The sequence below is a fragment of the Centruroides vittatus genome, unplaced genomic scaffold, assembly GCF_030686945.1.
Source record: "Centruroides vittatus isolate TY-2023 unplaced genomic scaffold, ASM3068694v2 scaffold_1424, whole genome shotgun sequence".
NCBI classification, from domain to species: Eukaryota; Metazoa; Arthropoda; class Arachnida; order Scorpiones; family Buthidae; genus Centruroides; species Centruroides vittatus.
In genome coordinates this window covers 25,758-169,936 of record NW_027122677.1, presented here as the reverse complement: position 1 = coordinate 169,936, position 144,179 = coordinate 25,758, and the positions used below count along the sequence as shown (strand labels likewise).

At 31.5% G+C, this 144,179-nt stretch overlaps 5 protein-coding genes and 1 long non-coding RNA gene across 8 annotated transcripts; 3 read left to right on the top strand and 3 right to left on the bottom strand.

Moving 5' to 3' along the window:
* Positions 1-7,903: 7,903 nt before the first annotated feature.
* LOC136986947 (cytochrome P450 3A18-like) lies at positions 7,904-51,527 on the bottom strand. The gene is made up of 14 exons (XM_067284586.1): positions 51,457-51,527; positions 46,132-46,254; positions 35,383-35,479; positions 35,257-35,306; positions 32,927-33,023; positions 32,728-32,856; positions 32,365-32,596; positions 32,165-32,304; positions 31,975-32,093; positions 31,770-31,878; positions 30,910-30,995; positions 30,690-30,830; positions 30,437-30,596; positions 7,904-8,004 (listed from the first exon to the last, which is right to left on the bottom strand). The coding sequence occupies exons 2-14, from the start codon at positions 46,191-46,193 to the stop codon at positions 7,924-7,926; spliced, it is 1,503 nt and encodes a 500-aa protein (XP_067140687.1). The 5' UTR covers positions 46,194-46,254; positions 51,457-51,527; the 3' UTR covers positions 7,904-7,923.
* Positions 40,882-42,232, top strand: LOC136986934 (uncharacterized). Of its 2 annotated transcripts, XM_067284575.1 has the most exons (3): positions 40,882-41,532; positions 41,768-41,854; positions 41,945-42,232. In XM_067284575.1, the coding sequence occupies exons 1-3, from the start codon at positions 41,348-41,350 to the stop codon at positions 42,216-42,218; spliced, it is 546 nt and encodes a 181-aa protein (XP_067140676.1). In that variant the 5' UTR covers positions 40,882-41,347; the 3' UTR covers positions 42,219-42,232. The 2 variants fall into 2 exon arrangements, 1 of the variants encoding a protein (XP_067140676.1); XR_010882558.1 differs by lacking the exon at positions 40,882-41,532 and having other exon boundaries at positions 41,701-41,854; positions 41,947-42,232.
* Positions 51,528-59,651: 8,124 nt separating the features above from the next.
* On the bottom strand, positions 59,652-62,868 carry LOC136986940 (cytochrome P450 3A4-like). Its single transcript, XM_067284580.1, has 5 exons — positions 62,857-62,868; positions 60,316-60,404; positions 60,097-60,237; positions 59,834-59,993; positions 59,652-59,740 (listed from the first exon to the last, which is right to left on the bottom strand). The coding sequence occupies exons 1-5, from the start codon at positions 62,866-62,868 to the stop codon at positions 59,660-59,662; spliced, it is 483 nt and encodes a 160-aa protein (XP_067140681.1). The 3' UTR covers positions 59,652-59,659.
* An 11,541-nt stretch (positions 62,869-74,409) lies between these two features.
* On the top strand, positions 74,410-114,219 carry LOC136986949 (cytochrome P450 3A8-like). 2 transcript variants are annotated; one of them, XM_067284592.1, is made up of 14 exons: positions 74,410-74,468; positions 77,948-78,073; positions 82,225-82,321; positions 82,397-82,446; positions 83,610-83,706; positions 83,783-83,911; positions 110,526-110,757; positions 110,819-110,958; positions 111,031-111,149; positions 111,243-111,351; positions 113,431-113,516; positions 113,597-113,737; positions 113,844-114,003; positions 114,116-114,219. In XM_067284592.1, exons 2-14 carry the CDS (start codon positions 78,015-78,017, stop codon positions 114,194-114,196), a joined length of 1,500 nt encoding a protein of 499 aa, XP_067140693.1. In that variant the 5' UTR covers positions 74,410-74,468; positions 77,948-78,014; the 3' UTR covers positions 114,197-114,219. The 2 variants fall into 2 exon arrangements, with proteins under 2 accessions (XP_067140693.1, XP_067140692.1); XM_067284591.1 differs by lacking the exons at positions 110,526-110,757; positions 110,819-110,958; positions 111,031-111,149; ... (3 more) ...; positions 113,844-114,003; positions 114,116-114,219 and adding exons at positions 84,103-84,334; positions 84,396-84,535; positions 84,608-84,726; ... (3 more) ...; positions 86,518-86,677; positions 86,790-87,004.
* Positions 114,220-119,226: 5,007 nt separating this feature from the next.
* LOC136986943 (uncharacterized) lies at positions 119,227-120,928 on the bottom strand. The gene is made up of 3 exons (XR_010882561.1): positions 120,767-120,928; positions 120,079-120,167; positions 119,227-119,830 (listed from the first exon to the last, which is right to left on the bottom strand). It is a non-coding gene; the product is annotated as an uncharacterized lncRNA (long non-coding RNA).
* A 14,112-nt stretch (positions 120,929-135,040) lies between these two features.
* On the top strand, positions 135,041-135,730 carry LOC136986939 (uncharacterized). The gene has a single exon (XM_067284579.1). The coding sequence runs from the start codon at positions 135,041-135,043 to the stop codon at positions 135,728-135,730; it is 690 nt and encodes a 229-aa protein (XP_067140680.1).
* The last annotated feature ends 8,449 nt before the right edge of the window (positions 135,731-144,179 follow it).

Genomic DNA, 144,179 nt, shown 5'->3' with positions numbered 1-144,179 from the left:
CTTGAACCTAGCCAGCAAAGAAAACACTGCACCGATCGAAGGAATAGGCTCAGTGCAACTAGCACTTGACGACGAATCAGCAGGACGAGTATTTAACTTATCCGACACTCTTCTGGTTCCAGACCTTCGAACAAATCTCATGTCTGTAAGTAAGATTTGTGATAAAGGCTATGAAGTTTCATTCAGCAAACAAGTTGCATTTATCATGGACCAAAACGACAACGTTGTTGCTACTGCTGACCGAGTGAACGAACTCTACCATATTCGTAAATGGAATCCAGTTGCTGCCATCGCTCAACCTAAGTCCATCCTAATGGATTGGCATGAACGCCTAGGTCATCTTAATCAAAAGAGCCTAAGGATGATATTGTGTCGTCTTGGAATTCGAATCCCATCTGGTGATCGTTTATCCCCGTGTGAGACATGCCTCAGAGCAAAAATGGTGCAAAATCCATTTCCCTCAGCAGACAACCAACGAACTACCAATATACTTGAAATAGTACACACTGATATCTGCGGTCCGACTCGAATTCAATCTATGTCAGGCGCCAGATATTTTGCTGTCTTCATAGATGACCGATCTAGATGGTGTGAAGCACGTTTCCTTCGCAACAAAAGCGATATACCGAACGTCTTTAAACAAGTAAAGAACCTTCTAGAGACACAGTTCAGCAAGAAAATCAAATGTCTTCAATCCGACAACGGAACCGAATATTGTAACAAAGAATTTGACGAATATTTGATAGAATGTGGGATAAAGCGACGCTTAACCGTCCCCCATACTCCACAACAAAACGGAGTGGCTGAAAGAAAGAATCGAACATTAGTCGAGATGGCACGATGCATGCTAATTCAGTCAGGACTCAAGGCCTCTTTTTGGGCCGAAGCCGTCCACACTGCAAACTTTATCCTGAACCGCTGTCCTTCTAGAGCCTTAGACAATGATACACCCTATAGAATTGTGAATGGAGAGGGATTGCAAAATTTCCCACTTTCGAATCTTTGGTAGTCCCGCTTTTGTACTCAATAAGGACCCAACTATCGGTAAATTTGATCCTCGCTCTGAAGAAGGCATATTCATTGGATATTCTGAACAATCCAAAGCCTATCGAATTTGGATGCTAACTCGGAAGAAGGTAGTTGCGACTCGAGATGTTAGGTTCCTTGAGCTGAAAACCTCGAATAACGACTTTGAGGAATTCATCTCAAGAGAATATTCATCACAAGAAAACAAAACTCATCGCCACGAAGTAATCACTGAGTTAACTAAACCTCCATCCCTAGCCATTGAACAAGGGGAAGAGAACATCCGTCACACTATCCAACAAGACTGACGATGGAAATATAATCTCCAGGGATAGCGAATTAAGGAGGGGTCCAGGTCGCCCGCGCCTACTCAAAACTGGCTTAAAAGGTAGACCTCGCAAAAGTTTTAACATGACGATGACAAATTCGATTTCGCAACACCAAACTGAAGGACCACATTTACAGAATGAGGAACTGAACCGAGAAAATGTCCAACAAAGGAGCGATACAAGTGAATTTGCTTCTGTCATCCAGGAAATGGCATTCAACACCGAAATCTCCGTCAAGGATGCCCTCTCAAGCTCGTTTGCTCAAGAATGGAGAGACGCAATTAGAAGTGAGTTTATCTCCATCATCGAAAACAACACATGGTGCATCGCCAACCGTCCTCCTAACAGAGACATTGTAGATTGCCGTATCGTCTTTCGCAACAAATACAATGCAGATGGCACTCTTGAAAGACGAAAGGCGAGATTAGTAGCAAAAGGTTACACTCAACGCCCTGGGATTGACTTCCAAGAAACTTTTGCACCAGTTGCAAGGATCAACTCCATTCGAACTGTACTGGCCATTGCTGCCAAACAACATTTATTCATCGACCAATTGGACGTGAAAACAGCGTTCCATAATGGAAACATAGACCAAGAGATTTTCATGCAGCTTCTAGACCAAATCGAAATAATTCTAGAAGATATAATTAAAAACTCAACAGGACAGACTAGAACCAAAGCAGAACAAATGCTGCAATCTATAATAAATAGGCAACAAAGTCTGTCAACTTAACAAGGCCCTCTATGGTCTACGACAAGCAAGTCGCCTATGGCAGGGGTGGCCAACTTTCGTTCACATAAGATCTACTTTTTATCGTAAAAATGTGTCGCGATCGACTTGTTGTCATAGGCATAGTCTAAGTGGGGAAGGGGAAGTGTGAAATACATACTATGTTTATACACTGTTTCAGTACGAAGTGCACTCACTGCTTATGAGTCGAGTCATAACTGCAAGCATACAGTTGCGTTCGGTTACAAATATAATACCTGACCCGGCCACGCGTTGTTGTGGCTCAAAATGTATCTATTATAAATGTATAACACTTCCTCCGTGGGGGGAATTTCAAAAAAATCCCTTTTTAGTGTATATTCTGTTGACGTAACCTATTAAAACGCAATTAAAAAGGCAAAAAACCGCATGCAAAGTAGAATAAATAGAAGTCGAGTTCTTCACAGTAAGCCTTAATCCCGTCCCTTTCCCCGCTGGGGAATATCGAAAAATCTGTTTTTAGTGTATATTCTGTTGACGTAATCTATTAAAACGCAATTAAAAACGCAAAAAACCGCATCTAAAATAGTATAATAGAAGCCAAGTTCTTCACCGTAATCCATAATCCTGTCCATCTCCCCCCCAGTGGGGGGAATTTCGACATGTATATTATATTAAAACACGTGCGTATTCGAATGCAACGTTGTGTCAAAAATGCAAAGGAATCGGTAGGAACAAACGAACGTTATATTTTATTTATATAGATAAATAGAAAATGATCTGCTTTAGTTTATTCTCACAGAAAAGCAAACTTTGGTCGTCGGAAGTAAGCGCCATCTGTTGGACATAAAAGCCTTAATCTATATATAAATATACAGTCAAACCTGTTTTTATGCGGGGGATAGGGACCGCATTAAAAAAAACGCATTAAAAAAAATCTCACGAAACTTCACGAATGGCTGTAAATAATAGTTTTCGCAACACAATTAAAAAAATAATTTTTTTATGCGGTCAACAGGGACCGCATAAAAAAAGTCTCACATAGAAAATAACTCAAAACCGTACGAAATAGAATTTATTGACAACAGATGTCAGCACTTGACTGCATCGTCTGGTCTATCGTCTGTTTTACATATTTTTGTCCAGGTGGTGTTTTGTTGACTTAAAAAGTAAATTATTTCATTTTCCGCATATTCATGCAATAATATTACTATAATAAGTGCATTTATGCTATAATAAGTTATTTAGCTATAATAAGTCAACGTGAGACATGATGAATCGCACGAGACTAGTCGCCAACTATACCGCACAAATTAAAAATTCGCATTAAAAAAATCGCACAAATAAAAAATCGCACATAAAAAGAGCGCATAAAAACAGGTTTGACTGTATTTTTGAAAGGGGAAATGGTTGTCTTCACATATGCCAGAAACCTTCGCGGGAATGTATTAAACAACTTCCCAAAGTTTCATGGCAATCGGATAAATGGTATAGTAATGCATGAAGGACAGACATCAGACATACATTCGTTTTTATATATATAGATTAAGTCAAGACATCGCTAGCGATCGACTAAAATTGGCTTGGTGATCGACTGGTCGATCGCCAAGCCAATTTTGGTCGATCGCTAGCGATGTCTTGACTTAATGTATTATGTTTGTAACCGAACGCAACTGTATGCATGCAGTTATGACTCGACTCATAAGCAGTGAGTGCACTTCGTACTGAAACAGTGTATAAACATAGTATGTATTTCACACTTCCCCCTCCCCACTTAGACTATGCCTATGACAACAAGTCGATCGCGACACATTTTTACGATAAAAAGTAGATCTTATGTGCACAAACGTTAGCCACTCCTGGTATAAGCGACTGGATGATGAACAACTGGGTTTAAGATTATTGAACTTTGACCCCTGCGTTTATGTTCGAAATGAACAGGACAACTTGACTTTTGTCATCATCTACGTCGACGACCTCATAATTGTCTCACGTGACGAAATCGAAAAGGCCAACCTAAAGAAGACTCTCATGTTCAAATTTGATATGAAAGATCTGGGACAACTTCACTATTGCCTGGGCATCGAATTCTTCCAACAAAAAAAGGAGGGGAAGACGATAATTCAGATGTTCCAAAAGAGATATACCGAGAAAATCTTGGAACGTTTCTCGATGGAAAATCGAAACCAGTCACAACTCCTCTTGACCCAAGCTTCAAACTTCACAGACCTGAAAACCATCAGTTCAGGAAATGAAGCAATTTCCATATCAAAACCTAATTGATTGTCTTCTTTATCTTTCTATCTGCACCAGGCCAGACGTTGCACATGCAGTAAGCAAACTCAGCCAGTATAACACCCAACATGACCAGACACACTGGACTGCAGCGAAACGTATCCTTCGATATCTGAGAGGAACGACCAATTATGGTCTGACGTTTGAGACAACCAGAGAGACACTCACAGGATTCTCAGACTCTGACTGGGGAGCATCGACAGACGATCGCCGTTCCTCCTCGGGATACATTTTTAAGCTCGCTGGTGGACCAATATCATGGGAATCAAGAAAACAACGCACAGTTGCCTTATCGAGCATCGAGGCCGAAAATATGGCATTATCAGACGCTACTAAAGAAGCTCTACTCCCACTAGAACTTTTCGATGAACTCTCAAGAAGCAATAAATCCAAATTAACAATTTATTGCGATAACCAAGGAGCACTATTACTTGCTCGAAATCCAATGTTTCACTCGCGAATTAAGCACATAGACATAAGACATCATTTCGTGCGCGAATGCGTTGAACGAGGAAGAGTAGACATCGCATTTATTCCTACGGATAGGATGCCTGCCGATCTTTTAACAAAAGGCTTACACTACCCGAAACATGCTAATGGACTAAGACTTTTAAATATGAAGTCAATCTTATAAGTCATGTATCAAGACCGCATTTATTATTACACCTTGGTCTATAATTATTTTAATAAGCACCCACTGGAATGAGGGGAAGTGTTGGTGAGAGTATCATGGCACTCTCCTAGGGACATTCCAGGGGATGTCTAGACTTTTGTTTATACAACTGCGTTCTTGTACTTCATACCTTATCTCCCCTCGTTTTTGGTATGTGTAGTATATACAGCTTACTTGTTAGATTAAACTCTGTGTTCTAACCGAGCAGTTGCTTTTTCACTTTACTCCACTGTCACACCCTGCATTTATCACAACAATAAAGAATTAAACTTTTTGAAATTACTAAAAATTAAAATTATTAACATCACAAATAATTAATATTTTAACATGAGGTAGGATATATTTTACTATTAGATACACTCATAACTTTGTGTAAATTTCTCTATTTCTTCATTGAGTTTTCAAATAAGTTTGGATGACAAATTTTTCTAGTGAGAAACGAAAAGTTGGTTAAAAATGGCTTCAGTTGTCTGTAATTGTTTGTTAGTATTCAATGTTGGCTGTGTATTACAACCTTAACTAAAATATTTATGAGTAGTAAATTTCTAAATAAATGAACTGTCTGTCATAAAGCGCCGCAATTTGATATTAATAAAATATGAAAGAAGAAATTTCTTCCTTTATCACTTTAGTTTCAGGTTTCTGAGTTTTTCACGTGAGAGGATAACCAACTCTTTGTATAACCTCTATCTCACTTTCAGCATTTACCTCATTATCGTAGAATTTAGAAAAATTAATATTGAACTTTCACCTTCAGACATATTAAATTGGTTCTCCGTTATATCCTGTTCATGCATAAAATAATGACTTTTTGATCTTACGTCGTCGATTACAATTCCTCTACAAATATAATTTTAAAAGTATAAATGAAGTATTCTTTTGTTTGTCATTTGTATAGTACTTAATATAGTAAAAGTTCGTTAATCCGGCACTTACAAACCAAAGCGGTGCCTGATTATCGAATGGTTTTGTATTTTCTCAATATTTCATAAGTTATATGCAGTTTGAGCGTTGAGGACTTCGTTATATATTTACATATATTTAAGATATTAAATAATAATAAGGAATTTAGGTGCTAACGCAGATTATTAATCCTCTGTCAATCGTTTGACTTTAAAATTTGAACAGTTAATCACTGGTGCGAAAGAATTTAACCTTCTTTTATTTTATTATCTTTTGAATTACGATAAAAAATGTAAGACTACTGTAAATATTAACTCTTTCATATATCCTGAGTTTATCTTAAATCGATAACCTTTTACCAGATGACTATTACTGAAAGATCCTGCGATCATTGATTTTAGACGTTTGACTATATTCAAAAGCATCGTTTGAAATTGAATTATCTTTTATAAGAAGTAAATATTTTTAAATGTTAGAAATACCATGCAAAGAATAATGCATATTTACAACATAAATTTATATTTAATTTTGAAGCACCGACAAATGAAACTAAATTATTCTTCCTACTCTGCCTGTGTGTGATGGGGTCAGAGTATCATAACAAAAGTATTCAATCAAAAAAATCGATGAGCGTTATAAAAATTTATCGAAACCATTTAATTATAATTGAAAATATACACAAATGTAATACACTATTTGTCACATGAATTTGATTTTCTTTTTTCCTGTTATTTTTGACTTATGCCGTATAATCAGGAACAGCACTACGCATATCAGCGTCTCGGACAAAAGGGCAACATGGTATCCCCCAATTCGTGTCTCTACATGTTTGTTTTATTTGGATACTATTTAAAGAAATTGCAGCCCTGTAAATTCCCACCGTCGTCCGTCCGTCTTTTTTTAATCTCCAGAACGGAGTTATATAGATAAAGTCCAAAAACAGATAAGGATCTTTGGGGCAGGAGACCCCAATTAACTATATGCGAACTTCCGATGCAAACCGGAAGTCACGTTATTTCAATTCAAAACTTCCTCTAAAACAGATAATAGATGACTGGCACGAATCTATTGTTGAAGGAAAAGTATGATGTACAGGGACAATTTGAGGTGGAGAGCATATTTTTTAAATTAAATAAATTAAAAACACGATTAAAAATAGCAATCTGGCCGGCATTATGACAATGTTACAATATATAATTAATGATTTATATTAATTTCTACATAATATCAATAAATAATAATTGTCAAATTAATAGAAATAATATAAAAGTTTTGCATTTAGAAAAGGACACTTACAAAAGAAAATTCAAAGAACATATAGAAAAAAAACACCCAAAAGATAATTTAGTTAATATTTCAGAAGGCATGTAGACTATTTAAGCTGATCAGGTAGTAGTTCTTATCTCAACCATATTGAGAACTCCTGACATATTGTGGATACGAAAATAGCGGAAGACAGATATGAGAATAAACAGCAAATGAATTAGAATAGTTTGGTGTAGAATTTTGGAAGAAATTAACTCTAAGCCGAGGCATTGCAAAGCTGTTACTAAGACTTCAGGAAGCAATAAAACGTATTGAAATCTTATCTGACGAGAAATAACTATTTATGTTACTTTTTTGAGGCTTATGCTAAAAATCTCTATTTTTTTCCATTAGTGTGAACGGCAAGTTCTCAGGACAGTTCTCATAAACGTTCTGTATCATGAAATAACACTTAAATTCAATATCGTATGTTATGCTTTATTATTATTACAATTATAATTGGTTTATTTTCTGTACTACATGTGTTATCATTACAAATCCCGATCACCGCTTAAACATACTATATATATATATATATATATATATCATATATAGGGCAACTGTAGGCCAATATATCCAAGTTTTTGTCTCATAAAAATTTTTGAACATATATACGAGTATTTTCATTATAAACACACAAAAGAAATATAAAAAAATTGATTAAAATTCATTTATCAAAAGTTTCACGAAGTTATTGCAGTTGCCTTTACCATAATTCCATTTTTTGGACGAGGTATAAAGAGCGACAGTTCTTCTTCACCTTCCTATAACAAATTAATAATTTGTATAATTAATAAATAATATTAACGCTTTTATACATTAAATTAAATAAATTATTTAAAATAAGGTTCTATTTACCAAGCTTCCACAAGGTTCTAATTTGTAGTGCTGTATGAGATTAGCCAAAGTTAATTTCATAACTGTTTGAGCCATTCTTATTCCTATACAACTTCTTGGACCATATCCGAAAGGCTGATATATCGATGGATCTATTAGTCTTGCATTCTTAGATGAAAATCTGAAAATAAATCATCAAAATACAGTATTAAAAAATTAATTTTAGAAAATACATATTAAAAAGTAAATTAATCGACATCACAGGTTGAAATGACACTAGATTAAACCTGTCAGGGTTGAAATTTTCCGGTTCATTTCAATATCTGTTATCTTTATGGTAGTTCGGTACCGGAATCATAACTGTAACTCCTTTAGGAATAGTTATATTTTCATAATGGAAATCTTCCGAACATATTCTATTAAATGAACTGAATATAATTTTTTTGATTAGTTAAAATAATTTCGAGTAAAAAATTTCAATTAAATGTAAAATTTATTTACAGAGTTAAAAGAGGTTGTAAACGGAACGTTTCCGATATTATTTGGCCAGGTATTTCAATTTCGGTAAATCCGCATATTCAATTACCTGTTATGAAAAGTATTTCTTATTAATAATATAGACTGTTGGAGCTTAAGAAATTTTTTGAGCACAAATTTATATATTTAATAGACAAAACGTTTTTAAATATAAATTAGCATCAAACTTACAAAGTAACAAAAATAAATAGACAGCTTTCAAGATAACAATATTATGAAAACGCAATTTATATCACTTGTAAGTATTTTAATACAGACGAACCTGTCTATCTCGAATCTCACGAGAACAAGAAAAAATCAAAATAGATAAATTTCGAGATATAGAGGTTCGTATGCAATCGACTAGATTTGAAGTACGGTATATTATTAATACAGTAGCCCCACGTGATATTTAGGGGTCGAAAAAGCGCGATATAACGAGGTACAATAGCATTTACAGTACATACTTCTATTAGATAAAAACAAATGTTTCTGAATTTCTTCGTTAGCAGAAATCCTTGGTTAATAATTTCTCATGCCTACCCTTTTTTGACTGCACAATATTTTGAATGTAAGCAATAGCAGCGAATGCATTCTGACTAATATCTTCCTGATATTCAAGGAAATTTCTCAACATTTCAATGGTCTTCCCCACTTATTTTCTAGTAATAACTTTAAGCAAATCTATCTAATCCTATTGTTGATCATCGTTGTCAGAAACTCCACTCATATTCCTCATGATCTTACCTGGGAATCGTCCACGTACAAAAACTAGTTAATTAATGTCAAGATTATATCTATTCTTGACGATTATCTATTCTTACGAATTTACTTCATTGGTGTCTGTGTCTTTCATCATGTCAATAATGTTTTGCTGTTGTCTTTCTTACTTATTGTTTCTCTGCTTAATTCCTGCATTTAGAAAACTGATCTTAATTGTCTTTTCTGTAACCTTCTTTCAAGCATAGTATATCATCCTCATAGCGTCCAAAACATTGATAGTGATTGAAGGTTGAAGATTACTTTGTATAGCCTACTACAGGAAACGATTACTTTATTGAGAAACACCTGGGATTTGCAGAACAATCAATCCTGAGTACTAGAAGTTTTTCACTTCCAGTTTAACTGCTAAGAGTACAGTCACGCGTACTTTACGTCATTTTCCACCTTGGCACTCTAGTTCCTTAAATATCGCTGTTTTGTTGGGTAAACATTGGAAAAAAGGCTTGTTTCATCTGCGTTGAAGCATCCATTGGCTTGTAGTCTTGAAGAAGAGAAGAGAGATCCTTGATGTACTCTTCGCAAACACTTTAAAGCACAGACGCATTTTCACCACAAAGTTTCCTGAAGACAGTGTTGTGTCTACTTTTAAAGATCTTGAGCCACCTGTTGCTGGCTTTAAATTCTATATGGCCAAGCCATCCGGAAAAATTCTCAGCTTTACTTTGTAAAATCGACTGAGAGGAACGTCTCGGTCACAATATTGCATAAAGCATTTTCTAACACTTTCATCTTTTTCTGGAAAAGAATACTTTCGTGTTTTTTCACTTTTTTATTGTTTTCGAAGTTTCTCTTTACTGAATCTATGTTCTTTACTTTCGTTGCAAGAATACTCGATGGAATACTAGACTTGGTCACATTCATTCTTCAACTTCATTCTTTCTCAAATGATTTGAATGAAAGAATAAAGTCTTACTAAGTTCGGTATTCCATGAAGTAAAATTCATCCAAAGTTTTAAGATTTTCATATTTTCTTCAACTCAAAGGACATTCAACTTTCTATTCACACCAGCCATTTGCTTCCCTTAATGTCGCAATCAAGAAGTTAAATGATGTCAAAAACAACCGTTGGTCAAGGAAAGTTCGTTAAAATCCGTTACAACACATGGAATAATAACCAATAAGGCGCAAGTAAAACTCGTAGCCAATCAGAGAGAAGCAGTTTTAATTGCAACTATGTACTGTATTGCGAGAGATGTTTCTTCACTACAACTTTTGCTATCAAAATGTAGTCGCCGAGCTTTGAACTTGTCATTGACACTTCAATCCGCAATTCGAGATATAGAGGTTTTGGAAGAAAATTATTCCAGATAAACATGGAAATTGCATTGAATTTAGACTGAAAATACAGCGGAAAAAATAAATTTCGAGATAAACATGTTTGAGATAGATAAGTTCGACTGTATTAATTATTATAGTGATATTTAAAATAAATTATTCTTGTAAAAAGATCGATATAATAGCTTGCCAGTTAGCTTACTTTAATTATAATAATAAAACTTGTTAAAAGCCACTATTTTATGTTACTTTCAGGGTTTGATAATATATTTTTATTAATAATAAACTACTAATATTTACTACATACGTTTATTAATACTATATATTAGTAAGTTAATTATACTGATATGTCATTCATTCTTTATAACGCCTGCAATTTGAGCTGAGTGATATTTATCCTTAAGTCTAGAGATTACTTAGTGTATTTCAAAACGGAAGGAATGATATCTGATTCAGCGGTTAGTTTTGAAAATCCAATTCCTTCCAAACTTTGTTTCAGAACAAATTAATTCAGTTTGTAGTAGCTTTTGAGCTTGTTCACGAATCTATATTACAGTTCTTAAATTTGAGTTTAGACTCGATTACAACGCTAAATCGTTTACAATTCAAAAACGACGAAACTTTGTTTACGCCTGTAAACAGAACAAAATTGTTCTGTTCATTTCAACTTACGTCTAAGACAGACTTTTCTAATGACATTCCTCACAGAGAAGACCTGACAAAGATTCGAAATACCATAAAAAGCTCACCGACATGGACTTGATATCTGTACCAAGTATGGTCAAAATTGGTGGGAAGGTTTCACAGAAGTTTATTTAAATCCAACGACATATGTACGAGAGTAAAGCAATTTTCTTCGCTCACTCAACTCAATCAATAAAATATGTGATAATACATTATTATTATTATTATTACAGTGGTGCCTCGTATAACGTACGCCTCGAATAACGGACGCTGCGAACAACGGACTTTCTGTTTGGCCGTTACGTGACTCGAGCAACGGACTGGTTGCGAACAACGGACTTTCGGCATAGGTGACTGCTCCATGGGTGCGTTCTTTAATAGCGGTCGCTCTGCGTCTCCGCTACTACGGAGTGCGCTGCTGTTTGTAGGCATTTAGGAACGGCTGTGAAAGAAAGAAAGATGGCGGCGCCCGCACTATCGATAGTATCGTAATGGAGGAATCTATAATTCTAAAATATGAGCTTTTAAAGGCAAAAGAAGGGTCCCAATTGTAAAATTTAACCATAAAATGGATTATTTGTTGAAAGAGCATTCAAAATAGCCACGAAAAAAATTAGAATGCCGGCCACCATTCGAAAAAAATTCGCAAAAACACTTACATCACCGTGTGCGCTAACTCGCGCTTTCACAATTTCTAAATTTTTATTCATAAAACCACATAATGGACCCGGAAACGAAACTATCTGACCCATGGAGGACGCCATGTTGCTTTCCACCGTAAACTACTACTACAAGCGGCCGTTTTTGCCGTTCGACGGCGCGTACTCCCACCGGAATTTAGGAACGCGTTCCGCAGGAATTTTTAAACAGATGTCGCTCGCGCGGAGTTACGCGGAGGAATAAAAGAACGCACCCCATGTTCATTTTCTTAATGATACAGTACGGTTATTTTATGCTGCGGAACGAATTAGATGTTTTAACATGTATTTCTATGGGAAAATGCGTTTCGTATAACGGACGTTTCACTTAACGGACGTGCAGCTGGAACGGATTAAGTACGTTATATGAGGCACCACTGTATATGTGATAATACATTTAAATTGACTTAAATAATTTTTAATTACATTATTTTCGATGTTTTCGTTTATCTCCAGACGAACTCTTTCTTGTTCTTCAGGATGTTTAACCAAATAATGGGTGCACCAAGCTAACATGGTACTCGTAGTGTCATATCTAGACAACAACAAAAATAAAACTTAATCTACAATTTAGCAATAAATAATTCATATAATTTGCGTTAATGTTTACAACTTCATAACATGCATCAATATTTATAACAAAACTATAACCCAGTTATCATAAACATAACAGCATTCGCAACAATATTTTCTGTTGAAAGCTTCTTTACGACACCACCTGTTTCACCTTCTGCATCAATCATGATTTGCAAGAGATCTGGTGGATGATACTGAACAGAAAACAGATTTTTACAATCAGCAATACTATTGTTATTTAGCAATTTATAAATTGAAAATCTTACATCAGAGGTTTTTCGGGAATTAACCAATTGACTGCATGTAACAAATATCATTTTAGCAGATGAAAAATTTATTGCATATTTTATTGCATCCAAGATATTTCTAACGTATGTAAGAATCGGTTCAATTTCGGGAAAACAAACTAAACATATCATGTTAATTGTGTTAAATATGAAGACATTATTAAATTATTTTAAAAATTCTTACGTGATAACTCGGTTGAATCAACTTGCAAGATATTATAGACGGATCTCACAAATTTACTTGTTTCGTCATTTTGTACGTTGGTCTGAATTCCAAAAGCTGCTCTACAAATTATATCGAAAGTTAACTTTTTATAAAATTCAGCAATATCAAACGGCGATTCTTTCTGTTTTTCGAGTTTCTCCAAAAATATATCTATCGTCTTAGACATAAGAGTGCTCATCTAAAAGCATGAAATTTTGATACGTTTCAATAACAAAAAAACATACTTTTGTATTTCAAATGCTAAATATTTATAAAGAAACGTAATTTTAATATTTTACATATCTACAGTCTTACTAAAGTAGCATAAATACCATCTTCAGTTTAGTTGCACTGAAACTTTTGGTCAATATACTTCTAGCACTATTCCAATCTTCATCACATTGAAATGCAAATCCTTTAAATGCCAGATTATTAGGAATTCCTCCAGCTGGAAGTACTGTCTGAAATGATAGATAATGATATATCAAAGTAATACTGTTAGTAGTATAAAAAAATTACTTAAAAACGTACATCTTTATTTATAAAATGTTTGAATTTCTTTATCTGTATAAGTTTTATCAATTCCAAATCATGACAGACAACCCAAGGGTTTCCTCCAAGAAAAAAACTAGAAATTTTAAAATAATGTAAATATTTTATTCTCTATTTTAATTAATAAATGTCACAAAAAGAAAATTTATAAAACGATTAAAATTTATTTCAATTACTTATTCTAATACCATTATAGCCCTTCATATTCAGGGCCGGTTCTAGGGTTTTGAGCGCCCCGGGCAAACAAAATTTGGCGCCCTTTCATACAAGAATATACAAATTTACTGCAAATTTAAAAAAATAGTAAAAAAGGCAAAAAATCAAAATTACACAATAAAGAACTGTGTAAAAAATTTATTTATTTAAAAAATAATACAATAGTTATTTACTTACAAGTGATGCGACATATGGAATAGCATAACGAGCGCATTTGAAGTTCGAGCGACGAAGGAGCAAGAACTTTGAAAAGTAAGTTATGCTATTCCTGTTGCAAACTTGTGACATACAAGATTTTTTGTAATGCTATTTGTCAAAAATTCAATAACATAGTTAATTAAATTAACTTTTTTGAAAATCACACTAGGGAAATTTTATCATACTAATTAAGTTGGTACAATTGGATACGCCACGAATCGAAACAACATCCACAATAAAATAAACTTTACTAAATATCGTAATAATTTCGTTATATTAACAATAATTATTACGACATATTCTACAATATTACAATACAGGTATACATGCGTAAATGCCATTTGGAACTGTTATTATTTAATTAAAGCACGGCAAGTGTTGTTAATGCAAAGTTTACAGAAAGACAAAATTATTTAACCATTAAGGCGTATGACAGGCTCCAGTATCACTTTGACTATTCATAATTTTGTTGATATTTGTAATTTATAAATTTGATCTCGTCTATTTTTTGAGTAGATTGTTGTGATACGTGATACTGATTACAAATTATCTTTTCAAAATAAATAAAAACAAACTTTTTAGAGATTAAAAAGCATTTGTCTGCATCAATGTTGTGTGATAAAAGCCATAAAAATTCTTAGGTTTCATTATTTTAATTAGTAAATTTTTGTTTTTGTCTATTAATTTTTTTTTGAGTTATTATGAATTCTGACTATACAAATAGTTTTCTTTGAATAATTGTAATATTATTTATATCTGTTGACAATAATAAAATAATTAGCGTTGTGACCTTTATTTGGTATTATTAAAGAAAAAACAATTTATTGCTTGCTAAAAAAATTGATGTCTTATGAAAAATGATCAATTTTAATTTATAAAATCTAAAAAAATAATGAATGTAAAAAAATATTTTATTTTTATATCGGCGCCCCTTAAAATTTGACGCCCCGGGCAGTCGCCCGGCTTGCCCGCTCCTTTATCCGGCGCTGTTCATATTTAAGATAAGAAAATATGAACACAGGCAAAAAACTTATATAATGTCTATTAAAAAAGTTTCCTAATAAGAATTTGTAGTTGTAAATTCAAATATTAAACACATTAATAACCTTTTTGAATTTATAATAATGTATGAAAAACGAAAAATACTGTAGAGGAGACAAAGTAATTGTTATTAGTGTACAGTAACAATTCGCTCATTTGTAACAACTCGTTTACAAGAAAAGTACGTGGCGTGCATTTTAGAATTGAACCGGATGTCGGACTTCGATAATAAAAATTCATACATATTAATACTAATAATAATAGTTTCAGTCAATACAGATTATCTCTGAAGTACGAGTCTCATTGTGCTATTCCACTACAATTTCTGCTTTTCAAAACGTTCAATCGGATGACGTTCTAGAGTAATATACCTCTAGATGGCGGTCAAAGTAACTGATAAAGAACAGAAATTTCTATTTTTTTTTTCTTTTTGTATAATAGATCATTTTCATAATGAGCAAAACACAATAAATCCCTCTCGCTCTTTCATCCAGTTTCAAAAGTAAAGCTCCAAAAATTCTAGATAGACGTGAACACGATACGGTTTTGCATCAAAATACCGAAAGAGAATTCTGACTAAAGCAGCTAAAATAGACTGAATTGTTTCTAAAATTGGAAAGAAAAAGTTTGCACTTAAAAAATGTAAAAACTTAATAAGATGATTTTGTTCGTGCAGAGAGTTTGGTTAACTCCACAAGATCTTTTATTTGTGTTTCTTCCAATGTTACTATTATATATGTACATTCATTTCATATCTATTAATACATATGCCAATGTTTGTAACGTTATCAAATTGTTATTTTGATAATTATCTTGGATTTAATTGAGTACACGTAATTATTTTCGATATTTGCACGTTGCTGTCGTTTATATTAAAAAAAATTCATTTAATTGCATATATTTGCACTTGAAATATAAAGGACTGTTAATGAAATGTTATTTTTTTATTACGCAAGCAGAATTTTAAATGTTATAAATAATCATAAATAAATTTAATATCTTATGTAATTACACAGAAATGATATACATTTTTTATTTTATTGATATTATATAAAATGATAAGAATAAAGTAATATTTGCATTAATAATCTTTACCCAAAAATGTTTCTATATTTTTCTATCCATTCATCGATGCATTTGTTTCTCTGTATATAGGACAAATTGCATTAATATTTCATCTTAAACCTCAGAATTTAGCAGTAGATAATTTTTTTTTTACCTTTTTATTATATTCCATTGCATTTCCGAAAATAAAATTGGGTTTAGGCCCGGAGATTCCATATCTCTCAAACAGGCTCATCCTTCTCTTTCTCCATCTAAAAATATTGTTAAGCATTCAGTTATCATTTGTATTGAGAAAATCTGATAATATTTAGTCATATTTTATTGTTTCATCTATTAGGCTATATGAATATAATATAAAACAAAATTTTCCTTATTCATGGAAATATAAAGAAATGATTGTTAAGCACACATTATTTATTGTTGAAAATTTGTTTAAAAAATAACTAATAATATGAAAAATGAAGTATAAAATCTGTCGTATAAGCAACAGGCAATATCGACTTCGTTTGGCAAGAATTAAGTGACAATTGCATGAACGAAGTGTGGACGAAGTTATGGCTGAAGGTATCCAAGAAATCTCAACGAGAAGAGCCTATCGCTGTATCGTTAGGTTGACTAAATTGTCAACCTAATCGATACAGCAGGACTAGATGTAGACCAACAGGATATTGAGGAGTTACTGCAGGTTTCTAGTGAGAATCTTACCAACGACGACCTTCAAGAACTGGAAGAACAAGGAATTTACGTAGAACTGGAAAATAGTGATTCTGAAAACGAAGAACCCAAAGAATTTATCTACAGATTTTTTTAGTAGAAGATTTGGTAACGATAAGTTGATGAAATTGTAGCGAATGATCCAGATTTTGAAAGGAGTGCAAAAGCAAAACGAGGCGTTTTGGATGCGATCTCTTGCTACCGACATTTGCTTAAGAAAAGAAAAAAAGCAACAAATGAAACTACACGAATTTATCGCAAAAAGCAAGAATTTCAGAAGAGCCAGAACCTTCGTCACAAAAAAATGAACTTTACATTTCTGTGTGCCTGTTTATGTATTATTTAACGTATATTATTACGCAATTTAATATAAAAATAACTTAAAAGTAAAGTAAAATCTGTTTATGTTTGGTCGCGTGTTCCCCTTTTCCTATTAAATCTATGTTGAAATGGCCTCGTTTAACGATGTTTCGTTTAGCGCTTTGTCGTCTAGGAACGTATCCTCCGCGTAAAGCGGGAACTTACTGTACTTTAATTTTTTTTCGTTATTTCATATGAAAAAATTAACAAATATTTAAATTTCAAACATAAATATATTAAATCCTCAAGCATTTTTTTTTTAAATTTGCTTTTAAGTTTGAAGAAACAACTGAGAATGTTATTAAGAGTTTCAGATTTTATTTCGTTGTTAGCTAAATTATTTTGTATAATATCTAGTTTACAATGTAATAAAAAATTTAATTATGTCCATGCTTACTCTAAATTATTTAATCTACTCGAAATTTTTATCATCACCATTTGATAGAAATTATGATGGTGACAATTAATCTGCTAAGTTTTATTTGTGAAGAAAAGAAAAAATAAAAGAATAAAGATTGCTTACCTTATCCAATATGATAGAAGACACGCAAAAACAGTCAATAATATTATTGTAGACGACAGCATGGATACTTTATGTGCTACAATATCGCTGCTCAATTTACATTGATCGAGATGAAAGTGATAAACCTAATTTCATGATGATAGTATTTTAATATTTTATTATTATAAAGCTGTTTACTTACTTACAATTATGTAACTACAAATAAAACAAATCTCAAACATTTATAATAATAAAGAAGTAGAGTTTAATACAATAAAAAATAATCACTCGCAAACATACAGTACGCGTATATTTATATTCGTATTGTTAAACACAAGATCGTGTTGTTAACTCAATCACTTGGCTTTTGACTCCACCTTTATTTAGTTTAGCCAAGTGATTGAGTTAACAACACGATCTTCTGTTTAACAATACGAATAAGCAATCTAGCACAGCACGGTTTCTCTACGACTGACCGTATATTTATAGGTAATAATCATATTGTATTGCATGCAATATAAAGATTATTTATGTTTTGATTTCAATTTATTAAAGTTTAAGCATAAAAATTCTTCGTATGATATGTATGACAATGTTCAATTAATATCTATGACAGTATTTATTAATAACGTTAATCTTTTGCGACAATTAATTTGCTTGACATATGTTCTTGAAACAGCTTTCTGTTTTAGTCAATGAACAAATCATCTACAATCACGTGATCAGTAGGAATTTGTAGGAAACATGTTCGAAGATTACATAGAAATCTGAATTTCGTGAATTCATTGAAATAATTCACGAAAAGTCATACTTATGAATCCAAATACAATACACAATATTCACAGTATTCACAAGTCAACATGAAAAAAGACTGCGAAACTGGAGTTCTGTAATTTTAAAATTCGATGTTCTCTTGTTTTAGATCTTAACAAAACCTGAAATTTTGTGCATGGGCGAAGCAATCGAGAATAGAAAATTCCGCACATTTATAAATATTAACTGAAACATATTTTTTCTAGTTAATGTATTTATACTAATATACAATGTAACAGTAATTTGAAACAAATTGATTACGATGAAATGACAAAAATTAAAATTATTAATACTACAAAAAACTGATATTTTAATATCGAGAAATTAAAACAAATTAAAATCGTGTGTAATAGTAAAATAGGATATATAGTTTACCATTACGTAGGCACCAGTTGCAGAAGATATTTGTAGATACAATGTGCAGGCTTGTTATCTAATGACTGTGGAAATACCGCAAAATACATGAAATCCTTCTGTTTGCAGTAAAACAGACTTATGTTTTCTATGGGTTTGAGATTCACAATGATCTTTTATTGTCTGTTTTCTAATGTAGTCAATACTTTTGCACCAGTACCTGCATAAAGAAGGTTTCCATCTTCGCATATTGCTCCTTTCCGAACTCTTTTGCATATTCTTTAATTGTTAACAGTCAAATGGCATTCTCGACATATTCATTTTGCACATAGCGTAGTAATTTACTACGTTTTGTGGCAGGAGCAAGTGGTGATGAGAACGACACAAGTCAACATGAAAAGAGACTGCGAAACTGGAGTTCTGTAATTTTAAAATTCGATGTTCTCTTGTTTTAGATCTTAACAAAACCTGAAATTTTGTGCATGGGCGAAGCAATCGAGAATAGAAAATTCCGCACATTTATAAATATTAACTGAAACATATTTTTTCTAGTTAATGTATTTATACTAATATACAATGTAAACACCATCCACGAAACGAAAAACCGGCAAGGAATCATACTCGACCTTCCCGAGCAGGAGGTTAAGCAGACCAGGAAGGAATTGAGATAACTTTCAATTACACTTTGATAGAAAAGTTAAGTATCCTAATCAAAATGAATAATTAAAATGAATAATTTAAAACTTTACAAAACACTATCACAGTAGCTAAACGTTAAAATTATGTGTGGCGACATGTGTTATGAGATGTTAATTAAAAATAACATAATTTGCAAAAATAGCGTTAATTTAAATGGTATCAGTAATAGCATTATTTTAATAATTTCGATTCTGTAACAAAATGTTAATTACTAGTTACTTTTTTTCGATTTCTTAATTTTTGAATAAGTTAAGGAGATTTCTTAAGGCAAAAGTTTAATAAATTTATAGTTTTGTAACAGATTATTTATTATTGATTAATAAATGTTGTAAATATAAACTGCATTTTCCGATTTTCGAAGTGAACTAGCTTTACAGTTGTAGATTACAAACAGGATAAAATACAGCAGAGCATCGATTATCCGACTCAATTGGGGACTGGGGTTGGTCGGATAACTGAAAAGTCGGATAACCGAAAAGTATGAAAAAATACATTATTAGTATAGCGCATTAGGCCTGGTTTAAATACTAGCCTCCCTTTCATGGTCGAACCAGTGCTGCCAGCTAAAACATGCAAAAATTTAACAAAAATAATATTAAAGTAGCCAAGACATAACCAAATATTGTAGCGCCACATCACTAGCGGACATTTGAATTTGCCGACTAGAACGCGGTCGGTTAACCGATAAGTCGATTAATCGGGGATCGGTTAATCGATGCTCTACTGTACTTTTATGTAATGAAACGTCGTATTTTAAACTTTAAATCATTTGGCGATTGTAAAAAAGCAAAATGTCGTTCCCCTAAAGATCCAGTTATTTCATATATTAACTGAAAAACGACTAAACTAAACTAAACTAAACTGATTAGAGACAAATAGGCGGGTAGATAAAGGGGATTGGGTGTATATCCAGTATGGCCAGACTTAATGACAATTTTACTTGTTATTTATTAGCATTTACAACTTTTTATAAAACCCATCTCTACCCTCAAAATTAAGCCTTTTGACATTTCATGATAGTTAAAAATATACAAATTTTTAAAAATAAAATATGATAAGAGATGGCGCCACCAAATGTAGCCGGGAAAGTCCAGGAACTTCTCGGCAACGTTTCACTACCTCTCTAAGCGCACAATTTCATTTTTATTAAGTTTTTCCTCGAAAAACTCTTTACCTTCTTAGAAAATAAATTCGTTATTTCGTTCATGTCGAAAACTATAAGGCCTGCTTTGCTAATTTATTTCGAAACGCCGAATCGCAAAGAATACTTGTTTTTTTAAGGACTACGCTCGTATCACCAATCTTCTAACCAAGTCTCAGGATATTAGTCATACATCGTCTACCAGATATATTCGCGGGCAGTATTTTCTACGGGAACGGTATTTTATATACAGGATATATATTGGTTAGCTTACATAACTTTCCATATCTATCACTGTTTTGTCAGGATAAGAATACTTTTGAGCACTTTTGAGTAGTTATATAAGGAAGGCTATCTAAAATGGGTTTATATAAATTAATTTCGTTTTATCTAAATAAATATCAACGTTTCTCTATCATTATGTGAGGCCCGCGTGTCACGGCCCGATATGGCAAGTCCACTAAAAAGTAGAAATTCCGCTAGAAAGAATTTTCATACCTCAGAACGGCGCGACAGAACAAGATCATGCAAGTGGGTGTGTGTGTTTGACACGAAACTAAGCTCGTTGTTCGACAGAACCGTTCATTTCGAGAGAGGGACTATTAACAATCCTCATTTTATTGATAAGTTGGACGAAAGCCTGAGAAGCTCGATCTTTTAAGTTTGATCAACTAGGCGTCCATGCTATGAGTTTGTCGGAAAACGTGGAAAATTCCGGATCTGCTCAGTCTAGAAAGATGATCGTTATTGTCGAAGATAAACTCAAGCACACACCGTTCGAAGAACGGAAAAGAAGACCGCGGTGACGAGGAGTACGACAACAGCTCAATATTGGACGGATTGAACAGAAACGGATCAACAAGCCTCGGTGTCTTGGTACACAGGCGATTGGTTTCGTTCTCTCGTTTTCATTTACGGATATCTTGTTCCTCATTCCGGGAGGGGGTTCGTCGAGACCGATTCGACCTCGGGAAAGATCAACGCCGATAGTCGATCCCAGGCAGAAGCGTTTATTACCAAGGTTACAAACACTTCCGTCTGGGATCGACTATGGGAAAAAATTATGCAACTCGTCATTTAAACAACTTGGACCTTCGTTGTTTAAATCACGAGTTGCATAGTTTTCTTTGGCAGTTTCAAGGTACAATTCGTTCGAAATTCCGATGACAAATAAATTATTATTAATAGGAATTCATTTCCTCCACTTTGCATTCCTTGTTTTGGAGAGAGAGAGAGAGTTTCGGCGAAGGTTCGGACCATGTCGAGAATCTCACAATTACCAGGGTTGACAAAAGTAAAACGGATCACTCTTCTCTTTACCGGATCTCTTTTGCCATTTATTTACTTATTTGAACAAATGAAATACGTAGAATGTTTCTTTATTAATAAAAGGCAGTCTTAAATGTCTGACTATCTTATTAATAAAAATAGTATTAATTTACAGGGTTTGAAATCTCTACATCACCTAAGTTTTCTTCGGGCCCGGAAAAAGTCCCCAGCACCCTTTCCCTCTCGACATCCCTGGCAATTACTTACTGTTAAAAGCTTTTTAGGTTTTAAGTTGAGACACTTTAAAATTCGATTCCTTTGAACGTATCCTTAGCTTTCAGCAACCTTTTCAAAGGTTAAGTTATTAATTCACAATTAATCGATATCATACAATACTCAACACATTTATAAAAAATATACATACGTGTAAGTAGTAGTTTATAAAAATAAATTGTAAGTGATAACTGCACGGAAAAATCAGTAGTGATGTAGAAGAGCCGTGGTTTATGAACCAGGGATATATGAAATGAAGTTAATATAACCTAATTATTATTATTTGCCTCCTTTACCACCTATATAATTAATAAAAAAATAAATAAAACATAGAAAAATATATCAAGCACGTTACCTTTATTCTGTAAAACGAAAAGCAATTTTATAACATGTCGCAAAGCGATTCGAATGATGACGACTTTTCTTACAGACATACGACGTAATTTCAATAATCACTTACTTCATACGCAAGGTCGTTAAAAAATTTCTGTCACATTAGAAAGATCTCATGATTTTAAAAATTGTCTATTTTATAATAATTTGCTTAATTTAAGATCTGTCGACTGAGACATCATTAAGCTTCCCTTCACTTTCAGAATTAAGTGTTGGGTGGAATTTGGTGTTCTTTCGTTTCGTTCACGAATACGATCATTTGAAGGTGACCATCAGCTATCTACAGTGAAAACAGGTAGTAGCAACCATTGTTCCATTAACATTTTCTATAAAAGTCTGACATTATACATAAAGTTATGCTTTTTAAATTTCAAAAAACAGTTTTATATGATATATTTTCATATATAAATATTTTTATTGAGGATGAAAATGTCCGAGTACGTAACTTCAAGGTATGCATATAAATTTTATCAATAGTTTAATATCAAAATTAACATATCAAGTTTGCTCTATTTTTTCCAATAACTTTTGCTTTATTATGTAAATTTTCGTATGCATAAGAGGACACTGGTTAAAAGAAAAATGCGGTTCAATTTTCTGAAGTTTTACACAAACAAAATCATAAGTATCAATTTTTTATTTGTCATCACTAATAATTTCTTAGTCTTTTCGCTTTTTCTGTCAGATTTACTTTATTTTTTGATTTGCTCAAATTTTCCCCACGAGAGATCAGCTGTAAGAGGACAATGGAGAGCAGTGAAACAGAGTGGAAACTTCCTCCTCATGAGAGGGCAGTTGCTCTTCTTTCCCCAAATACCATACGCCCAAATAAACATCGCAGTTTCATTTATCATCATTAATTAATGTAAAAGTTATGTTTTTAATAAAATCTCATAACAGCCGGGATAGTTACGCAACTCGTTTCTGGAATTTTTTAAAACTATTTATCTAAACTTTAAATGAAATAAAAAACATTGTAGAGCGCATGTTGTCTAATACGCATGATCAATTATTTGAAATTATCAAAAAATGCTATTGAAATTTGTGCAAATTTTATAATATACCATTGTCTTTATTCGCCCAGGGTCTTATTAAGTTTCAAAATGGAGTGAATCTTCTATTGAACTTATTTTGAAGTATAAATGTAAAATTACCCAAAGAAAAAGATCATTGAAAATTTTTTTAATATATCTATAAGCAAAACAATAGAAACAGGTCCAGTCTATCCGGCCATGGTCTGAACGGACTACTTTTAGCTGCCAAGGTTACGAATATAATTATAATTTCGAATCGTCTGTTAAAGCACTGTCAGACAAAACTAGAAGAATTTTCCATTGGGGAAAGTTATTCATAAGTTATTGCTATTTTCCTCAGCTGACAATGCATACATCTCTAGGAAAAGGATTTATAAATTAGAAAAATTGAAATAACTATATTATTACATAGTTATTATGTAAGTAATGAAAGTGAAATATAACGAAATTAGAAAACCATAATAGTAATCATGAAAAACAGTTTTTTCACCAGATCACTTCCACTTTCTACGTCCCTAAAAGAATAGAAACAATATTATATGTGTAATACGAGTATGTTCGACTAATACGAGTATATATTTAATATTATACTGTAAATATATTTAATATTATACTTGAATTAGTCGTGAAAAGTTCCACTTAAATATGCACTGATCGTGAATAAGAATTTAGCACCTTGTAGTAAAAAACAGTAAGAAAAACGAATCCGGAAAAATTACAATCGTTAGGAACAACTTTACTTTTTTATTTAAAGAAAGATTTCAAGAAAGATTTTTTCCAATAATTGTGTAGTTTATTTATCTTTTTAAATTTTGAATTGTACAAAATTAATTGTTTTCATCATTGCATAAATTCGGAAAATAATAAGCGATTAAACAATGTTTCACAGAAAATTTATTATTTAACTTGCATTGGGTGATTTTGTTGATTTTTTTTCTTTTGTTTGTCTGTAGATACTTGAAAAAGGCCTAATGGCCACAGTATCTTTTCGTTATAAATAAATATAAATAAAATAAATAGGAATGGAAATAAAACAAAATCAAATTGGTGTTTACTCGAAACGTCAATCATAAAAAATAAGATAAAAAGAAGTGAACAAACTAACAGCCCAGCTACGAGCCACAGTCCGTTTTATATGAAACGATCTGTATCATTGGTTTTTTATTTGCATCCTGTCGCCGAAAAACACATTTCACGAATTTAACAAATGCGTTCGAGTAACATTTGACAACAGGGATGTATTTCGTTGGTAAATGGAAAGTATTCTTTAAATTCAGTCTCGAAAAAACAAGTAGGCAACTTAAAGCTAATGATTTTTTGTGTGCTTGTCTTTTAAAAACTTTATCATAAATTCTCATTTCCCAGATGGGCAAGTATTTATTTAATTTATTTATTTCTTTTCGGTAACGCAACGCCATGCAATGCTTGACTCGCTCTGTAGAACAGCATCAAATTGCGATTGACATATTCCTTCTCCCGCGAAAATTACAACAAAACAAATCTCAGGAATAAATATGAATTACAGGTAAATTTGGGATATACACTATTTTATAATAGTTTTCGATGGTAACGAGCTACTAACTTATGAGCGCAAGAGCTGACACGTCATTCGCTTGATTTTCTATCGTTACGTTGAAAAAATTTGTTAATAATATAATTTCAACAATTGTCATATCGAATTCTTTGTTGAAAGCGATTCTTGTCGGATGAGAATTTTTCGAAAGCAAATTTTATGCAATAAAATGAGTGCTCCAAGTAAGTTAAATTAACTCCAAGTAAGTTAAATTATTTGATTACGTGTATAATTATATCAATTAGACAACTCCTGCCACCTCCAAAGGATTTGTCGGATGTTTAACATTTCCTTTATTTACCAAATAAATGCCTTTACTCAATCTATTTCTTTGTTCACCTACTAAGTTGACAAAATAAGTTTTAAAATTATTTTTATATTTTTCATAAAATTTTCTAATATATGGAATTTTAATATATAAATTAATAACTTTTTCTTTTTTACATTATATCTATTAATGGTATAACAATTATACCACCTACGTAGTAATTATTGTGGATAATCATTAAATAAATATTTTTTAAAAAGGTTTGCAATTTCCATTTGTATATGTTTCTGTAATGTTGTTCTACTAAAGAGCTTTCAAAATTCCATTAAAAATACGTTCCTCTTTATGCCTATAGAACAGTACGATTTATAATTAATCACCTTATTATTATTACAATTTTTCTCGTACTTACGAAATAATAACGTTTCTTCCTGTGTTGTGATTGTAACGTCTAGGTAGTTAATTTCGCTATTTCTTTCTTCTTCATAGGTAAGTCTAATATTTTTATTTAGACTATTCGCATAAATCTCAATGTTTTTAGCTGTAGTGATATTTGAATCGTACAAAATCAATATATTATCTACGTACCTAGCATAAAGAGAAATACCCTGAGACTGGAAAATCTTTTGATCTAATGATGTCATACAAATATCCACAATCTTCGAGCCTATTACGGGCCCCCATTGCTATCCCATCTTTTTGTCGGTAAAACTCTGTACAGACTGAAAAATAATTATTTTTAAGAGCAAATTGTATAAATTCTATGATATAGGTAGGTAAATTATAATTACTTAAACATTCCGAAATAAAGTTCAACTTTATTGATGGGTACATTGATTTTACATCCAGACTCATAAGTATAAAGGATTTCTTACTTTGGCCATATAACAGGTGCGAGATCAACTGATCTGTATTTTTTATGCTATACCAAGAATCTGGTATACACTGTAAATAATTTTTTATATAATGTTCCCAATTATACAATATAGGATATTTAAAATCCACTAAAGGTCTATAAATATTTCCCACTTTATGAGTTTTAAGTCTAATATTAAGTTGCGGAATACGCACATTATTAAAGTTCGTTATCTTCTCATAGTCTTGGCTCGCAAATTCTTTTTTATCTGTTTTCATTAACTTCATTAATTCTTTTTTAATGTCATCTATTGGATTATTATGTAGAAGCGTATATTCATCAGTAGATACTATTTCTGTTTTCTTTAATTGTAAATCGGAATTCGTAATAATTATAAGTGCGTGAGATTTATCTGCTTTAATAATAGTTATTTGTTTATATTTAAAAAATTTTTTGCCTTATGTTCTTTTAGCCGCTTTTCAAGTTGTCTTCCTGTTTCACCGATATAATATTACAGATGTATTATAGATAGAAGAAACATTAAAATGTTGTACAAAATAGAGAATCTTGTAACGAGACGCATTGTCGAGCACTATTGTATCAAGAGTTATGTAAATGTTATTAATTTAAATACCGGCGCTTCTGTCGATGCATGCTGGGATAGCTTGATAGAGTATAAATGTATTGGTGGTGCATAGCATGATATCCACTGCGGAGGCAAAACTTGTGAAATGCATTTGGATAATATGGTTAATAAAGTAAGATATTTGGTAATTTTCTAAATAGGTGTCCATCTTTGGTTTTAATTCATTCGAAATCGGATAAAGAAGAGTGATTTTGACTCGTTTATTTTAAAAACCTTTATAATTTTTTAGAATTATTGTTTTTAACATTTATAATAATAACTGATCCCATTGTTTTTAATAATTATTTATTATTAAATATTAGAAATTAATTAATTTGACTAGAGGTAGGCAGTTATGCTTCCATCTCGTATTAAATTTAATAATTATAAATAGTTAATTTTTAATTCAGACATTTCTAAAGTTTAATTTGGAATCGGTCATTAAATTTAATGACCCAAGAATTTGGCGTATCGTTTGACGTGTTTATTATATAACGGGCTATAGTTGTTGATGTTTATAAGTAATATGTGTGAACACAAGTTTGGAAAAATATGTGATCGCAAGCGACACTAAGATGCTAGCGGAACGAATGCTAAACACGGACTGATGGAGCGTGCCGCATGTGCACAATTCGGGACTTCCTCTCTCCTCATCACTCGTTATGCGAAATATCGCTCGTTAAGCGAGGCAAATTTTTACAATTTGTTTAGCTCGTTATGCGAAATACTCGCTGTGCGAGGTACTCGTTAAGCGAGGTTCCACTGCATTTTGATTTCGTTTACAAAGAATTTATATTTCAGGCTTATTATAGCTTAGGAAATTCGTTTTTTTACATTAATACATAACCCGAAACGTCTATACGAGAAGTAGCAAAAAGCAATGAAACAATAGAACATGAAGTTCTACTTCAAATCGAGGAAAATGGCGACGGAAACCGCCTGAAACGTTAAACAAAACAATCTTACCGCCTGCGGGCATGTTTTTGTTTCGAGATTGTTTGCCTTCAAGAGATCATTTAAGAGGCTCTTCAAGAGATCACGTTTTGTTGATGACTCTGCAACTCAGGTGCATCAGACAGTTCTTAAGGTGGTCCCAACCAAGACTTTTCTGTTTCCAGAAGCTTTATGAAAATGTCATAAGTGTATAGTCTCTCTTGGACAGCAATTTTAAGGCAACTAAAAGTAATTTCTATGTATTTTGTTTCGTTCCTTTTATTCTGCCTTTGACCGAACTTTATAAATACACCACACACATTCCACACCGTAAAATAGTATCATTTTAATTATCGATTAATTATAAAAATAATGTAAACGTACAAAAGTTATTTTCAAGTCCAAGTATTTTTACTTTTAAATCTTTGTCATATTTAATAGTACTTTATAATTACAAATGTATAAGCTTTTACATATACCGTTAGTAATGTTCAAAATAACCACTCAGTCGGTTTGACGAAAACACAAATTTTATATTTACAGTAAATGTACAAAATGATCCAAATTAGAGTTACAATTAATTATGCACCAACACTAATTCCAACAACAACCGACTATTCCCGTACAAATTCGTCGAAAGAACTCCTTACGAACAAACAGACTTGTAATTAACAAAACCTCCGAGTCAGGAACAAGTTCGTACACAAACACGTAACTTCCAACAAGAGAGTTAGTTAGCACCTCGATAACGACGATCTCCCTTGATCCGATCCGATCACCTCCGATACGATCACACCGATCCGAACTCCCGATACGAGCTCGATCCGAGCTTAAATAGTCGACGGCGTTCGAACCCTGCTCCAATCAAATTTGAATGTTCCCGCAACGGCCGCCAACGGTCACTTCCCGCCGGCCAATCGTCCGATGGTCGACGATTTGAAACTTAACGGTTCTTCCCACGGAAGTTCCTAACGGTCGTTTCTACCGGCCGATCCTAACGACTTTTCCGTTATAAACAAACAGGTGGGAATCGCGCGTCTTGGCGATTCCATACCTTACACCGTTATTACAATTTCTATTTGTATGTTAAATTCAATCAAATCAATCAATCATTCAATCAATTACAGGTAACCTGTAATTTGATTGAAGCCTCGTATAACACGGCACTTCTACAGCACGGATTCACTCTGACACTGTTCGAGAATTGGGTAAAAGCGTCGTACAACATGAAATGTAATAAAGTACGCTTTTAATAGTTTTTATCTAATTTGAAAATAGGGAAATCCCCGTTCAATAAACGTGATAAAGCTTTTAAGTGCGAAAATACCTCATTTGACATTTTTCGTACTATCAGATTTTCATGCATAATTTTCGTGAACTATTAATACTTAAGTACCGTATGTAAATTTTCTTTTCCCGTCTGCTGTCGATACACGTGGTCCTTCTCGAAACTTCTCTCATGTTGCCATATCTCGACGCTTCTGCTTTTAGTGTTGCCAGATGTTTTTCCTTTATTACATACATTATTCAGTCACCGGATTTTAGGCATTGAATCGCATCTCCGACCGTTGGGACAATCCACACCTTTACAAGTATAATTTAAGACTTTGTGTCTTATTTTTGGCTACGTAGATAAAAAATTTTCAGTTAATAGTGCTTAGTGATGACAAAGAAAACATTGTTTAAGTTATATTAATACGTATCACTTCTTAAGAAAATTTTAATAAAGATATGTTATTTTCATAATTATGAAAATAACATATTTTTTAATTTTCGGAACCTAATTCCCCTTTTCGTACTAGTTCTTTGTTTCGTATAACACGGATTCGCATAACACGACAATTTTTTGGAACGTAACTCCCGTGTTATACGGGGTTACCTGTATTTACGTTATGCTTTTCAGACGTAGCTACCCTATGAATCATTTTTGTTCCTTCCGTAATTGTAAATGACAAGTTCCTGAAGTATTGGTGAGAGTATAGTGTAAAATTACAGATAAGTTCAACATAACATTACATATAAGAAGTTGCATTTTGCTACATTCTTTTTAATTTCTTTTCTGTACTAAATATGTTATCATTACAAATTGCGACAAAAACCTAATTTGAACGCTTGTTAAACGATTTTTGTAGATGATGCAATTTCCAAAAACGCTACTAATATATATAGTATATTAAAGTTGGTTTCATAAGAAAATATTTAACACATATATGAGTATTTTCATTACAAACACACGAAAAAAAATAAAAAAATATTGATTAAAATTCATTTATCAAAAGTTTCACGAAGTTATTGCAGTTGCCTTTACAAGAATTCCATTTTTCGGATGGGGCATAAAAAGCGAAAGGTCTTCTTCAACTTCCTATAACAAATTATTAATTTGTATAATTAAAAAATAATATTAATACTTTTATACATTGAATTAAATAAATTATTTAAAGTAAGGTTCTATTTACCAAACTTCCACAAGGTTCTAATTTGTAGTGCTTTATGAGATTAGACAAAGTTAATTTCATAACTGTTTGAGCCATTCTCATTCCAATACAGCCTCTTGGACCATATCCGAAAGGTTGATATATCGATGGATCTATTAGTCCTGCATTCTTAGACGAAAATCTGATGAAAATATTAAATATTACTTTTAGAAAAATCCATATTATTAAAAATGAATTAATCAATATCACAGGTTGAAATGACACTAGATTAAACCTGTCAGGGTTGAAATTTTCTGGCTCTTTCCAGTATCTGCAGTCTTTAAGCAAGTTCGGTACTGGGATCATAACTGTAACTCCTTTTGGAATAATTATATTCTTATAATGGAAATCTTTCGAACAATTTCTACTTATCGCCCTGGGTAAATGTAAACTCTTACATTAGTCAAAAAGTTTAGTTAAAAAGTAGAATATACTTCTAAGTGCATAATATTTACAATGATGAAAGAGGACGAAGACGTAACGTTTCCGATATTACTTGACTCAGGTACTTCAATTTCGGTAAATCGGCATATTCAATTTTCTGTTTAAAAAATACTTTTTAATTTTAATAACATAGACTCTCTTAACTTAAACATTTATGTTTTCTAACAAATTTATATATTTAATATTATAACTTATCACAAAAATTTTAGCATTAAACTTAGAAAAGAAAAAAAATGAATAGAAAATTTTTCAATATAAAATTATGGTAACGCTATTTATAATTTATATTATGTGTAATAATTCTAATATACGATATAGTGAAAAATAATTCTCGTTTAAAAATAATAAAAAACCTAAAATTAAATTATAAATGTAAAAAAATAATTATTTCACACGAAATTCTAATCCGTAAAATAATGTTCTTCACGCAAAGCGATAATTGATCACACCACGCCATTAACACGTAGATAGGTCTGCTACGTAGGTATTAATCATTTTAGAAAAAGTTTAATCGTAGTTTTCTCGAGAATGCCTGATCGGTGGGTCCTGCAGCTTTGGCAGAGTTTAAGTATATGCATGTACTACACATCCACAAAATTTGGTCGAAATCGGTATTGACAACCACCCGGTTCCCTTCGTGATATTGTTCTAATAAACAACCTCTAACATCTCCCGAGTAGACACCTAACCGGTTTTACCCTATATTAAATCGCTGCTAATCAACGTACTGTACTTATAATTTTTATTAATAATAAATTAATAATGCTTACTACATACACCCATAAATAATATATAAGTTAATTTTATTAGTAAGATACAAAATATATTATTAGACGTGAGAAGACAATTTGCTTAAATCATAAACAATTACATTGTTTTCGATGTTTTCGTTTATTTCCAGACGAACTCTTTCTTGTTCTTCAGGATGTTTGACCAAATAATGGGTGCACCAAGCTAATATAGTACTCGTAGTGTCATATCTAGACAGAGGGAAAAAAACAACTTAGTGTACAGTTTAGCATTATGTACTTGATATAATTTATATTAAAAATTATTTTATAAAAAATAATAATAACCCAGCTGTCATAAATGCAACAGCATTCGCAACAATAACGTCTGATGAAAGCTTGGTTATGATACCATCCGCTTCACCTTCAGCATCAATCATGATTTGCAAGAGATCCGGAGGATGATACTGAAAAGAAAACAGTTTTAACTATCACCGATAATATTGTTATTTAACAATTTATAAATTGTAAATCTTACGTCAGAGTTTTTTCGGGAAGTAACCAATTGACTACAGGTATCAAACACCATTTTAGCAGATGGAAAATTTATTGCATATTTTATTGCATCCAAAATCTTTCTAACGTACGTAGGAACCGGTTCAATTTCGGGAAAACAAACTAAGCACATTATGTTAATTATTTATAAAAATATCATAAAACTATTTTAAAAATTCTTACTCGATAATATAGACAACATATCAGAAGAATCAACCTCCGAGAGATTATAGACGGATTGCACAAATTTACTTGTTTCGTCATTTTGTACGTTTGTCTGAATTCCAAAAGCTGTTCTACAAATTATATCGAAAGTTAACTTTTTATAAAATTCGGCAATATCAAACGGCGATTCTTTCTGTTTTTCGATTTTCTCCATAAATATATTTATTGGCTTAGACATAAGAGTGCTCATCTAAAAACATAGAATTTTGATATGTTTCAATAATAACAATACATACTTTTGTATTTGTAACGCTAAATATTTATAAAATATAATTTTAATATCCTACATATTTACAGTTTTATTAAACGTAGCATAAATACCATCTTCAGTTTAGCTGTACTGAAACTTGTGCTCAATATATTTCTGGTATTTTTCCAATCCTCATCACATTGAAGTGGAAGTGTTTTAAGCATCAGATTATGAGGAACTCCTCCATCCGGAAGTGTTAACTAAAAACAATAGATAACGAAATGTCAGAATAATACGATTATAATTACGAAAAAGTACTTAAAAACTTACATCTCTATTCATAAAATTTTTGAATTCCTTTATCTGTATAAGTTTTATCAATTCCAAATCACAACACACAACCCAAGGTTTTCCTCCAAGAAAGAAACTGGAAATTATAAAATAATATATTTTATAATTTAGGTAATAATCAATAAAATAATAAATTTCTCAAAACATAATTAAAATTAAGAGTTAAAATTTATTTTTAATCGCTTATTCCAAAATCGTTATAGTCGTTCACACTCAAAGTAAGAAGAAATGCAAGTAGGAAATGTCTTGTAGTAGTGTGACAATGAGCAAACCGTCCCGTATGCAGGACCGGACTTACATAAGGGCAATTGGGGCCGGAGCTCAGGGCCCCCCACAAAACTATGTTTAAACATATATTTCTCCCCCATAACCGCGACAGCCTAGTGTGACCTAATCATGAGGACCACAGGCAGAGAAAACCAAACCCGGGAAATAAACCTATGAAACATATCGGAAAATTTCGGAAAAAAATCTTACATGGGTATTTTTCCATTAAATTAAAATAATAAGTTTTACACGATAAGGATATTGTAAACATACATATATTTTATTTTAAAATGAAATTTACAACTTCCTAGTTGAAATCTTGTTGAAAGTACAGTATTTTGTGTAAATTTTCTAAATCATCAAATTTGCCTACTCTTAAAGGAGGCACCACCGTATTTGTATAACCTTTTTGAATTTATAATAATGTATGAAAAACGAAAAATACTGTAGAGGAGACAATTAAAGTAATTGTTATTAGTGTACAGCAGCGGTTCTTAACCTTTTTAATGGTCAGCACCCCCTTGAATCTGAAAATAAGCTCTTGCACCCCCCTTAGAAAATGTGTGTATATTTTTTATTTAAGAAAAAACATTTATTGCATAAACAAATGCCGTGTTTATTTACAATATATATTACTATATAACATAAAAAGCAATATTTAAATTATAATGGCTAGGTTGTTGTTGTTTATTCATAATAATTCTACTAAAACGAGGCTCTGTTTTGAAAGAGCCACGCGTAAGCCATCAGATGCATTTACGCGATTTCTGGCTTTTGTTTCGATGTGTAAAAGTGCTGAAAATCCCATTCCACAATTGTTGGTGGTGGCAAATAGTAAAAGTGTCTGTAGTGATGCTTTTGCCAGTTGGGGATAAGCTTCTAACTGTTTACACCAGAAGTGTTCTAAGTCTAGTTTTTCAAATTCCATTTCCTTATGCGCATTAGCTAATTTTTTTTTTTTTTTTAATTTTTGAAATTTCTCTCGCACCCCTGAGTGTACACGCATCCCAAGTTAAGAACCACTGGTGTACAGTAACAATTCGCTCATTTGTAACAACTCGTTTACAGGAAAAGAACGTTTCGTGCATTTTAGAATTGAACCGGATTTAGGAATTCGATAATAACAATTCATATTCAATATATTAATACTAATAATAATAGTTTCAATCAATTCAGATTATCTCTGAAGTACGAGTCTCATTGTGCAATTCCATTACAATTTCTGCTTTTCAAAATATTCAATCGGATGACGTTCTAGAGTAAAATACCTGTAGATGACAGTCATAGTAACTGATAAAGAACAGAAATTTTTTTTATCTGTATAATAGACCATTTTCATAATGAGCAAAACACAATAAATCCCTCTCGCTCTTTCTTCCAGTTTCAAAAGTAAAGCTCCAAAAATTCTAGATACACGTGAACACGATACGGTTTTGCATCAAAATGCCGAAAGAGAATTCTGACTAAAGCAGCTAAAATAGACTGAATTGTTTCTAAAATTGGAAGGAAAAAGTTTGCACTTTAAAACAGTTCACGAAAAACTTCAACAAAAAACTTAAAAATCGTAATAACTTAATAAGATGACTTTATTTTGTCTTCTGCAAAGGTTGGCTATCTTCACAAGATCTTTTATTTGTGTTTCTTCCAATGTTACTATTATATTTGCACGTTTATTTCACATCTATTAATACATATGCCAACATTTGTAACATTATCGAATTGTTATTTTGATAATTATCTTGGATTTAATTAATTATACGTAATTATTTTCGATATTTGCACGTTGCTGTCGTTTATATTAAAAAAAATTCATTTAATTTTGCATGTATAAAGGACTGTTAATGAAATGTTTTTTATTTTTTTATTACGCAGACAGAATGTAAAATTAAATAAAATCTTTATCAATTTTACTGAATGATATAAATAATCATAAATAAATTTAATATCTTATGTAATTACACAGAAATGATATACATTTTTTATTTTATTGATATTATATAAAATGATAAGAATAAAGTAATATTTGCATTAATAATCTTTACCCAAAAATGTTTCCATATTTTTCTATCCATTCATCGATGCATTTGTTTCTCTGTATATAGGACAAATTGCATTAATATTTCATCTTAAACCTCAGAATTTAGCAGTAGATAAAGTTTTTTTTTTACCTTTTTATTATATTCCATTGCATTTCCGAAAATAAAATTGGATTTAGGTCCGGGGATTCCGTATCTCTCAAACAAGCTCATCTTTCTTTTTCTCCATCTAAAAATATTGTTAAGCATTCAGTTATCATTTGTATTGAGAAAATCTGATAACATTTATTCATATTTTATTGCTTCATCTATTAGGCTATATGAATATAATATAAAACAAAATTTTCCTTATTCATGGAAATATAAAGAAATGATTGTTAAGCACACATTATTTATTGTTGAAAATTTGTTTAAAAAATAACTAATAATATCAAAAATGAAGTATAAAATTTATCGTATAAGCAAAATATAAATACCTTAAATTTCAAAATTTATTTAAATCTCATAAATAGATAATTAATGCATATGTAAAAAAAATAAATAAACAGTTAATTTTTTATAATTATTCTTTAAAATTTATAAATATTTAAAATGTAAACTAGATACGAAGTTAATCGACAGTAATTTCTCTGTGTTAATCTCTAACATTAGTGAAAATAATTTTGTAACTATTTAATCCGTCAACGAGACACGCATACAGTAAATATATTTACAGAGCTCATTGGATAAATATCTAATGAATGAAAATTTTACAGACATTTGTCGACTCCATTTTGACTGCTAACCGTTCTAAGAGTTTGCTGTCTAATAAATTATAAATTTTGTAAAAAATTTTGTATCTAGGCTTTTCATACATAAAACGTAGGTCTATGTACGAACAAATTGATATAGAGATGAAGAAAAATAGCACAAAACTTGCTCCAAAGTATGAAAATCTATTTTCCAGACTAAGCGCTGAACAAAAACAAATTAACAAAAAATAATGAAGGATGACATGAAAAATGTTGTATATAAAATACCATGTACTGTACTTGTAAAAATAGAAGTTTTTATATAGGAGAAACAAAAAGAAAATTAAGCACAAGAATAAAAGAGCACATACGTGCAATAAGGGGTAATTATGCAAATTCTGCAGTCGCAGAACACTGCAATAGTTGTGGGTGCCAAATCAACATAAATACTATAAAAATTAAGAAAAAAGAATCGAATAATTACAAACGTCAATTATACGAACATTCAAACATAAAGAAAGAAAGAAATAGAATAAACAATAATTTAGGTAGTATAATCCACCAATCCTGGAGCACCATACGTGATGACGTTTATAAAAAAGCATAGTGTGAAAATAGTTCATAGTCTCTTCTTATCATAATGCAGTTGAATGGTGACAAACCAAACCTTGGTGTGAGTTTTTAATGGAATTTTACATGATATTGTTAGATTTTAATAATTACCATCTTTATTTATTTTACTTATTTAATTTTAATTATACAGTGAAATGTTAAATAATTGTAAAGCGAGAAAAATTATCCAGTTGTACTCTGTATTGGAATATGTAATTACAGTAAGATTTAAAATTGTATTTTATTTGAATGCCGTGAAATTTTAATATGTACAGTAACATATTTGTTTTGTTATTGTTACTTTTAGTGTTTGGTAGTAATACTGATGATGAGGGGCATGCTAACCCGAAACACGTATAATATGTGTACAGAAATTATTACTACAGGTGATATAATAAAGAAATTCTGTTTTTTCCTGAACTAACTTTCATTGCTGTGCCAATCTTTAAACACCAGTATAAAGTCCTATTAATAAGTGAAGTCCAAGTAGACAATTAACAATAATAATCTTTTAAATCCGTTTCGTTAGTACAGTATATATGCAAATTAACTAACCAGTTTATGGAGTTGTGATGGTCATACGCGAGACCAATATGCAGCAGTAGCAAGAGTCGTTGTAAAAATTTAAGTGATGTGCTAAATTTGATTTATTTTTAAATGTGTCAGTCTGAAAAAAGCTGTGCAGTCTGTATTTATGTAATTGCGGCATTAAATTTTAAGGTATGTTTTCTGAATGTGTTACAACTACATTGTCTCTTGTTCATTGTCGGACTATAATTCGCGTATCCACATGTATCTTCTTCTCATGTTTGATTGATTTTATTGTTTAGTTGGCTGAGGAGGGGCAGAAGCCCGAAACATGCCTTGTAATAAGCGTCTCAACTGAATGAAGGATGAATAATCTGCCTAGTGTTTGAAAACTGTTACTACATTGTGTCTGTGAAAAACAAAGTAGTATAAAACACGGTTTCATTGGAATAATAAAAATTTATTATAATTTTTAATTATTACCTGTCGTGGCGTATGTTGCAAAATGATTCAGTTACTATTTTACAGAATAAAGCTAAGAGCACAAAAGGCATTTTTCTGACGAATCAGTCGATATTAGATAACTAACACACCAGAAATATATGACTTGATCGCTATAGAATTTGATGTATTACGATTGGAGGCAATTAATTATAAAATAAACTAATCTTAATTTGTCATTTTAGTTACAAATTATCAGTTTATGATTTCTCATAAATCGATAATCACGGATTCCTTTTTAATCTGATGTTTTATATAGAAGTAAGACCTGACTTAACTCTGATTCGATATAACTCGGTCTGCTCGAAGCCTTAAAAAAGCTGAATATTTATGCTGATTTACACTATCGTGGAATTTCGTTGCTTTGTATATAATACTATTATTCCTAAACACGAACCAATCAGTAAAAGGTGGAAATTCGTCGTAGCGCTGTACTTCTCTTAAATCTGTTTGTTTGGTGCAATTTTGGAAAAAATATGACATCATGAATACCATAGGCAATATCGACTTGGCGGGGAAAGAATTAACTGATCAATGCATGAACGAAGTGTGGAAGAAGCTATGGTTGAAGGAATTCAAGAATTCTCAACGAGAACAGCCTATCGCTGTATCGTTAGGTTGACCAAATTGTCAACCTAATCGATACAGCAGGACTAGGAGATGTGGACGAACAGGATATTGAGGAGTTACTACAGGTTTGTGCAGGTACCAACGAAAGTGTCGTGCCGTCATTGGAAGCGCCGCTTCCCTTGTATTTTCTAAAATATAAATACATATTGTGCGATTATTTTCATATTTTAACGTACAATACTTTGAATTAATTAAAATTAATATTTTATTATAACAGCATTTTGTATCTTATTACAAATTTCTATACTAAATATGAAAAAAACGATAAGATTGCTATTGTATATTCGAATATCAGTGGCTGAATGGAAGCGCTGATTGTCGAAACCAGGTCAGCTTCCAAGCAGCCAGAATATACGCATTTGCGCATGCGCTTTACAGAGCACCAACCTCGCGGTTTAGCTGGTGGAAGCTACACACCAAAACGCTTCCAATAATTCTATCCGGGACCAGTTGTTAGCCGCCTGCCTGATAGATATTTGGCTGCCCTTGCCCCGTTTTGTGAATTGCAAGTAGATTTATAACTTAACCCAACCGATAGGAATTTACTGGCATGTTTTTATGATAGTTCTGTATAGTTGACAGGCGTTTTAAAAAAATCCATTAAAATATTTGATATACTTATTCTGCTTTTATTCTGCTCTCCCATCTCATATTACTTACGGATTTCAATGTTAAACTAGTGATATTACGATTTGTATGTTCCATCTATAACGGGATGCAGAAAAAAACGTGTACAATTCTTGTACAGTGTTAAAAAATTAACTGTTACTTTGGCAACATCATTTACAACTAAATTTAATGAAGATGCACAAGGTACAAAAAAAAGCTCTAGAATTTATTTTCCTTAAATTTACGATTTATGTATCCGTTGTTATAAAAATTTGTCTTTCCGCTTCTTACCCAAGACTACAAATATTCCAGTACAAAGTAATCGGTTTCAAGTTATTTCTACTTAAAAAGTAGTTAAATAATTAAGAGATTAGGGAATTGGGGCATAAATAAAACCCTACTGAAAGAGCCGGAATTTTACTTAAAAGCTTAACTGAACCAATGTCTAGCCGAGTACAGCGCAGACTGATTTCTTTGTAATATTAGATGTAATAAAAACAGAAATTTTTCCAGTTCAATGAGAGTGACCGAAAAGTTGTAAATTTTGGAAATTTCCGTGGACACCTGGCCTTAAAACGAATTAGTTAGAAAACAAATGACTGGCAATCTATTAAGTTTAACATATGTAGATTTTTACAGCTGTGGTGAGAAACGTTTAAAATTTACAACAACCCTGTCGCGTCCTTTGAGGTATACTAGTGATGCTACAAAGAAGGCATTTGACATTGACCGGCACCCTCGGGATTTGGCAGCCCGCGTGCATGCACGCACTGCACACCTGTCAGGACCGTCTCTGATTCCATTCATTAGCCACTCGTAGAGAGCTATTTCTCTAAGTGGAATGTTTTAAGATTTAAAAGATAAAAAATATTTTGTTATTTTTATGTACCGTTTCTTTAAAAAGCTATATTGAATTATAATTTTCTTTAAAAGTATATTCACAAAATTGAATATTTTGTACCAGATATGTACAGCCACCACACATTTTATTTTACCAAGTGAGTTTTTATAATTTTATTATTAATTTTAGTCCTTATATCGTGGCTAGTGATTCAAAATGTAATTGTGATATTGAAAATTTATTTTAAAAAAGTTTTGGCTAAAGACCATATAATAAAAAAGAAAACATTATTAAATGAGAAGGACCAATGCCTAAATTAAATATAAATACTTCAATAAAAAAATTTGTTCGACATTTTCACGATAAAATTTATGAAGACAAAAAGTGGCTTTGTGGATGCATACAAATGCAAAAATTGTTTTGTTGGCCTTGCCTACTATTTTCAAATGAAATTATTGTGTGGAATAAGAATGGCTCTGACGATTTAAATAATTTGAGTAAAGCTGGCAAAAGACACGAAAATCGTAACGTCACATCGATTCTTTCGTAAAATTGATGCAATTTGGAAATAAAAGCAGAATAGAGTTTAACATTAGTAGACAATATACAATAAATATTGAAAATTATAACAAGATAATTACGGCTAATAGGTATATTATATCTAAATTAATAGATGTTATATGTTTTTTCTCAAAGCAAGAATTGGCATTTAGAGGCCATGAGGAATCTATTGCATCTAATAAAAGAGGTAATTATATTGAACTTGTTTATTAAGTACGTCAGATAATCTATTAAAAAATACATTTAAAGAAGTGTACGGTTTTTACTGGCTTATCGAACAAACGAATATGAATGAATCCTGACGCGCAATTAATTGATTGCATGTAAGTCGGCTTCTTACAGAAAAACAGCTTCCCTATCATCAAATATCACGGCACGCCACTGCCAACTATGACCTTCAAGAACTGGCAGAACAAGGAATTTAAGTAGAAATGGAAAATAGTGATTCTGAAAACGAAGAACCCGAAGACTTTTCTACAGATTTCCTTAGTAAAAGTTTGGTAACGATAACCGAAATTGTTGATCAAATTGTAGCGAATGATCCAGATTTTGAAAAGAGGCAAAAGCGAGACGAGGCGTTTTGAATGCGATTTTCCGCTACCGTCATTTGCTTAAAGCCTGGTACCCACATGCGGCAACGGACGACGGAAACGGTCGACGGAACGGCAAAATGACGTCACTTTTGCCGTCGACGTCGACGGAATACGAAGTTGAAAATTTTCAACTTTTGCCGCGACGGAAAGCGGCACGGTAAAAATTAGACCAATAGGAAAACCGTTTAGCAATGTCGTCATAGAGATCACGTGGTCATTCAAACTATGGCGGTCAGTACGAAGAGACAGCGTGTCATGTTTAATAACGAATATTTTATTGAAACAGTTCGAAAATATCCGTGTCTGTATGACAAAAAATGTACAGATTTCAAAGATACAACATTAAAAAAAACAATATGGACTGCAATTGGCGAGCAGTTCGGAATTAGCGGTGAGTACTGATTTAACATTAGTTCGAAACTATAACACGTTTTATAATTTTTATATTTTAAATTTACTAATGTAATTACTAATTTTATTAAATTTACCGAATGTTGTTAGGGGATGATGCCGAAAAAAGGTGGAAAAACCTTAGAGATAGATATACAAAGGAGAGGAGAAAAATGCGCGAGAGCCACGTGAGTGGCGCAAGTACTTCGGAAGTATACTTCACGAATTGGAGTTTATTTAAGTACATTGATGGATTTCTCGGATCTGTTGTACTACAGGCAGACAGGTATGATGATTATAAGTTACAATTAATTTATAATTTATTTAAGATATTAATAAAACTGATAATAGTAGTAGTTTGCAATGGTTAGTATTTTAATTTCTTAGTTCAAACATAGATTTGAATAATCAGTGATTTTTTTAAAATATTAAAATAGTGCATTACTTAAAAAAACCATTAAATAAAATTTTAGTGTAGTAATCATTTATCAAGAAATAATGATGTCAAATTATTTTAACAGCACTATAGGAAATGACGAACCAATCAGCCAACAGATTGAGAGTGCAGGTATCAACATTTCTGATACAACAGAATCTTTTTGTGAAATGTAAGTGAAATTGTACAATATTTTAAATTTATAACAAATAATTGTAATAGATAATAACAACTGCTGAGATTATATTATATTATATTATAGAGATGAGACATCTGAGATGCCTGAAAGCCCCTGTAAAAAAAAGCAGAAAACATCGAAAAAAAGTGAAGACATGTTGGATGTTGCATTGAAAACCTTCAATGAAACATCCAAACTTCTAACCGAAACTAAAGAAGAAGACAGAATAGACTTTTTTTGTAAAAGTCTAAATGTCAGACTTCGGAATTTAAACAAAAAAGACAGGCATCATGTAATAAAAAATATTGAATTTATGATGCTGGAAATAGAAGAAAAAGAAGAATATTTGAAAGAATAAAAAATTTTATATATACAAAATGTTATCATTTATTTTTCATTTTTACACTATAAATTTTCTTAACAGGAATATAACCCTTGATATAAACAGCCAGTCCACAGCATCTTCAGAATATATTCAGGAAATTTGTTACATGCTTTTTCAATATTTTTGTACATATTTGTATTATGTCTACTTATTTTGTACAAATGTAATAGACAAGGAGGAATAATTCAAATGTGAGAAAAATATGGAAAAATTACCTCAGATAAAAGAACCTTTTTGTAAAATTATCAATATCACTAATTGACCTGTATGTTTCACACTTACTTTTGGTACAAATGAAACTTACTTTTTGACTCACCTTCATACAATTTAAAAAAGTATTAATTAAAATTCTTGAAACAAATTAAATAACCAAAAGTATAATTATAACTAAAAGAATTGCAGAATGATCATGAAAAAACATTCTTCAAAGGATAACTATCCTGAAAAAAAGCATACCTAAAGTTGCCATAAACTACTCAATTACATCCATAAGATCTGGATTAATTGAGAGCTCATATTTTCATCAAACTCACTAGAATTAAACTTACTTCAAACTTACATCAAACTTACTAGAATTAGTTTGCATTTTTTAATATAACATTTTAAACAAATCTGATGGTAACAAATCAGTCTCTATCTTTAAAAAAGTTAAAAATTCTTATAAAATGCACATGATCTACATCTATTTAGATTTAGATAACCATTGAGTAGCTCCTTGCTGGAACACCAAACCAAACAATAAATATGTTTTTTTGTCTGCTCGATATTTAGTAAGCTTGTAAATTAGAATAACTGAATTATAGGCTTTATTAAACTTCTAATTTGATATGATTTCATTATTATTATTGGATACTTAGACCATATTAATTAATTTAAACTATACAGAAATATTTAGCAATATATCAAAGGAACTGATGAAAGTTCCTATAAAAAAGAACAGATTTTGTGATAACCTTCATATAATATTACAGGAATTGTCAAATAAAGATAGACATGAGGTATTGAAAACACTGAATTATTTATGTTTGAAAAAAGAAATACATGAACAACACAATAAGTAAATCATTTAGCATACTTTTAAAATAAATCATGTTTATAAACCATTACTTTTATATATACAAAATTTTTACAAATATTTTTACATTATAAAAATTTAACAAAGGCCTCGATATATGCAGCTATCTTGCCATGCTACGGCACCTTCAGTACATAAATATTGGGCAAGTTTGTCACGTAACACTTTTGCGTCACAGCTATATGTGTTAGATCCTTGCCTACCACATTTATGTAAATGTTTTTGCTCATCACGCCATTGTCCCAGGTTGACCGAATGACCCGAATCCTCTGTGTCGACAAAACCCGTCGGACAGTATGTTGTGCTGCTTTCGGTTAATAAAAAATTATGTAACACAAGGGAAGCAGCAACAATCTTTGGCAATGTTACATTTTCATCAAAATTCAATGATCGTAAAAATATTCTAAAGCGTGATGCCAAAATTCCAAATGCATTTTCAACAACACGCCGAGCTCGACTTAAACGATAATTAAAAATACGCTCTGCGTGATGAAAATGAGATTTACGAGGGTAAAGTCTCATTATATTTCTCCGTAAGGGGAATGCTTCATCAGCCACAAAGTAATAAGGAAAAGATACATCAGAATTTGGCAAATTAGCATCTTTGGGAAGATTAATCGTCTGATTTATTATTTTTTTGCCAAATGTACATTTCTGAAAAACTCCTCCATCACTCTCACTTCCATAATGTCCAAAATCTATATAAATGAATTTGTAGTGGGCATCTGCAACAGCCATTAATATTTTACTAAATCTCCCTTTATAATTGTAATTTAGAGATCCAGTATTTGCAGGACACTGCAAAACAATATGTTTACCATCAATACTGCCACAGCAATTGGGCAGTTGCCAACGTTCGAAGAATCCCTCAGCAATGTTTTGCCATTCCTCTTCTGTCTGAGGAACTTTCATGTATGTTCCTTTCAATCTTTTCCAAATAGCAAAACAGGTCTCTCTCACTATTTTAGTTACTGTAGTTCTTCCAACTCGAAAAGTATAACTCAAACTTCGAAAAGTTTCTCCAGTAGCAAGAAACCTAGAATTTTAAGTAAAGTTTAAATATGATGAAAGGTATACAAAATTCATCATATTATCATCTCCATTTTGTCACATTCAATTAACTTGTTGTATTTAGAAATAAATAACCATTTATATTGCTGTACATGATAAAATTTAAATGAGAATCACACAAATTAATAACAAACTAGCAATAATTATTTTGTTTTAGTACTGGCCAACTGTTTTTATTGTTATAGAAATTATATACGCAGATTATAAATGTTTGGTTCTGTAGTATAGCTAATAAGTTAATGTTATTATTTTATCCATTTCCTTTTTTATTATAAATTATAATTCGTATTTTGTTTTTTTAATACAAAATATTAGAATATATAAAACTAATAGGCTGTAAATGTCAATAATAATGCATTTTCTCCATAAAAATGTTTTTAAATATTCTTCCAAAACTAAAAGTCCAGCTTTAAAATATAAAGGTGACAACATCGAGATGATTATAATAGGATTGATTACTACTTGCAGTCTGAAATAATTCATTTTACCTTAATGTTAAACAAAGTCGATCGTAAGCTGATATAGCATCACGCCATCGGGTATTTTGTTTGGTTATATCAGGTTCAATTAATCCCAATAACTTCGCGAATGTCTCGATGGGCATTCGGAGAAACCTACATTTAAATAAAATATATTTCATTTATTCGCTATATAGTATTACTATCCGAATTAAATATCATGTCAAATAGATGTACTGTACTTACTGCATGAAGTATTCGGGATCGTTTAATCTTAACTCGGGTACCAAAGTATTCGAAATTCCTAATTTCGAACGATATCGAAATATTTTTCGTACCCAAAATCTTCGCTTCTGTGGCTTTTTTATCTGGGATAAGACTGTCAGTAAACTTAAAAAGTTTAACTGGTATAACAACAAAGTTTTCGTCGGCGCCATTTTCGTCTACTCTCGGTAGCTATTTATATTTACAGCGGGCAGAGGGCGCGCGTTTCAATTGTAGAGTATTTGCCGCATGTGAGTACACGCGATACGGAAAGACGACGGAACGGCAACCGTTTCCGTTGACGGTTTCCGTCGTCCGTTGCCGCATGTGGGTACCAGGCTTAAGGAAAGAAAAAATGCGACAAATGAAACTACGCAACTTCATCGCCAAAAAAACAAGAATTTCAAAAGAGCCAGAACGTTCGTCACAAAAAATGAACTTGACATTTCTGTGTGCATATGTTTATGTGTTATTTAACATATATTATTATGCAAATTAATATAAAAATAACGTAAAATTAAAGTAAAATCTGTTTATTTTTGGTCGCGTGTTCCCCTTTCCCTATTTACTCTAGGTTAAAATGACCTCGTTTAACGCTGTTTCGTTCAGCGCTTCGTCGCTAGGAACGTATCCCCCGGGGTTAAGCAATACCTTACTGTACTTTAATTTTTTTTTTCGTCATTTCATATGATAAATTTAACAAATATTTAAATTTCGAACTTAAATATTTAAACAATAAATATCAAATTCTGAAGCATTTTTTTAAAAATTTGCTTTTAATTTTGAAAAAAACACCCGAGAATGTTATTAATGGCTTCGGATTTTAGTTTGTTTTCAACTAAATTATTTTGTATAATATCTAGTTTACGTGCATTAAAAAATAGAATTATGTCCTTGATTACTCTAAATTGTTTTAATGACCATTTGATGAAAATTATGATGGTGACAATTAATCTGCTAAGTTGTTTAATGTTTATTTGTTAACGAAAGAAAAAATAAAAGAATACAGAATGCTTACCTTATCCAAAATAATAGAAGACACGTAAAAAAAGTGAATAATATTATTGTAGATGACAGCATGGATACTTTGTGCTTCAATACCGCTGCCCAATTTACATTGATCGAGGTAAAAGTGATAAACCTAATTTGATAATGATAGTATTTTAATATTTTATTATCATAAATCAATTTACTTATTTACAGCTGTAAATAAAACAAATCTCAAACTTGTTATAATAATAAAGAAGTAAAGGTTAATACATTAAAAAATAATCACTCTCAAACATTCAGTAGGCCTACACGTATATTTATAGGTAATAATCATATTGTATAGCATGCAATATAAAGATGATTTATGTTTTGATTTCAATTTATTAAAGTTTAAGCATAAAAATTCTTTATATAATATGTATGACATTGTTCAATTAATACCTATGACAGTATTTATTAATAACGTTAATCTTTTGCGACAATTAATTCGTTTGACATATGTTCTAAAAAATTGAAACAGCTTTCTGTTTTAGTCAATGAACAAATCATCTACAATCACGTGATCAGTAGGAATTTGTACGAAACATGTTCGAAGATTACATAGAAATCTGAATTTCGTGAATTCATTGAATTCATTCACGAAAAGTCATACTTATGAATCCAAATACAATGGACAAAAACAGTAATTTGAAACAAATTGATTACGATAAAATAACTAAAAATTAAAATTATTAATACTACAAAAGACTGATGTTTTAATATCGAGAAATTAAAACAAATTAAAATCATATGTAATAGTAAAATAGGATATACAGTATAGTTTACCATCAGGTAGGCACCAGTGGCAGGAGAAATGTGTAGATACAATGTGCAGGCTTGTTATCTAATAACTGCGGAAACACCGCAGAAAGTATTAAATCTTTCTGTTTGCAGTAAAACAGACTTATGTTTCGCATGAGTTTGAGATAGACAATGGTATTTTATTGTCTGTTTTCTAATATAATCAATACTTTTGCACCAGTACTTGCATAAAGAAGGTTTCCACTTTCGTATATTGCTTCCTTTCCGAACTCTTTTGCATACTCTTTAATTGTTCTGTTAACAGCCAAATGGCTTTCTCGATACATTCATTTTGCACATCGTGTAATCATTTAGTACAGCAGCAAGTGGTCATGAGTACGTCACACGTCTGCAAAGAGAGAGCGAAACTGGAGTTCTGTAATTTTAAAACTCGATGTTCTAGTGTTATGGATCTTAACAAAACCCGAAATTTTGTGCATGTGCGAAGCAATCAAGAATAGAAAATTCTGCGCATTTATTAATATTAACTGAAACACATTTTTTTTCTAGTTAATGTATTTATATTAATGTACAACGTAAACACTATCCGCGAAACGAAAAGCCGGCAATGAATCATACTCGACCTTCCCGGTAATCGAACAGGAGGTTAAGCAGACCAGGAAGGAATTGCAATAACTTTCAATTACACTATGACGGAAAATTTAAGTATCCTAATCAAAAAACTTAAAATAAATAATTTAAAATTTTAGAAAACACTATGACAGTAGCTGAACGTTAAAATTATGTATGGCGACATGTGTTATGAGATGTTAATTAAAAATAACATTTGTTTTTATCTTCACGACTCGGTGCATTGATAGACACAAAGCATTTATACATCATCTTTATTCTGAATCTCCTATAGGCCGATATGCGTTTCGGGCAAAGGCCCCTCTTCTGTCGGCTACCCAATAAGACACATTATAATTTCTTACATTACAAATGTTTATATTATAATAATAAGGTGACCAACTTTTTTATAATGAAAAGGAGGACACATAAATTGAAGAAAAAAATATTGTAAATAAAAGAAACATTTTATTGATTGCAATAATAATACACTATAATAATCTCTACTGCATGCGCAGTGGCGTAGCTAGCATGGGTGACACCCGGGGCGGATATACCGTGGGAGTCACCCTTCTTAAATGTTTTATAAAACAGTATCGGATTATTGAATTGTAATATGCCCGCACTCGAGCAAACTTAAACGCTATATCGAATAAGCGATATCATCACATAGGTTTATATTGATTAGCGTGAATCCGTTGACCTATTTTTTTTTAGTCATGGGTTGTTGAGTCGGTCGAACTTTCCATGACTTAATGTTAAAGCGCGTTATCAACGTTTATTTCGCTACTTATTTTTTCACAGTCGGGTGTCACCCCTACACGCACCGGGTGTCACCCCTGAACGGGTGACACCCGGGGCGGACAGCCCCCAACGTCCCCCCTCGGTACGCCTCTGTGCATGCGTATGTGTCGTGTTGTGTTTCGGTAAAAAGTAAACAAAGCTACTTGCATGCAGCGCACTCTCTCAAGGTTTCCTGTGCAGAGCACATGCGTTTCATATTCGCGTTTTGCTGCAATGTACCGAGCCTTGATGAACCGTCATGTCAATACAAACACATCACGTCACATTACATGCAACGGATCGGCTCGGCATCAATCAAATATGGAGATTTACAAATTAATCTTCAAATATCAAAAAAGAGGGCATTTAGGAGGACACTTCTCGAGGAAAAACAGAACTTACAAAAGGAAAACAGTTGGTCACCTTAATAATACGACATACCATGACTTCCAGGATTTCTTCTAGGTGGTGTTGACACATATAGATTCCGTTTAAAATTATTTATTTACAGTTAAAATTGTTAAGGTACTATTACAGTTTAAAATATAGACCTATTTACAAATTAAATTACTATTATAGTTAAGGTTTCATGACTTAACATCGAACATCTTCCAGCATATACCCTTGTTAACAAGGTTCTGTTTAATCTCGTTGGCATATTAACTTTTCTTTGAAAAACCGATTATATTATAAATTAATCTTTTTAATTATTATTACTATTGTTATCATAATTATTGTTGTTGATAATATTTTAGACATTATTATATTAATTTTAACCAATTATCACGGATTTTAACACTTAAGCTTTTATAGATGTTATTGGTTTGGCTTTTCATTATTTCGTAACTTTCTTTGAATTTCCGTTTATACCAATTTGTTTTTTTGTGTAAAATTCTTACTTCATCTTTGTTTATATTACAATTATTTATTGTACAATGCTCGTAAAAGACCGAATTTATCCTTCTATGTTTCAGATCGGCGATGTGTTCTTTCATTAATAAATGTCGTAAATAAAAACTGCTTTTTCCGCTTTTCGAAGTGAACTAACTTTACAGTCGTAGATTAAAAACAGGATATAATGAAACGCCGTATTTTAAACTTTTAATAATTTGGCGATTGTAAAAAAGGAAATAGCTGATTAGAGATGAATAGGCGGGGAGATAAACAGGATTGTGTGGATATCCAGTATGGCCAGACTTAATGATAATTTTACTTGTTATTAGTGCGGTAGACTCCCGTATAACGCGGGGAATACGTTCCGCGTTGTAGGAAATCGCGTTATACGGGACAGATCAATTTTTGCAATTTCAGGAGTCTGTAAATTGTAACGGTTGTCAATAAATCTGTACTGTACAACCAATATTAACAAAACGGCATCGTTGGAACTTATTTGTTGATACTTTCGATAGTGAATAAATGTTAAACAGTGAAGTGCATAATTTTATTTTAAGTTGATTAAGTTGATTAATTAAAAGTTGTATACTTACGTCGCGTTATACGGTAGTATAACGCGACGGGAGAATACAACTTTTTATAAAACCCATCTCTACCCTCAAAATTAAGCCTTTTGACATTTTATGATAGATAAAAATATACAAATTTTTAAGAAAGGCTATTTAAAATGGGTTTATATAAATTAATTTCGTTTTATCCAAATAAATATCAACGTTTCTCTATCATTATGTGAAGCCCGCGTGTCACGGCCCGATATGGAAAGTCCAATAAAAAGTAGAAATTCCGCTAGAAAGAATTTTTATACCTCAGAACGGCGCGACAGAACGAGGTCATGCAAGTGGGTGTGTGTGTTTGACACGAAACTAAGCTCGTTGTTCGACAGAACCGTTCATTTCGAGAGAGAGACTATTAACAATCCTCATTTTATTGATAAGTTGGACGAAAGCCTGAGAAGCTCGATCTTTTAAGTTTGATCAACTAGGCGTCCATGCTATGAGTTTGTCGGAAAATGTGGAAAATTCCGGATCTGCTCAGTCCAGAAAGAATTTCGTTATTGTCGAAGATAAACTCAAGCACACACCGTTCGACGAACGGAACAGAAGTCCGCGGTGACGAGGAGTACGACAACAGCTCAATATTGGACGAATTGAACAGAAACGGATCAACAAGCCTCGGTGTCTTGGTACACAGACGATTGGTCTCGTTCTCTCGTTTTCACTTACGGATATCTCGTTCCTCATTCCGGGAGGGGGTTCGTCGAGACCGATTCGACCTCGGGAAAGATCAACGCCGATAGTCGATCGCAGGCAGAAGCGTTTTTTACCAAGGTTACAAACACTTCCGTCTGGGATCGACTATGGAGAAAAAATTATGCAACTCGTCATTTAAACAACTTGGACCTTCGTTGTTTAAATCACGAGTTGCATAGTTTTCTTTGGCAGTTTCAAGGTACAATTCGTTCGAAATTCCGATGACAAATAAATTATTATTAATAGGAATTCATTTCCTCCACTTTGCATTCCTTATTTTGGAGAGAGAGAGAGAGACTTTCGGCGAGGGTTCGGACCATGTCGGGGATCTGACAATTACCAGGGTTGACGGAAGTAAAGCGGATCCCTCTTCTCTTTAGCGGATCTCTTTTGCCATTTATTTACTTATTTGAACAAATGAAATACGTAGAATGTTTCTTTATTAATAAAAGGCAGTCTTAAATGTCTGACTATCTTATTAATAAAAATAGTATTAATTAACAGGGTTTGAAATCTCTACCGCCACCTAAGTTTTCTTCGGGTCCGGAAAAAGTCCCCAGCATCTTTTCCCTCTCGACATCCCTGACAATTACTTACTGTTAAAAGCTTTGTAGATTTTAATTTGAGACACTTTAAAATTCGATTCCTTTCAACGTATCCTTAGCTTTCAGCAATATTTTCAAGGTTAAGTTATATCCACAATTAATCGATATCAAACAATACTCAGCACATTTATAAAAAATATTACATACGTGTAAGTAGTAGTTTATAAAAAATAAATTGTAAGTTATAACTGCACGAAAAAATCAGTAGTGATGTAGAAGAGCCGTGGTTTATCAACCAGGGATATATGATATGAAGTTAATATAACCTGCTTATTATTATTTACCTCTTTTATCATCTATATAATTAATAAAAAATAAATAAAACATAGAAAAATATATCAAGCACCTTACCTTTATTCTGTAAAACGAAAAGCAATTTTATAAAATACTGCAAAGCGATTCGAATGATGACTTTTCTTACAAACATACGACGTAATTTCATAATCACTTAATTCATACGCAAGGTCGTTAAAAAATTTCTGTCACATTAGAAAAATCTCATGATTTTAAAAATTGTCTATTTTATAATAATTTGCTTAATTTAAGATCTGTCGGCTGAAACGTTATTAAGCTTCCGTTCACTTTCAGAAATAAAATGATGGAATTTGGTGTTCTTTCGTTTCGTTCACGAATACGATCATTTGATGGTGACCATCAGCTATCTACAGTGAAAACAGATACAGTGAAACAGCAACCACTACTATCTGTTTTCACTGTTGATTTAACGTTTTTTGTATATAAGTCTGACATTATACATAAAGTAATGGTTTTTAAGTTTCAAAAGACAGTTTTATAGGATGATGTATTTTCATATATAAATATTCTTATTTAGCATGAAAATGTCCGAGTACGTAACTTCTACGTATGCATATAAATTTTATCAATAGTTTGATATCTAAATTAACATAGTTTGCTCTTTTTTTCTCATAATAACTTTTGCTTTATTATGTAAACTTTCGTGTGCATAAGAGGACACTGATTAAGAGGAAAATGCGGTTGAATTTTCTGAAGTTTTACACAAATAAAATCATAAGTATCAATTTTTTGTCATCTCTAATAATTTCTTAGTCTTTTTGCGTTTTCTGTCAGATTTACTTTATTTTTGATTTGCTCAAATTTTCCCTATGAGAGATCAGTTATAAGAGGACAAGGGAGAGCAGTGAAAGAGTGGAAACTTCCTCCTCATGAGAGGGCAGTTGCTCTTCTTTCCCCAAACACCATATACCCAAATAAACATCACAGTTTCATTTATCATCATTAATTAATGTAAAAGTTATGTTTTTAATAAAATCTCATAACAGCCGGGATAGTTACGCAACTCGTTTCTGGATTTTTTTAAAACAGGATGTTATTTATCTAAACTTTAAGTGAAATAAAAAGCATTGTAGAGCGTATGTTGTCTAATACGCTCTACCAATTATTTGAAATTATCACAGAATGCTATTGAAATTTGTGCAAATTTTATAATATACCATTGTCTTTCTTCGCCCAGGGCCACTATAACTTTCAAAATAAAGTGAAACTTCTATTAAATGTATTTTCAAGTATAAATGTAAAATCACCCAAAGAAAAAGATTATTGAAAATTTTTTTATATACTCGTTTCTATAAGCAAAACAATAGAAACAGGTTCAGCCTATCCGGCCATGGTCTGACCGGACTACTTTTAGCTGCTAAGATTAGGAATATAATTGTAATTTCGAATCGCTTGTTAAAGCACTATCAGACAAAGCTGAGAATTTTCCATAGGGGAAAGTTATTCATAAGATATTGCTATTTTCCTCAGCTGACAATACATACTTCTCTAGGAAAAAGATTTAGAAATTAAAAAAATTGAAATAACTATGTTACTACATAGTTATTATATAAGTAATGAAAGTGAAATATAACGAAATAAGAAAATCATAATAGCAATCATGAAAAACACTTTTTTGACCAGATCACTTCCACCTTCTACGTCCCTAAAAGAATAAAAACAGTTTTTTTTTTCTTTTCTTTGATGAAACCGTGTTTTATATTTTCTTTCTTGCACAGACACGATGCAGTGACAAATTTAAACACTAGGCAAATTTTTCATCTTTTATTCACTTGCGACGCTTTCTACATCACGCGTTTCGGACTCCTGCCCCTCTTCAGCCAACTAAACATTAAAAAACTTTTTTATATAATGAGAGGATACATATAATTATATAAATTTGAGAATACGACAAGAGAACTATACGCTACATAAATATTATATATTGTAGAAAACATACCTTAAAACAGTTTTCACAAGTAACAAGTACGTGTATACAGACGGCACAACATTTTTTGGGAATTATCACATTCGGAATATTTGCTTTTCTGTTGAGAACCTGTACTCTGGAATTAACAATTAATATACATTTACTTACATGACTAAAAAGGGGGGTATTTTTAGTGTTCACAATAACTTTACCCATTATACAATGGACTGCACATCGTTCCAAAAAATTGGACAGAGGACAAGTAGACCAACAGCATAAATCTTTGCGAGTTTTAAATATTTATCTATATAAATATATCGAGTTTTTCACTATGATTCATATTTACAAAAGGTATATTTACAACTATTATATCTGGAATTTTAGTCTTATTGGATTTACATGATAACCATAGCTGCTGTTACAAACAGATCTCACTTACAACCACTTCAACTACATAATTTAGTTTTTAATTTGCATACATTCGCGCTATGTACCGATAGGGCGAATAATAATGTAAAATTTTTTTCTGTTTTCCGTTTCAACAAAGTTATTTCAAAACATAACAACAATACTTGAAACTTATTAGTATACATTAATATTACTTAACGGTTTTTTTTCCTTTCTTTAGTATACATTAATATCACTTAACGGTCATTATCTGCCTGAAAACATAATCCTAAACATTAATTCTTTTTACCCCTATGTCCTTGTTATACCTTTCTGTTTCTATATTGATTACTTGGACCTTGTTCATAAAGAGGATTTATTATACTGGTGTAGTTTCTGACTAGCAAAGAAAGGAAATCCTAGTCAAAAGTGAAAACAAAATATCAGGTGAAAATAAAGATATTTTGTTTTCACATAATGCCCAACCTATCCAACGCGGATCACTTTTCAAACATTAACTAGACTGGTATTAATTAGTCGTTGACCATCCTCTCTTCCGGGAAAAGGTCAACGACTACTTTTGGTCGAATTAACTTCAACTTCCAATAGCAGCAGCCTCTTCTTCCTATTGCACCTACAGGTATGATGGCATTCGAAAATTACATAATATAAGGTTACCGGTTAGCACAAAATATGTTTTAAGTGGTTTTCGAGGGTGCCGAGTCTAAATATTTGGATCGTTTTTTTTACCAAAATTTCTTTCGTTGGCAGATTACCGTTTGATATTCGGTTGTAAATGGTACCGTTTCTTATAGTTAACATTAGGAAAAAATTTAAGAAATCTCATTCTCAATTGGTGTCTTCACCAATCGAGAATGACAAATAAAATTGTGCCATTTCGTACCATCGGAGTATTGTGATAAGCCTGACAATAGTAATTAGTTTATCAAACAAATTTCTAAATTTGTCAAAAACCTTCTTATTTTAGGCACTGACTTTAACTTACCTACTAATAAAATAACCGTGGTTTTAATAGCTAACATAGACAAAAGTATTAAAGATATGCCTATTAAAAAAGAAAAGAAAAGTGATCTTATAGGTTCTGTTATACAAGACATGAAACAATCACACCAGAAAAATAAATATAAAGGTAATAAATTGTGTTTTAACTTAAGAAAAACAAAAGATTTTTAAAAACTAATAATTTATCAATCATTAAAGCTGATAAAACGAAACAACTTATAATTATAGATAATAAGGTCATAGAAGAAAAAACCAAAGAACAAATTAACAACGAACAATATATAAAATTAAATAGAAACCCATACGGAAAAATTAAAAAAGATTTAACTAAAATGGTAAAAAACATGTATTTGAACAATAAAATTAAGGAAATAGATAAAAATTATATACTAAATTTCAAAAATAATAGAACTCCTAAATTAAATATAAGGTTAAAAACACATAAAGCTGGTGAAAAATATAGACCAATAGTTGATTTTCGAAACTCAATTTTATATAATTTAGAAAATTACATAAAACAACAATTAAAAAGTTTTGAAAGTTCAAAAAATAGTATTAAAAACGCCGATGAAGTCATTAATATAATCCAAAAAATAAAAATAGAAAAAACGGACACTTTAATCAGTCTTGATGTTAAAAACATGTATCCAAACATAAAATGGGATCTAATAAAAAACAGCCTCCAAAATGAAACCATTGATCATGATTTAATAACCCTAATAGAATTTGCCTATAAAAACAATTATTTTGAAGCTTATAATGAATTTTACAGACAAACTGATGGGATCAGCATGGGATCAAAAATGGGACCAAAGCTGGCTGAATTGGTTATGAAAGATTTTGATATCAAGATACAAAAAATTCCAGGCGTAAAAAGAGTAATGAGATATGTTGACGATTACTTATTAATCTTTAACCACCAGGTAACCAATGAAAAAATAATTTTTGAGAAAATAAATAACATAAACCAATACATAAAATTTGACACAGAATTAGAAAAATATAAAAAAATAAACTTTTTAGATATAACTATAAAAAAAGAGAACGATTGTTTCACCTTTAAAACTTACAAAAAACCAACGGACGTAAACAAAACAATCAATTATTATTCCTACACCCCTGGTACCATAAAAAAGAATACATATATTATAGACTTAAAGAAAATTTACACAAGGACGAGTCAACATAAAGAACGTCAAACTCTGGTTGAAAAATTAAACCATAAATATATACTTAATAACTACCCCAAGCAATTATTAAATAACTGGCAAACACAGTATTACAAACACAGGTTTAATATAAAAAACAAGAAAGAAACCAACCACAAACCGTTCCCTTATATATCTAAACATATTTATGAAAAATATGTTTAGATATATAAGTTAAAAAGTTTTGAAAGTTCAAAAAATAGTATTAAAAACGCCGATGAAGTCATTAATATAATCCTAAAAAATGACAATATTGTTCTGGCCCCCCTGTTAACAAACAAAATATCGCAGCAAATCTGTAATGTTAAAAAACCAAATAATAATAATATATGGGAAAAAACGGGAGTCGTTTATAAAATCAGCTGCAATTGTCAACACCCACAGTATTACATAGGTGAAACTGGGCGTAAACTGGAATCAAGGATCAATGAACATATGGCTGCCATCAGGTTGAGACATAACACCTCCCCGTGGTTTAACTACATAATAGACAACAGTTGCCAAATAGAAAAAAATAACACAAAAATATTACATTCAGAAAAAAATATTTATAAACGTAGGTTTAAAGAACACATAGAGATAAAAAAACATAGCAATAATAGTAACTTAGTAAATCTGTCAAATGGCATGCAAATCGACCAACAGTGGTATTATGTAATAGAGGGCGCAACAAGCTAATAGTTTTATGAGTGGCACTCCACTGTGAAAAACGTTCTTGTATTGTAAAAAGCGAAAGCTTTACGCACAGTCTTAAATGTATATTTATAGAACCAAAATGTATTGGAAAATGTTGAAATACATCTGGAAAATAGTAAGTACGTTCTTATATTTAGATAACCCTGTATAAGTTACACAGATCTTTGTAAACTATTTACTCGAAAAAATTTTTATATATGAAAAAATTTTATAATTGTAGCACTACTGTAAATACACGAGTGAACAAGAATTTTAAAAAAACGGATATGAAAACAGAACCCAATGAGCAATGTATAATTAATAAGGAGTATACGAAGAACTAAAAAGGTACAAAAAATGTAATTTAGTTAAGAATGTTCTGTAGGAAATTTTGTATATCTTATTATTTACGTACTCGCGTCACCAATGTTAATTAAGAAACCTTTGTCTTCCTGTAGCACTGATGAGGGACTAGAACTCATAAAACTGGTCCGAAATGCATTTGATGAAAAACCAATAAAAAGTTTTAAGCCTGTTTTAGCTGTAAGATAGTCTACCGAATTTCTTCGGATTAAAGAGACACCCACTAATAAACATATACAGCTACTAAACAAATATAATTAAATCTGACAATAGTAAGCTGAAATAACCAAACTATACGGTTTTCGTTTTAATATTTGTTATATTATATTATTTGATTTATGTAACTACAAAGTTTATCTTAGGTTAAGAGTGCCCAATCAAACACATTTAAAAATTCTTTATTCCTCTACAGTACACAATTTAAAGAATTTTTAAAATGTGTTAGATTGGGCACTCGGTGTGATAAACTCTACGTAACATAATCTTTGTAAATATAAATCAAAATCTATAGTATACTATAATAGAAGGGTAAGAAGTACGAAATAATCTAATAATAATTTTAATCTTTGCTGTTGTTATTTTTTGCCAGAGAAACGTCGGGCTCAGCTGCTAGTAATAAAATAATGCACACTGAATAGAATAATTTCGATTTAAGTAATGTTAAATTTCACACGGAATTTTTAAAAGATTCTATGCTATTAATAATCTGATTATAAACACCTTTAAAATTGACGTTATTTGATAAAGTCATGATCATAGCTCATCGATTTAGATATATTTTTGTTTTGTAATATTTCACTTTCCGTTGTGCTATCATCAATAAACTGTGTTTCAGAAGAATTTTCTTGTAAAATTGTCTTGTTTTATATGACATATGATTTTTAAAAGCGTTCAAACTGCGATATTTATAAGGGTAATGTGTGTGCATTACATGGTGAAACGAGGATCAAGGCAGTGATTTCTGACAGCATATCTCATAATTTAGCTATAGATTGTATTATACGTAAAAGAACACAGTAAACATTTATATAATGTTAAGCTAAAACGTACCATATCGTCAATATCAAGGTAAATTGTTTTTATTAAATTAATATAGGCTACTCACGTCTTTCGTTATAATAATTAAACAATGTACTGTACCTCCAAAACAGTAAAGCAAATAACAGATTTTTATATATCTACGATATGATTGGTTAATGTTATGAAATATGTTGAGAATTAAGTTATGAATTTAATTATGATGAAGTTTTTAAATCAAAATAAACATTAAAAAATTAACTAATAAGTGTAATAAAATTGAATTAAAATTTGTAATAAAACATATGGGTACATATGTTTTATATAAATGAATACATGCATGAATAAATTTATTCTCATATTTGCTTAATAAGTGCTTCAAAATTTAATTCCACTTTTAAAATGAACCGTAAATGATCATAAAATGATGGAAGGTGTTCTTAATTGAAATTAAAAACATTAACAAATTTTCAAAACACTTTTGAAACACCAAGGATTCACCTATGTAACACTTATATCATGGATGATGGATATGACTGCACATTTTCCTAACACTGTTTTTTATAATGACTACTTTAAGAACATTTCTTGTTTTTCGAACTCTTAAGGAACACTTTATAGGTTCTGAATACAATCCTATTGTAATTCGTAAGTGTGCGTAGGATTTTCAGTGTAGAAAAGTTCAGATATGTTTGAATAATAAGATTTGTATTTTGATTAGACTTGAGAATAATCTATGTTATTTAATATATTTCTGTAAATTCTTTTGTTTTTGTAATTATTAAAAAATCATTATTTCGACATTTTGTTTTCTTTATTTGGTTTATTTAACAATTTAATACATTCTAATTGCATGTCATAAAAGAGTATAGTTTTAATTATAAAAGCTATTTGCAAAATTTTATTTTTACTTTCAATAGCAAAAAGATAACTACAATTTTATAAGTTTCGAAAAATATGCATTTTGTTTCTTGTCTCTTTATAAAAGGGATCTCTGAATGGAAAACTACAAAAACATGTCTCTCAAGCCAATTCCAACAATCATGCGCCATGTCATGTCAGCAAGATGGCGAATAAATTATAATAATGTTTTTCTCTACGGTTTATTAACATTACTTTTACTTAAAGTTCTTGAATTCGTGCATAGGTAACGAGAAAAATTTTGAGAGACGTATATTGAATGTTTAAGCTGGCCAGGTAATCCCTACCCTATCGATAATTGCTAGAATATTGTGGGCATGAAAACTGCACAGGAGAGACCTGAAAACAAACTGCAATTGCAGGCATGTATTTGAAGTGTTTTATAGAAAAGTTTGAACTGATTAACTGTATTCTGAACAACTGCAAAGCTGTTATTAGGGCTAAAGGTAACCCTACAAAGTACTGAGATCCCATACAACAACAAATAACTATTCATGATATATTTTTAGCCCTACTTATTCTAACAGTCGTTTTTATCCATAATTCTAAACGGCAAGTTCTTAAAACAGTGCTTATTAACAGTATTGGTGAGAGTGTAGTTACTGTAGTATGATGAAACAGTTAAGTTCAATGTAGCATTATATATTATAAATTTCAATTTTTAAGTCATTATATAATATATATATATGTATAAGTGTGTTCATTACGATTGATTAAAATTCATTTATGACTAGTTTTACGAAGATTTTGCGGTCGCTTTTACAATAATTCCATTTTTTGGACGGGCTATGAAAAGCGAGAAGTCTTCTTCTACTTCCTATAACAAATTATTAATTTGTATAATTAAAAAATAATATTAATACCTTTATACATTAAATTAAGTAAATTGTTAAAATAAGGTTCTATTTACCAAACTTCCACAAGCTTCTAATTTGTAGTTCCTTATGAGATTAGACAAAGTTAATTTCATAACTGTTTGAGCCATTCTCATTCCAATACAGTGTCTTGGACCATATCCGAAAGGCTGGTATATGGATGGATCTATTAGTCCTGAATTTTTAGATGAAAATCTGAAAATAAATCATCGATGTACCAAATATTAATTTAAATAGAATAAACTACAAAAGATAGAAGATAATTTTTATTGTAATTGGAAATGTCAATATGTCAAACCTGTCAGGGTTGAAATCTTCTGGATCTTTCCAATACTTGCAGTCTTTATGCAAGTTTGATACTAGGATCATAACTGTAACTCCTTTTGGAATAGTTATATTCTTATAATGGAAATCTTCCGAACACACTCTATTGACTGTCCTATTTATAAATAAATTTTTAAATAAGTTAGAATAAGTTTAGATTAGATATATCATTTAAAAATGGAAACTCATTTACATAATTGAAAGAGGATGAAGACGTAATGTTTCCATTATTACTTGACTTAGATATTTGAATTTCTGTAAGTCCGCGTATTCAATTTCCTCCTATAAAAATATATTTTTAATATTATAGGCTCATTTACGCTAAAAACTTTACTTTTTATAACACATATAGAACAAGTAAAAGAAATTTTTACTTAAATTTCAGCATCAAACATTAAAACATTAAAACGAAGTACAAAATTTCTTAATGTAACAAATTCTAATAATACTATTTACAATTTATATTATGTGTTATAATTTTAATATATGTTATATTGAATAATAATTAGGGTGAAAAATATTCGAAGATATAAACGGCTGTTGACTACGTTACAATGAATATATTTTAACTGGAAATAGTGTGTTTCTTTTCCAACAGTATAACAAGTAATACCTCTTTTTGAGAGGTTCGTCCAAAGTAACCGAAAGTATAATATATAAATAACTGTTTTTAAAAATTGTTGTAAACCAGTTTTATCCGTAAAGCATGGCAATTTATAAAAATTACAACTGATTTTAACTCTCAACACGCATATGTTTAAATGTTGCCTATTTCTTGGGCAAAGGTTTACCAAATTTCAGCATCAATGTGTGCACTTAAAAAAGAAATGTAGCTTTTGACATATTTTATTTTAAGCCAAAATAATATATTATTAAAACAATTTAAAATTAATATAAAATTACCTTTTTGTAAAAAAGCCTTTTCCTAGAAATCAAAAATCAGACTCTTTTCATAAAAAAGAAATATAAAATAAAATTAAAATTTCATCTTTACATTGGAAATGACATCTTCAGAAACGAAAGATATTAACGGTTATATCTTTCATTCTTAAACGAAGCTTAAATACAAACAATCAGCGGCTGGAAGCATCTTTCTGATTCGACACTCGCTGGATTAACGTTAAGTAACGCATTATGTATTCATAAAGCTATACATTTTATTATTATTTAAAGTCTTCGGCTTCGGAGTATTTAAATTCATTGTTGACATTAAAATGTCTGGAAACTATTGGCAGCATTTCTAATTCAATTATTCAGGTCAAAAAGAAGAAGAAGAAAAAGAAGAAAATACAGCGATTTTGACCATTTTTGAACTTTTCAATTGCTTATATTTCGGCAACGTCATTACAGAAAATTTTGAAATTTTGCATACCACCTAAGAAAATAATTTTCTTTCGAACGAACCTTTGTTTTATCATGTACAGTACACTAGTCTAATCTACATATTAAAACATAGCCAAATTTACATACCGTATCAGATTTATTCGTATATTTGCCATTAGATACTTTCATTCATTTATATTACAGCAATCTTAATTTGTGTTAGCTTGTCTTTGTATATAGACAGTAATACTTTTTCATGGATTAGTTCTAAAGCTAAACTGATTCTCGTTAAAAGTTATTTAAAAGAAAAAAAAAACTTACTTCTTCAAAATTTTTTTCAACTGTGTGTGTTATTATTAATATTGTGACATTAAAATTTTATGTAATGAAAATTGACACATTTCATATGCATCGGTTAAAAAATAATTTTCGTATATATGTATATTTATCAATAAAATCGCAAGGGTATCATTTCGATGACAAAAACATTATATAATTTATAGTAAAATATCATTTTAGTAAAATATTCTTGTTTAAATATGATCGCTCACCAGTTAACTTCCTCCAATGATAATGCTGAATTTGGTTAAAGCCACTATATAATAACTTATTAAATGAGAACAAATTAAAGTATTTATAAATATTTTTTAATGTTCTTAATTGTTAATTTAATTTTTAATACATTATTAAAATATATAAAATATTAATTATTAACTTAGTTATAATGCTTACTACTTACGTTCATAAATAATATATAAGAAAATTATATTAATAAAATATAAAATATTGGTATAAGTGATAACATTCCTACAACGATTTCTGAAAATCTGCGTGTTTCTTTTCAGCGATCGACTGCTCAAGTCAAACATTGAAACTGCTGCAAATACCAACCCTAAAAATGTATTATCATATATTTAACATTGCTTAAAAAATACCAATTACATTGTTTTTGATGTTTTCGTTTATCTCCTGACGAATTCTTTCTTGTTCTTCAGGATGTTTAACCAAAACTCGTACGTGTTGGCATCAGAATAAAAAGATGTGGAAAAAGCACAGCATCAAGAAACGAATTACATTATGAAGATAAGAGGAAAACAACCGTTCTGCTATGACTGTCGTACGAGGACTGTATTTATAGATACCGTAATAATTGTCATGCACTTTTTTGTCTCATGCCAGTTCGCTAAGTGTTGTTCGCAGGTGTGTGTTTTAAATCGAGTTAGCTGAAGAGGGGCGAAGGCCCGAAACGCACATGTAAAATAGCGTACTAACTAAATAAAGATGGAAAACTCGCCCAGTGTTGATCAAGAAAACGCCACTTCATTGTGCCAGTATAACAAATATAAATAACAACACTGTTTCGATTGTACCAAAAAATAAATATATTTATTTACAAAAATTATGCAATTACCATTGTAGTCATTTCCATAACAAACATGTTTAATATAACAGATTTATACACTAAAAAATTAATCAATCGCAAACACACACACACAAAAGCACACATATGTACTGGCGGAAACACAGATGACATGTTTTCTGATGATGATATGGAACGGGTTAAAAAATTCCAGAAATATTTCGGATTATGTCGAATATGATCCCATAGATGCCGCACTAATAATTTTTTGCTGCATAAATACTGCAAAAATGAGAAAGCCAAATAAAACTTTATTCAATTTGCTTTAATTACATTCTTGATTCTCTAAAAGTATTCTCAAGGAAAATGTCCAACACAAAACGAAGTTTTTTATATGTACTTATGCAATTTATCTTAAATCTATAAGCTAAATTTAATTCACTATTTAAAATACTGTCAGTATCGCATTTTTTCTTCTCATGCAACTCGATTTTCATCACTTTTCAGTAAATTTCTATTTATTAAAATATATATTAAACATTATCACTAAATCCAGGTAAGCAGGAATTGTGGGTTCGAGTCCCGCTCCGGGCCTATTTTTTCTCCCAGCGGTTCTAAATTATTTAAATTAATTAATTAAAAATTATAATTATTAATGTTAATATGAGATGGCGCCTAACGCCTCCCTCTACAGTCAAATTGCTTACGTAATTTATTTAGTAATTAGCCTTATACTAGCCCGATAGAATTTCGGCATTTGGTTGGTGTTTAGTAGTAGGTTTGGTAACCTAACTAAAAAATGCCGCAGATGCAACCATGCAAACGAGACTTTGGCACACGTACTGTGTCACTGCCCATCCAACATGGTGGCAATCACCAAAAGGCACAACGGCATCCTTCACCGACTCGTGGCGGCCACCAATAAAAGAAACGCCCGAATTTACGTCAATCAAAGAATCCCAGAGTTTGACCAGAACTGCAGACCAGACTTTGTAATTATCGACGAAGCCTCCAAATCTGCTACAATTATAGACGTGGCTACCCCATTTGAAAACGGAACTGACGCATTCACCAGAGCCAGAGATGAGAAGATCCGCAAATACTGGGACTTAACTAATTTCTTCAAATCAAGAGGGTACGATACGTTCACCGACGCATTTATCGTGGGCGCCTTGGGAGGATATGACACAGCTAATGAAGCCACCCTACGACGCCTCGCGATACACCGTAATTATGCTAAAGTGATGAAAAAACTCATGGTGAGTGAAAATATAAAACATAGCCGGGAGATTTACATTCGTCACCTTGAAGGAGGAAGAAGACAACTCAACAACCCTCAACAGAACACCCATAGTCAAGGTAACCCAAGACAAAACAACCTTCGACCATGATTTGTATCCACTAATAGCTGGCTAAGAGCCCATGTAACGGTCTTTTACACCTACTCTTGTCTCTGTACGCGGTAACAACTTTGTAATAGGACAATATGTCCATCTTTGTACTTTGCTGGCTTGGACCATGCTACTTTAAGTCACCCATGACGTGACTCTTTGTAAATAACGCGCCTTCAGCTGGCTTTGTGCCCATGGAACGCGCCTAACATTTCCTTTTAGGGCTTGTGCCCACATCGTTTATTCAGTCGCCTCAACGCGTGACTCTTTTGTAAATACTCGTGTTCTCAGTAGGCTATGTGCCCATGGAACGCGCTCTTTATATACTCCAATGTTTTTCTTTCTACTTATATTCCAATATACCACATGTAAATTTGATTTATCATAAATAAAAGGCTTTCAAATCTGTTAAAATATATTTTGTTTCAAAATATGACGCAGTAGTAATTATACTCAGAACGTAGAATGGTAGCGATAATATAAAAAAATTCATTATAACATTACAGTACCAATGCTACAAGTCAGAATATGTAGTGGCGCATTATTCTATGGCAAAACGAGAAATTGTCTACAGAGGATCAAACCAATCTTTTACAAGAAAATATTTCGCGAAAGTAATCGTTCCAAGTAAGCACTTTACAACGGGCCTGTAATTAAATTTGCCTGGGCCCATGAATCTATAATGTGCCACTACGAATTTGTCTTTACAACTTATTCATATGTAATATTTGTGATGAAACTGTCTTTCAATTAGATATTCTTGTGCTTAAAAGTTGTAATGAATTTTTTATTTTTTCACTTCATTCTAAGTACACAATTCGATTGTTATTACATGCCAGCTTTAAAGTGCACCGATTTTTTGCAATGGAAATTAAGAGTTTTCAGTAAATATATAAACAAGTAGCGTCTTCTAACTACTAAAGAGCTAAATCGAAATTTTAAATAATTTGATCCTAGTTTAATTTATTAGACCTAATTAATATAAATTTCAAAGTATTAAGTACTAATCTGCAAATCCTTATTATTAAAAAACTTTACTTCCCGAAAACTTAGATCACAGTTTATTCTGTTCTGTCGTTGACAACATTGCAACTGAGAAAAAACAATTTTTATACGGAAGTACTGTACGTGAGTAAAAAGTAATTGTATTGCCTCCAGGTAAGAGATAAATTCTTAAATTTCTCGATATACAATATTATTAAACTTTTCCTCGAAAAATAACATACCAGCCATAATTCGGAAAAAAGTTCATTATTTTGGTTAGAAGAATGCCCAAATTGTTAGTTTCCTAACTAAGGAAACTGTATAATACAGTTGTGGTCAATACCTCCTCAGGTTATTAGGCATAAATCGTCTATCAGAGACAGGTGAGAGCAGTATTCTCTATTGAACGGTATTACATAATATACTGTATATAGGTCAAAATAAATTAGCCCTACAGTTAGCCCTATTGTCTAATAAATATCACTGGTACGTTAGGTTAAGAATGATTACTTTTGGGTAGATTTAAAAAAAGATTATCTATAAACTTTGAGATAACCTAATTAGTTTTTCCTTCTCTTATTTCTAAAATTAATACAAGAAATAAAACAGTAAACTGTATCAAACATGTTACCTTTACAATAAAATGGAAAGAAATTTTATAACATACTGCAAAGCGATTCGAATAACGATGACTTCTTATATGCTCGTATATGAAGTAGTTGCAATAATCAGTTACTTCATTCGCCAAGTACTTAAGAAAAAAAAAAAACTGGTTTTTCTACCAAGTAATTAGTAAGAAAACTCGTTTCTCTACCAATTTAAAAGAGATGCCTTGATTTTAAAACATATCCATATTCTAATTATTTGCGTAATTTAAGATCTGTCGACTGAGATATCATTAAGCTTTTCTTCACTTTTAGAAATAAGTGTTGATGAATTTAGTGTTCTTTCGTTTCGTCCAGGAATACAGTCATTTAAAGGTAACCGTCAGCTAGTTAAAAACCACGTGATAACAAATAGTCGTTACCACTATTCAACTGTTAACTTTTTTTTTTTTTAATTCAAGTCTGAGTACGTAGCTTCTACGTAGGCATATAAATTTTATTAACATTAGTTTTATATCAAAATTAAGGTAACAAGTTTGCCTTATTTCTCCTATTGGAACTTTTGCTATATTATATAAACCTTCATAGGCATAGAAACTTTGGTTAAGAGGCAGAGTGAATTCATTTTTATGAAATTTTAAACAAATAGATTCATAAATACAAGCTTTTTAGTTGTTTCTCTCTTCCCCTGACCCATATACACAGGTAAGCATTTAGTATGAAAGTTAAACAGCAATATGCTTATTAATAAATATATTTAAATATTTATATAATTTTGAAATAGAATAAACCAGTCTGAAGGAGGGAAAATATGTATTACTGATATAAATCTGTTGCTGTACAAATTAAATATAAAATAAATAAAAACCAACTTTCATTAAATAAGCTGACATAAATGTAAATTTACTTTTATTATCTCAAGAGGAAAGAAATAAAATTCATGAGAAAAGTATTAAGTTTTTATATATTTTCGATTATTTTTAAATAAACTTGTACGGTATATTTTCATAATATTTACTCGATATTTTGGTTTAAAAAACGTTTGTTATAACAGGCCGGTATTACCACAGATAGGCAGGCTATTATGTTTGGGACGTTCAGAACAATGCTTTCTGATAATTTAACTTTTTATATTTAATTAAAAATTTAAATATAATTTCATCATTTTTATTGCAAAGAAATATAATTTATTGGAGTCAATTTTTCTACTGGCGAACCTCAGGTAGGACCTGTCTATGATAACAACACTAACACCACAAAAAGTATAGTGATTCTGCCGGATCATCATATTTAGAGAAGCCTCGAAAACAGGTTACAAATTATCCATTCCATTACATTTAGTAAAATTTAAAAAAAGTTTATTATTTTTTATATGTTTTAAAATAATAAAATTGAATACGATGTTTTCAACGATATTAAGTTTTTTAATACTTTGAAGAATCTAAAAAATAAGTGATTTTTTTCGATCTCTAATAGGTTCTAATGGACTATCGATTTATGATAAAATACAGAGCACATAAAAGAGTTAATATTTAGTCTGTGATTTGTCTTAGTTATCTATATTATTGTTGTTTATATAACTTAAAATTTCGCAGAAATACCTAATTAAATAACACCTTTAATTATACTTTAATCCACCTTTACAGATTACGAACCCTCGATTCTCCTTTTTTAAAATCCAAGAACAGGGAGAGGAGGGAAAGAATCGCCTGTACCTAACAAGTTTCAAATTTAACGTGTCGCACGAGTGTGACGTCAATTTCGGTCATCGATCGTTTTACGATGGCGACAGAAAATGAATTATTCAAAAGAAATAAAACAGCAATAATCATTTTAATTTATTTTTTTACATACGAGTTTTAAATATAGTATAATATATAAGATATATATACACGTACAGTACTTGTACACATATATTTCAAATTTTGACAAAGAAACCAACCCGCCGGAAATAATATTCAAAACGGCGAAAAAGAATCCAGCAAAGAGTTGTTTAACTTTCGCGGAAAAATTTAAAATTTTAGTGTCCTCATCTGTTATAATATTTTATTTTATATTTCTATATTTTTTACTCTATATTTCTATATTTCGAAGTGAATTCGTTCGAAGTGAATCGTTCGAAGTGAAATTAATCGATTTTATCGAATATTTATTGACTTTTACGCAGCCCTGAAAATGGCTGTTGCCGGTCCCAAGCCCGGATAAAGGAGGAGGGTTGGCGTCAGGAAGGGCATCCGGCCGTAAAACATCTTGCCAAAACTACATGATGAGTCTCAGAAACTGTGATAGAAGGAGAACTAGGGCGTACCCTGTAGGCGACGCGCAGCTAGATCGCCCTAAAGCTGCGAAAAGTGGGCAAGGGCTACCTCACCAGTGGCGGATGAGGTTAAAGAAGCAAGCCCTACATGAGGAAAAGGTGTTGAGAGTGGGAACACTGAATGTGGGAAGTATGACGGGAAGAGGAATGGAGGTGGTGGATATGATGCGGAGAAGGAGGATTGATGTACTGTGCGTGCAAGAAACGAGGTGGAGGGGAGACAAGGCGAAGGAACTTGGAGATGGATGTAAATTGTTTTATAGCAGTGCAAACAGGAATGGAAGAAATGGGGTTGGAATAGTGGTGGCTGGCAAGTGGAGGAGCGAGGTACTAGAGGTGTACAGGAGAGGTGATAGGATGATGCGAATGAAACTGAGTTTTGGAGATGATCTACTTGTGGTGTTTAGTGTGTACGCACCCCAGGTAGGATGTGCAACAGAGGAGAAAGAATGTTTTTGGAGTGAATTGGATGAAGAAATGAGGACACTGGAAGGAGGGGAGAGAGTAATTGTGGGAGGCGACTTCAATGGGCACATAGGGGGGCGGAACATGGGCTATGAAAGGATCCATGGAGGCCATGGGGTTGGGGAACCCAACAAGGAGGGGGAGAGTATATTGGGTTTTGCTGTGGCTTTTGATCTGGGGATTGTGAATTCGTTTTTCACCAAGCAGGAAAGTCATCTGATAACTTTCAACAGTGGGCCTCATAGTTCGCAGATTGACTATATCCTTACTAGACGAGAGCACCTTGCGACGGTGATAAACTGTAAGGTTATACCAACAGATCAGGTATCGGCGCAACATCGGTTGATGTGCATAGACATGAAGTTAAGAATGTATAGGAAAAGTGGAAATACACAGATGAAGAAAATCAAGTGGTTTCGTTTGAGGGAGGAGAGGGCGAGGGCGGAGTATGTGGAGAGGGTGCTGCTACAAATCTCGCAAGAATGGGAGGGGGTGCAGGACTGGTGGGCATATAATGCCCAGGCTATCAGGAACTGTGCGGAGGAGGTGCTTGGTGTAACATCTGGAAAGATTAGGGTGCAAAAGGAAGGTTGGTGGTGGAATGAAAATGTGCAACAAGTTGTTCAGGTAAAGAAGGAGGCAAAACGGAAGTGGGACAGGTCACGTACTGAGGAAGATAGATTTGCGTATAAAACGGCAAAGCGTGAAGCTAAGAGAGTAGTGGCACAGGCAAAGGCAGGAGCATATGCGAATTTATACGAGGAGTTGGATACAAGGGAAGGACAGAAGAAAATATATCGTTTAGCCAAAATCAGGAATAGGGCAACGAAGGACATTTCGCATGTAAGGCAGATCAAGGACACGACGGGGACGGTCCTTCGAAGGGAGAACGATATAAGAGAAGGATGGAGGGCATACTTTGAGGGACTTTTGAATACAGAGAATGAAACAAAGAACAGAGAGGAAGGAAGCCAAAACATGGGCATGGTACAGATGGTAACCAGAGAAGAAGTGGAAAGGGCCCTAAAGAGGATGAAGAACGGTAAAGCGGAGGGCCCGGATGGAATTCCTGTAGAGGTGTGGAAGTCATTGGGGAGGAAGGGCATTGACCTGCTATGGGACCTATTCAAAAAAGTCTTTGAGCAGGAGGAAATACCTAACGAATGGAGAGAAAGTATACTTGTACCTATCTACAAAGGAAAAGGGGATGTTCAAGATTGTAAAAACTATAGAGGAATAAAGTTGATGTCCCACACGATGAAGATTTTGGAAAGGGTTTTGGACGGAAGGTTGAGAGCAGAGGTGACCATTGCAGGAGAGCAGTTTGGATTCATGCCAGGACGGTCAACAGTCGATGCCATTTTTGCCCTTCGGCAAATGTTGGAAAAATATTGGGAGAAGCAAACCCAGCTGCATATGGCATTCATTGACCTGGAGAAAGCTTATGATACGGTGCCTAGACAAGAACTCTGGAGGTGTCTAAGGGAAAAGCTAGTTCCTGAAAAGTATGTTAGATTGATACAGGAACTGTATAGGGATGTGGCCACAAAGGTTAGGAGCTGTGTTGGAGTGTCCCGGTGCTTCAAGGTGGGAGTTGGTTTACATCAGGGGTCAGCACTGAGCCCCTTCTTGTTTAACATGCTGATGGAGGTGATCACGGACGGGGTCAGAGAAGAGGCGCCTTGGACCATGTTGTATGCAGATGATATCGTTCTGTGCGCCGAGACTAAAGAGGAGCTGAGGGTTAAATTGGAAAGGTGGTTGGGCACGTTGGAAGGGAGGGGCTTGAGGGTGAGTAGGAGTAAAACAGTGTATATGTGTAGTGGGGAGGTGGATGGTGCCCGGGAGAGGGATCTGGAGTTGAGGGGAGACGTATTTCGCAGAGTCAATACCTTTAAGTACCTGGGGTCAACTGTGGCGGAGGATGGAGGTGTGGATAAGGAGGTGACAGGCAGGATTCAGGCTGGCTGGAGGAATTGGAGGGATATGTCAGGTGTGTTATGTGATAAGAGGGTGCCGCTTAGGTTGAAAGGGAAAGTTTATCGGGTGGTGGTGAGACCAGCTATGCTGTATGCTATTGAGACTGTGAGCTTGAGGAAAACCCATGTCAAAAGGATGGAGGTGGCGGAGATGAGGATGCTCCGCTGGATGTGTGGGGTTACGAGAAGGGATCACATTCGAAATGAATGTGTGAGGGGGACTGTGAAAGTTACGAACATAGAAGCAAAGATACAGGAGGCAAGGTTGAAGTGGTTTGGTCATGTGGTACGAAGAGAAGAAGAGTATGTGGGAAGAAGGGTTATGCAGATGTCAGTGAGGGGGAGGAGGAGGCGGGGACGACCGCGGAGACGGTGGATGGATCTTGTGGCGGAGGACTTGAGAGGGAGGCATCTGAATGTGGAGGCAGCCCAAGACAGGGAGCAGTGGAGGCGACTCATCAGAAACAGCGACCCTACATAGAGTGGGAAAAGCTGAGGAAGAAGAAGAAGAATTTCTATATTTTTTACTCTCGTACCTTGTTTATAAATATGACTTAACTGTTCATAAACATGGTCAAAGTAGACAATATAGAAACAAAAAAGGAAAAGATAAAGACTTAGAGATAAAAAGAATTAATCTTTTTATAATTTTAATTATTATAAAATGGCACAAAGTTTAATTTTGAGCGTAGGGATAAGTTTTTATATTAAAAAAAAAAATGTAAATGCTGATAACAGGTAAATTCGTCATTAAGTCTGAAACTATTCGAGATATGACACACGATTCCCTGTATATCCCCGTAGTTTTTTCCTTTAACATGCAAAATTTAACAGCATCAATGTTCCTAACATACAAATCCCCCTGCAAAATTTCAGAAATTTTCGACAAAATGGACAGGAGTTATTAAGCTTCAAATAGAATAAACAAACTCGTACCTCTCCCTTAGATACACTAACATCCAAGCTATACATACAGGAAAAAAATCCGAATTTTTTTGCACTTCTCGGCATTTGAAGGTTTCGAATCTAAAAATGTAAAAATTTTGGAGATTGATTTTATGACCGATCGCCATACTTTCCCTCTGTTATATAAAACAGAGCCGGAAAAGTAAAAAGTAAAGTGCACTAGAAGGATGTTTTAACTGTGGCATTTGTCTTGCACGTCACACGGTCACACCGTCGTTTGTCTGCTACGTTCAGGATCAATCCTCTTCGCTTTTTGTCGAAAATTTTTAAAATTTTGTACAGATATTGTTTATTAAATATATGCAGGGAATTGATGCTATTGAATTTTGGCGGTTAAATATTGCCAGGAAAGTTAAGCAACTTGTTTTTGTTTTGTTTTGTTTTTTTGTTATTCTATTTTCGGAAGTCTGTACAAATTATCCTATACTATAAAAACTTACTATAAAAAGTTTGTCCACAAATAAAATATTATTTAGTACAACGAGCAATTATTTATTGTTACGTCGTCACAATGCCAGGCTGCAATTTTTAATCATATTTTTAATTTCTTTAATTTAAAAGATATATGCTTTCCACCACAAGTTGCCCTTGTACATCATACTTTTCCTGTTAGCAACACTCCCAAATCATAACAGATGCACTACCTTAAACTCGATCTTTAAACCGCTGCGGTTTATCTCTATGGAGAACAGTTGTGAACTCTGTCTGGGCCAACTAAGTTCCACTTCTCCTCAGAGAAATATGACTGTGTCCCATTTCAGATTTTAATGGGATATCTTGCAAAATCAAGACAAGCAATGATTTGGCTGAGCTTCCAAACAGGTTGATTACATTCCTTTTTTATATTCTACCTTTGGTGATATAACATTCGATAAGTGATTTCAATAAGAAGTAGGACTCCTGTAGCTGTTCGAACTTTGTTTATTATTGATTCTTTTTACCGAATTTCTAAAAGAATGATACGTTTATCTTATGGAGTTCTGCATTTTTCATTTTCCATAATTTTCACGGTTTTTTAAAATGTCTGTTGACAACATCAGTATACCTTCCTATTTTCAATGCAATTCCTTTGTGCGATAAATTGCCATAATCTTTAAGTCATCGATTTGACCTTTTTCACAATCTATATTATCTATGATTGATTGTCTTTGCTTTACTGTGTTTATGTGTGTGTTCATACGGAGTTACAAAACAGTTTTTACCACATTCCAACCATGTACCACTATGTTTAAGTTTAAAAACACAACAAATAAAAGTATTTGAAGCTTCGTTAGATTACATGGTATTAGGTTTTAAGATCACATGTCTGGCCTGAAAGAGTCACTGGGACAAAGATGAGGGTGGAAATTTGTTAAATATTGTGTGAATATTCCTTAGATCAATGTTTCCCAACCCTCCTCCCCGACACATAACTACATCGCGAGAGTGCCACAGGTGTGTAGAGAAAATATTAAATATTTTCTTAAAATGTTGAATATGCTCTTTTTAAAATTTCATTTATCTCTTTACCACTGGCCGGCCGAAGTGAGTTGTATACCTATAAATTTCCACTGTCGTTCGTTTGTCTGTCCGTCCGTTATTCCTAAATCTTGAGAATGAGTTAGATAGGAAATCCTAGACCAGATATGAAACCTTAGGGGCAGGTGTTCCCGATTAACTATATACGAATTTCCGACGCAAATCGGAAGTCACGTTATTTCAATTGAAATCTTCCCCTGAAAGCAGTTAATAGATGACTCCATTGTTAAAGAAAAGTATGATGTACAGGGGCAAGACACGGAAGTACTAATCTGAAGTGGAGAGCATATATTTTAAACTAAATAAATTAAAGATATGATTAAATATTTCAGCCCGGCATTGTGACGATGTCACAAGAAAAAATTGCTCGTCACTTAATACATTTAAGTGTTTACTTTCTAGTTATTAATGTACTGTACATGTAATTACGAATTGACGTTTAAACTGAGAAAATCGATTCCAAAGTAAAACGTATTCATAGCATAATGAATTCAGTCAAAAACAATCATACAGGTTACGAAGCATAATTATGTTTTAAATGAAATGTATTACTTATTCTAGTAATCATATGTCATACCTCTGTTTAAGTCAAATAATACACACAAGTGAACATATCAGACAATACAGAAATAAGTAAAAATAAAGCATGACTAATCACTTCGTTATCACTGAATTGTCCTCATTGCAATTCATTCGTTTAACATAAAAAATAATCACTGCAATGACCGAAGGGGTGAATCCTCTGAACATTGGTAGTTACAGTAAAATAATAACAACGTTTAAATATTTGAATATAAAGTAAAAATAACTAAAAATGAATAAATAACGAATAACAGTAATATGTAAAAATAAAAATATACCAAAATATTTAGTAGAAATTAGGCAATTACGATGTTTTAAAAAACTTATTTCTTACAAAGTATTTCCATGCTGTTGCTATGCTGTCGGCATTTCTTGAATTAATACACTTATATTTCAACCTGCTTTTGTATATTTAAATTTTTTTCCCAATGTAAAGGAGTGTACAGATTTAATGATACTTATTTCTTCCCATTTTATCACTGAGCCTTCAGTTTGCGCCATCCTGGAGAGTACTGTGTTATTAAATTTTTTTCTTACATTATATTGATGTTCTTTAAGTCTTTAAGTCTGTTTTTAAAGTTTCTAGCGGTGACACCGATGTAAAGAAAATGTGTTAAACGAACGGGAATGTGAAAAAGAAGGAATAGAAATGTGTACACCGACCATTAGGCGGCGCAGAGTCGCGGCGAGTACGGTATTAGCAAATTTTCTTGCCTGGTTAGTTAATATGTGCGACCTCGCGTGAGAACTAACTAATTATTAGAATTACGTCATTACTCATAAGAAAAGTTATCATTATTCGAATCGTTTTGCAGTACAGTATGTTATAAAAATCGCTTTCCAATTTAGTATAAAGGTAACGTGTTGAATATATTTCTTTTTATTAATTATATAGATAAGGTAAGGAAAAAATAATTAGGTTATATTAATGTTAAATGTTATTTCTACGATGACCAAACTGCAGTAATGGACTCTTCTAAACTATTATTGCAATTCCCGTATACTTATAACTGACAATTTATTTCTATACTTGAGACCTACTACTTAGACATATGTAATTTTTTTATTAGTTTTTTTTACTATTATTTAGATGGTGTACAATAGAATTGTAAGCGTAACATAACCTATATCAGACAACTGAAAACTACGGGAACGTTTGTATGAATTGAATTTTAAACAGATTGTGTTCCAATTTCAAATGCACAAATTTTCTACCAGCAAGTAGGAGGAACTATTTAGATAAAAAGAAAAAAAAAATTATTTATAATAAACCTATCTTATTAAAGTTTTTCTAGTTAGCCTATCTTATACAGCGACCTAAACGTAAGCATTTTTAATGTTACATAACAGTGATACTTTATTGTAACGTGTTTTAAATAAATAAATATATATATATATATATAATACCTTTCTAATATTGTTGCTCTTGTATATTTCTAATAGACGATATATGTTGCTCCTGTCACGAGACAGTTTACGATCTCCGTTGTATGCAGTGTCTTTGGTTAGGAAACAGGCGATATGGATGTTCCACTAACCCAAAACGGCGTTATTTGCAATTCGCCGTCCCGGACTAAATCGTAAAGCTTTTAGTTATCGACATGAACGAAATAATGAAATTTGTTTACAAGTACCGCTGATATAGAATTTTTCCAGGAAAATTTAATAATAATCTCTGTCAAAATATGTAAGAATTTAGCTTTTGCCCACTGCAATAAACTAGTTTTTAGTTATGTACTTCCGTCTAGAAATTATTTTTTCAATTGCAATGTTTTCTAGTAGCGTGTGAATAAAAAGCTAAACTGTCTTATATCTATAATGCAAAAGAAATTTGTCACCCACGTTCTTGCGAAGTAAAACCTTTTTGTAGCACAGGATACTTTAAACTTATCTGAAAGTTGGCATGCAATAATAATCTAATTGTACACCGGAATGATAGTGAACAAATAAAAATCATTACAACATCACAGCACAGAGATATATAATTGAAAAACCACATCCAAAATTGTTGTAAAGCCACATCTGACGTTGATTAGTTTGCAATAATTGCCAGACTGAGCAATTAATTTTCAATTATTGATTTGTAGCATTGGTGCTGTAATATTATAATGAATTTTTTATTATTTTATCGCTACTATTCTTTGTTCTGAATTTAATTGCTACTTCAGGCTAGTTTTAAGATGTGTCAACAAAGTATATTTTAATAAATATAAATTTCCGGAGAAGTAATGAAAATCGAGGCTAATGAGAAGAAAAAATGCGATACTGACAGACTTTTTATAAATAGTCTATTAAATTTAGGTCATCGATTTAAGATAAATTGCAGAAGCACGTGTAAAAGACTTGATGCTTAGTGTCTGACATTTTCCTTGAGGATAATTTGAGATGTAATAATATAATTAGGCTAAAGAAAAATGAGTGAAGTTTCATCAAAAGTATCTGGTTTTGTTATTTCTATAGTATTTAATACGATAGAGTTTCGTTAATCCGTCAAATACAGGATCAGATTGGTGCTGGATTACCGTATAATTTTGTACTTTTGTAAAATTCGATAAGTTCGAAATATTCGATTGCAATTTGAAAGTTGCAAATTTTGTGCTAATACATGCTGCTAAATGCTTACGACGTTTTAATACACTTTAATTTTTTTGTTATTTCATATTCAGCGGCCAATACATATCCATACATTCCAGTACCCATAGATATAAGATTATATAATATAATATATTCACAGAAAAGATTATTAATTACCGATCAGTCGATGACTGATTTAGATTTCGAATTTACCGAAACGTAGTGGAGTAGAAGGTTCCTAGACATTATGTCGACTGCGAGGTGGTAATATGCGGTTGATTCTGTACTGTTTCTGCAACTAATGCAAGAAGCTTCAAGCAATTGAGAGCTTCATTTTTCAGTTTGTATTCAGCCTTTGATGTTAGTGGTCTGATAACTTATAACTAGTTATTTAATCGTATCGATCGCTCAGTTTTCTGTGTATTTTTTCCCAGTAATCTTCGGAAACCTTTATTGCGGAAAATTGTAAATAATAAATAAATTATAAAATACAGATATATTTAAACAAATTACAGCTGTATGTTTATAAGCAGAGGTTGGTGAATTACGCTTAACACCGGTTTATTGGTTTTTTTTTCAGCGAATGGTGTTTAAGTTGTTTATGATATTCATAAGTTAATGAATTTATTGCTATGTTTCAATTAATATTTATAATTTTGTTGAATTTTCTATTTTTGATTGTTTCGTGGATGCACGGAATTTCATGTTTTGTTGCGACCTAAAGCAAGAGAACATCGGGTTTTTAATACTACAGACCTCAATTTCATTCTCATTTTACGGGTAGATTTATGTTTTACACTTCATTTTGTGCTACCGTCACGAAACGTTGTAGTAATGCTCTATGTGCAAAATTAATGAACCGCTAAAGCCAATTGACTAACAACATCTAACGATCGTGCAGGAATTCCAGGACGAAGGAATTATGAAGGTGAAAACTTTTTCTGCAAGTATCAGTACAAAACTATTGATTGTTTGAAAACAGACAATAACGGATCGTTGTCTTTCTTAACCAATGTGAAATAAATCTCCTTCTTTCTCTCTCTCCCCCTAATTTCCCCCGGGCTATACATATTGGTAAGGCCGTCTCTTTCACAACTATCAACTATCAACCAATGTGAAATAAATCTGTTTAACTGAAAATTGAAGGATTCAATATTTTCCGCGTAATTTCCGCATCTATTAGATAATTATCCCGCAGATTTTATGGAATTAACCTGCATATTTTGCCTTCCTCTGCTCATACATAATAGCAAAATATGTATTTTACTATTACTTATGACTATAATTTCTAAAAATTTTCGATGTTAAAATATCATTCTTTTGTAGTTTCAATAATTTTAATTTTAATTTTCTGTTATTTCCTTACTATAAATAATTCATTTCAAATTACTGATTTGTTGACTAAAACAGAAATATATTTCAGCATTTTAGAACACATGTCCAAGAAATTAATTGTCGAAAGATGTTACTGTTATTAATAAACACTGTCATACGCGTTAATAAAATTGGTCATGGATATCGAGCGAAGAATTTTCATACTTAACAACTTTAAATTAGTTTTAACCGATTTTAAATCAATACCAAAAGTATCTTTATAGAATGTGATATATTATAATTATTATATATAGGCCTATATATACTTTTACGATTGAGTATTTTGTAATGTCTAAGTCTATTGTATAAAACATATGTTTTATATCTGTATGATAACAATATATCTTTTTGATAAGTAAATTTAATGCACTATTATCATCAACTTAGGTTTATCACTTTGACATTGATCAAAAGTAAATCGGACGTCTGTATTGAAGAACATAAAGTATTCAAGATGTGGCCAATAATATTATTATTAACTGTTTTCGTGTATCTTCTATCACTTTGGATAAGGTGAGCATTCTTTATTCATTTATTATTATTTATCTTTTTTTCACAGACATAAATTAAATAACTTTGTAAGCAGATAACAATAACTTTTTTTAAATGGCGATGATAAAATTATTTAGATAAATAAATAATTTTTATACAAATAACATCGCTAGACCCGATATATTATAAGCTAGACACCAACCAAATGCCGAAATTCTAACGGGCTAGATATGGCTAATTACTAAATAAATTACGTAACCAATTTCGCATTAGAGGGAGGCGTTAGGCGCCATCTCTTATTAACTTTAATAATTATAATTTTAATTAATTAATTTTAAATAATTTAGAACCGCTGGAAGAAAATATTAATTAATTAAAATTATAATTATTAAAGTTAATAAGAGATGGCGCCTAACGCCTACCTCTAATGCCAAATTGGTTACGTAATTTATTTAGTAATTAGCCATATTTGGCCCGATAGAATTTCGGGACTTGGTTGGTGTCTAGCTTGTAATAATTTATACGAGATTTTACTGTATTAATAATGAAACGATACAGTATGGTTTAATTATTAATACAGTAGAATTTCGATTAACCGAGCGATGGTACGTTATCCGAAAACAGGTAAAACGGACTGCCACATATAATTAAAAATTACAAATAAAAGATTTATATAGTAGCACTTTTAAGCATTTTTTATAGATTAGTGCAATTAATCTTATGTAAGAAGATTTTTATATGGTTTTATGGTTTTAAGAATAAAAATGTGTATTGTAATTATTTTAGTGATTTATCTGATATTGAAGTTAAATGATAAAAGATAAGAAAAAACAAATTTTTCTGCAATAGTTTATTGTTTTAAATTTTCTTTTATTAAATACAATATAAAAAAGTAGAGTATTCGCATGCATGTTCGCCTTAGATCATATGAAACCTCTTCCATTAATCGCAAATCTATTGAATGTCGGACTTCGTTTATGAAACGAAGCTCGACATTTTTAATAGAACTGCGAGAAAGAGAGGTCAGATGGGGAATTTGACCTCTCACTCTGACTACTGTAGGAACAACAAAAAGAATATTTTTATTTTAAAGAGCTTTGTTACGCAATGCAGCTGGAAACCATTAGGGACAGAAAGGAAAACACAGTACAACAAATTATGAATAAGAGTTCCTCAGTTAAATAAACATTTCGGACCGCGGCAGAGGTCGACATCGACCTCTGTGCAGCGCTGGATTCGATGCTAAATAAGCCCTGAAAACAGAACAAGTATCAATCGGAAAGTAAAAAGAAAGAACCGAGACCAACCAGTGTTCGAACTGAGAGACAAATCTTTAGAAAGTTTGGTGACTGCCACGAGAATCCGTTTATCGTTTGCTCTCTCTCTCGAGCATTCCGTTCCTGTTCATATTGGGCAGCGAGTTTACCTCGATCTCCTTGCTGGAACGAGATGTTGACACGTTTCTCCTTGAATCTCCTCACCAGCATTCGCGAAGAAAACTTCTTCCACCTCCAGAGATTCGACTAGCAATACTACACTCTGAACCGACGAAAAAAAATGGAAGATAATCTGGACTGATCTTGTGTAATTATTCTATCCGCAGATGAAGGTTATTTGGTCTGTAAAATATACTCTTGGTTTTGTTATAAACGGAATCTTCGCCTCAGTGCCCACTCTTTCGCATAAGTAGTTCACTTTCTCTCGCCATCCTGAATAATAGCTCTCTTCCATGAAATGGGAGCGTCGACCGTGTTACTGCAGACAATATTAAAACTCACGGAAGACTTTACAAGATCGCACACTGAAGAGTATTTATCACATTTACAATATTTTATGAAAACAAAATAAATTTCTTACAATATTCTATATAGAAGTTTTAAAATGACAATTCATTTAAATGCTAAACTTTAATGAGTATAACCCAGATATTAAAAGTATGGATTGTACACAGTGCGGCAATTATATTCCGGGACTGGATCTATAAAAATGAAACAAAACAATTTTATTCAAATCCTTTTATTAAATTATTCAAAATACTCTCCTCCTGCTTCAATACACTTTTTACAGCGATTCAATAGTGATTCAAATGCCTGCTCAAGCTCAATTTTCGGTATTGCCTCTAATATGCGCGTAGACTCTCTTTGGATGGTTTCAATATCATTAAAAATGCATCCTTTCAACTTCATTTTCATTTTTGGAAATAAAGAGAAGTCACATGGTGCTAAATCGGGGGAATACGGCGAATGATTCAACACACAGACTTGATTTCGTGCCAAAAATTGACGAACAATCAATGATGTGTGACTCGGTGCACTATCGTGTAACAAACACCAGTCATCAGAATTGCGATATTCTGGTCGAATTCGACGAATTCTTCTCATTAATCGTTGTAAAACTCCCAAGTAGAAAGCAACAGTAACTGTTTGACCCTGTGGGACGAACTCACGGTGGATGATGCCTTTGCTATCGAAGAAAACAATGAACATCGTCTTGATTTTTGATGGAACTTTTCGTGTTTTCTTGGCTTGAGGTGATGATTTTGACTTCCATTCGGCACTTTGACGTTTTGTTTGTGGGTCATATTGAAAACACCAGGTCTCGTCACCAGTAACAATTGATTTGAGGAAGGTTGAGCTGTTATTTGCTGCTCGTACAATCTCTCTGGAATGTTCTAGTCTCATCAATTTTTGCTCTTGGGTTAGTGTGTGCGGAACAAATTTAGCACAGACTTTTGTTTTGCCCAAATCTTCTTTAAGAATTTGTCGTATTGTCTCTTTGTTAATGTTTAATGCCTGTTCCATCATTCTCAGTGTCGCATTGCGATCGTTGGATACAAATTCTTGCACTTTTTGAATCGAATCTGCTGTTCGAATTGTTATTGGCCTTCCCACACGTTTGTCGTCCTCCAGTGATTGTCTGCCTTCCAAAAATCGCTTGTGCCACTCAAAAGTCTTTGACCGTGATAAACACTCACTTCCATACACTTTTTGCATCATTTTGAACGTTTCTGTGGCACTTGTGCCAAGTTTAGCGTGAAATTTAATAACAGCACGTTGTTCCATTATTGTTTTCCGACATGTAACAAAATAAACTGATAAACAAAATATCAAAAACAATGATAAATGTCAACCGATTTAAATAAAAGTTTTAGGTTATGTTCATATATGTCCAAACTTCATATGACATAAAATTTAAACAGATGTTGCTACTGGTTGCTGAGATATAGCTTCAGTCCCGGAATTTAATTGCCGCACTGTGTATATATTTATATTAAAACCTCTTGCTGAATCGTAGATCGATTTGTCAGATAAATTATCTCGCATGTCCTTAGTCTTATCGTAGATTAATGTTTTTGTTACATGCATCACAGTAGGAAATAATTGAAAATGATAATAATTTAAGAATTTTACAATAAAATTCACTAAATGTTCCTCTTGGATTGGCTGTAGACAAAATAGAGTCATTGAATGTCAGAATTTTCAGATATCGGATGTTATTTAAGTGAACTTTCTAGATAAATTTGCTATATAGGTTAGTCAGTCTGGTTGACGTGTAATACTGGATACATACGTATTCAAGTATACCTGGTTCTTATACTTGAACGTGGGGATGTAATAAAGTACTGACAGTTCTGTCATGCACACCTTCAGTATAACGGACAGGCATGCTGTTTAGGTATATCTGCCAAATATACAGGTACTGTACGTGTGTACAGGTTTTAGACACTAGTGACGAAATTATTTTTACTAAAGATCAGTAAATCCATAGAAAAAAAATGATTGATTAATTTTGTATCTAATTTATGTTTTAAATACTTTAGAGTCTTTTCTGAAGTTAAACAATAATTATAAAAGAAATTAAATGTTTGTATATTATCTCTTAATTATTTATTGATAATAAATTCATGCAATTTCATCAAATTTTGACATTTGAAGTATTTATACTGCATTTACGATATTTTATACTTTATTTTTTATATTATAATTTATTTTTTTTCAAATTTTCAAGAATAAATACGTGCAAGTGTTTAACGGTAATTACTTTTATATTTTCTGTGAATGATTTATAATATTATTTTACATTATATAACTGATAGAACGTTTAAACTATAACTAAACATTATCATATTTTCTTAATACAAATGAAAACTTAACGCTTAACAATACTTCTAGATGGAGAAAAAGAAAGATGAGCCTGTTTCAGAGGTATGGAATTCCCGGGCCTAATCCCAATTTCATTACTGGAAATGCGATGGAATATAACAGAAAAGTAATGATTTGTTTTAATCACAGATCAATTCTGAGTTTTAAGATTAAATATTTATGCAATTTGTCTTATTTACAGAGGAACAAATGCATTGATGAATGGATAAAAAAATATGGAAATACTTTTGGGTAAAAGTTATTTCTGCAAATATTACTTTATTCTTATCATTTAATATAATATCAATAAAATAAAACATATGAACATCATTCTCATATAATTACATAAAATATTAATTTTATTGATAATTATGTATAACATTCAATTAAATTGCTAAAAATCTTATTTAATTTTAAATTCTGGCTGAAATTTGATAAACGTTTGATTTACACTCTTTTATAGTAACTCACAATATATTCAATTAAATGAGCAGCTGTCAAGTGTCCGGGTCTTATGTATTGAATATATAACATGGAAAAGTATTGTAACTGTGGGAAATTTAAACTTCCGGGTTAATGGAGAAATACCTCAGGATGGGGGAAAGCTTATGAAATGAAATTTGAAATGGTAACTTTATATATAAGTAGCATTGAGTACTATGAAATTTTTGCGATAAAGGTCGAGGGGATCATGTATCATGTGTTGAGTGCGGTCAAACAATGAGAATTTCTCTTTTTCCATATTAAGTTTTCAGAAAAACTGATCACTACCCGCAGATGAAGTCTATTACATTTTTATAATAATTAATAATATAAAAGTTATTTTTAATAACATCTGATAACATAGCACTTCACAAAATTTTTTACTTTGTGCTAGTGTCATAGTGTTTTTTCGGGCAGTTCGTTGCTGGATATTTTACATATGCAAAGGTAACATGTAAAATCAAAATTAACTTTCACAATGTTACAAACGTCGGTAAATGTGTTAATACTAACTCTAAGCAACTGCAGTGCGTATGCGAACAAAACGATAAGATTGGAAACCTGCGTGCATATCTTCTTACCTAAAGGTTTGGTTTGGTTTATTAAGTTACGGCACTCAACACTTGGACGATCTGCATAGGAGAATGCCTTCCGGGAAGTCTTTTTAGGGGTTATTGGTCCTATTCAGGCGTTAGAAAACGTGGCCAGCCCGTCCGGGTGAGCCGAGGCGCGAACCTACGACCGAACTCCCAGTGTTCAGGGAACGGAACCTCAGGACCAATGGTGGGCCACCTAAAGTAAGAAGGAATTTAACGGTGTTGCAATAAGCAATTAGAAATAAATTCTAATCGTTTATTAAAATTTTGTTTTTGTAAAATTATATAATTAATATAATAATAAATAAAATATTTACATTGTTTTATAATTTCTAGTTTCTTTCTTGGAGGAAAACCCTGGGTTGTCTGTCGGGATTTGGAATTGATAAAACTTATACAGATAAAGGAATTCAAAAATTTTATGAATAGAGATGTAAGTGTAAGTTTTTAAGTAATTTTTCGTAATTACAACCGTATTATTCTGATATTTCATTATTTATTGTTTTCAGGTAATACTTCCGGATGGAGGAGCTCCTCATGATCTGGTGCTTAAAACACTTGTACTTCAATGTGATGCGGATTGGAAAAATACCAGAAATATATTGAGCACAAGTTTCAGTACAGCTAAACTGAAGATGGTATTTATGCTACTTTAATAAAACTGTAGATATGTAGAAAATAAGATATTAAAATTACGTTTCTTTATAAATATTTAACATTACAAATACAAAAATATCTATTGCTATTAAACGAACATATCAAAATTCTGTATAAATCTGTTTTTAGATATATAGAGAATCTGTATAAATTTTCAAATATTTTTATTTAGATGAGCACTCTTATGTCAAAATCGATAGATATATTTTTGGAGAAAATCGAAAAACAGAAAGAATCACCGTTTGATATTGCTGAATTTTATAAAAAGTTAACTTTCGATATAATTTGTAGAACAGCTTTTGGAATTCAGACAAACGTGCAAAATGACGAAACAAGTAAATTTGTGCAATCTGTCTATAATCTCTTGCAGGTTGATTCAACCGATTTACTCTCCATATTGTCAAGTAAGAATTTTTAAAATAGTTTTATGATTTTTATTCAAAATAATTAACATAAAGTGCTTAGTTTGTTTTCCCGAATTTGAACCGATTCCTACGTACGTTAGAAAGATTTTGGATGCAATAAAATATGCAATAAATTTTCCATCTGCTAAAATGGTGTTTGATACATGTAGTCAATTGGTTACTTCCCGAAAAACCTCTGATGTAAGATTTACAATTTATAAATTGCTAAATAATAATAGTATTGCTGATTGTACAAATCTCTTTTCTGTTCAGTATCATCCACCAGATCTCTTGCAAATCATGATTGATGCAGAAGGTGAAGCGGATGGTGTCTTAACCAAGCTTTCAACAGATACTATTGTTGCCAATGCTGTTACATTTATGACAGCTGGGTTATTATATTTTTGTTTAAGATATTCAACGCACATCATATGAATTATTTAATGCTAAATTATAGATTGAGTTTTATTTTTGTTGTTGTCTAGATATGACACTACCAGCACTATGTTAGCTTGGTGCACCCATTATTTGGTTAAACATCCTGAAGAACAAGAAAGAATTCGTCAGGAGATAAACGAAAACATCGAAAACAATGTAATTCGTATTAATTAAGCAAATTGAAATATGTTTTCACATATAATAATATATTTGATATTTTGTTAATTGAGTTGAGTGAGAGAAAATCGTAGCTGTACACTCGTACATATGCCAATTTAAATTTATTTATATTATATTTATTTAACTCTAAAATCGTTTCACCGATTCCAACCGGTTTCGGTGCGACAATATGTCCATGTCGATTAATGTCGTAAGCTATTTGGCATCCTTGTCGATCATGTCCTTGAGGAAAACTGTGCTATAAACTAGATTATACAGAATGAACAGCAGTTCAGTTGTGTTTAGAAGCGCAAACAAACGTATTAACAGAAGCATTCAAAACGTATTCACATTTTTGAAATTTTAAAAAATTCAGCGTGACCGTCGAGTAAAAGCTCTAGCTTAACAACTCTATGTAGATTAATTTATACTGTATTTTCGTAAAGATCGCTGGATTGTTATATCAACAAGTCACTGAAAAGCTTTTTATTTCATATGAACTGAATTAAGTCATTGTAGAGCAAAGTTTAAAACAATACACTAAATAAACCCTAGATTTAAGCTAAATCACGTTCAGCACAATTTGCAGGCATTGGAATCAACAGACGCTCATGCATATACAGTACTGTATACTATTTATAAATATATAAATTATTATTAATAAAAATATATTAGGCCTATCATACTTTGAAAGTAAGATAAACTAGCGGCTCCGAGACACATTGCAGAATTAGTGTAAGGCAAAATAAATAAATAAATAGAGAGTCCGTAAAACCAGTTCGAAGAAATTAGATTGCAAAATTGCCAAAGCATTTCGCAATAAATTAATAATTTTAGGTTATGACCTTTAATGTATACAGTATAGTAGTTGGGTAAAGTAACTCAGTTTAACGATAATCCATTATAGTATGACGATAAAAAGTAATTAAGTTGTAATAATTAGATAAACCAAAGATTAACTAAGCGGATAAATTTAGAACTATCACACTTACTATAAATTGTAAACGTTATCAGAGTTTTAATACTGGAAAACATTTGTTTATTTTTGTTGTTTCTTAAGTGTTGAGGGTTGTCACATTTGTGAATAGTTTTTGCATTGAACATGTAAATTTGTCAGAAAACAAATTTATAAGTATAAAAGTTTCTACATTATTGAAAACATATTTTTAACAGAAAATTGAATATGCCGATTTACCCAAATTGAAATACCTGAGTCAAGTAATATCGGAAACGTTACGTCTTCGTCCTCTTTCACCGTTGTAAATATTTGCCACTTAGAAGTATATTTTAGTTTTTAATTGAAATTTTTAAACTAATCTAAAATTTCACAACTACTCAGGTTAACAAGTAGAAAATGTTCGAACGATTTCCGTTATAAGAATATAATTATTCCAAAAGGAGTTACAGTTATGATCCCAGTACCGAACTTGCATAAAGACTGCAAGTATTGGAAAGAACCGGAAAATTTCAACCCTGACAGGTTTGACATTTGATCATACCACCCGTGATATACATTAATTTATTTTTATTAATATTGGTGATTTGAAATTAGTATTTAATACAATATTTTTATGACTAATTTTCAGATTTTCATCTAAGAATGCGGGACTTATAGATCCATCGATATACCAACCTTTCGGATCCGGTTCAAGAGGATGCATAGGAATGAGAATGGGTCAAACAATTATGAAATTAACTTTGGCTAATCTCATAAAGAGCTACAAATTACAAGCTTGTGGAAGTTTGGTGAATAAAACCTTATTTTAAATATATTCCTGTTTAAATCATTTGTATTATTCATTATGTGAAAAAATGTTGATATTATTCTTAAATTTTGGAAATTAATACTTTGTTATAGGAAGCCGAAGAAGACTTCTCGCTGTTTATACCCCGTCCAAAAAATGGAATTATTGTAAAGGCAACTGCAATAACTTCGTGAACCTTTTGATAAATGAATGTTAATGAATTATTCCTTTTGATTTTTTCGTGATTTAATAATAAAAACACTCATCTTATATATGTTAAATTTATTCTCAAAATTTGTAAATATGCAGTAGCGAGCTAAGATGTGTATACCAGAAAACGTTTAACAGTTGTAGCATATTTATGATTGCGATTTGTAATAATACATATAGTACAGAAATGAAATCAATAATAATAAACAATAACATTCAATTTATATTATATAATGCTATATTGAATTTAAGTAAGTGTTATTTCATGCCACAGCCTATTCATGTGCACTGTAATCAATACTTTGTACGGCTACCTCAAGCCTTAACAGAAGTTTTGCAGTTTCTGGCACAGAGCTAATGATTTTCTTCAAGTATTCTATACCAAACTCTTGAAATACATTTCTGCAATCGCTGTTTATTTTCAGGTCTCTTCTCTGCTATTTTTGTACCCACAATAAGTCAGGAGCTTGAAACTGAGTTGAGATAAGAACTATTATTTGTCCAGCTTAAACATTTGAACTGTGTCTCTTGAAGGAATTGCCTGTACCAATACATGTAGGAACGTCTGTAAACCAGAGTATCCTTGTACCTGCTTTGTGCCTCCAAATATGAAGAGTTTTTTTAAATGTGATTTTATTTTATAGATATTATTTATTTTACACTTAAAGTACATTTTTATAAACAATATAAACATAAAGTGAAATATTATTCAAAACAAAATAAACAATTTTCTAATTTGAACACTCTTTGTCTTTGTATGATGTTGGTTCATATGGAGATTCTAGCCCTATATATAGCTTTTTTCTCCGATGAGTGTCGTGATGATCGCTATGCGACCGAAGAGCCGGCCGTTTATCTCACGGCCTGAACGTATCGCGCGGGAAACCGTGCCTTCCGAGAGGACTTTTATGGGGAACTGGCCTCCTATTCAGTCGTTATTGGCTAGAGGAAAACCCGGAAACTCCTAGCAGCCAGCCTGTCCGAGTCGCGGCGCGAACCCACGACCGAACTTCCCAGTGTTTAGGGTCCGGTCACCACCGCTATGAGCGGCAACGGAGACCACTCGCCCACTGAATTTGAACAGTTATTTGTATAAGACAATAATAAATTTGCGAGAAATTCTACGTGTAAAATGGAGTTTATCCATTTTCCAAACGATAGCAGAATACGACGGTGCTAGAGTCTGCAGATTATGATAAAATAGTCAGATATTATACTTTTTAAAAATATAAAGTTTTAAACATTTATAAACGAATTATTATGGTATATAGTCGGATATAAAATAATCAACCAATATATATTATAATAGTAAGCGTACAGTGTGCGTGCCGCTAAAACTCAAAAACGATTCCCGGTACGATCAAGGGGTTATATGGTGTGGTAGCCCTCTATCCCCCATCCATGAAGAAGGTTTCCGTTTTTACCTGAAGGGCGTGCTGTTGAAGATATAAGGGCTGGAAGTTTCGCCCTCTAGAAATTTCTAGAACAGTCCAGAACATTCGAGAGTATTCGAGAGCATTCCACAACATTCGTTTCGTGTATGTACGAAATATTTGCTAAATATCATTATTTCTCACTTACACCGACATTCAGCATGCACTGATATGAATGAGGAATAAAAATATTGTACCTAGCATTTAGTCGTGGAACAATTTTTGTTCTATTTACAGCGTGTATAGCCTTGCCTTCCACTTATCGAGTTAGTTGCAGCTGCTTGTCTCAAAGACATTTTTTACCTATCCTAACCTAAACTAACATAACTTAACCTAAAACAAACCTAAACCTAACGTAACATTAATTATATAACTAAATATTCGGTCTATCACCAACGGTCGCTCGTATGTGTCGACATTCACCGGAAAATTTCCACATTCTCTATTTTCGGTCATTCACGGTAACGAATGTTATTTATATTTAAAACAAGTTACTATAAATTCTCACTGTTATCTCACATTTAAAATGCTTAAGTTTGAGTCGCTCTATAAGAAAGGCTAACTAAAAACACTTTAATAAAATGGGTTTATTATAAATAATTTTTTTTCCCTTTTTATCTAAATAGTTCCTCTTTACACTTACTAGTAGAGGATTTGTGCATTTTAATTGGAAACTATTGTTAAAATTCAATTCATACAAAGTTTCCTTTCATTGCGAACTAGGTAAGTTAGGAGACTGCCATTCGGCTCTACAACTACCGTTGAATATAGCCGAAGAACAATTCCCGGTATGTAAAATCTCAAGAGGATCTGGACGCGGCGAACTTCTAAAACAAGCTAAAATTATCTTCTGGGACGAATGCACAATGGCGCACAAAAAATCACTCGAAGCCATGGACAGAACATTACAAGTCTTGCGAGGAAACTCTGAAGTGATGGAAGGAGCTCTGCTCATACTCTTAGATTTTCGACAAACAATTCCAGTGCATACTTTAAAAAATCACATTTCTGGCCACACATACAAATACTGCGACTAACAAAAATTATGAGAGTTGAACTCTCGAAAGACGAAACAACAGCACATTTTGCTCAAAAACTTTTACAAATAGGCGAAGGCACATATCCCACTGACCAGACGACCGGCCTCATTAAAGTAAACAGTGATAAATCGATCGACACGATGGTAAACGTTGAAGAAAGTGTCAACTTCCCTACAGAATTTCTAAACTGTTTGCAAGTACCAGGAATGTCATTACACTGCCTTCGACTGAAAATTGGATCTCCGATCATACTACTCAGAAATCTGAACTCGCCAAAACTATGTAATGGAAAAAGGATGATCGTCAAACAGCTATCGAATAACATCATCGAAGCCGAACTTATGACTGGAAAGGACAAAGGACACACAGTATTTATTTCCAGAATACAACTGATCTCTACTGAACTGCCATTCCAATTTAAAAGACTGCAATTTCCAATCAAATTAGCCTATAGTTTTACAATTAACAAAGCGCAAGGACACACTTTAAAACATTGCGGCATCAACCTCAAAGTCTCCTGCTTCTCTCACGGTCAACTATACGTAGCTTGCTCTCCAGTAGGAAATTCGAAAAATTTGTACATATATACCCCGGATAACAAAATAAAAAATGTTGTTTATAAACAAGTATTGTAAATAGTTAGAATATGTTTTCAATAAAATTTTTTTACTTCTTATATTTTAAAGTTTATTATTTTATTCCAACTACCACACAATCTCATATCAACTCCACAGTGAGCGAAGCAAGACACCCCAGCTAGTATTGTAAATATTGTACGTATGAACAATGGCTTCTAGGTGAATAACGTATCGTGAGCCGAACAGTCTAAAATTTTCGACAAAATCTTCCACTCCATCAACAAAACGGTTGCGGGGGCAGGGGTTTTTTGGTGGGCAACACAACTAAGAATAGGATTATGGGGAAAATTTGTTTGACTGAAAAAGTAAAAACTAAACAAATTTTTGTTCAGGTTTTGTTTTTCCGCCAAGAAGCAGCTCGTTTCTTCGCGGAACTGCAAACATTAGCGTACTTCTCACCTATTAAAAGATTAAAGCTCGGTTTTACAAAGTCCGCTTTGTGTGAAAAATAAGAATTAAGTGCAACATTTTTAAATGTCGGCGCATAATCATATTTTCGATTGCGCACTATCTACTACACTTAATTAAATCTAGTCATGAAGATATACGAAGAGGTAATAACAAAATGACTTTTTCGATAAATGGATAAGAATACAGTAGAGCATCGATTATCCGACTTAATTGGAGACTGGGGTTGGTCGGATAACTGAAAAGTCGGATAACCGAAAAGTATGAAAAAATACATTATTAGTATAGTGTATTAGGCCTGGTTTAAATATTAGCCTCCCTTTCATGGTCGAGCCAGTGCTGCCAGCTAAAACATGCAAAAATTTAACAAAAATAATATTAAAGTAGCCAAGACATAACCAAATATTGTAGCACCACATCACTAGCGGACATTTGAATTTGCCGACTAGAACGCGGTCGGTTAACCGATAAGTCGGTTAATCGGTGGTCGGATAATCGATGCTCTACTGTAGTTACATATTTTCATGATGTTTACTGAATCGTTATTAAATTGTTATAGCCGAAATCAAAGATACGGTTAACTCCAGTGTTTCTTGTAATCTTCCAATTGGAACTGCATGATATAATCTGACAGAAATCCAAAAATGTCAGCGGGCAACAGAATTGGCAAAGTTCAGTAAAATGGACTTCACTTACACAAATTTCGATATTGGCCACAATCAGGAATGACTAATTATTAGTCGATATTCTTAAATGACTGATTACGGACGACCACCAGAAATTCCCTCTTCTTCCTGCCCGCCTCCTGAAATTATTGGAGCCACAGCCATATGTAACTGAATAGTGGCCACCAAAGAAATGAGTTTATATGAATCGCCGCGGAAACTCCAGCGCATGAGTCTTCAGTGGTTGCTCATATCCTGGATATTCCCAAATCTTCAGCTCTTAATTCTTCGAAAGTGATACAATCAAACTCGTACCTCTCATTAGAAACTTTTGAATTCCTATCAGATACAACTCATCAGTACCTTAGTAAATTTTATCAAGACTATTATTCTAGTAATAATTTATTAGCAGTGTGAAAGAAATATACTGAAGCACACAAAGCTAAATGAACAACTACATTTCATACCAGTAATGAATGCCCAGCGTTGCTCGGGAATTCAGGGAGCGGGTTGAGTCGTCCTCGTTATGTTCTCCGCAGGTTGGCAGAGAGTGACTATGCAAAATTTGATGCAAATCAGTCAAAAGGTTTGGCAAGGGTTTCTGCGGATAAAATCAGGGAAAAGAGTGAGGATCCGAGTTTTAAAGTATCGTATATTTTTTGAAGGATAAAGAGAGTAACTACGCATAATCTGTCCAGATCGCTCAAACAGTTTGGGAGTTTGAGAGTACGAGGATGAAATCAGAGAGAAAGAGCGAGATTTCCGAGTTTTATGGTACTCCATGTTTTCCAACGGGTTCCAGAGAGTAATTATGAGGAATTTGGTCTAGATCGGTCAAAGTAGTTTGGGAGTTTATAGAGAAGATGAATCAGCACGAAGGAGTGAAGTATTTTCACATGGATGTATTTCGTGACAATTGTGTCTTTCTTATAGGCACTTTATTGTCGATAAACGTGTATATGTTACCGGCAAAACCCGATTTTACGCCAAAGTACTTTTGCCTAGGCCAAACTAGTTTGGCGTAAGCGTGTCAGGCCAAACTAGTTTAGAATTATTATTCAAGTATATTAATGGTTAAATATTATATATTTAAAATAAAATTAAAAAGCAATCAATTAGATGAACAATATTTATTCAAACATAGTCTACTTAATTATAAATAACGGGGTTAATGTTACCCTAGATATCGAAGATGGCGGCTCGTCTCCGATTCCAGAAATCAGAAGACAGGGAACAGTGGGAACGCACGTTCTAACCTATTCTAATAAATTACCGTAATTATTAGCAACCAAATTATTAGAATAGGTTAGGTTAGGTTAGAACGTGCGTCCCCACTGTTCCCTGTCTTCTGATTTCTGGAATCGGAGACGAGCCACCATCTTCGATACCTAAGGAAACATTAACCAAAAACGGTGTTGATTAGAAGTGACACAACACTTGTACAAAACTATAAAATAAAAATAAGCTAATCAGTACTTATCAGTTTGTATTTTTATTTATTTATTAAGCCATGCACTTTTAAAAGTAATTAACTTTCAAAAATATTTTCAAAAATTCAAACGAAATAATAAAAATAACTTTTAAAATCAAGCTAAAATTAAAAATGAACTTATTTGTGTTTTATGATAAACACAAATTAACCATTAATATATTTAACCATTAATATACTTGAATAATAATCCTAAACTAGTTTGGTCTGACACGCTTACGCCAAACTAGTTTGGACTAGGCAAAACTAGTTTGGCGTAAAATCGGATTTTGCCGGTAACATATATATCTGAAAAGTAATCCGAAAAATCTCAATTTAATTCCTGGGATTTAACGTCACTCATCAGAGGCAAACTATCTCATTCGAGTTATTTGTCAAATTCGGTTGTTATTATCAAATCCGATTAAAATGTCCAATCCGACAGTTTGTCACAAATCAATAAAACGGTCCTCCTTTCCACATCATGACCGGCGTCTGCTTTAAGGAGGAACTGCGCCAGAAGATCTCTTTATCTCAAAATGCACGCCAATTTACTTCTCATATTACTCTGCAATGTCTGCAAAATTACATCCAAGATTAAATATTTTGTCAAAGAAAGAATCGAATGAAAAAAACGCTTAATTTGAAAAAATGTACACTTACCCAGATATTGGCTATTATTCCTGGTTGCAATATTGCTGAAAGTTGTTTAAATAAAAATCTGCCGAAACAACAGAAAGAGAAGTTTCAGCCTATTTTGGACTTCTGTTTATTTTCAGGCTGACCTCTGGACGTTGCGCGCTGGAAATTGGCTTTGATTTCCAACTGCTTTTCGTACTCCACGAAAGCCTGTCTGAGTCTTGCTACTTTGGCTTTGTTCCAATGAATCTTGAGATTCTCCCGCTCTGTATGTATACGTTCGGGAGGATGCTGTGAGGACTCTGAAGAAGGCCACTGAATCCTTCTGACAGAAGTCCTTCATTTCCAGGAACCTTGGGATATGCCGAAGATTCTGGCGGAAGCCCACTGACTTCTGCGTCCGGAAGAGAATCGTTCACCTGTTCCCCTCTCTTCTTACCCTTCTCTTCACTTGGAGGTCTTAGTCCGGCGGAGGTCTTTTACTTGGAGGTCTCATTCTCCTCAAAAATCGCAAAGAAGCTCGACAACAAAATGAAAACGCTTCTAAATAATAATGACTTATACGAGCGATTTAAAATATTTCAACACACAAGCCGACAAATTTTTCCAAAAAATTTTAAAAACAAATGATTATTTAGAGAGAAAAACCAGAAATTTATTATGTATTTTCACATTTTAATGTATATAAACTTTCATTTTAATATATTTGTATGACAAGAATACGAGGCTATATCGAGGATTGATTGAATCCTCGATACAGCCTCCTATATAGCGCCATTCCCCTAAAGCACCAACGAATACAGTCAGCGGATCTTTCCCATTATAACTTATTTATGAATACAAATCTTTCAGTATTTGAAAATTTGTAAATGCACAATTTTCCATTACGAATAATACATTTGTCAGGATCTTTTTATCTCATGGTTTGTCAACTCCATCTTTTTATTTTCAGTTTGTTCTCAAGCTTCGAAAAATGGCGCTAAGAACAGCAGTTGTTGTTCACAAACTACGTAGGACATGCAAGCGTGCTTGTTAACTCACCCGAATTTTTACCTTCAATTAGAATTTATTTATGAGATATTTGAGATTGATTAAATGAACCACTAAAAAACAAGAAGCTACATTAAGCAATAAAGTAACAGTATAATGACTTTGTTAAATTTTATAATATGCATAAAAGTAGGTAAGAATTTATTGAACACGTGATAACTTTCGAGCAATTTTAATAGTAACTTTCGATATAAAACAAAATTTTTTCTCTTGTAAAATATGATGTATATGTGAATAATTTTAGCTGTTGGCGAAGCTCTGTGTGAAGTAGAATTTACAACCAATTTAAGCAATTATCATTCAAAAAGTCATTATCATGAAGTACACGTTTATCTGTTGTAAATCGCACAAAGATTTTGAAATAACGGATTATAAAAACATAAGCAATTTATATAATGCCTCTATTGAAAGGCATAGAAACCCCTTTGACTTTATTTCTGTTAATTCACTTCTGGCAGTGTGAAGAACATCTTCGTTGATCATAGCACCTAAAATTAAGCAGACAGCTTACATGGAACATTTCACTGTATGTTGTTTGTGTGCTATCTATTGTATGATGATATCTATTGTATGATGATATCAATTGTATAACAAGAACTGAGCAAATATTAAAGTGAAAACTGCTAAATCACTCTAGGAAAAAATATACGAGACAAATTTGTGATTTTTATTATAGTTATTTTTTGAATGTCAATATTAACTGTATAATATTATGGGAGATTTATCATCTTTAGAATACTGAATTAATAACTATTAATGTACACTTACGTATTACTTATTGTAAATTTGTAAATTTTAAGTGTAAAATTGTCATATGCAGTGTCCTTAGCATGGTGTAAAGAAAATTATATGGGTAACGTCGGTAACAGACCTCCTATTACTATGCTTAATAGGAAAACAATTGCAAAATTCTGTAAATTAAGTGCATTGTAATATCTCATCACAATTCAATGTTATCTATAATTGATCTGTCTTTGCTTTACTGTGTTTATATGTGTGTTCTGTGTTACTGTGTTTATATGTGTGAACACACATATAAACAGTACAAAACAGTTTTTACCACATTCCAATCATTTACCATTGTTTAAATTTAAAAACACAACAAATAAAAGTATTTGGAGCTTCGATAGATCACATGGTATTAGGTTTTAAGATAAAATGTCTGGCCTGAAAGAGTCACTGGGACATAGGTGAGAGTGAAAATTAGCAAAATATTGTGTGAATATTCCTTAGATCAGTGTTTCCCAACCCTCCGCCGCGATATATAACTACATCGCGAGAGTGCCACAGGTATGTAGCGAAAATATTAAGTATTTTCTTAAAATATTGAATATGCTTTTTTTAAAATTTCATTTTTCTTTTTACCGCTGGCCGGCCGAAGTTAGTTGTATTCCTATAAATTCCCACTGAGGTCCGTTATTCTTAAATCTTGAGAATGAGCTAGATAGGCAATCCGAGAACAGATATGAAAACTCTAGGGGCAGGTGGTCTCGATTAACTATATACGAATTTCCAACGTAAATCGGAATATCGTTAATTTAAATTTCCCCTGAAAGCAGTTAATAAATAACCGGTAGAACTCCATTGTTAAAGGAAAAATATGATGTACGGGGGCAAGATACGGAAGTACTATTCTGAAGTGGAGAGCATATATTTTAAACTAAATAAATTAAAATTATGATTAAAAATTTCAGCCCGGCATTGTGACGATGTCACAAAAAAAATTGCTCGTCACTTGTTACACTTAAATGTTTACTTTCTAGTTATTAATGTAATTACGAATTGACGTTTGAACTGAGAAAATCGATTCCAAAGTAAAACGTATTCATAGAATAATGAATTCAATTAAAAACTTCATACAGGCTACGCAGCATATTTATGCTTTAAATTAAATATATTTATTTATGGTAGTCAACATATGTCAGATCTCTGTGTAAGTCAAATAATACATACAAATAAACATATCAGACAATACAGAAATAAGAAAAATAAAGCATGACTAAGCACTTCGTTATCACTGAATTGTCTTCACAGCAATTCTCGCAGAAAAGGTGTTAAACATAAACGGGCATGTAAAAAAAAGGAATAGAAATGCGTTTACATGCCATTAGGCGGCGCAGAGTCGCGGCGAGCACTGCCTTAAAAAATTTTCTTACCTGGTTAATTAATCTGTGCGACCTGGCGTACGAACCAACTAATTATTAGAATTAAGTCGTCATTATTTGAATTGTTTTGCAGTATGTTATAAAAATCGCTTTCCAGTTTAGTATAAAGGTAACGTGTTCGATATATTTCACTTTGTTTCATTTCTTTTATTAATTATATAGATAATGTAAGGAAAAAATAATTAGGTTATATTAATGTTAAATGTAATATCCACGGTGTCCAAACTGCAGTAATGGATTCTTTTAAACTATTATTGCGGTTCCCGTTTACTTAGCCTATAACTTACAATTTATTTCTATACTTGAGACCTACTACTTAGACATATGTAATTTTTTTATTCGTGTTCTGACTATTACGAAGATGGTGTACAATCGAATTGTAAGCGTAACTTAACCTATATCAGACAACTGAAAGGGAAACGTTTGTATGAATTGAATTTTAAACAGATAGTGTTCCAATTTAAAATGCACAAATCCTCTACTAGTAAGTGGTAAAGGAGGAACTATTTAGATAAAAAGGGAAAAAAAATTATTTATAATAAACCCATTTTATTAAAGTGTTTTTAGTTAGCCTTTCTTATAGAGCGACTCAAACTTAAGCATTTTAAATGTGAGATAACAGTGAGAATTTATAGTAACTTGTTTTAAATATAAATAACATTCGTTACCGTGAATGACCGAAAATAGAGAATGTGGAAATTTTCCGGTGAATGTCGACACATACGAGCGACCGTTGGTGATAGACCGAATATTTAGTTATATAATTAATGTTACGTTAGGTTTAGGTTTGTTTTAGGTTAAGTTATGTTAGTTTAGGTTAGGATAGGTAAAAAATGTCTTTGAGACAAGCAGCTGCAACTAACTCGATAAGTGGAAGGCAAGGCTATACACGCTGTAAATAGAACAAAAATTGTTCCACGACTAAATGCTAGGTACAATATTTTTATTCCTCATTCATATCAGTGCATGCTGAATGTCGGTGTAAGTGAGAAATAATGATATTTAGCAAATATTTCGTACATACACGAAACGACTGTGTAAATACTAACATTCACGAGAGAATGTCGACATTCGCCAAATTTCGGTCTTTTATTTCTGTTATATTTAAAACTAGTTACTATAAATTTCCGTATTTTTGATAGACGATATATATTGCTCCTATCATAAGACAGTTTACGATCCCCGTTGTATGCAGTGTCTTTGGTTAGGAAACAGGCGATATGGATGTTCCACTAACCCAAAACGGCGTTATTTGCAATTCGCCGTCCCGGACTAAATCGTAAAGCTTTTAGTTCTCGACATGAACGAAATAATGAAATTTGTTTACAAGTACCGCTGATATAGAATTTTTCCAGGAAAATTTAATAATAATCTCTGTCAAGATATGTAAGAATTTAGCTCTTGCCCACTGCAATAAACTAGTTTTTAGTTATGTACTTCCGTCTAGAAGTTATTTGTTCAATTGCAATGTTTTCTAGTAGCGTGTGAATAGAAAGCTAAAGTGTCCTATATCTTTAATGCAAAAGAAATTTGTCACCCATGTTCTTGCGAAGTAAAACCTTTTTGTAGCACAGGATACTTTAAACTTATCTTAAAGTTGGCATGCAATAATAATCTAATTGTACACCGGAATGACAGTGAACAAATAAAAATCATTACAACATCACAGCACAAAGATATATAATTGAAAAACCACATTCAAAAATGTTGTAAAGCCACATCTGACGATGATTAGTTTGCAATAATTGCCAGACTGAGCAATTAATTTTCAATTATTGATTTGTAGCATTGGTGCTGTAATATTATAATGAATTTTTTATTTTATTTTATCGCTACTATTCTTCGTTCTGAATTTAATTGCTACTTCAGGCTAGTTTTAAGATGTGTCAACAAAGTATATTTTAATAAATATAAATTTCCGCAGTAATAATGAAAACCGAGGCAAATGAGAAGAAAAAATGCGATACTGACAGCAGTTTTTATAAATAGTCTATTAAATTTAGGTTATCGATTTAAGATAAATTGCAGAAGCACGTGTAAAAAACTTGATGTTTAGTGTCTGACATTTTCCTTGAGGATAATTTGAGAGATGTAATAATATAATCAGGCTAAAGAAAAATGAGTGAAGTTTCATCAAAAGTATTTGGTTTTGTAATTTGTATAGTATTTAATACAGTAGAATTTCGTTAATCCGGCAAATACAGGATCAGATTGGTGCTGGAAAGTTGCAAATTTTGTGCTAATACATCCTGCTAAATGCTTACGACGTTTTAATACATTTTAATTTTTTTGTTATTTCATATTCAGCGGCCACTACATATCCATACATTCCAGTACCCGTAGATATAAGATTATATAATATAATATATTTACAGAAAAGATTATTAATTACCGATCAGTCGATGACTGATTTAGATTTCGAATTTACCGAAACGTAGTGGAGTAGAAGGTTCCTAGACATTATGTCGACTGCGAGGTGGTAATATGCGGTTGATTCTGTACTGTTTCTGCAACTAATGCAAGAAGCTTCAAGCAATTGAGAGCTTCATTTTTCAGTTTGTATTCAGCCTTTGATGTTAGTGGTCTGATAACTTATAACTAGTTATTTAATCGTATCGATCGCTCAGTTTTCTGTGTATTTTTTCCCAGTAATCTTCGGAAACCTTTATTGCGGAAAATTGTAAATAATAAATAAATTATAAAATACAGATATATTTAAACAAATTACAGCTGTATGTTTATAAGCAGAGGTTGGTGAATTACGCTTAACACCGGTTTATTGGTTTTTTTTTCAGCGAATGGTGTTTAAGTTGTTTATGATATTCATAAGTTAATGAATTTATTGCTATGTTTCAATTAATATTTATAATTTTGTGGAATTTTCTATTTTTGATTGTTTCGTGGATGCACGGAATTTCATGTTTTGTTGCGACCTAAAGCAAGAGAACATCGGGTTTTTAATACTACAGACCTCAATTTCATTCTCATTTTACGGGTAGATTTATGTTATATACTTCATTTTGTGCTACCGTCACGAAACGTTGTAGTAATGCTCTATGTGCAAAATTAATGAACCGCTAAAGCCACTTGACTAACAACATCTAACGATCGTGCAAGAATTCCAGGACGAAGGAATTATGAAGGTGAAAACTTTTTCTGCAAGTATCAGTACAAAACTATTGATTGTTTGAAAACAGACAATAACGGATCGTTGTCTTTCTTAACCAATGTGAAATAAATCTCCTTCTCTCTCTCTCTCTCTCCCCCTAATTTCCCCCAGGCTATACATATTGGTAAGGCCGTCTCTTTCACAACTATCAACTATCAACCAACTGTGAAATAAATCTGTTTAACTGAAAATTGAAGGATTCAATATTTTCCGCGTAATTTCCGCATCTATTAGATAATTATTCCGCAGATTTTATGGAATTAACCTGCATATTTTGCCTTCCTCTGCTCATACATAATAGCAAAATATGTATTTTACTATTACTTATGACTATAATTTCTAAAAATTTTCGATGTTAAAATATCATTCTTTTGTAGTTTCAATAATTTTAATTTTAATTTTCTGTTATTTCCTTACTATAAATAATTCATTTCAAATTACTGATTTGTTGACTAAAACAGAAATATATTTCAGCATTTTAGAACACATGTCCAAGAAATTAATTGTCGAAAGATGTTACTGTTATTAATAAACACTGTCATACGCGTTAATAAAATTGGTCATGGATATCGAGCGAAGAATTTTCATACTTAACAACTTTAAATTAGTTTTAACCGATTTTAAATCAATACCAAAAGTATCTTTATAGAATGTGATATATTATAATTATTATATATAGGCCTATATATACTTTTACAATTGAGTATTTTGTAATGTCTAAGTCTATTGTATAAAACATATGTTTTATATCTTTATGATAACAATATATCTTTCTGATAAGTAAATGTTAATGCACTATTATCATTAACTTAGGTTTATCACTTTGACATTGATCCAAAGTAAATTGGACATCTGTATTAAAGAACATAAAGTATTCAAGATGTGGCCAATAATATTATTATTAACTGTTTTCGTGTATCTTCTATCTCTTTGGATAAGGTGAGCAGTCTTATTCATTTATTATTGTTTATTTTTTTCACAGACATAAATTAAATAACTTTGTAAGCAGATAACAATAACTTTTTTTAAATGGCGATAATAAAATTATTTAGATAAATAATTTATACTAATCAAAGACTAAGTAATTTAATGCATTGCTTTTCAAACGTGTGAATTTCTAGTTTTTTTTATTTGTGATTCCGTTTGTTTACTTATAATTCCATCATATCTCTAAGGATCAAAAGAAATTTTTTATACACGTAAACTACATAATATACAAATAATTCAGCTGAACGAAAAATAAAATGCGATGCTGTTCATAATATTTTGAGATTTTTAAAATTTAAACAAACATTTTTCTTGAAACTGTTTTTATGTTTTCATATATTCAGTTTTCAAATTTAATTATTTGTTCAGTTTATCATGCGAGACTATGAAAGTTGTATTATGATTTTTATTAAATAAAATAAAATTTCAGAAATAATACGATTTTAATCTTGATGAACGTTGCCGTTTCTGTTTTTCTGCTTGTTTTGGGGTATTTTGAAACCGTGCCGGGAATTCTTGTTTCTTAAATTCTATAAGGTTTAGATACACGGACACTCGGCAATGTTCATCTTTAAATTTATTTTAGACATATCACTTGTATTTGTGTAAGTTTCGTGCTGCATAGGCTCCTTTTCAGCCAACTAAAATTACATAACACATACAAATCAGTTATAAAATAAAATATATACACAAAAGTTTTCTCTACATATACGAAAGCTTATTTACAATTATTCAAACGTACCGTAAGATTACAAATCCTAAAGGGTTTTCCTTGAAAATCCATGTAGTTTACATTATCACATAACAAACGATCCCTTTAGGTTCCGACAAAAGACCCGATAAAGCTAAAACCAACACAAATCAATTAAATTTAATTCCGTATTAATCCATTAAACATTCGAACCATACCTTCGCGAACTTTATATTCAAACATTCGAAAGGCACTTTCCTTGACTTTTATCTTGCGGGAAGTAAGAATTCTTCAGAGAAACCGACTAAAACGAGTAATATTCGGTAAAAATTTTTTGTATAAAGACGTACCGATGTATCTTTACATGTTTAAGTATCGTACGCTGTTTGTCCTCAAGGGACGTCTTACATAACATCTGGTTCTTCGGATGGTGATATAAATCCTTAAACGCTTTTCACAGTGAAATAATAGATTCATTAAGATTAATCTGCCAACAGTTCTTTAACCTATGATTGTAACGTACCTCGTTGGTTTTCCTTTCGGCACATTAATTTATGGTGGACTCTTAAACTTTCCGCTGGTACCAGTTTTCTCTTTATACGTCTTTCTGTGGGCAACAAAAAAAAATTCTATTTCTCAACGAGCCTCTGTCCTCCGTTCCCCTCTCTTTCTATGGCTAGAGGAGTGTGTAGCTCATGTGACTTTATACTCCAGAAGAAACAGAAGTGATCGCACAGCGACTGAAGAGACGGCCATATAGAAGACAGCCAATCCGGGAAGACAGAAGAGAGGTCGCGGACGCGCCCAAAGTCGACCTTATAGGAGACGGCCACCGCGAGAAGGGGAGATAGAAATGCCTTCCGGGAGGACTTGGGGGAAAGCTGGCCCCCATTCAAGCGTCATTGGCAAGGAGGAAAACCCGGAAAAAACTCCCGCTGCCAGCTCGTCCGAGTGAGGCGTGAACCCCCGATCGAACTCCGGTGTTTAGGGTCTGATCACCGCCATTATGAGCGGAGACGGAGTCCACTCGGCCACCCGTTCCCCTCTCCTATAACACTAGGGTTTGGGTCCCGGAACGTCTCGTGTCTCGAAGTCCCGGGACTTTTTCTAAATTTATTGTCTCGGGTCCGGGACTTTCGGGTCAAGACTCGAGACACGCTTGTCGAAATTGTATTGTAATAATTTTATTTTCAAAAGGTCATGATAAAGTTTATTAGCTTTATTAAATTAACTAGCTTAATTAAATTAAGCTTAATTAAATTATAAATTTTTGAAGCTCAAAAATTGCGTAAAGAAAGCGTTGATTGATTTAAACATGTTAGACAAATGGAATGAAGACAATCTTCTTCTTTTGCAGTCAATCGTTACTTTATTGCAGTCAGTCAAGATAGCTGTAGAAGCCTTAAGCCAGCGGTCGGGTAACCGGGGTAAATTACCCCAAATGGGATAAAAATGAAATTATTGGGGGTAATAAGGAATTTCTCCAAAACCTAAAGATTAAAAGTTTTCAATGAAATTATTGTGTTCCAAAATGATAATTTTATTTGGTTTGTCTATTATTTATTATTTTCCGTGTACACCGTACACCGCACCGCCCGCCCTTTTACCTCTGCTGATGTAATTGCCAGTTGACTTTCCACTCTCGCTACATAAAGTGTCTTTGCGCTAAATAAAATAAGTAACTCCTCTACTAGTCCTGGTGCATAATTCTAATTTACGGTCGGTTGTGACGTCAATGAATCACATGAAGGAACGATTTATGATTATTTGATGACTCTGAAACCAACTTGCGTAGAGGCAGAAAGGGCCTTCTCCGCAGCGGGATATATATGCAGTTCATTAAGAAGTAGGTTGAAAGACAGCACTATCAATACCATTTGTTTCTTGAGATCCTATTTCCAGAAAAGTCAAAAAAATAACAGAAGTGATTAATTTAATTTTATTTAATCCTTTAAAATATTTTATTCAAGACAAGACTAATATTTTATAACTTCTACTCTAATTGTATTAAGTAAGAGTTTTTAACTTTTATTCTATAAGTGGTTAGTGGGCTAGGCTAGGCAATTTTATTGTAAAAATTAGCGAGAAACTGGAACTACCTAGTTAGTCAAATAGTTAATTGAATTAATGAGTATCAGTATCTTAGATATATGATGATATGAATGTATACGATTAATGATTGTGATAATAATAACTAACTACTAGACTACTACTAATTACTTACTCACTACTTTACTAACACTAATAATTAAATTACTTATAAATAACTACAGACTGATTTGTAGAGCCCATATGAGAAAACTGGTAAGACTGATAGCCACTTAACCACTGATTATCCGTCATTACATTATTATAATATATTACTGTAATACAAATTAATTAGTAGAATTACATTTGCTATTATTTAACTTAAAGATTACATTATAGTTAAAATCTAACTAAACATTTAAAGTTAATTATCTCTATCTCAAGTGTCAAACCGAACCAAAGTTAAGTTTACTACCTAAATGTGTAAGAAGTTTTACTGATTTATAGTGACCAGTCTGAATAATAAAAGTTTCTTAAGTATTTTAAAAAATGTTTCATTTCTTTAAAAAAACCATAAATTGCTGGATGGATAGATAGATAGATAGATAGATAACACTTTATTGCACCAAAAATACATCTGCGCTGGATCCAGCTGAAATGATGTTGGTCCAGCAAAAATCCAGCTGGATTGAAAACACTGCTGGATTGCAATCCCTATATACAGTATTTTGGTTTCGGATACTGCTTGGTGGTCTTTTGGGGAGTTAAGACGTTTTTAATCTAGAGGATATTTTCTCATATTTCGGTACCAGTTTAAAATTTATCCCTTTTAATTCGTTATTAATTTTTTCATACAAGCCTTTAATATATGGAAATGCAATATACATTGCTGTTAATTTTTTCTCTTCATTATCTTGAGTTTTTGGATTTATAATGTTACTTTCCCATTTATTTATTAATATTTGTGGATATCCTTCTAAGAGAAATTTAGTTTTTAGCTCTGTTATTTCTTTACTTATATCGGTCTCTTTACCTGTTCTGTCTTTTTATTTTGCGGTATTCTATTTTTAAATGTGTTTTCCTTAATATGTAACGGTATGTTAGAATGGTACTTAACGGTAGTTTTTACAGAGCCTGGGTTTTTGTAGGTTCTAAATTCTAGGTTGGTATTTGTTCTTTTTATAATAATGTCTAAGTAGCTTAATTCGTGATAAACTGTATGCTCTTCTTCAGTCTTGAATTTTAATGTTTCGTGTATGTTATTTATATGCTTGCTAATATTTTCTATCTTAATTTCTGTTTTATTATATATTATTAGAACATCGTCTACATATCTCCTGTAGAACTTTATCCTTGGTATTTTACTAATTGTTTCGTCTATTTCAATCATAATCAGTTCTGCCAACTTTGGACCTATTACAGAGCCCATACTTATTCCTTTTTGTTGTGTATAATAATCTCCTTCAATTTCAAAATAATTGCTCCTATAGGTAAATTCGATTAAGTCTAATATTTCATCATCTACGTTTAATTGCTGTAATTAGTTCTCTATTATATCTCATGTTACTGATGAGTACATGTCTACGATGTCCAAGCTCGCTATTCTAACGATTTTAATCGTTTTTATTTTATTTTAATTTCAAAAGTAAATTATTAATCAGCCTTGAATATCGGAAAAACCAGCGGTAAAGTCACTCTTTTAACTTTCGTATTTGCATTTTATTCATTAATCCCATGAGAATTGTTGATATTACATCTTATAAAATTTAATATTTTTTTCCTTATAACTTTGATTTATTTTATATAATATTAAGGCAGTCGGCATATTATAATATGGCCGACTGCTTAATATGGCTTTTTGATCTGAATACATCTTTAAATTTGGTTCGATATAGGAGTACTCGCAATCTCAACTAATCGAGATTTTTCTCTCTTAATAACCGGTATCGTTTGATTATTAATACAGTAGGATCTCGATTATCCGAGGCAATATGGACCGATGCTTCAATATCCGAAAACTCAGGTAAAACGGACGACACATATAATTAAAAATTACGAACATAAAGGATTTATGTAGTAACACTTTTAAGCATCTTTTTATATCTTAGTGCATTTAACCGTATGTAAGAAGATTTTTATATCATTTATTATAGTCATTACGTACTATCGTTTTAAGAATAAAAATGTGTATTGTAATTATTTTAGTGATTTATCTGATATTGAAGTTAAATGATAAAAGATAAGAAAAAACAAATTTTTCTGCAATAGTTTATTGTTTTAAATTTTCTTTTATTAAATACAATATAAAAAAGTAGAGTATTCGCATGCATGTTCGCCTTAGATCATATGGAACCTCTTCGATTAATCGCAGATCTATTGAAATGTCGGACTTCGTTTATAAAACTAAGCCCGACATTTTCAATACAACTACGAGAAAGAGAGGTCAGATGGGGAATTTGACCTTTCACTCCGACGAACTATAGAAACAACAAAAAGGAAAAGCTTTCATTTTAAAGAGCTTTGTCACGCAATGGCAGCTGGAAACCATTAGGGACAGGAAGGAAAACACAGTACAATAAATTATGAATAAGAGTTCCTCAGTTTAAATATTTACAGACAAATTCGCCCAAGTAGGGATCACCATCCATTAGTTTGTGTTCCAGACGATACATTCTCGGCGACCGACCTTTCTTTTCAGGCTACGAGCCGTCGAAAAAAGCTAAAAAGACCATTTTAAAACACAAAAAAGTTTCCTATAAAAATAAAATATTTTCTAAAATCGGAACTGGTGATGTACGATTGTCCTTGTTTCTCCATCTTGCTTTTTCGGGGTGTTTCGTCCTTTTATCCACAGAGAGGAGAGCGCTGGAAAATGCAGATTAAAAAGGTCCCCCTGGCGACGATGTTTCACATTTATAATTTGTTATTTTTTCGTCCGATGATTATTTTTAAGTTTAAATATTTAAACTTAAAAAATAATCATCGGACGAAAAAATAACAAAAAAGAGTTCCTCAGTTAAATAAACATTTCGGACCGCGGCAGAGGTCGACATCGATTTTTGCGCAGCCTTGGGTTTGATGCTAAGTAAGCCCTGAAAACAGAACAAATACAATCGGAAAGTGAGAAGGGATCGAGATTAACCAGTGTTCGAACTGAGGGACAAATCTTTAGAAAGTTTGGTGATTCTATAAACTCGGTTGCTGACTTGCCACGAGAATCCGTTTATCGTTTGTTCTCTCTCTCGAGCATTCCGTTCCTGTTCATATTGGGCAGCGAGTTTACCTCGATCTCCTTGCTGGAACGAGATGTTGACACGTTTCTCCTTGAATCTCCTCACCAGCATTCGCGAAGAAAACTTCTTCCACCTCCAGAGATTCGACTAGCAATACTACACTCTGAACCGACGAAAAGAGAGAGATGCCAGCTGATGTTCGGATTTGGAGCCGAAGACTAGTATGGAAAACAATCCGACTGATCTTGTGTAATTATTGTATCTGCAGAGGAAGGTTATTTGGTCTGTAAAATATACTCTTGGTTTAGTTATAAACGGAATCCTCGCCTCAGTGCCCACTCTCCCGCATAAGCAGTTCACTTCCTCTCTCCATCCTGAATAATAGCTCTCTTCCATGAAATGGGAGCGTCGGCCGTGTTACTGCAGACAATATTAAAACTCACGGAGGACCTCACAAAATCGTAGTACACTGAAGGATATTTATCACACTTACAATATTTTATGAAAACAAAATAAATCTCTTACAATATTCTATATAAAAAGTTTAAAATGACAATTCATTTAAATTCTAAACTTTAATAACCCAGATATTCAAAGTATTGATTAAGAATGTAAGAAATTTATTCTGAAAGCTAAAACGAAATAAAACTCAACAGTGTTTCACGAATATATACATACATTGGAAAGTACAGAAATTTTTTGATAATCTTGACATGATCATGTCACATAAAGTGCAAGCAAGAATCAACTGAGAGTGTAGAGTAACAGCGTAATTGTTCCTATAATTAACACGGTTCCAGTTGCCGAGTCATCAGCCGATTCGTTTATCTTAGTCTATAAATTGCACTAAACCTCTTGCTGAATCATAGATCGATTTGTCAGAAAATTACTTCGCGTGTCCTTTGTCTTATCGTAGATTAATCTTTCTGTTACATGCATCACAGTAGGAAATAATTGAAAATGATGATAATTTACGAATTTTATAATAAAACTAGCGGGTGGGCCCGGCGTTGCTCGGGCAAAATTAACGATAGCGAAGATTAAGATTATTATGTTATAGTCAACTTTACCCGTTTTCACAGAATGCAAGAATAGGGTCCCCCTGTTTCCAGACTAATTAGAGAATTTTCAGATGGGTCTAAAAATGTGTTCGATTTCCCACAAAAACGAAAAAACTGCATGTGCGTCTTGCACGTCGATTTCTCTTAACAATTCCATTGTTATTGTTGACACTTCCATTGTTACTTAACACTTCCATTGTTGATGGAAGCGTTAAGACTTCTTCCTGTCCCTCTCCCCCGTGGGGAGAAATTTCGAAAAATCCTTTCTTAGTATGAATTCTGGTGACGTACCCTATTTGTGTACCAAATTTTAACTTTCAACTCCTAACCGTTTGGGCTCTGTGCTGGTTATTATTATTATTATCAACTCGTCTCGATTATATATATAGATACACCAAATGTTTCTCTTGGATCGGCTATAGACAAAATATACGTATTTGAGTATACTTGACACGTATGCTTGAACATATAAATGGAAAAAGTACTGACAGTTCTGTCATGCACACATTCAGTATCCCGAACAAGTATTCCGTTTAGGTACACCTGCCAGGTATACTGGTATATGTATATCCGGCTTCAGATGCTAGTGACTAAATTATTTTTACTAAAGACCACTAAATCATAGAGAGAAAAAAATTATTGATTAATTTTGCATCTAATTTATGTTTTAAATACTTTTGAATCTTTTCTGAAGTTAAACAATAATTATAAAAAATAAATGTTTGTGTATTATCACTTAATTATTTATTAATTATCAATTCATGGAATTTAATCAAATTTTGAAATTTGAAGTATTTATATCGCATTTACGATATTTTATACAATTTATTTTAATTAATTATTACAATTTATTACAATAATATTTTATTATTTTATAAATTACAATGTGGGAAGTGAATTTCCACATTGTAATTTATTTCTTAAACAAATTTTCAAGAATAAATACGTGTAAGTTATGTTTAACAGTAATTAGTTTTATATTTTCTGTGAATGATTTGTAATATTATTTTACATTACATAATTGATAAAACGTTTAAATATAACTAAATATTGTCAGATTTTCTCAATAGAAATGAAAACTTAACGCTTAATAATACTTCTAGATGGAGGAAAAAGAAAGATGAGCCTGTTTCAGAGGTATGGAATTCCCGGGCCTAATCCCAATTTTATTACTGGAAATGCGATGGAATATAACAGAAAAGTAATGATTTGTTTTAATCACAGATCAATTCTGAGTTTTAAGATTAAATATTTATGCAATTTGTCTTATTTACAGAGGAACAAATGCATTGATGAATGGATAAAAAAATATGGAAATACTTTTGGGTAAAAGTTATTTCTGCAAATATTACTTTATTCTTATCATTTAATATAATATCAATAAAATAAAACATATGAACATCATTCCCATATAATTACATAAAATATTAATTTTATTGATAATTATGTACAACAATCAATTAAATTGGTAAATTCTTATTTAATTTTAAATTCTGGCTGAAATTTAGGCCTAATAAACGTTTGATTTACACTCTTTTATAGTAACTTACAATATATTCAATTAAATGAGCAGCTGTCAAGTGTCCGGGTCTTATGTATTGAATATATAACATGGAAAAGTTTTGTAACTGATAAATTTAAGAGTTTTTTGCAAATTCCGACGTTTTGAAATCTTTAAACCGAAAAATGTGGAAAATGAAAAAATACCTTAGGATGGAAAAAGTTTAGAAACAAAATTAAAAATGGTAACTTTATATATAAATGAAACTCAGTACTGTTAAATTTTCACGGTTAAATGTCAAGGGGGTCATATGTCATGTATTGAGAGTGGACAGACATAATGAAAATTTCTCTTTTTTTAAGTTTACAGTTTTCAGAAAAACTGATCTCTACCCGCAGGTGAAGTCTGTTACTTTTTATAATAATTAATAATATAAAAGTTATTTTTAATAACATCTGATAACAAGTACTTCACACAATTTTTTTACTTTGTGCTAGTGTCGTAGTGTTTTTTCGGGCAGTTCGTTGCTAGATTTTTTACATATGCAAGGGTAACATGTAAAATCAAAATTAACTTTCACAATGTTACAAACGTTGGTAAATGTGTTAATACTAACTCTAAGCAACTGCAGTGCGTATGCGAACAAAACGATAAGATTGGAAACCTGCGTGCATATCTTCTTACCTAAAGGTTTGGTTTGGTTTATTAAGTTACGGCACTCAACACTTGGACGATCTGCATAGGAGAATGCCTTCCGGGAAGTCTTTTTAGGGGTTATTGGTCCTATTCAGGCGTTAGAAAACGTGGCCAGCCCGTCCGGGTGAGCCGAGGAACGAACCTACGACCGAACTCCTAGTGTTCGGGGAACGAAACCTCAGGGCCAATGGTGGGCCACCTAAAGTAAGAAGGAATTTAACGGTGTTGCAATAAGCAATTAGAAATAAATTCTAATCGTTTATTAAAATTTTGTTTTTGTAAAATTATATAATTAATATAATAATAAATAAAATATTTATATTGTTTTATAATTTCTAGTTTCTTTCTTGGAGGAAAACCCTGGGTTGTCTGTCGGGATTTGGAATTAATAAAACTTATACAGATAAAGGAATTCAAAAATTTTATGAACAGAGATGTAAGTTTTTAAGTAATTTTTCGTAATTATAACCGTATTATTTTGACATTTTATTGTCCATTGTTTTTAGGGAATACTTCCGGATGGAGGAATTCCTCATAATCTGATGCTTAAAGCACTTCCACTTCAATGTGATGAAAATTGGAAAAAAACCAGAAATATATTGAGCTCGAGTTTCAGTACAGCTAAACTGAAGATGGTATCTATGCTCTTTAACAAAACTGTAGATATATAGGATATTATAATTATATTTCCTTATAAACATTTAGCGTTACAAATGCAAAAGTATGTATTTTTGTTATTGAAGCATATCAAAATTTTATGCTTTTAGATGAGCACTCTTATGTCTAAGCCGATAAATATATTTTTGGAGAAAATCGAAAAACAGAAAGAATTGCCGTTTGATATTGCTGAATTTTATAAAAAGTTAACTTTTGATATAATTTGTAGAACAGCTTTTGGAATTCAGACAAACGTACAAAATAACAAAACAAGTAAATTTGTGCAATCCGTCTGTAATCTCTTCCAGGTTGATTCAACCGATTTACTCTCCATATTGTCAAGTAAGAATTTTTAAAATAGTTTTATGATTTTTATTAAGAATAATTAACATAAAGTGCTTAGTTTGTTTTCCCGAATTTGAACCGATTCCTACGTACGTTAGAAAGATTTTAGATGCAATAAAATATGCAATAAATTTTCCATCTGCTAAAATGGTGTTTGATACATGTAGTCAATTGGTTACTTCCCGAAAAACCTCTAATGTAAGATTTACAATTTATAAATTGCTAAATAATAATAGTATTGTTGATTGTACAAATCTGTTTTCTGTTCAGTATCATCCACCAGATCTCTTGCAAATCATGATTGATGCAGAAGGTGAAGCGGATGGTGTCTTAACCAAGCTTTCAACAGATACTATTGTTGCGAATGCTGTTGCATTTATGACAGCTGGGTTATTATATTTTTGTTTAATATATTCAACGCAGATCATATGAATTATTTAATGCTAAATTGTAGATTGAGTTTTATTTTTGTTGTTGTCTAGATACGACACTACCAGTACTATGTTAGCTTGGTGCACCCATTATTTGGTTAAACATCCTGAAGAACAAGAAAGAATTCGTCAGGAGATAAACGAAAACATCGAAAACAATGTAATTCGTATTAATTAAGCAAATTTAAATATGTTTTCACATATAATAATATATTTGATATTTTGTTAATTGAGTTGAGTGAGAGAAAATCGTGACTTTACACTCGTACATATGCCAATTTAAATTTATTTATATTATATTTATTTAACTCTAAAATCGTTTAACCGATTCCAACCGGATTCGGTGCGACAATATGTCCATGTCGATTAATGTCGTAAGCTATTTGGGATCCTTGTCGATCATGTCCTCCAGGAAATGTGCTATATTTTATTCATTTATTTTTTTCATTCATATATTCATTCATATATTTTTATTCATTTATTTCATTTTCCGGTAATTTATATTTATTAAAATATACTTTGTTGACACATCTTAAAACCAGCCTGAAGTAGCAATTAAATTCAGAACGAAGAATAGTAGCGATAAAATAAAATAAAAAATTCATATTACAGCACCAATGCTACAAATCAATAATTGAAAATTAATTCCTCAGTCTGGCAATTATTGCAAACTAATTAACGTCAGATTTGGCTTTACAACATTTTTGGATGTGGTTTTTCAATTATATGTCTCTGTGCTGTGATGTTGTAATGATTTTTATTTGTTCACTATCATTCCGGTGTACAATTAGATTATTATTGCGTGCCAACTTTAAGTTAAGTTTAAAGTATCCTGTGCTACAAAAAGGTTTTACTTCGCAAGAACATGGGTGACAAATTTCTTTTGCATTATAGATATAAGACAGTTTAGCTTTCTATTCACACGCTATTAGAAAACATTGCAATTGAAAAAATAATTTCTAGACGGAAGTACATAACTAAAAACTAGTTTATTGCAGTGGGCAAAAGCTAAATTCTTACATTTCTTGACAGAGATTATTATTAAATTTTCCTGGGAAAATTCTATATCAGCGGTACTTGTAAACAAATTTCATCATTTCGTTCATGTCGAGAACTAAAAGCTTTACGATTTAGTCCGGGACGGCGAATTGAAAATAACGCCGTTTTGGGATAGTGGAACATCCATATCGCCTGTTTCCTAACCAAAGACACTGCATACAACTCGGATCGTAAAGTGTCTTCTGATAGGAGCAATATATATCGTCTATCAGAAATATGCAAATTTATAGTAAACTGTGCTATAAACTAGATTATACAGAATGAACAGCAGATCAGTTGTGTTTAAAAGCGCAAACAAACGTATTAACAGAATCATTCAAAACGTATTCACATTTTTGAAATTTAAAAAATTTAAGCGTGACCGTCGAGTATAAACTCAGCTTAACAACTCTATGTAGATTAATTTATACTGTGTTTTCGTAAAGATCGCTGGATGGTTATATCAACAAGTCACTGAAAAGCTTTTTATTTCATATGAACTGAATTAAGTCATTGTAGAGCAAAGTTTAAAACAATACACTAAATAAACCCTAGATTTAAGCTAAATCACGTTCAGCACAATTTGCAGGCATTGGAATCAACAGACGCTCATGCATATACAGTACTGTATACTATTTATAAATATATAAATTATTATTAATAAAGATATATTAGGCCTATCATACTTTGAAAGTAAGATAAACTAGCGGCTCCGAGACACATTGCAGAATTAGTGTAAGGCAAAATAAATGAATAAATAGAAAATAAGGCAAAATAAATGAATAAAAGAGAGTCCGTAAAACCAGTTTGAAGAAATTAGATTGCAAAATTGCCAAAGCATTTCGCAATAAATTAATAATTTTAAGTTATGACCTTTAATGTATACAGTATAGTAGTTGGGTAAAGTAACTCAGTTTAACGATAATCCATTATAGTATGACGATAAAAAGTAATTAAGTTGTAATAATTAGATAAACCAAAGATTAACTAAGCGGATAAATTTAGAACTATCACACATACTATAAATTGTAAACGTTATCAGAGTTTTAATACTGGAAAACATTTGTTTATTTTTGTTGTTTCTTAAGTGTTGAGGGTTGTCACATTTGTGAATAGTTTTTGCATTGAACATGTAAATTTGTCAGAAAACAAATTTATAAGTATAAAAGTTTCTACATTATTGAAAACATATTTTTAACAGAAAATTGAATATGCCGATTTACCGAAATTGAAATACCTGAGTCAAGTAATAGCGGAAACGTTACGTCTTCGTCCTCTTTCACCGTTGTAAATATTTGCCACTTAGAAGTATATTTTAGTTTTTAATCGAAATTTTTAAACTAATCTAAAATTTCACAACTACTCAGGTTAATAAGTAGAAAATGTTCGAACGATTTCCGTTATAAGAATATAATTATTCCAAAAGGAGTTACAGTTATGATCCCAGTATCGAACTTGCATAAAGACTGCAAATATTGGAAAGAACCGGAAAATTTCAACCCTGACAGGTTTGACATTTGATCATACCACCCGTGATATACATTAATTTATTTGTATTAATATTGGTGATTTGAAAGTAGTATTTAATATCATATTTTTATGACTAATTTTCAGATTTTCATCTAAGAATGCAGGACTTATAGATCCATCGATATGTCAGCCTTTCGGATATGGTCCAAGAAGTTGTATAGGAATGAGAATGGCTCAAACAGTTATGAAATTAACTTTGGCTAATCTCATAAGGAGCTACAAATTACAAGCTTGTGGAAGTTTGGTGAATAAAACCTTATTTTAAATATATTCCTGTTTAAATCATTTGTATTATTTATTATGTGAAAAAATGTTGATATTATTCTTAAATTTTGGAAATTAATACTTTGTTATAGGAAGCCGAAGAAGACTTCTCGCTGTTTATACCCCGTCCAAAAAATGGAATTATTGTAAAGGCAACTGCAATAACTTCGTGAACCTTTTGATAAATGAATTTTTTCTTTCATCTTCTTTGTGGGTTCATAATTAAAACACTCGTTTTATATATGTTAAATTTATTCTCAAAATTGGGTTATATGTAGTAACGGGCTAAGATGTGTATACCAGAAAACGTTTAACAGCTGTGCAAACTAGCAAATTTATAACTACGATTTGTAATAATACATATAGTACAGAAATGAAATCAATAATAATAAACAATAACATTCAATTTATATTATATAATGCTATATTGAATTTAAGTAAGTGTTATTTCATGGCACAGTCTATTCATGTGCACTGAAATGAGAACTTGTTCACACTGATGGGGGAAAACAGATATTTTTAGCATAACTAGTTCTCAAAATCATAAAATAAATAGTTATTTCTCGTTGAATGAGATCTCAATACAGTAGAGCGTCGTTAATCGGAACGTCGGTAATCGAAATGGCCGGAAACGGAACGATTTTCAGTCGGACTGTGTCGTGCTGAATCGAACGTTTTTGATACTAGATTTACTTCTAAAGTATAATTTTCATGTTTTTTATATTTTTCGATATATTTATTTTGTTTGTACAAAATGCAGAAATAATTTTTAACGATACGATAGCCTCGATTATTATTATAAAAATTTTCGTTAGGCTTAAAATCGACGAAAATTCAACACGAAGCGACACGCAACGGAGAAAAATTCAACACGAAGCGACACGTAACGGAGAAAAATTTGAACATCGGACAGGTTAATACAGTCAAACCTGTTTTTATGCGGGGGATAGGGATCGCATTAAAAAAAACGCAGTAAAAAAAATCTCACGAAACTTCACGAATGGCTGTAAATAATAGTTTTCGCAACACAATTAAAAAAATAATTTTTTTATGCGGTCAACAGGGACCGCATAAAAAAGTCTCACATAGAAAATAACTCAAAACCGTACGAAATAGAATTTATTGACAACAGATGTCAGCACTTGACTGCATCGTCTGGTCTATCGTCTGTTTTACATATTTTTGTCCAGGTGGTGTTTTGTTGACTTAAAAAGTAAATTATTTCATTTTTCGCATATTCATGCAATAATATTACTACAATAAGTGCATTTATGCTATAATAAGTTTATTTAGCTATAATAAGTCAACGTGAGACATGACGAATCGCACGAGACTAGTCGCCAACTATACCGCACAAATAAAAAAATCGCACAAAAAAAACCGCACAAATTAAAAATTCGCATAAAAAATCGCACAAATAATAATCGCACATAAAAAGAGCGCATAAAAACAGGTTTGACTGTATATTATTTCGTACAAAGTCGGAAATCGGAACAAATGACTAATTGGAACAACCCCAGCCCCCAATTGATTCCAATTTTCGACGCTCTACTGTACTTTGTACGGCTACCTCAAGCCTTAACAAAAGTTTTGTAGTGCTCTGGTGCAGCGCTAGATTTTTTTTCAAGTATTCTATACAAAACGTAATGCATTCCTGCAATTGCTGTTTATTTTCAGGTCTCTTCTCTGCAGAGGCGAATCCTAACCAAAATTTTTGGGAATGCTGAAAGTTATAATAAGAATAATAAGCCTATCTCTAGCACTAAACAATAAACAGAAACGTTATTTGGTGTGAATAAAAAAGTATGGACTATTATAAAGCCCATTATATCTACACATGAAATATATTATAATGAAAAAGTATTAAAAATTTATGATAATTCAAGAATTTAGTGCAACATTTTTAAATATCGGCGCATAATCATATTTTCGATTTCACACTATCTACTACACTTAATTAAATCTAGTCATGAAGATATACGAAAACGTCATTATAAAATGACTTTTATATAGATGTTTTCGATAAATGGTTAAGAATAGTTACATTTTTTTCATGATGTTTATTAAATCGTTATTAAAATGTTATAGCCAAAATCAAAGATCACGGTTAACTCCAGTGTTTCTTGTAATCTTCCAATTGTAAACTTTCTTGATATAATCTGACAGAAATCCGAAAATATGAGCGGGCAACAGAATTGGCAAAGTTCAGCAAAATGGACTGCACTTACACGAATTTGGATATTGATCACAATCAGGAATGACTAATTATTAGTCGTATTCTGAAATGACTGATTACGGACTACCATCAGAAATTCCCTCCTCTTCCTGCCCGCCTCCTGAAGTTATTAAATATGAGCCACAGCCAGATGTAACTGAATAGTGGCCACCCAAGAAATGAGTTTATATGATCCGCCGCGGAAACTCCAGCGCATGAGCCTTCAGTAGTTGCTCATATCCTGGATATTCCCGAATACGAGTCTTTACCCCTTAATTGTTCAAAAGTAATACAATCAAACTTGTACCTCTCATTAGAAACTTTTGAATTCCTATCAGATACAACTCATCAGTACCTTAATAGTAAATTTTATCAAGACTATTATTCTAGTAATAATTTATTAGCAGTGTGAAAGAAATATACCGAAGCACACAAAACTACATGATCAACTATATTTCATACTAGTAATGAACGACCAGCGTTGCTCGGGAATTCAGGGAGCAGGTTGAGTCGTCCTTGTTATGTTCTCCGCAGGTTGGCAGAGAGTAACTATGCAAAATTTGATGCAAATCAGTCAAAAGGTTAGGCAAGGGTTTCTGCGGATAAAATCAGGGAAAAGAGTGAGGGTTCGAGTCTAAAGTATCGTATATTTTTTGAAGGATAAAGAAAGTAACTACGCATAATCTGTCCAGATCGCTCAAAAAGTTTGGGAGTTTGGGGTAGGAGGATGAAATCAGAGAGAAAGAGCGAGATTTCCGAGTTTTATGGTACTCCATGTTTTCCAACGGGTTCCAGAGAGTAATTATGAGGAATTTGGTCCAGATCGGTCAAAATGGTTTGGGAGTTTATAGAGAAGATGAATCAGCACGAAGGAGTGAAGTATTTTCACATGGATGTATTTCGTGACAATTGTGTCTTTCTTTTAGGCACTTTATTTTCGATAAACGTGTATATATCTGAAAAGTAATCTGAAAGATCTCAATTTAAATATGCAGATATCTGATAACATAAGAGTATTATTATAAGAAACGAATGACCAAGACAATACAGAATATACACAACTACCTGAACTACACGAATGAAAAGCGAAACCGAATTGATAAGTTTAAAAAACGTCCACCAGGTGAAAAGGATTGACCTTGAATGGAGTAGAATGGACGGAGCACGGAGACAAATGCCGTGATTAAAACATCTTACTCGTGTACTTTTCACTTTACTTTCCCGGCTCTGTTATAGAGGAAAAGTGTGGCAATCAGTCAAAAATGACTCCCCGAGATTTTTACAATTTTGAACTCAGGAGACCTTCAAACGCTAAGAAATGCAAAAAAAATTCTGAGGGTTTTTCTGTAGTGTAGTGTATGTTCTGTATGTATATTTGTGTGTGTGTATGGCATGATTTTGTTCACCCTCTTTGAAGCTTAATAACTCCTGTGTTTTTTGTCGAAAATTTCTGGAAGCTGGAATGTTTGTGTATTAGGGACATTGATGCTATTAAATTTCAGTTGTAAAAGATTGACGGGATGTCATTGTATGTCAGTTGTATGTCATATCTCGAGTAGGTTCGAACTTAATGGAGATTTTATTCGTTATTATCGTTTACAATTTTTTTTATAAAACCCATCCCTACTCTCAAAATTACGCGTTTTGCCATTTTATAATAATTAAAAACATAAAAAGATTTTTTTTAGTAAAATATCGTAATAGCTTCACACGCAGTTTAAACGTTGCTGGGAAAATTAAACAACTTGCTGCTGGATTTTTTATTTATTGAGCTTGCCTATTAATTTATATTTTATAAAATTTACCTTTTGATTTAAATAAATAATTATTAAATTATACATTTAACTACAATGTGCGGTGAAGATGAAAATTTATGTTAGATTTTTAATTAAAGAAAATATGTAAAACACAGATATTAATTAATCATATAAAATATCTAAGCATTACAGTCTATTTCAATATTAAGTAAACGTAATTTTTTCTTCTCTTATTTCTTCACACAACAAATTGTAAGCATTGTTTTGGGCCCGTTTTAAGCAAGATTATGTTCATTTAGCTCTTCCGTCTATAATTATTACTCATGCTATATCATATACTCAGCGCCGGATTAAGCCTCTAGCGGGCCCTAGACAAAATTGAAATTGGGGCCCCATTTAAATAAGTTGCTTCTAAACAAATCTTATATAATGTGACATTAGCGTAGCTAGCATGGGTGACACCCGATGCGGATATCGTGGATGTCACCCCAAGTCACACCGTAGTGTCACCCTTTCTAACTCTTTTATAAAAATACATTGTACTTCTAACTTGTTATAAAACACTATCAATTTCGCACTCGAGCAACTTGAACGCTATATCGAATATGCGATGTCGCGACGTATAAGTTTAGATTTAGAAAATAAATCATAATCATATATCAGGAAGATATCTAGATGGTGCGGAGATCTCGTGACGTACAGTACATTACTTCTGACGCATAGGTGGCTGTTGACCTTTTTTTTTTTCTTTTTTTAGGTAATGGCTAGTCGGGCGGAGCTTAGTAGGAATTCTTAGATACAGCCTTTTCTGTCCTATCGAATTTCTTAAATAATTTTAACTCGTTTTGAAACAGAGAAATCTTCTGCACTGGAACCGGGCCCCTCCGAATTACGGGCCCTAGACATTTGTCTACTTTGCCTATTCGATAATCCGGCCCTGCATATACTGCTAGACATGCAATTATTTGATCGTTTGATTACACAGTATACGATTAAAATTCAAGAAGATATTCACTTTTGTGTTGAATTATACTTTACATTTTTACGTATATAATATGATCATAATTTAATACTTTATACAGACTAGACGCAAAAACATATGCTTAAAATTTCAATAAATATATGAGAAATCTGTCACTTGATAAAATAATATACTTCGTAGAAGTAGGAGGTATTTATGAAATACTTAAATAAATTTCATTTACTACAGAAATATTATAGAAAAGATCAATTTTTTTACAGTAAATTTATTTAAAAATTTTATATTTACATGGCACTCTTCACAACCTCGGTAAGCAGTGGTAAATTATCATTAATGATAACAGTAACTTTCTCGTTAACGACAGTCTTTACTCTTGGAATAAGTCTATGCACAACACGATCCATAATAAATTTTGCGAACCAATTTAAAGGTTTGAATCCAGTTATTTCCTCAATTTTTAAACCTTGAACGTCGTTAATACTGAATAAATCTAATTTGGGCTGTATAGGACTTATGTTGGTGCTTAAAATGATTTCGGCAACTATCTGTTCCACGTTAAATCTCATAATTCCGGAGAACGGGACAAGCATCCATTTAAAATTGTAATCTAATAAAATTTTAAGGTCACTCGCCATTAAGTTTGCATTCAAATTAATACTTTCATAACTATCATCGATTTTCCAACTAGAATTTCCCATTCTATTCATGGTCATCAGACCTTTTACAACTATATTAGTAGCTTTGAAGTTCTCGGATTCATATCCACCTAAGTGAGCTGGATCGATTTCTTTTGATATGTAATCATTTGTTTTCAGTGCGCTGACTAACTTGTCCACAATGTCGTTACCGTTTTCTAAATGAATAAATAAATAAATATGAACTTTAATTCATGAAAAAATTAAATATTAACGAGAATAATTATCTAACGTTTTGTTAATCTTATCTAAAATACACTGTAATGTCGATTATTTAACGACTTTAAAAGTGAATGCAAATTACTTAGAAAAATATTAAAATATTCTGATTTAAGCTTATAATTTACTTAAATGTTAATTTGGTGACCTTTATGAATATCAATAATGGTAAATTTCTATAACTTACGTGATGTAATTGAAGTAACTAGGCATAATAAAATGATTAAAATCCTCATACTAACGACCAGTACCGTTAACTACTTCCAAATTTTCTACCTAAAAATAATTATTTTAATTTACACAGTTAAATATAAATTAATATTTTAAATCTGTGCCGTGTTGAAATACAATCGAAATGTAATAATTATTAATTTTCGTTTCGTAAGTTAATTATTCATTTAACATTGCAAAAAATCAAATTACTTTAATTGTTAAATTTTTCATAGAGGCGTTAAATTATGAATTAAACGTATGAAAAACTAATACAGTTAATACTAAAGGAATTGACTATTAATTAGGCTAATGGAACAGAAATATAAAATAAAAGAAATTATTAAATTAAAATTAAATGTTCAAGAATTGTAATTAAGTCAAGTGAAATGTAAATAAGGGATCACTTGCCTTAAAAAGCAGACATTATGTAGTAAAATAAAGACAAAATTATATTCCTTATTAAAATATAAACCAGACCCAAAACTAGTTTGACAACCGAAATAGGTTGTTTATAAATCAGGTCATCTATACTACAGTATATCAAGGTTATATATAGAACTAAACTGAATGAAAGTAAAAATTTCTGATATTTTCTTAATTATTTAACATTACATCTAATTAATTCTTAAGCTTTCGAAGTTTAAACAAATAAAACTTCTTACCAAGAATGTATTTAGACGTTAATCCAGTGAAAGAAGGCACATTTTCGATGATAATGTACGGTAAGTGACGATAACTGATGTGTATTCGTTACGCCATTTTGTGTGCTGCGTAGCGCGAACGGAAGCTTTTCGATTTAATGCCTGAACCATCCGCAACGAATTATTTTTTATAAACTGGAAATTTAAGTTTTGCCAACATAATGACCTTGTAAGTACAATTGTAATGTGATTCAAAGCTGTGGAATATCAGCGTATAATACAGTTCTATAAAAGAGTTTTCTCTCAATAAAAAAAAAAAAAAAAAAAAAAAAAAAGGAAAATGTTATAATAGAAGATTTTAACACGAAGTTCGCAGAATGGTTATTATTATCAAATTGATGTAGCAATATTTTCGATATTTTTTATATTAGAACCGTATATTGAAAACGTATCAAAAATATTACAAAAAATTTTTTATAAAGTTTTCGTTAACTTTAAAATAAAAGCTCTATAATACAACGTTCGGTTATAATAAAATTTGTACCTAAAATAGGCTATAAATTAATGCTGTGTAACTATTTTTGAGAAATTAATAATAATAAAAAAAATATCAGGAAACAATTTTAATTATGTATTATCAAAGAACAGTCTAAAATTACTTTTCTAGTTTTTACTACGGTTCGTGAACAAATATGCCATTCAATGTGCTTAGTCACGTATTCCACTTTCTTCTTTAATATTATGCGTGTTAAGAAAAATTTATTTAATACAAAAATTAATAAAATAATATTATTTGCACTAGAATTTAATTTTATTAAACTTTAAAAATGTGCTCTTATCTGTTATCATTCGTGAAACTGTAAAACCAGTGCTCTCGTTCATCATACAAAGTAATAATCAATTGAATGACAATCAAATTAAAATAATAATGGAAAGGAATATTGTATTGTCGGCTAACCTAGCGGAAATTTACGTGTGGGAAGAGAAAATTCCGATATAATGCAATCATCCGTATAAAACAAAATAGACCGAACAATATAATTCGTTTGTGAATGGTCGCGACTGACCAGTCATGGCCACGTCAAGTCAGTCACGACCCTATTTTTTTACTTTACAATGATCGAAAGTTAACCTCGTTATAAAACGTTTGTTAGTATAAAAACATATCAAATGATGTTTACATTTAAAAAAGTATTTTTTTATTATCATTCTTTAGATTAAATTTAGAAATGTTCAATTTAATCTTTGGTCGGAATTTTCTACAAAAGGAAAATCTACTTCAAGATATTCTGGTTTTGTGTGCAAGTATCGAATGAATTTTAATAAAATTGTTGAGGAAAAATGGATAAACCACAAAATTTGTACGTATTTCTATGTGGGATAGCATGTCTTTTACTAATATAATTTATTTTGATACATAATTAAAAATTAAACAAGTTGGTTTAAATTTATTTATTAAATAAAACAGTTTTAATGAAATTATTATGTAAATTACAGAGATAATGTTAGTAGTGTTACATTTATTATTACTCTTAGACTTATAAAATATAAATTTATAATAGAAAGTTTTCTGTAATTAGAAAAGTATTCATCAGATTTATAAAATAGTATCTTCATTTATAATTAATGAATGTATAGCCTAATTATTAACTGACAAATAAACATAACGATTATTCTTCAGTTTCAGTAATTAAGTAAGAAGTTAATATTGTAATTATTATTTTAAATAAAATAATTTTTCAAAATTGATGTTAGATTTAATCTACTAATATTCAGCACCGCAAAATTTTTTCTATTAAAATTAAAATATTTTATCGTTTTTTAATGTTTTATATGTATGTTTAATAAGATTTATAACGCATATTAGTTGACGATAAAGAAAAAAATTAAATAAGCCTACATATTCTCATTATTCTCCACTATTCGCACGACCTTGTACTTCTTTACATTTTTCATACAGTAGGAATATACGAAATACATATACCTATATGAAAGGAAATAACGCAGATATTTCATATTACATTTATAAGTACCGCATTTTTTTCCTTATAAGACTTTGTTCTATTAAATGTATCGTATTTTACGTGTCGATTATATTACGGAAGATATTGTTCACAATATAAGACACATCCTATGCACTAGTACATATAAATTATATGTACTAGCGCATTTTATAAGGGAAAAGATACTTATATTTTAGCAAAATATATTAACGTTCTCTTTCAATTGATTAGTCAAGGTAATCCCAAATTATAGTAGACATTTTACAAATAAGTAATTGAAAATGAATGTGTTATTAGTTCACGTGTAAACTGGTCAAAAAATATTTTCGCCTTGCACTTTTGTAAAGCAAAAATTACTTGTTAAATTTTCAAAATGACATAATCTTTTTAAAACTCTCAGAGGAACCTGAACGAAATTATCTGATTATTCTCTACAAATTGATCAGATTTTTAGCCACCTGTTAAATGGTTAAATTTTTATTTCTATCAAAACTTGTTAATTATTATTTTTAAATATAAATATATTAAAATTTGACAAAATCGAAAGTGGTTAACTCGCAAAAGTACATACATAAATAAAAATAAAAGACCTTTGAATAAAGAACTACAAGGTATTAATTAATTTTATTTATATTCTGTTTCGTTTTTGTATATCTAAGTGCTATGTTTCTTACATTTATGTTTATAAATGATTTATTTTATATAAAATGGACACTAAGCTTTTGTTATATTGATATTTCCTTATATTGAAATTCATTTACCTATATAACACACCTAGGAAATTTCCACTTAGGCCTATTGTCTGATAAATAATCTTCTATTTTTAGATTACCTCAATGTCTATTGTAAGAAGAAAATAATTCAAATTTTCCTTAGAATATATAACTTCCTGAATACTTATTTTGATTTTTTAAAATCATTTTAAAATCAAACATTTAATGTCTAGTAAACACTTTATAAATAAATGGCTTTTCTCAGCTGCTTTTAGTAAGATACATCAACAATCAGGATACATCAGGATAAACATTTTAAGTTTTATATTTAGAAATTATTGAATTTGTATAGTTTTTGACATAAACTACTAAAAGTAATAAAAAATGTTTTATGCTAAAGTTATATTGGATATTATATAAACAATAAAATTAAAAGCGAGTTTCTAATAACTAAATTTGCTAGATTGTCTCCATCTTCGTAATATTTACAGGAACTATCAAGCATTAAATGACAAACTATCTTAGAATTGTGAAATTTCTTTTAATAAATGTCGAATTTGAATAATATGAAAGTTAGATTTGTATATATTTATATAATATTTACGCTTACATATGAGCATATGTCAATAATAATATCTCGTATTGGATTTCGTTTCTACCTTGAATTTAAATTAGAAGTCTCTCGATAAGAATTTTCTAATTTATTTACAACAAAATATTATATAAAACAATTAATTATTTTATTAATCATAGTAAATATTGTTTAATACTTATAATCGTTGATTTGTATAACTTTTTATTTGTATTTAGTGAATAATTGAAGGTTAGGGCAATAAAGCCATTTATCATGAATTTTGGAATTAATTTTGACTCAATCGTTAACATTTTGTTCGAATCCTGAAATGTATTAAATTTTTATTTTAATAATTAATTCTGATATGATGTTTAATACTAATGTAAACACATTGCATTAATGAAAAACTATAAAATTACAGAGAGTTTTTAAAAGTATTGTTGTGTTTTTATTGCTATAAACAATTAATAAATTTTCAAAAACTTAAAAAATATATAATTTCTTCATATATGAAGAAATATAGTATATAATATAACTTTCAGAAAACCAATCATGCTAAATATGCTACTATATAAAATGTGATTGATTAATAGATTGCAAAGTATAGATAAATTATAGACAATACAGTCAGTGTTTATTATATCCATTATGAAAGTCCCTGATTCGCAATGAAATCGATCTTGGATGAGGGATGGAGAAACCAGAATCCTTTCAGCAGTAAACTATACTTTATCGTAAAGTCCTCTGGCTGAGCAAAAACATTATTTTTATTTTCCACTTATTATATTGATAGTTTCATGTTCAATTTTTCGGCCTGATTTTTTTAAATCAAATTCTTTGACATTTTAATTTATAAATGCGAAATTTTTAAACTGTTTCAACCAATTACGAGAAATTCAATTTTATTTTTCCAATTAAATTTTACTTATTTATGAGAAATAGTAGAAGTTCAATTGTTATTACATACTCAACTAATAAATGATTTTTTAAAGCTATCATAATTAAGTTGAAATAGCGGTTTAATTTTCTAATTCAATTTTCTAAAGCCTGTTTAAATCCTGCGGAAATTTTCATATTTATACTAGTTTTTAAAGCAAAATACGTCAATTTAAAATGAATCATCTCTTGAGAATGAACATCAGATTAATATGTACTGTACACGAATTCAGTTAATATTTTTACTGTATCACGTTTGTTTATCGCATGCATCTCATTTACAATTCCGAGAATACGGATTTATTTTATATTGCTGCATTTTGACTAAAAATGTTAACACGAATGACAGACGTCCTAAACTTCCTGAGGTGAAACAGAATTTACAATATTAAAGTGAAAGCGATTTTTTAAACGATAAATAAATTTATTACCTTATTACTTTATCATCTTTTATTATTAAATAAAGACGGTAAAGTTTCTGAAACGAAATAGAAACTAATAAATCGTTTTTAAAACAAAATATAAGAAAGTTTATTTTGCCATTTTTACAAATTCTCTGCAAGTTCAGGAATTTTAATCCAATTATTTAAAATAAATAAACTGTAAAAATATATACAGTACTTCACACGTCCTATTCGGTGACGACTCACTAATAAAACCTGATTTAGATCAAGCATAAACTGTCAACATATGTCGCGCGAAACTGTAACTTGCAACTCAAATGATTAATTCCGCCTAGTTTAAACCATCGCGCTTTTATCTACCAAGGTTGAGCACATATGGAAGATTTATCTAGCGATAAATCTTCCATATGTGCTCAATCTTGTATCAGAAAAATTGAATTTTTTCGGCCGTAAGGGGCTGTCCATAAATTACGTAAGAGCGATTTTGGCCATTCTAGACCCCCATCCACTCCTGTGTAGAAACTGTAATATTCTATTTGATCCCCCCTTCCCTTCCCTATCTTACGTAATATTTAGGCATAATTGTATTGAAAGATTTTAACAAAAATAATTTTTTTTAATGAAACCCTAAAAACCTTAGGTCCAAAATATATAATTATTAATTAGTTAATTAATATGTACTATAATTTATAAAAGACTATGTGAACAAATTTAAAAATATAAAAATTTAATAAATTCGAATGAACAATTTATTTTAAGAACTTTATTTTTTAATTATTAACAATCTTTTTATTATTATTATCATTAATCAACGTCATAATATTTATTTTTATATTAATTTTAATTTTCACAAAAAGACGCAAAAAACTTTGACAGATCGACTAGTTAGTGCACATGTAAAAGAAACGCATACAAAATAAAACAAGAGAAAATAGAGAGAAGCCACATTCCGTTGCCATATTGGTTACGTCTTGGCTAAGGCCAAGAAAATAAACTACATGCTGATAAAATGTGCTAGGTGCACCTGGGACTAAATCATAAAGCTGTAAAACTCTATATAATGGGGCAATACAAACAATGCTACTTTACGCGGCCTCTAGCTGGGATCATGTAACTAGTAAAAATTCAGTAGCAAGTAAATTACTGATATATATTAGAAGGTACAGATACCCCTACATATCAAGCTGAAGAAGACGCTGTCTACCAAGCAGTTCAGTGGGCCACGTCACTACCAAACAAACCTCTGTTTATCAACATTTACAGTGATTCTCAGTCTGTCCTAAAAGCTCTATTAAATCCCAATTGCAATAGCAATAAAATCACATATATCCAGCACCATACTAAAAGTCTCGTTAATAAGATAACTTTTATATTTATTCCTGGCCATACTGGTATACTAGGAAATGAAAAAGCCGACTTTGAGGCTGTCAGCTGCAAAGGACACTGATTTGGACTACACTCACATCCCTCTCTGACGTAGCAGCCTTAAAAATTATACTCATAACAACGCTACGTAAAAGTGGAATCAACAATTGTTGAGCAAAAAAACTGATAGAATAACAAGACTTTATTTTCCTAGTGTTGAATGCAGATTCTCATCACCATTTAGAGATTTAACGTTTGCTACTGCTGAACTTCTTACTGAGCATGGTAATTTTAGAAGCTACCTGGCGATGTATAACCGGGCAGAAACTGTCTCTTGCTTTTGCTCTACAGAAAACCTAGACACCGTCGACCATATGATCTATCATTGTCCAATTTACGATCAAGGTACACTATTCTGAAATTAGAAATCTTTACGCTTGGTTTCAGGTGGCCATATCCACTCGATAAGCTTGTTCAGAAGTCACTGTTTGATGCTTTTTACAATTATGTTAAAAAATATGGAAGAAAAGACTATTTATAATTTATAGTTTCTAGTTTTACATTTAGTTCTCACTAAAAACCGAATAGTAATTTATATTTACTTTGTATCATGTATTTTGGTTTATGTATTCTTAGTGTTATACACCTATAGTAGTGGGTGGTGCACACTTATTCTAATAAAAGCAAAAAACGAGAGAGAAACCACCACCGGCCTCTCTCCCATAATAAAATATATGTCTGCTAACGTTGTTATTCTATCACGTCACACCTGATGGCGTTAATACAGCGAGCGTTCTTAATAGAAACCGCCAAATTGAAGCCAAATTCAAAACTCCACCACTCAACAAGATCAAAAAATAAAAATAAGAATATTACGTAAGATGAGAGCTATTACCCCCTACCCCTGAGTAAGAAATTGTAAGAAATCCTTGACCCCCACTCACCCCAAAATACCTTACGTAATTTATGGACGGCCCCTAAGCGCAAGGGAAACAAAATTGTCTTATATTATTGTTTGATGTGTATTGATGTATATCATGATACACAACAAACCATAATACGTGTCATCCTATCATTTCGTCTATTTAAATTAGTTATTAGGGTTTCAGATCTCTAAGTTTTCCGGGATCGTCCCGGATTTTTACCGACTGACATCTAGTACCAGGAGGACTTTATTGTAAAAACTGTTCCTGAAATGAAGCCTTTTTTTCTTTTTCCACATTTTAAATGTTTTTATGTCAGTGGCAGAGTAAAAATACACATCTATTGCATGTCCTGGAATTGAAGCATCCCAGTATCTTTCGGGAAGAACTCATTTTGTCTCAGATTTTATCCCCAAGTAACTGGCAACCCTAGTCTTAAAGATTACAGAACTGCAGTTATTCTATAAATTTTGAAAAAATTAAACTATATAGTAAAAAGTTTTCAATAGGAAATACATTCTTCAAAAGAAATAATTATCATTTGATTGTGACGGAAATACGGCATTAAACAGAAAGGAAAATAGTCATAAAAGAAATTTAGGTTAAAATCGTTTTATTTAAAACATTTTAAATTTATTAATTATTGTAAAAACATCGCATTATTTTTACAGGATATTTTTTATGAATTCAGTAAGTAAATTTATGTTTCTATTAATGACGACAGTGGCTTTTTTATTAACTGCAGTCTTAATCTTTGGAATAAGGCGCCGTACATTTCTTTCAATAATAAATTTCGTTAACCAATTTACTGGAGTGGTGAATCCCGATACTTTGACAATTTTAAGTCTTCTGAAATCAGTTATATCGAATAATTCTAATTTTGGTTTCAATAGAAACAGAACAACACTTAAAATAATTTCTGCCTCTATTTGCTCGAGAGTAAAAACTGCAGAACCTGTAAATGAAGTTAGAAGTATACTAAATTGGCAATCTAATAAGATCTTCAGATTCGTAGCCATTAAATTTGCACGAAAACTAACGTTTTTATATTTTTCATCCGTGGTCCAGCTGCAATTTCCTTTTCTCTCTAAAGACATTAGCCCTTTAACAATGATGTTATTTGCCTTAAAATTATTTGATTTATATTCTCCGAAGAAAAGTGGATCGATTTCTTTCGATATATTTTTATTATTTTTCAGAGTATTTATAAGTTTATCCAGAATTTTGTTGCAATTTTCTGTAAATAAAGAAATGAAAAATTAAATATTATAAAATTTTAACACGATTAAATTTATTTAATTTAATGTAACTTACGTGATCTTACCGATGCCACGATATAAATTAAAATAATAACAGTCTTCATAACTATTTTTTGGATAATATTTATTATATGCTGCAGCTAAAAAAAATCGATTTAATGTCAATAAATAAATAGGAATTTTAAAATATTTTTGGTTACTTATTTATTCATTTCAATGCTTTATAATGATTAAGAAATTTTAATTAATAAAGTTGGCAGAGTTATTTCTATATATGGGACATTGATACTATTATATTTTGGTCATTAAAAGGCAGATAGAAGGGTCAGGTGGCATATCTCAAGAGCGAATATTAGTCAGATTTAATGAAAATTTTACACGATATTAGCATTTACAATTTAAAGACACACTCACTCCAACTCCTAAAATAAGTTTTTCTCTTTTTTATAATAATAATAATGAAACTATTTTTACATAAAATCTCATAACAGATGGAGCCATAAATACTTTTCTATACAAAATTGAAGCCTTATAGCTTCACTTAAATTCAACTTAAAAATAGTGCCACAATATATTTTTTCAGCAGAAAATATTGCATTTAGAATTTAATTCTTCAATAAAACGTATTTGGAATTTATAACGTTAAGGCATTGCACGCTTCATTTAATATTGTTTTTTAATATAAAAAAATATCAGAATTCAACAAAATTAATCCTAATTAGCAAGCTTCTAATACCCTGTTATTGTCAAGTTCAATATTCTACTATTAAATAATGAGTTATCAAACATTAAAACTTTCATAAAGCTATTTTATTAAATAAATATTCGTGACTATTCTGACCCAGGTAAAGTGCATTTCGGCTTAAAAGACCACGTTATAGCCTTGATCAGTAACATTAAAACAGCATAAAACAACGACCACCTGTTAACAGTTGCACTTACATTATAATTAATGACATAACAATATTTTAATATTTTTAAAGTTAGAACAGTACATGTATTTTTAGACATGTAAATTGTATCATTGTATAAATTTTATAATATGCTTGTTTCAAACCAATAAGTTCCTAACTGATGAGGGCTATAACATGGTATTTTAAGCCAAAATGCGCTTTAGATGGGTCAGAATAGTCACAAATATTTATTTAATAAATTAGCTTTATGAAAGTTACAATATGTGATAACCCATTATAAATAACTATTAACCTATTTAATAGTAAAAGATTCAGAATTAATTATGAATAGGCCTACTCATTAATGATAGATTCAGATAAAATGTACTGTATAGTATGTATATATACTAACAGATAAATTTACTTGCAACAATCACAAGTGCAATGGCATAGTTGTTTCATTTCTCCTATTAAATACCTGTATCATACATTTATGGCTTAAATTACTAAGAATCGGTATCTTTAAACAGAAAAAATAAGATTCGGCTTCAATATGAAAAAAATTGTAGACCTATAAATTTCCACTGTCGTCCACGTATCTGGCTAGTCAGTCAGATAGGCTGTCTGTCCTTTAATCTCGAGAATGGTGTGAGATAGAAGAAAGTCAAGAAGATATACAAACTTAGAGGCAGGAGGTGTCGATTAAATATATTCAAACTTCTGATGCAAACTAGAAGTCACATTATTTCAATTTAATGAGCTTCCTCTAAACAGAGTTAGATAGATGACCGACCGACTATTGCTAACAGGAAAAGTATGATGTACAGGGGAAGACACTACTAAAGTCAAGGACTATATTTTAAATTCAATGAATTAACAATATGATTAAAAATTACAGCCCGACATTGTGACGATGTTTATATATAAAATACCTATTAATTACCTGTCGACGCTACAAAAATGATAAATTAGCAAATACCTACCTTTACAATTGCTTCTCGGTTCGTTGTCAATCAATCATTTGTTCTATAAAACGTAAATATGACTGTCTACTTAACATATATCAAGCTATCAACAGGAAAAACATTGCCTGGAACAAATCAAAGATATTTCTAATACATATAAATTTAAATAAATAATTACTAAATATATATATAATATAACTATATATATACAATAAAAGTTACAATAAAAACGGTGTAAAAATGTAAAACTACAGTCATTAACAAGTACGAACGTAAACAACTTAGCTCTTTTTCAGTTTGTTTTCGTGTTTCTTTTGCATTTGCGTCTGAAAAGAACGGAGGTTTTGATAATAAAAATGTGTTTAAAAAGCTGATTCTAAAACTTATTTTTGTATTAAAATATTAGAAGACGTGACGCGTAATCACGCCCTATAATTCAGACTACATGTATACATAATATACATCTTTTGATACAAAATATATGCATAATATATTCTGTATTAAATTCCTTTTATGCTTCAATATGGACTGTATTTGCTTTTGTTAGATAATTATAAGGATCTTTAGGCATCAGTATATGAGATCGTTCATAAATTACGTAATGCCACCTACCCCTAAATTAGGTAACGCATGTTCTCGATCAAATAGTGACATAAACAGGTTCGCTATGCAAATCTTCGGAAACAAAAATGAATCATTTTGCTATCACAGGGTTGTTACAAGTCCTAGCATTATGTAATCTTTTGTAAATATTACTATTCCCTTCTAATGACTGTAATTATTTGCGTCGGAAGCTCTTATATAGTGAATCTGGGCCTCCTACCCCTCAGGTTTCTACATCTTGTCTCGTCTTTCATCTATTTAACTCCTTTCTCTATATTAAGAATAGACAGACAGACAAAAGACAATGGAAATTTATAGATCTACAATTTTTTCAAATTGCAACCCAATAAATAAATATGATTTGAGGTACTTTTTCGCCCTATAGACACTAAGAAAGCCTATTTAATCATAAACAGGCCTTGTTCGGCCAGGCCAACATGGGAGCAGCCGGGTGTGAAGGACAGACCCCCCAATGAAAATTTGCTGCTAAAATTTAACAACTATCTTTCAGTTGAAAGATAAGCGTTAAGAATTTAAACATTTAACTTCTAATTAAATACGTAATTAAAAAAGTTCTTACCGTAAAAATACGTTGTAATATAAATCGAGATCTGCTATAGGTTACAATGTTCTGTTAAAAATCATTTAAAAATAAATACATTATATTGGATAAGCATTATATAAGAACTGACAATAACATCAGAATTATCTATATTATATTATAAATTAATAGTATCGGCTGAACAAATATGCGACCTTGATTGTTTGACAATAGCCATCGTGATTCATATTGCCTGGCTGTACTAACAAGTGAAGTTAATTTAGTAATATAAACGGTTGAATTAAATAACTCAATACAGGCGTTATTGTAAAGGTTAATTAAATCTGTATGATAATAATTATATATAACGTTACAAAATATACTTTGTGAATATACATAAAGTATATTCGTTAATATCAAATAAGTAAATTATATATTTATATTTATATTTGTATAATATTAAATTATATTCGACTAATAGTTTACGCAGCAAAATTTTTCTAATTACATTATTTAAAAATTGTAAGTAAATCATTTTAAATATTTAAATATTCAAAGCTTATGTAGTTTAAAGTATAAAGTAGCAAATGCAATTTACTACTTTATAAACATGAACATTAATTGTTTCTGATTATACTTTAATTTTGTGTATTTGGATGATAATTTGATTTCTATTAAACTATATAAGTCGTTTAATAATTACCGTATATTCAATTTTATACGCAATGCAAACAATAACAATATAATAAAAAATAAATCATGATTTGTTGTGATAAATGCAGGGTGTGACAGTGGAGTAAAGTGAAAAAAGCAACTGCTTGGTTTGAACACAGTTTAAACTAAGCTGTATATACTACACATACCAAAAAACGAAGGGAGATAAGGTATGAAGTACAAGAATGTAGTTATATAAAGAAAAGTCTAGACATCATCTGGAATGTCCCTAGGAGAGTGTCATGATACTATCACCAACAAGATTAATGGATTGAAACCATTTATAACTATATTTGACTAATGACAGCCCGCATTGCGGGGAAGAAGAGACGACGGCGCACTACTGGTCGCGCTGTCCCAAGTACGCGGCGGCCCGGCGAGAGTTGGGCAAGAGCCTGTCGGTGGACTTTACCGTGGTTATGTCATTGACCCCGCTTTACTGGCCGAATGCGGCCAAAAATCCAAAAGCTCACTTAGCAAGCCTAGAGACTTACATCATACGAACAGGCCGCTTCTCGTAGGAAGGAGGCGCCGTCTATCGGAGAAAAGGCGAATCAAGGCCGTAATCTCCATATGAACCAGGAGGAGGGAGAAAGAAAGAAAGAAAGACTAATGACAGATAGCATTGTATTTTAGTTGATATAGCATAGCAAATATTTCAGGAACTGAATAAAATTTTTACGATAATAACTTATAAATTATAGATTTTAAATATTTATTGCTTTCTTTATTATAATATAGGATACAAAAATATGTTATTGATATAAAATTCACTTCAAAAAATGTGATGAAGATTTACAAGCTAAAAGTTCTATCTTTATATTTGTATATTCTGTATTTCATTAATTATTTTCTCAAACACTTTCTTAAGATTTACCCTATACAAGTAAATGTATAGTAATGTATACAGTAATGTATTCAGTCGTGTTGGGTAACAAGGCAAGAAGCAATGCTCTTGTTCTTATAATGATACCAGCCTTGGTGCATTACCGTGTAAATTATCTTTTTATAGTAAAGATTAATCGACCGTGATTTAAAATAATTTAATAAGAATCATATTTACGCTAGGGATTGTATTACAATTAAACGGCTTTACCGATTTACCGGTAATTAATTAGAAATGCATAAGTAAATATCCCAGTAATTTGATACTTTTCAGAGTAAATTCAATGAAAATATCCAAATACGTAATAATTTTTTAAATATTTATTTGTATCTTTTTTATATTTACCTATTTTTTACGGTTTAAATTGTATAAATTTACACACTAGTAATTATATAGTTTATTCATATTTATTTCTTACCGGTGGGTCTAACTAACATTAAATAAATGTATATACATTATTTCAATGAAAAATTAGTTATTCACAATATAGTCCTTTCAAAACATCACAATACTTTCGCTAATATCTTTTGAATTTGTGTGATAACTTTTAATAAACAATTTAAACGTAATTAAATATATATTTAATGCCTTCATGAATATCTTTTTTGTTTTTTTTTGTGAAACTAAAAATTAGGTTAAAATAAATCATCTATGTGATAATCAAACTTCATAATTATTAATAAAAGGATTTTTTATGATAGAAACAAACAAACAAACAAAAACAAACACGCGTATGTGTGGGCTTATGCAAATATAATTATTTAATCTTTTGAGTTTATGAAATTATGTATTCATATACTACTTTCAAGTTTAAACATATATATAGTGTTATCATATTTATCTGCCTCTGATACAATGATAAAATATCAGGTGATGATGCTAACACGTGATACACACAATTTTGAATGAGTTGGCGTGTATTTTTTTTACCAGATGACTGAGAATATCTTACTTATTCCTGTTTTGGAAACATTTATATAAGTTTCCAAAAAATAACACTTATTTATTTCTTAATTAATATTTTATCGAATAGAATTTTAAAAAATTCTTCTTGATACAAGTTACTATTTTGTTCAAGAATATTATGCAAATTTTGAGAAAGAACATTTAGAGGGAGCCGCTCGCATGATCTTGGATAGTTTTTCTGTGGAGGGAGAAATTTATCATTACAACGGCATATTTTTTTAAGGTTGGTGAGTAAATTTTTTAAATTTTGATTTCAGTCAAACAATGAAATAATTTTTCGTAATTTCTAGGATAGAAAATGCAATCGGCAAGTTCCGTAAGAACAATGAGTTGTGTACTCATTTTAATTTTGGGATTTCTTCATTTTTCTTATGGTTCTACGGATGATCACGGAATGCATGTTTCATATTCCGAAAAGACTTCAGACAAACACATATATTTTAACAAAACTATAAACAAACAGGACAACTTATACACAAGAATTCGTATAATTGAGTGTGTTTTAGCTATCCTAGTTATAGCCTTATTGATAATTAGCATAATACTCTATATGAAATCTACAAATAGTGAGGTTAATCCAGAAGGCAAAAGTGCTCTTCCTAACAATTCAAGAAAAAGACTGAATAAAGAAAGAAGAATAAAGTTGAGAAGTCAGAATGAAGATCAGAAAAACACATTACCAGTAAAAAATTGCCAAGACCCATCTAAACCGGAGAATAGATCTTCACTGACGAGTATAAACAGAAACCCATCTGAGCCGGTGAATAGATCTTCACTGACGAGTATAAACAGGGATCCATCTGAGCTGGTGAATAGATCTTCACTGACGAGTATAAACAGAAACCCATCTGAGCCGGTGAATAGATCTTCACTGACGAGTATAAACAGGGATCCATCTGAGCTGGTGAATAGATCTTCACTGACGAGTATAAACAGAAACCCATCTGAGCCGGTGAATAGATCTTCACTGACAAGTATAAACAGGGACCCATCTAAGCCGGTGAATAGATCTTCACTGACAAGTATAAACAGGAGGAAAAAAACAATTTTAAATGGAGCATTCAACCAAAGTTTTTCTAATCCCTTGGAGAAATACGGAGTAGTAATATCGTTCATTCAGAGAAATCTTCCTCCAGTTCCGTCAGTCTTGGAATTATTTCTAAATTCCTTTTTTCGTAAACGAAGAGCCTTCCAACAATGGTTCGATAATTCTTTAGAAAATCTTTACTCGATGACATAATGACTATGCTTTTCTTTTAGGATTTATGTAATTTTTTAGCATTATTTATGTAAGAGACTTTTTTAAAAAATATTATATATTATTTTTTAAAATAAAATTTTAAAAATAATATTTGTTCGTACGAAATAATTTTTAAATTTTTAACGAAATATAAATCGGTTTCGAATATATCTACAATATGCCGTGAGAATAAGTAAGTTTGCGCATTCTCTCATAATAAAATTTTTGACGTATAAACATCTGACTTTAAATAAATTCCCACTGTCGTCAGATGTCTGTCCGTCTGCTCTTTCTTAATCTCGAGAACAGAGTCAGATAAATGAATGTCGAGACTAGATATGAAAAGCATAAGGGCAGGAGGCTTCGATTAGCTATATAAATAAATGTCCGAAGCATAGTGGAAGTCACGTTATTTCAATTCAAATCTTTTCCCTTAAAAGCAATTAGATGACCGGCACAACTGCTGAAGGAAAAGTATAATGTATAGGGACAATACACCTCTAATTTGAAGGCGTAGAGCATATATTTTAAATAAATTAAAAAATATGACTAAAAATTGCAAATGATCTAATACAGTAATCGCAGGATGGCATAAATATAATTTACGAGCAAATTATTTATTGTGACATTATCACAATGCTGGCTGCATTCTGAAAATTTTTCGTGATAATTAAGACCGAATTATTCCATCACTAGTGTTGAGTTTCGCTTTATGGCTATGAAGTCAATCTTTATTTTATAAAATTACTGTTGTAGTCTATATTATATAAACTGTTTCCTAAAACATTAACAAAAGTTAGTGTTAGGCTATATTTTCTGTAATATGTTGCAGATATAATTAGATGTCAAGCGTATCCAGAAATAAATATTCACAGAGCTCGTTATATTAATGCCTAATTTTGATAAAATCAAGATAGAAAATAACATAATTATACTTTCATATGTCTATATTGTAAATTTCGTACGCATTTTAATTTTGGTTTTCGTTTCTGTCTTAACAAAGCCTTTTATTAACAATTACGAAACCGATTTATTCGTTTCATGTGATTATAACATAGGTTATTCATTTTAAACTACTAGACAAAAATTTATAGGCTATATAAAATTGAGAAATTAAATTAATTAATTAAGCTTAAATTAAAAGTTATCGTACAAATGAAATAATATTAGGGAAAGTTTTGTGATATTTTGAATGGACTATATTGTGAATTATGCATCTTTATTTGAAATTTCATTCAAACTAAGTATATAAATTAGACTTCTTAGTGCGTACTGAGCGGAAAGAGGTCTGTGACTGTGATCTTCTCTTGGGAAGAAAAAAAATTACTCCGTTAGTAGCTGTCATTATTGTAAAAAACGTTCAATTTAATACTTTTAATAAATGAAAGGCAACGTTTTAAAAATATAATAACCGAAATCAATTAGCTTATATAAATTAGACAGCTTTCAAATTATTATCTGTAAAATAAAGTAACTGATTACTTATTTTTATTAAATTCTATAAGAAAAAAATTTAAATTTGAATATACATTCTGCATAAAGAACTTGAAAATGACAAATTTAATTAACTTATTTATTTATTAATCTTTACATTTATTATAAAAATTGTTTTCTTATAAACATCTTATGCTAGTCTACTGACTGAGGAAGCTTGACAGTTACATACTGTTTACATTCAAAATTAAATAATAAAACTACTAATAATTATATTTATATTGCACACATGTTGAAAATTTAATGATGAACGACATTTGTCAACAAATAGAGAGAGCTGGAGACGAACGCAGACAAGTAAGTCATGAACAGTATTATTCTAACACAGGGTGCACAGCAACTTGTTGGATTTTACAAATCAAAGCAATGAAAGTAAGTCTGATAAATGAATAGAAAGTGAGACAGTACCCAGGCAGAGAGACCTGACAGTATAGAATGTGTCCTCCTCAAAATGCGATGCAGCACTCACATCATCGTGGCATGCTCGGCACCAAGTGATCAAATCGGTGACTTTTTCTTGCTATCACTACAAGCAATTGTGTTCTTTCTTAAGTTTTGCGTAAGTATTACAAATACAAGACAATTAACTAGTGTATATATTAGACCTAATATATGTACTGTAAATTTGTGAATACTTAAGATAACTGAATTATTAATCACATTCCAAAAGTTTTCTTAGTAAGATCAGTAAGCAGTGGTAGATTGTCTTTGATTATTTTTGAGACTTTTTCATTAATAACAGTCTTAGCTTCTGGTATAAGTGTATCTGCAATACTTTCCATAATTTTTTTGACAAACCAATTGAATATGGAGAATCCTGTCACTTTTACAATTTGAAATCCTTGGATAGTGGTAAGATTAAATAATTTTAAATTTAATTCATCTAGCGAGTAAGTAGTACTAAGTTGGAGAGATGCTATTATCTTATCGACTGTTATATTCATAGTACCAGAAAACGAAAAAATAAAGTCTAATTCATAGTTAAAGAACATTTTCAGGTTAGTTGCTATTAAATCCGTATTGATATCAATATCTTCGTCTAAATACACGGTGCAACTTCCGAGTCTTTTTAACGACTTCAATCCTTCTACAGTTATATCTGATGCCTTGAAGCTTCCGCTCTCAAATCCTCCTATTGGAGCAGAATCGAATGTATCTTTTGTCATCGGATGCGTTTTCAATGCCTCGATAATATCATCCATAGAGCTGTTGAAATTCACTAAAAGTATGAAACACGTGATATTAATGTAACATTTATTTAATGGAAAACTCGCTTTTATATATTGAACAATTTTCAAACATGAAAATAATTTACTTGAAATTTTAAATAACAAAATTGAAAGTATTCCTATATAATAAGGTATTATTTTTTACTTTAAAGGAATGTCATAAAGAATATTTTGATGCATTGTATAATATTAATAGAATTTACTTACTTGATGTAACTGATGTTACTGATGTTATACAGCAAATTAAAACGATTATAGTCTTCATATTTGAAATTAGTTATGTTCAAATCATTCATTCCTAAAAATATATTATTAAAATAAATTATATATTGAACTTTTTCTGAAATAATAATTTAAATTATTTTTTGTAATTTTTTAAATAATTTTTATAAAAGATTAGAAAAAAACAAAAATTTTAATAAGTATTAAAAACTAATTTAAATTAACTAGAGTAAAACCACGCATTGTAACCACCTTAGTTACGTCATCACCTCGTTTATTTGATCATCTCTGAAATTCCTAAGTAAAATTGTTTAAAGTTTTAATACTGTATAAATCAAATTCCATCTTGGTAACCACCTCACTCACGTGACAAAAGTATGAGTGACCTAAAGTGGCATTTATCTCTATTTATGTAAGTAACAGATTAGGAAAACATAGCATTTGTAAACTCAACGTATTGTAACTAATGGTTCTTAAACTCTCTCGGCCCACCAGATGCCAAGCGGTTCCGTCGTCTTGAACACTGGTAGTTCGATCATGTTTTCGCGCCTTGCCAGGATAGGTTGGGCACGTGGAGTTTTCTGGGTTTTCTCTATATCTGTAACGCTTGAGTAGGGGCCAGTTACCTTTAAAAAGACCCCGGATGGCATTCCCGTGGGCGGATCGCCCAAGTGTTGCGTTCCCATAATATAACTTAAACTTTTTCAAGCTGCAGTTTCTTGTATGAAATATAACCCGCGACCCCTGTTCCATTGAGTAAATTTATTTAATTTTTTCTTTGTATTGTATTTTTCTTTCCACCGCATAATCAATTTTTATTTTCAACTGTTTCCATGATATATAATAATAGTAACACATTCCAGCCAAAGAAATTTTATTTAATTAAAATAACGTTACTGTTTCCAGTTTCCTGAGTCCATCCCCACTTTAAGAAACTCTAGTTTAAAACATTTTAAGTGAAACTAACCTTTGCTTTGGAACAGTTTACTGGGTTCACTCCCATAAATGACGTCATTAAACAATCTTATCCTCTTTATGCGTTATCCTGGTTTTCATCGTTATTTCGGCTGTAATGTGAGATATATCGACAAAACCTGGGCTCCTAAAATATTCTGTAATTCATGCAGTCGGACACTGAGTGGATGGTTGAAGGGCAGACGTAAATCAATTCCTTTTGTTTTCCTATGGTTTGGAGGAAACCTCAGAATCACGTCAATAATTGTTACATTTGCATGAACATGACATCGAAGACATTACAGCAAAATAAAAAATCAAGATTCAATATCCCAATAATCCATTTGTGCTTCGACTACTACTCCATGAAGAATCGATGCCAGTACCGTTTGCACTTCTAAATTTCATCGAAGATTCAACAGAGGAATTCGATCCTGAAGACGTCTCGCCGAAATGACAATCAAGTTGTGATGAGCGCCTATCATGGATTTCCACAAAAGAGCCACAGCTTATTAATCACTCTCGATTGAATGATCTAATTTGTGATTTTGATCTTTCAAAAAGAAAGGCTCAACTACCTGAATCACGTCTCCGGCAGTGGAAAATTTTGGGGAAACGAGTTGTGTCAAGTTATAGAAAAAGGGAATCAGAAAATATGAACTTTTTTTAATGGAGGACAATCTGGTATTTTGCAACGATATACTGCATTTGTTGGAGGAGCTTCAGATGCCACAGGATTCTCGGAGTGAAGATTATTGACTCATCAAAGTTTAGTCTTAAAGAAATTCTGCTGCACAATGGTAACAACATCCGATCATTCTGGTCGCTCACGCTGTTTACGTGAAAAAACTTACGACAAGAAAGTAATGTTGGAAGAGATAAAATACAATGAGCGTGAGTGAAATGTATTTGCTGACTTCAAAGTTGTTGCAGTGTTAACAGATCTTCAAGAAGGATACAGAAATTTTTCAGTTTTTTATGTGAATGGGATAGAAGAACCAGTCAGTACTTGGTAAAAAAGTGGCCCGATCGCGCAGCATACATGAAAGATCAGAAGAATATTGCTTTCCGGCTCTGGTGGAAAAAAGTAAAATTCTTTTACCTCCTCTTCATGTCAAGCTCGGTTTGATGAAAACTTTGTGAAAGGTATGGACAGAGAAGGAGAAGGCTTTGCTTACCTGAAGAAAGTTTTCTCATTTGAGCCATGAGAAAGTAAAGCAGGAAATTTTTGTGGTCCCCACGTAATATAGCTTTTGAAGGATCCTAGTTTCAAAGAAAAACTTAACCCAGAGGAAAGGACATAGTGGGATGTATTCAAAAACGTGAGAGCTTGGTAATGTACGAGCTAACAATTGTGAGGAAATTGTGAAGTTGGTTACGTTGTACCAACGCTGGGTTGCAATATGGCACCTGTCGTGGTCGGAATCTCGAGACGGGCGATTCTCGCCTTTTTGTGTTATAACGTATTTCGGTAAATTCAAATTGATAGCCGTTGGAGAGGAGTCCGTTGGTGAGCGACCGTTGGAACGGCGGTTAGGATAACGGCGTTGGTTTTGAATTAAAGAGCTACTATTGGTCAACGATATTGTACGTTGGGCCGGTGAGCTGAAAACTTCGTAGCGCTGATTGGAGGACGGCCATGGACTCCGACCAGTATAAAAGGAGTAATTTTCGGTGGGAAAGAGGTTCCCTTTTGAAAGCTGAAGGCGAAGGCTCCCGTTTTGAATCCCGAAAAGAGTGGACTCACGTTGGACTGTGACGTACAGTACTGTACTTTCTGTTGTATATTACTCAAGGTTTTTTTTTTTTTTTTTTTTTAAACTCTTTCCGCCCTGTGGGCACTAAGAGGGCCTCTTTTAGTAGGCCCATTATGGGTTCGGCCAGGCCCACAATGGGGCGACCGGGTGGTGAGGGACGGGGCCCGACATATCCGAACGGACCACCCCCCGAAAAATTCCTGGGGATTATTCGACCCGTTCGGATTCGATCTCGGGTCCTCCAGAGCGGTAGGCTGCCACCTTTACCGCTCGGCCATCCGGCCGTACTCGAGGGTTAATAATATAAAGCGAATACAAATAAAAATAAGTTATATTTATTTTATATATTTATACGTTTTTTCTTCTATGTTTTAGCTATTTAAGCAACATGTTAAATACATATTTGGAATTATAATGGTTTATTAACATAAATCCGCCCCTTAATTCTTAATCATTTAAAATTTATTTTGTTTTATTTTTTGGATAATTGGGAATATAAATAAGAAGTGATGTGTTAAATAACATATCAATTTTAATTACCGTATTTTACGGACTATAAGACGCACTTTTTTCTTCGAAAAATTGCCTCCAAAATTCAGGTGCGTCTTATAGGTATTTTTTAAAAAAAATTGCTTAAAAATTAAGGTGCGTCTTATAGTCTGTAGCGTCTTATAGTCCGTAAAATACGGTAAATAAAGTAATTTTTTAAATTCTTCTAAAAGTGTTGGAATGTGAAAAAGTTCGGTTTGCTTTATGGATTAGAAACATTATTTTCCCAAAATATAATGCCCATAAAAAACAAACAAACTACTTCAACATTAAAATGAGTTTTAAAATTGAAATCGATTGTATTTAGTTTTTTATTATAAAGGAAATGTTTCGTCACAGCCATTATATCTATATTAATAAAAGTCCACAGGAATTCATATAAAGAATCTATTGATTCTAGCTAGAAATGCTTCCATGAATTTTTCAATTCTCACACTTCACTTTATTATAACTTTTGTGTAGGATAGGCTTTCCTAGAATAAGAATCAAGCTCAACATTTATTATTCTGTATACGCAAAGAAAAATAGTGTCATAGTTTCCCATCCATGACGAAGTATAACGTAATGCATATGCTCATTACAAAATTATAAGGTATGTTTAAACTGTTATAATCTATTTGAAATTTCCAACAATTTTGCAAGAGATCTGAGTTTATAAAAAACAAAATTCGTTAAAAAAATGTCTTGAGTTTTCGAATTTTTTAATTAAGGCAGCGGGGTGATACACGTTTAAGAGCATTTTTTCTGGGGAATTCTGTAGAAGAGTGTTTTTTTTATTATTCCATTTTATTTATTACTTTTTAAACTATAATCTTTTAAAAATACAAAATAAATGTACAGTATTTTAAGAAGTAATAATAACAAACGAATAATTATATTTGTATCCATCATTACAACGCCTCTTTATTCTTTATACTTAATGCTAATACAGGTATACCTCGCCTTACGTCGGTAATTGGTTCCAGAAGAGGCGACGTAAGCCGAAAAACGACGTAAGTCGAATTTACTTTTGTAGTTACGACGTAACTCGAAACTATGGAGGAAAACGCCAATAATGAGCACTTAAAGACCGCTAAATAAGACGACAATACGGAAACACAGATGTTTTCATGTTTCCTTCTCTAGGATTTATGATGATTATATTAACATTTACTGTAAATGTACATATTTTAATATGATTTTATGTGCTTTTAACGCTTTTCTAGTGATATTACGACTTCAATATTTGTGGCGGACGGATGTAAAGTCGAATAAAATGACTTAAACTTGATTTTTATTTTTCCATATACTTTTTTGACAAACGACGTATAATCGAGAACGACGTAATTCGAAACGAAGTAACTCGAGGTATACCTGTAGATAGTACAGACATAGTTCATATGTTGCATTGAATAAGCGTGGCAAATATTACATTTAATTTAAATTTTACACGCTTTTTATTTGCAATAAAGATTTTTAGCAAATATATCCGCTGTAATCTAGAGTATAGACTATGTCTTGTCTATACGGCTAGTAACTTAATAATTCTATTCGTAGTTTGGCCATTTTGATTAGGAAAATACTTTTAGTAATCTTATACCTAAGTACGATAACATTCAACTGGTTTATCTACTAATCTATGGAATAGTTACTTACCAAATAAAGCATTTAAGTATTTGTTTTAAAAGTCTTTACGATAGTGAAAGTTATTTTTAATAATTTGTTATTATAATTAAGTTAATCAAAATTATATATTTATAATTTTGAATATTATTGCATCAATAATTACTCGAAAATCTTAAATTTGGCGATAACATTCTCACTAATTACAGAAGACACAATATAACTTTCATTATACGTGCCTTGTTATTCACGAATTTTCTAATTTAAATACAATTATTTAATATTGGACTTAATGGTCACTACAAATAAAATTGATTTACATTTTAAGTCATCAAAATTAAATAACAAAGAGAAAATTTGAAAAATGTGAGGTGGATACTGATAGTTGTAATTCGTTCATTAAGATTATGCTTATATTTGAGAAACTGAGCACAATGGGATTTAGATAAATAATTTTTTCATTTAAAATAATACTAAAATTTGCGTTTCATGTATTTTTGAATAATAAAAGTCAGTCTTTATTGTAAATTTTAGAAGATAAAATAAATGAAAATCCGAAGATATCATTAAAACATCGACCAGTTACTAATATTATAAATTAGAAGTTTTTATAAACACTTCGTTCTTCTCAGCATAATACAA

Bases quoted from the DNA above. Each gene is read 5' to 3' on its own strand.
- LOC136986934 (XM_067284575.1), top strand. From the start codon at position 41,348: ATGTTGTTAGGGGATGATGCCGAAAAAAGGTGGAAAAACCTTAGAGAT. The intron at 41,533-41,767 runs GTATGATGATTA...TTATTTTAACAG, and splicing joins GTTGTACTACAGGCAGACAG to CACTATAGGAAATGACGAAC. The intron at 41,855-41,944 runs GTAAGTGAAATT...ATTATATTATAG, and splicing joins ACAGAATCTTTTTGTGAAAT to AGATGAGACATCTGAGATGC.
- LOC136986947 (XM_067284586.1), bottom strand. From the start codon at position 46,193: ATGCTGTCATCTACAATAATATTATTCACTTTTTTTACGTGTCTTCTA. The intron at 30,996-31,769 runs GTAATTGTTTAT...TTTTTTAAACAG, and splicing joins ACGAAAACATCGAAAACAAT to AAAATTGAATATGCCGATTT. The intron at 30,597-30,689 runs GTTTAATCTAGT...TATTTTCATCAG, and splicing joins GAAAATTTCAACCCTGACAG to ATTTTCGTCTAAGAATGCAG.
- LOC136986940 (XM_067284580.1), bottom strand. The intron at 60,238-60,315 runs GTAAATGAGTTT...ATTTATAAATAG, and splicing joins CTTCATCCTCTTTCAATTAT to GACAGTCAATAGAGTGTGTT. The intron at 59,741-59,833 runs GTAAATAGAACC...AATTTGTTATAG, and splicing joins TAGAAGCTTGTGGAAGTTTG to GAAGTAGAAGAAGACTTCTC.
- LOC136986949 (XM_067284592.1), top strand. From the start codon at position 78,015: ATGTGGCCAATAATATTATTATTAACTGTTTTCGTGTATCTTCTATCA. The intron at 78,074-82,224 runs GTGAGCATTCTT...CAATACTTCTAG, and splicing joins CTTCTATCACTTTGGATAAG to ATGGAGAAAAAGAAAGATGA. The intron at 111,150-111,242 runs GTTATTATATTT...GTTGTTGTCTAG, and splicing joins GTTGCATTTATGACAGCTGG to ATACGACACTACCAGTACTA.
- LOC136986939 (XM_067284579.1), top strand. From the start codon at position 135,041: ATGAAATCTACAAATAGTGAGGTTAATCCAGAAGGCAAAAGTGCTCTT.